This window comes from Condylostylus longicornis, unplaced genomic scaffold (genome assembly GCF_029603195.1).
Source record: "Condylostylus longicornis isolate FDR11 unplaced genomic scaffold, ASM2960319v2 ptg000038l, whole genome shotgun sequence".
Lineage (NCBI taxonomy): Eukaryota > Metazoa > Arthropoda > Insecta > Diptera > Dolichopodidae > Condylostylus > Condylostylus longicornis.
The window spans coordinates 13,255,484-13,399,662 of NW_026578007.1; the positions used below are offsets into that span (position 1 = coordinate 13,255,484).

Genomic DNA, 144,179 nt, shown 5'->3' on the forward strand with positions numbered 1-144,179 from the left:
AAACAATAATTTATTTTTAAATTTATTTTAAGGAAAATAATTTTCAATAACTGGAACGATTCCATTATAAAAAATACAAAGAGATTACAAATTAAATTTTGGATAAAACATTACATCAGGCCATACTTCACCTGCTATTCACTAGCCCGAATTATATTTTGAATTAAATATTCACTGCTCTCCATAATAATCCTCTCCATTAAAAAAATTTTCCTATATAATCAAGAAAAGCAAAAAATATTTAAAATATTTAAGACTTTATTTTATTTATACAATAAAAAGAAATTAATTTTAAAAATATTTTATTGATGATAGAAGGGATAAAATCCAACTATAAAACACTTGCTATAGAAAAGGATAAAAGCGGGCTATAGGAAATTTCTGTGCAAATATGAATTTTATGTATAATTGTAATGTACATACAATCTTAGTATAAAATATTAAATTGGTTTTCATTATAAAAAAAAAATTCTTTCAAAATATTATTAAACTACGAGTATAAAAATTTTTTAATAAAAAAAATCCCGAAAGATTTCTCCTCTATCTATATGTGCTTGATAATTGGTCCTGTTTCTGTATACATTTATTTATGGGCGTATTTGAAATCGGAATGTGTTATATAATAAAAATTTTATATACTTGGGTTTAATATTTTTGTTATACAAAAAAAAAAAAAAACAGAAAAAAAAATTCAGACTTGTTATGAACTACACTTTTTAATGTCAGCATATGGTAGGATTAAAATAAACGGAAGTATTATAATTTTTTTTTTTCCAAATTTTCAATTTTTTATTTTTTAATTTTTTGTTTGCGCTTCTTATAAATAAAATAGCATTTGAACATATTTTATATGTGTACGAACACGCATTATTAACGGCAGATTTAAAATTTTCTTAAATACTTACAGCTATATTTTTATGTACAGAGTGTGCGAGATTCGATGGTATTTGGGAAGAAGAATGATAGAATGGATTTAGGCTAACAAAAAATATATTACATGGGATCTTGAGTTTTCAAGCCACAAAATTGGTTTTTCTGAAAAATTAAAATTTTGATTTTTATCTTTAAAAATTTACAATTGAAAATGTGATGAGCACCAAGCTTGGTGAGAAAATGGGATATCTCATTAAATTTCTTACGAAGTACTTAAAGCATTTACTCACAGTTATACACGTTACTGAACAATTTATATTTACGGGATGTGAATTCTGATATTTTAAGCTTCATTTTGGTACCAAATTTGGTATTTCGTGTTAACCTGTGTAATTAGAGGTTTCGGACACCTTATATATACAAATATACATTGTATGTACAAATGTAGATATTCATTTATTTTTAAATTATTATTTGCTTTTTATTTAAAAAATTAGGAAAGAAAATATAAATGAATCAAAGGAAGAAAAGAAGAAAAGAAAATAAAGTAAAAATAAAAATGGTGGAAAAAACAATGAAAATTACAAGTAATATCCTAGAATTCTGTAATATTTACACATCATTAAACAATATACATATATATATACGTATATATATAGAGAGAATAGGGCGAACATCTCTCTTCGACTGTAAATTTTTATATATTTTATTTTTTGTTTTTTTTTTTTTTTTTTGTAATTTTTCTCACAAAAATAATTTTGTTTTATTTTTGTTTTTTTTTGAACATGCATGAGTGTTATAAAATTTTATTTGATTTTTTTTTTTAATTTTCAATTATCAGATGATTTCAATTACAATATACGAGTAAATGATTTGAACAAGCAAGCTATTGTGAATCTCAAATTATTTATGTCCATCATTCACTTTAATTTAGAAAAAAATTCAATCTTTCCTTATCAGAATATGAGTATGAAATTCAAAATTTAAGAGGCTTATTTAATTTGAATGTCTTGAGTTCAATTTTGGTTAAAAGTTGATTTGGTGGGACAAGGAAATGGAATAAATTTGGAAAAGATATGAGATTTTTTGCTAAAATTTTATAGCTATATGTAGTTCTTGACTTACAAGTGATTTCGAAATCAAAAGGCTCTTAAATTTTAAAAGAAAAAATTAATGTAAGAAATTTATTATTAATTAGCATAAAGTACATTAATTTCGAAAGGACCTTAAATTACATTTATTTTTTCCTTAAATTTGAGGACACGAAGGAATGTGAGTGAAGTAGGGACAAACAAATTTTTTAATATGTTGCACCAGTAAAGTGTCATTTTTGACTCATAAAATTAAAGAAATAGCATGATTGTGGACCTTGTAAATTAAAAATTTATTAAAATTTTGGAGAAATTTTGAAAATATTGAATAACCAGTAACATAGTACTGAACCATGAGTTTAAGCTTTTAATTATCTTGAAAAGAATTTTAATAACAACAAGAAAATTCTAATAATTGCTATTAAAATTTTTAAAATAAATGCTAAGAGTTGACGTTCGGAACCTTAACATTAAAATAAAACCAAAATTACTGCATTATCGATTTGAATACAGAAAATTCGAATCTTATAAGACCTAGCGCCTTTAAATCGTCCGAAATTTTGCTATAAAATTATTTGTAATTTAAAAAAATCTTAAATATATTTTAAATCTTGTTAATTTTTTTTTATTAAAATTCATCAAATATTATTCATCCATATATGGCATTATGAATATTTATATGTATAGAAAATGAGATGAAATTAAGTGTTAGCAACTATTAGGAAATTGTTTTCCTAAAATTCAGTACTCAGCCTATTTATACCAAAATCTAATTTAAATGAAAAATTCTTTCTTAGCATAAATTTTCTTAAAAAAAAATCAACAAAATAAAAGCAAGAAATTAATAAATAAATAAGGTAGTAATAAAATTAGTGATTTCGAAAAAGCACATCTTCTTAATGTAATTTAAAATGCATAAATTTTTAATTATAGAAAATTGCTTTTCGAATTTTAAAATTATATATTCGAAATTTATAATAAATTTAAAATAATTTCTAGAATTATTAATAATGAATTTCGAATTTAGTGATTGAATTTAATTTAAATTTATAATTTTCATTCTAACAAGCTATCAAATAATAATCAAACTGTCTTTCGTACTACCAATCAATTAAAAATCTCACAAATGAGGTTATTTAGCTGTGATTTTAGGTGAATCTTTTCATATTTGACTTTAAATGCTTTTTCTTAATTAAAATCTTTAAAAATTAAGCCTATTATTTGGAATCTCATTCATTTGTAGATTTAATTACAATATCCACCGCTAAATATAAAAATTTTGTTTTAGTGTTTCGTTTTAAATTTTATTTATACTCAATTTATTGACTAAAATCAATTATGGTAGTCTGATTTTTTCTATTTAATCCAATTTTCGAATTTTCGATAACATTGTCAAATTATGTAACTTATAACTCTAAATGATCTCTTTAACCAAATAATGAATAAAATGTTTTAAAGAATTGATAAAATTAATTTTCGTAATTATATTTGAATCCTATTCTCTTTTTAAAACCTTCCAAATCTGGAATTCCTACAGTTCGTATGTGTTTATGCATACTCCATACTTATGTACATATATATATATATATACATATATACGTTTTATATCTTGAAAATAGATTCGGATCAAGTTTAGTAATTCTCATGCAATCATTTAGAATTCCTTTATATTTTGTTTTCTCTTCTTTATTTTCTTATGATTCGAAAATATGCTTAAAATCGAAAATCAATTTTTTTTTCTTGTTTTTTTTTATCCCTTTTTATATTTTGTTTATTTTTTGTTTTTTTTCTTTTTCTTACCATGTTTTATATTTAATGATTTCTCTTCCCTTTTTGAATTGAAATTTCCTTTTGATATTCTCTATGGGGGTTATAAAATGGTTTGCTCTTTTCGTCGGAACTAAATCAAATCTTGCAATAACATAAAAAATAAGTGGAAAAATAAGAAAATAAAAAAAAAAAAAGAGAAAAAAACAGAAAATGTTGAATAAATTGAACGTTAACAGAGAAACATTTGGCTTCATTTATACATACATACAAACATACTTATTTGAACATTTAGTCCTTTTGTATTTTTATGTACATACATATACTCGTATATAAATACTCTATGTATTTATAAATATTTAAATATATTAAAGTATTTGGAAAATGTATACTTATTTTTTCCTTGTTTTTCTTGTTTTTTTTTTATTCATGTAAATTATTCTAGAATTATTTGAAATTTATTTATTTTATATTTTTCAATACACACACCCCCATTGGGCTTTCAAGTTGTTCTCTTATAATGCCTTAATGTAACCATTTATGTTGTTTAATGTTATTTTTCGCCATGTTACTTTTATATGTATACATATATATGTATGTATGTGTATATATGCTTCTATAATTTGTTTGCATATTGCCATACAATTCAAAAGTTTGTATTTATTATATGTATAACACTTGTGTCGTTTAACAGCAAATAAAGGGGAATAAATTTTTCAAAGTAACAAAATTATTTTTATTGTATTTTTTTTTTATTTTTCTGTTTTTTTTTTTGTTTTGTTAAATATAAAATGTCAATGATGTTGCCTTTGTTTCCTATACCTTGTAAAATTCTCAGAAATAGAAATTCTCCTTCATACCTACACTCTCTTAATTATTTCATACATACAATAGATTCTCTCTCTCATTCTACAGTAATTTTCATTTTTGTTTCTCTTAAATTTTCAATTAATTTTTGGTATATGGTTTGGTAGATTGTTTTTTTAAGAGAAAGAGTTTTTTTTTCACACTCTATTATTTTGTAAAATATATTTTATAATAAAAAAAAGAATTGGATTTCATTTGGATAAAAAATTTTTTATTTTTTTTTTTACAAAAAATCCTTTTATATTTTGATTCTTGAATAAAATTGTAAAGGACTATTTATATCAAGGTTTGTTATATTGTAACGCTGATGAAAATTAAAAATAGAAAAAAATTGTTTAAGTGAAAAATATCAGTTTTTTATGAAAATGTTGTGAAAAGAAAGAAATTTACTTTCATTCGAACTAATTGTATGCCGAACTTTCTTTTGGTCGAACTTGAATGTTTAAAGAACCAAAACAAACGAACAAATTCGATTTTATGCTTATGATTTGCAAGCGTAATTACATTGGGCAATGAAATGCTCTAAATTAACAAAATTATTATTAAAAAGATAGACTGTCCATTATTCTGATTTATTCTAAAGGCAGGATTCAAAAATATTATAAATATATTGCAAATGTGTCAAACAAATGTCATTGAATGCAAAAATATTTATTAAAAAATTTTGATTTTAAATCAATTCAAATCATAATCTATTTTACTATAGTAACTATGAGAAGAGAAAATGTTCATTTAATTGAGAAGAAGAGAGAGAGAGAGAGAGAAACCAAATTGTTTCAACATTACATTCTAGAACAAAAATTAATTTCGTCTTGTTAAGTAATATTTTGTATGATTACATTATTGTATGAGTTTGTTTGAACATACTTGTATAATAGTATATTGTATGATTGTGTATGAGTGCTTTTCTGTACGTACACACATGTATACTTTAATTTTTCTCTTCTTGTTTTTTTTTTTTGGGTACAGATTTTCACAAAATTCATATTGTATTGGAAACAATTCTATTGTAAACTGTTAGTATATTAAAAAAACAAAAAAGAAATAAAAAAAAATTATTATAAAAATATAGGGAAAAAAATTACAGAAGGTCGTACAATAAAAGATAGAGAATTAAGGAGGTGGAGAAGGAGGAAAAAGAGGGTTGGAAGAAGAAGCTGCGGGAGATAAAATGGGTGGATAATAAGAAAAATATAAAATAAAATGTGATGCTAAAAAAGAGATACAAAAATGAGAGGAAGATTAAAAATAAAAAAAAACAAAAAGAAGAAGGAAAAGAAAAAAAAAAGTTTAACGAACTTTTGAAGGATGACAAAAAATAAAAGAAATAAGAAATCTTTTATTTTTCTCCCTGTTACTTTCAATTTTTTTTTTTGTTGTTTTTTGTTTTTTAGGTACACATCACATAGTGCTTTTTTCTCAGTGCGCTTTCCTCCATTCTTTTCAATGTAATTTTTTTTTTTTTTGTGTTTTTTCTTTTTTGTTAAGGGTTTAAAATAGAATCCTATTTCATTTTAATTTTTTTTTTTTCGGTTTGACAATTTTCTCTATGTAATTTTTTTTTTTTTTTCTTCTTTTAAACAGAATTGTCTACTTTGATTTCTATTTTATTTCGATTTCAGAGAACTTGTTAATATAAATTTGTACACGTATTTTTTAAACACAATTTTATAAATTATATATATACAAATATATATACAAATATACACGTAAAGGTATACCATTTAGGTAGTTGTATTTTGCAAATGGAAAGACAGTAAATACGAATTATTTGGAACTCTTGTAATATTTTAATTTAAAATTAAAATGGAGGTGAGTTTTGGACACCATCTCAAGTTCTAATGTTGCTCATTAATTATCTAAGACATGAATTCTATGGTGTTCTATTGTATCGCACTATTTCACTTTTAATTTAGGAAGTTAATTTAGAATGGTTGTTGCTGTTCCCCGAAGGTTACATATAGGCTACTTATAGGCCCGTTGAGTTAATTGAATAATTAATGTTGTTTGAAATTTTTCAGTAAATATTTTATTAAACTTACTGTGACAAAAATTTTTTTTCAAAATACTTCTTGATTGTTTTAAAGCTATTTCTGAATTTCTGAGTATTAAGTTAAAATTTACTTTGGATTCTGTAATTTGCTCCGATTCTATTGAAATTCAATTCGGTTTACATATAAATTTTTGAATTCAACATAATGAATAAATTTCTTTATCAAATTTTAAATATTGCCTCTATTATCTGACATTCATATTGCCGCAATTTTGTACAGTGCATTAATTTCTTCATAATTCTGAGAGTAATCAGCATTTGCAAATTTATACAAACAAAAATTTTTAAATATGCCACAATATTATAAATAATTTAAATCATTTTTATTAAGCAACATTTATTTTAGGTCTACATACATAATATACAATAAGAAGTTTATTAACTTTTAACATAGTAACCAACATAATAACCAACATACATATTTTCATTTTTTGTATAAAAACATAAAATATTCATAATAATAATTTTTTAGTAGAGCAATTTCAGATTAAATTTTCTCACAATATCATTTAATTTTTATTGAAATTTGCATCCTATAAAATATGTGTATGTATATGTATAGACTGGGAATTTATTTAATGATTAAGTATATATGCATACATATATAAATTTTAAATATATATTATAAAAAATTTTTAATATTTCATTTAGATTCAAATATTGTTTTTAATTTAAAATCTCTTCACATAGCTATTTATGATTTAAAATTCAAAAACAAAAAATTCTATACATGATCTGAAGATGAAGATTTTTTTTTTTAGTGAAAAAAAACCCATAATTTTTTCTTTCTTGTGATTTTTATATCGTAAAAAAAAAATTGTACGCTTGATATCATAAAATTTCTTTGGAATATGAAAGTACAATGCTTATAATTTCCATAATATTTTGACATTGAATTTATTTTTATTATAGTTATACTTGGTTATATACTTAGACATACATATATTAGCTACTTATCATATAACTATAAAAAATCAATTTAATTTTTTGGTTCTTGTTGTGGTTTGAGGGTTATTAAAGCCTTTTTATACTGATATTACTGATTTAGATTTTTTATTTAAGTAAAGTTGTCGAATATATAAAAATTTTTTATAGTGTAATTTTTTCACCAATTAAATTTTATACATACATTTTATGTAATTTTAATATTTTTATTGTGATCATTTTAAAAAATTTTTTATTGATTGGGATTTTAGTGCGGTGTATGTATAAACATATATGTGAATGAAATGCGTATTACGAGCACTAAGAAAAAAAATATTACAGTTTTTACGAACAAATTGAACTCAAATTGAGCACATTCAAATTGAACAATTTACGTGAAATACTCATAAGTTATTCACAGAAAATCACTTACTCACAAGTTAAATCAATGAAAATCATATATATGTATAACATTTTCTAACAATTATTTTATTTTGTTCGAAACATAATAAATTTTCAATTACTGAAAAAAAATTCTCCAAATTTTTTAAAACTTTTGTATGAACGCTGGACCGAACGTTGTGGACCGAAGCAAAATTCAAGTGTTATCACTTACGTTATAATTAATGAAAAAATTCATAATTTAGAGAATTAAATTGGGACATTTATTTTTAAATCATTTCTCTCCAAAAACACGTTATTGTAGAATTTTAAAATTTTTTTTCGATTTTCGATTATTTACATTGCATTTTATTCATAATTTATTAAATTTTCTTAAATTTCCTCATTATCGCCGAACATTTATTAATATCAGGTTACGAGTAAATTAGCATTATATTAAATACGAAACAAATTACCTCATATAATTACGGTAACATTGATTCTCTAATGAAAACGTTATACTCACGGCTCTTGAAATTACATGTTTCTAAAATAATATTGTTTATTAAAAATATTTTGATTTTACCGTATAAAAAAAATTTACTATTATATAATATACATAGTATATAAGTGTTATACAAAATATAGTTAATAAAAAAAAATATTTTTTTTTTTTTGTTCTTGTTTCTTTATGATTTTTCAATTATCACACTATACAAAATGTTATTATATTCCACCTTACTACAATATACATAAATGGTATATACAATATAATATATTGTGTATATAAATATAATTACATGTTATAAGAAAATATAATATCAAAAAGTATAATAATAATGTGAAAATATAAATGAAAAGTTTTCCAAATAGGATTTGAAATCATATAAAAGTTCATTGCTCTTGTAACGTACATATACAATAACTAAATACAAAAAAAGAAAACAGAAATTACAATTTAATATACCCTACATATATATATACAAACTTATAAAATCTATATGCATACATTTATACTTAAATATATCCTTGAATATTGAAAAATATCCTTCTGAAAATGAAAAATTCTTTTATAAGTAAATTTTCATTTATTTTTTTTTCTCTTAATATTTCTCGGTTCCCCCTGAATTTTATTTTATTTTATTTCTGTTTGGGAACTAAGAAATCAAACAAATATGGAGATAAAAACTAAATGAGGGAGAGAAAAGTTGAAGGATGAAGGGAGCGGGGTTAAAAATAATAATATTATTATTTTGTAATTAAAGATTTTCTCTTCTTTTTTCTTATTGTTATTATCATTTTATTTTTGCTGTAGAGAGGTCCTTTTTCTTTTTATTTCAATTTAAATTTTCAAGGCGATAGCAAGGCATATAAGAAAATTTTATATTTTCTCTCTTATTCTTTTGCTCCCTCTTTTGATTTATAATAATTAATTATTTAAGGAATAGAAATGAGTTACTATGCCTACAATATTATTATGTTAGAAAAAAATTAAAAAAGAAAGATATTTGGCTATATTAATAAATTAAAAAAAAAAATCTACGTTCCTCTTATAAAAATTTTAATATGCTTATGCTTGCATAATGACAGTGATTTTTACAATTAATTGAATTGAAATATTTAAGAAACAAGGACATAAAATGCGTGAATTAAAATATTTTTCAAAAATTTTTACTAATTAATAAAAATTTGAAATATTCTGGCAGTGTAGCAAGTTATAGGTTTCAACCGGTATTTTACGCTTTTAGTCACTTTTCAAATTAAAATTCTCATTTGCCAAATAAAATTTTAATATTTTTTTTTTTGACTCAATTTTGTCTTCAGAAGAAGTATTCACTTATATTATTGAAAAAAAAAAGAGATAAAAATGCACAAAATATATTTATCGCTTGCAAATTACGTTATAATTAGAATGTCACCAGCTCAATTTTCACTCTCTTATGTTGAATTACCAGATGTTCCGATTTCCTATATAGTTTCTTTATTTTTTGTATTATATTATGTTTCGAATTTCGAGAAATTGTAGTTCATTTTATGCGAATACAATAAATACATTACTTAAAGAACATAAGAATAAAGAACCGTTTAGGTCTCAGAGAGAAATAGGGAGAGAGAGAGAGAGAGAGAGGAATATAATAAATTGATAGTTAATAATAATGAAGTGTCATCAGAACAGCACGGAAAATTCTTCTTGCACGGAAAATTTGAATTAGAAATATTTTATTCCCAAAATTTTTGTGTTCAATTAATTTTTTCGTATACTGTTTATAATTTTAATAACTTATTATGTTATACACTTATACATTATTAACAGTAAATTGGGTATACAAAAATTTAGTAATTTTAAAAACGGTTAAGAAAAAAAATTTTTTTTTATTTTCGAAAATGAAATAAAAATGGTGAATTATTTTTTTTTCCTCTATTTTTTTTTGCAATATTTTCAAAAGTAAATTGATATTTCTTATAATTTTTCATTAGGCTTAATTAAACCTTACAAAAGTTTTTTTTTTTTTTTTATAAAGTAATAAAGAAGGTAATAAAAGTATAGAAATGAAAAATTCCAAAATGTTTTTCTAAAATTTTTCTAAAATTTTTGACATTTTTTATCGTTTTTTCAATTTAATTAAAAAAATAATTTTTTTTTATAGGAATTTTAGTTATAAAAGTTAATTTCGGAGAATATTTTGATTCCATATTTGAAATAATAGTTTAGAGAGTGCGCAAAAATATTCGAAGCCAATATGTGTCGTTAAAGTAAAGCACTGTTTGGGCAAATTATCAGATGGCAATATTCATTTTCAAATTAAAGAACATGTAATAATCTACTTTAATGTGATAGTTGTCAAGTATAATGCAATGTGTTACGATATGAATAAATTACGGGCAATATAGAAATTATTAAGAAAATATTTATGCTCTTGCTCAATTAAACTTGTGAAGAATTGCAAAATATCAAACTGAATTTGAATATTATGACGTTTATATATGACAATTAACAATATTGCGTAAGTGTAATTTACGATATTGCATTTCTTATTAAAATTATAAAATATAACTGTACAGTAATCAATTATTTTAGTAGAAATATTAATTTCCAAAATGATTTCAGTTACAAGGAAAATATTTTTTTTTCCAATTTTATCTAAAAAAAAAAAAAAATATGATTAAAAATCCGTTCTGAAATTGGAAATTTTCAAAAAACATTTTCAATAAATTTCCGGTATTCCTTAATATTGAATCTGAAGGTTTGTGTTCCGTCTATAAAACTTAAGTGTTCACATAATTGGGTTTTTATATGGGAATTGAATTTTTTTCTTTTTCTTTTATTTTCGAAATCTTTAAAATTCTTAATGTTTTCTCATTTATTGTTTATCATATTAAAATCGTCACAATTTCCAATATGTCTCATTGCACTGACTGTTAATGAAAATTTTTGAAAAATGAAAAAATCAAAATAACAAATAAAAAGTAAAACGAAAAGCCTCATAATTTTTCATCGCTTTTCATTAATTTTTTTCATTAAATTTTTCCCGTTATATTTGCTTATGTGCTGTTGTTTTTCTTTTTTTAATTCTTTTTGACACGCATTTCAATATCAGTCCATTTTTATCCAATTCGTTGATAAAAATCAATCATCAATCTCAATGAATAAATTAACAATCCTCTAAGTGGATTTGATTTTTGAAATCATTCATAAGTGAAAAACGCGAAGGAAAAACACAAAAAAAAAAAAATAAAAAGCAGAGGAGCTATCTCTTTTTTGTTTTGATTGACATACTCGTGTCATTTAAAGAATGTGTACATTCAATACACACACACACATATCCACATATCACATATATCATATGAGTATAATAACCAGGTGAATGCACATATGTACAGACTTACACACATATGTTGTAACGTATTTGATTGAGACATGCCGTACAGTTGCATGCAATGAATTAATAATAAAATAACAATAAAACATACATATATACAAATATATAAAAACTATAAGGAATTAAAAAATAATAGAAACAGAAAAAAAAATGGCAAACATTTAATTAAAACGTTTAAAAAATCATAGACGTTTGAACGTTACATTTTCATTAAAAAATTAAAATCAATTTTAATTTTTTCTCTCTTTTATTGACTTAATTGGAAAATGTAATAGCCATGAGTTAACAATTCTATTTGTAAGTGTAACTAAGCGACGTCAAAAGACACGAAAGCGAAATTAAAAGAATATTGGAAAAGAAAAAAAAAAAATAAAAATTGTAAAATGGAAAAAAGCGGCTGACTCGATTTTGTTTTTTCATAGTTTTACAATTATTAAAAAAAATTTATGCATGCATTGCACATGCATATTTTCCTAGTTTTAGTATTTTTAGTTTCCATAGAAACGAGTTTTCTTTTCAGTACATTTTGCATTTAGAATTTTATTAAATTCTTCAAAAAAAGTTCTCATATTTGTTTTGTTATGGAGAATTTTTTATATTTACAATAAGTGTTATAAACATACCAGAATATTCATTTAAAATTTAATTTTAGTTGAAATAAATAAATTATCATTCATAAAAAAATCGTGGCTTAGTATCACATATCAAATATATGTAATAAAATAATTTATAAAAAATTGCATACTTTACGGGGAATATTTAGAAGTTCATTATCGTTGCGGCATTATCACATAAATGGATTTTTATTAATTAAAAACCTCAAGTATTTCTATGTGTTGCATAGCGAAAAATAGATATTTTAGGTTTGCTGCAACTTTACGATGTTAGGTATAAAAAATGAAATTGCATACCATAAGGAGTCTAACTTATTACAGTTATTATTTGTAACTTATCTTTATCTTTATATAAAATTTTTGATTGGAATTGAAATTAAATTTAATAATTAAAAAATTGGGTGTCTCTCATAATATACAGGGTGTCTCTCAAAATATACAGGATGTCTCTTATAACGTGACAAATAATTTCAGAGAGGATTCTTCGACCAATTTTGAACAATGCGGCAAACAGTAACTATCTAGAACTTATTTTACAGACAATTGATTGTTCTTTATTTTCAGTCTTCCAATCAATTTGATTTGAGCCATAGTTTTCGAAATAAAGCTCATCAAATGCCGAATATTTGTTTTTTAAAAGCGCGAAATTTCTCGAAAATTTGTGTTATAATTTTTTTTTTTTGGTTTTTTTTTTTCGCTGCGCTGCAATGAGAGCTAAAAGTTAACCCATCGACTATTTTCCTGTATCACTCATTGTTTTGCTATTAGTTTCACATTTACTATTAGTTAAATTTTCCAAAAAAAAGATTTGCTCATTACAAACCGTTGTTTCAGTAATAACTCATTCTATTTGCTTTTTGTTTATTAGATTTTCCGTATATGTATATACATAGTTATATAACGATTTATAAATATTTATATTTACATGAGAGGTGCTTCGATATAATTTGGCTAATAATTTTAAATGAATATCCGTTGTAATTGTGTAATTATACTGAGCTATCAGCATCATAATCAGTACCAAAAACCTCACTTATATTACAATTTTTACTATCATAATCATCATCACCATCATCATTATTATTGTCGTGAATAATAAAATGTTTTTGTTTGATATGAAATCTTCTATACATACTATTTTTGATTTTTTCGAGTGCACTTCAATAGACATTTGATCATTGAATCACAATATTAAATTCTTCTTCATACTCTCAATATTCTACTTCCTATACACTATACACTTATATTGCATCAAAAATCTATCTTTTATTTTGTATAATTTAGTTTATTCTATCTATTTTTCAATATTGTCATTTTCGATTTTTTGTAGTTTTTAGTAATTTATGTGTATACAATAAAAATGATGTCAAATTTTACAATCCGGCAACAATACTAGAACAAGAGAACTATGAAAGCATCAAAATTAACGTGTATACGATTTTATAAATATAAGTACGTCATATTGTATGTATATGCATATGTATGATAAATACATACATATATATGCAATATTATTATAGAACTGTAAAATGACCTATCCAATCAACCTATCCAATTAACTAAAACAGAAAAGAAAACAAAGTGAAAAATAACAAACAAACAAAATTACAAAAAAAATTTTTTAAATTTTTTGTTTTGTTAGGTTTATTATTTCGAGTACGTACTCCGTGCATATATATATATATGGAATGGTATAATAATACTGACAAGATGGTCACTCAGATCAACTATACCAACTTTATTCTATCTATTATGTATAACACAATCAATGTAGTAAAATCTTGTGTATACAGAACCAAATATTCTTGTACATATATTTTTCATATAACCGTAACAATCAAATGACATGACTGACTTCTTGAAAGCATTTTTTTAATAACATGAATTTTTTTTTGTGTTCGTGATTTTATTATTTGATTTTCTTCTTATTTGCTTTGATAAGGTCAAAAAATTACTTTACGCATTCACTAAATTTTTAACGATAGCATTGACAATAATAATGTAAGTATCGTAATCGGATCAAAATTTTACGTGCCTATTTTTTAATGTTAGTGAAATTTTTTATGTTAAGAGGAAATCTAATTGATTACAGTCAGATGTTGTGGGTCTCTTAGTCTGCAGTCGCATATTTGTACACTCACTGAAAATTTATATTGGAGTTTACTTTTATTTGAGGGGTATAAACTGTGTTAAGTCCCAGAATTTGGTCATTTGAGATATTTAATAACTTAAATATTCCCTTGAAATGTTGGGTATACAATTTTGAACGTTACTACAAGGAATCAATCAAATATTTCGGGAATATCAAATTAAAAATTTATAAATCGCCGATTTTTCATATTTGACTACTTAGCGAAATTTATCGAAATTTAGCGAAATTTTAATTAACGTACGATGTTTCTTATTTTTTTCTAAATTTGAAATTGATTTTTTAAAAAATCTTGTTCAATTCTGACTCTAAAATTAATTAAAAAAATAAATTAATTCGAATTTTTTAATTTGCCAGCTGATTATGAGTTGACCACATCAAATTTTTCTCTTTTTTCATAGATTTCCTGGTATTGTTGCCTGTATTATGCAGTAGTTTTACTATATATACTTATAAAAGAAATGTAACTATATAAAATATTGTATATGTATAAAATTTATAAAGTCACGTATGTATATGTATAAGTATAAATCAATTTAATTGACATGTGAGTATTGAAAAGCATTTTCATATAATAATATTAATGAAAAGGTTATATGGAAAATATTGAAAATAATTTTATGCAGAGTAGAATTTTGGATGGTAAAACAAGTACATTCTATATATTATACAGTATATCTACTACATATAATTATGTACCTGTATAATATTTGCATATAATGAACTTTTTTAATTTCCATGAGGTATTCGTGCACATACACACACCCGCAACATCCATACATAAACATTATAAATAATTAAGTACATACTAAAAATGTACGTCAAAAAGTTTTTAAATTAACAGAAAAGAAAAAAAACGAAAAACTCACTAAGGGGTTAAAAGTTATGTCAGATTGAACATTTTGTTTAATGATTTTTTAATAACTATATGAAAATATGTAAGTGAAATCATTAAATACATACATACATATTTATAATTTTTTAAAAGGATGACATAAAACTACATACGTAGGAGCACAAACAAAACAATTTTTATCATTATAAAAATTTTTTTTACCTTTTATATTTTTTAATTTAATTAAATTTTAAATATCAACTGGGTTGTATTATGAGAAAATGCATTTTTTGAATAAAAATTATTTTTTTTTTTAATTATTAATGAAAGTAGATATGAAATTGATTTAAAACAGACAGCGCGAGAGAGAATAATTTTTTGTTTCAAAAAAAAAGAAAGAAATATGCGTATGGAGTTTTTGTATTAAACTGTTATACAGAAACTGCATGACATTTAATAATGAATGCGAGTTAAAAAATTAATTAATAAATAATTTTTTGTAATAGAGAATTTTTTTTAAAATAAGAACACAATTAATTCATGATGAAAGAGGCTTATAATTGTATGAATTTTTCATAATATAAAGAGTTCATAGAAGATTGTGTTTTTTAAAAAATCGTGCAGTAAAAATACGTGGATAGATGGAAAATCTGAATTAGTTAATAGACTTGACTGGTTCCTTAAATTTCTTAACAATTCTAATTTGAATAAATCGAATTTATTAGTATATTTAACTCTAAATTGAGAGGCAAATGTTTCAATATAACCGATTCGTTTCACATTACTAATTTTGTCTTTTGAAGAGAAGAAAAAGAAAGGAAGTTTTTCATATGACTGCAAAATTGGTATAGATATATATATATATATGTGGTAAAAAAAACGAACCAAAGCAGAAAAATTAAATTTTTTTTTTCCTAAATTGCATTTTTGTCAACAAATCCAACTGGTTTATAAGTGGATGCTTTATTAAAAGAACTGGGTATACGGAGGTATAAGGAAATTATTAATTAGAGTTGAAGGAGGCGTGACATACATCCAAAGATCTTTTCCTCTGTAATTAATATTACATGCATTATTTCCATACGTTATAATTTGTATAACAATATTTGAGTACCTATTACTGAATAAACTACTGAATAAACCAGTCAGATTTTAATATTATTATTTAATCTTTAATAAACTGCAGTCTACAATTATTGTACCAAAATTCCCTTAAGAGCTGTGATTTTTGATTAAAAATATTCCAAATTTCAACTACAAATCGGTTTTTATTATTAATAATTACATTTTTGGATGTTATCATAAATAATTATTCCTTCATATAGTATATGGTGTAATAGTTCCGTAAAATTTAAGTTACTATTGCAAAATATCCAACATAAAGCCTCTGTTATTGAGTAATCAACATTATTTTAAGAAACAAATGCATTGCAGTTTTTTGCCTTGTTAAAGAATTAAGAAAGCCTATCGACCCTTCAAATACACCTTTCTTAAGAGTCGTGGAACTCTTCTGTCAATTAAAATGTAACATTCCCAAAAATGTTTTCTTTGAGTTTACTTTCAATATTAATATACATAATATTAAAATACTTGGATTCTCTTCATTCTAATTTGAATTCTAGACTAATAAAATGTGATATAAGCCCTTTATTAAATAAAAAATGGGATCTCCATAATTTTTCAATGGTTTCTCAAAGTGTATTTGATTATTTATGAGTATAAAAGCATATATACATTTATACAAACTGTTATATTAACATTTAATAAATTATTTACAGAAAAAAAAGCAACAATAAAATATTCTTATTAAAATTTATACTGAAAGGATAATTCATTTCGAGTCCTTAATTTTTTTATTTTTACTGTTTATTCTTTTAAGAGGTATAGGATGTATTTAAGTCTAAATCACCCTTTGCATACGTTACATACATTATAATAAACGACATGCACACTCATATTAAATGAAAGTCCAATTTTTCTCTTGATTTTAAAAACAAAAAAAAGGTGAAATTTTGCTCATATTATTTTTTTTTTCTCTAAAGGTATTTATTTTTCTCCTCATATTTTTTTTTTGTTTAATTTTTATATTATCGTATATGGCACATATTATTTTAACAAATTTATATTGATATTTACAGAAACTCTGTAAAAGGGAAAAATATTAAATAAACAAAAATTGCATTTTAACTGCATTAAATTTATTATGTAAACAAAAACAACCTCATTTTTAAGGGTTTTATAGCGGGCTTGCGAATATATTCTTGTGTTTACATAATAATTTTATAATTTTGTTTAGATAACAAGGATTTAATGTGTGAATAATCATAAGGAGTATAAGGATATATACGGAAAAAGAGACAAAAATTATTATACACGTATATATGAAGAGTATATAAGGAAGCGTAAATATCTTATATCAAATGTTGTATCAATATATGTTGAGTATCGGAAAATGGGCAATTAAGATTTTGAAATAGCAATTTTAGAATTTTTTGTTTATTAGAAATGCTTTACATAATTGTCCTATTTATTTGGAATTCTTTTATTACGGACTCATTCAATAATTTTATATTTCTCTGAATTTAATAAAAATTGTGCATTCCTTAGTTTGTGATTAACTTTCAAATTAATATTATTAAATATTTTTCTCAGAAAATATTATTTAGATTCCATTCCATATCAAATATAAACGGTTCTATTATGAAGCTTATATAATCAAATACTGGCATAAGTATCGGAAAATACGAATTGTAATTGAATGACTTACCAATTGAGAAAATTAAGTTTTCTTTCTAAAATCGGATTTGTCAAGCTTTGGCCACATTAAAATATTGAATATCTTTCATAAAACTCCTTTATTCGATAATAGCTTTTGCTTTTCCGGACTAAATCTTGAATATGTAAAGGGTTCTCTCTTAAAACAAAAGTACCTCATGCTAAACTATTTTTCGTTCCTGCACTTTTATTCTTAAAATTTTTAAAAATAAAGTAATTTTTGTTAAATTTATTTACGCAGTTATTAATATAGACTCCTAAAAGTATGCAATTTTTACGAAAATTTCGTGTAGTAAAATTTGGTATAGAATTTTTACCGACCGTATTGTGTAAACAATAGGTAGGTTATGTGATGGCAACAAATTTTGCATATCGAGTTTTCGGTGGGAATGCACTTCTCCATAGTACGGAAGTGTAAATAAACTATTTTTGGCAACCTGTCGGTCTGTCGGTCTGTTGGTCTGTCGGTCTGTCGGTCTGTCGGTCTGTGTGTGCACGCGTGTATCTCAAGTTCGGCTGAACCGATTTTAATGAAATTTTATATGTAAGTTTATTTCCACCATGGCACGGATTGATCAACTTTTGGTATACATCAGGCCTCGGGAACTGCACTTTTTAGGGGGCCTGTTTTACATTTTTGAACATTTTGAAGAAAGTATTCAACCGATTTTCTTGAAATTTCGTATATAAGCTTTGCTCGACCGTCCGCGTAAATTTCTATATTTTGGAAGAAATCAGGCATCGGCAACTAGACGTTTACTAAGGGCCAAAAATACACTTTTGCGCATATAAAGAGAAATAATCAACCGATTTCATTGAAATTTAATATATAAATTCCTCGTATTAAAGCAATGAACATATAAATTTTTTTGGAAAGATCAGGGCTCGAAAACTGATTTGCGGGCCGATTTTACATTTTTCACCATATCTACGGAACGAATTGATGGAATTCCTTGAATTTTGATGTTTGAGTTCTGGTTGTTACCGAAACTAACTGGCGAGCATTTCAGGAAATTTTGGTAGCACAAAGCGAAATTTTACTAAGTTAACTATAAGCTTTCTAATGTCCTAAAAATTGGAAAGAAGTATTTAACAGACATTTTTATAATATTCTGTAACACTTTCATTTAATTAGGCAATACACAATGCGGTCGGTTATGTGCTGACCACATCAGATTTTTTTTTTGAAATAGTATTTACAGCTAAAATGTAATTATACACAAATCTAGATACACTTTTAAGACGTATTCATTTAATTCATTGATTTCGAATTATGACAAAGGATTTTCTAAAATTTACTAAAATCTACTAAAATTAATACGTTGGATAGATTACATTTGTATTCAAATTTTTGGTAGGTGGATCAACTAAAATTTGAGAGAATTTAAAATTGACTATAAACAACCTAAACAATTTTTATAGTCAGTTTTGGCTGATATACCTACAAAATTATAATTAAAAGAAAGCTTAATATTATAAGATTAACACTAGTTATAGAAATAGTTTATCTAATTTTAACATCTATTTATCAGTACTTTATTCTTATAAAAAATTAAAACTTAAGTGTATTGCATTTCATTGCATTTTTTGTAATACAAAGTGAAATTATTTCACCCAATATCTATAACAAAGTTTTTGTTACAAAGTCAAATGTACCATAAAAAATTTCAATGTATTCAACACTAAAAGATAATAAAAAAAATTCTATAATTACAATAATAGCTTTACCCATTTAAAGAAATAATTTTATAGTCATTATGTCTTCTTAATGCCGCGAAAACTTTTTTTTTCAATTCCCATAGCACAAAAGAAAACGTAAATTACAATTTAACTACTATAGCTGATAAATTTTTTTTTTTTTAAATTTGTCATGTACTCGTCATTTTTGTTTTCATCACACTTACATTTTAAGGTTCTTAAATTGCCTCATCTACAAAGCAAGTAAAAAATGAAGTTTTATTTTAAAATGTAAAAGGATTTTATTGCTACAGTCATTTTTTTAGTTACATTGTTTTTACAGAAACCAATTAATTTATATTTCACAATTTCATAAAATATTTTTATTTTTATACTATAAATTAACTACTTTATGTAATCAATTTGAGTGAAATTAAAAATAATGCAAGTAAGTGCAAATTATATTAGGTTTTAAAAATTGTAAGCAACTAAATTAAATGAAAAATAGATTTTGTAGTTTGAGTATAAATTCAAAATAGGATGAAAGGATAATATTAGAAATAAAAATGAGGTTTAAGTTGGGAAACATTTTAATTAAGTTCACTTGAATATTATTAATAGCAATATTCAGGAATCATTTAAAATAGGCACTAAACTTATTTAATATTCATATAATTCACTTTGCTAATGTGTCATCGATAAGATGGTACAACTATATAACAAGTACTTGTTTACTGATTTTATAATCAAGTTCGCAATTTTATATTAATGAGGGTTTTATACTTATCTTGTCTTATACAATAAAATTGTTCTAGAACAAGATTTACGGAATAATTTAAAATCTCAATTAGTCCAACATCAATAAAAATACTTGCTAATGGTATGCTCATCAAAATGACAATTTAATTGTAAATTTTAAAGTAAAAAAATTTTTTTAGACTTTAAAGCCCCCAGTGGTATGCAATTTTCTTAAAATTTTCATTATTTTCAAATACCATACAAAATAAATTTATGAAAAATAACAAGAACCAAAACTAATGGAAATCAATTTTGGAAAAGGAAATTTTAAATGAATGGACAATGTAATACATTTTAGCCATTTTCAACGAAAAACTACAATGAAAAATTGTAAAAATTGGATGAAAATAAAAAATATTTTGTTGTGAAAATTTTTTTTACGTTATTCAAAATACAAAGTTTTAATATCAATGTAGTTCTTACTTTGTATACAATGAAATATAATAAAAATTTCCAAAGAATTAAAACAGAAAATCAAAAAAAAAAGCTGAAATTTATTAAAGAAAAGGGTGATTTGACTGGGTGAAAAATGGAGGCATCATTTTTATTACGAAATTTTTCTGTTGAATATTTTGTATTTTTATTTAATTTTATTTATTAAATATTTTTTCTCTTATTCGCATTTTTAACTATCCAATTTAATTATATATACATATATATATATATATATATATATATATAAATATTGTGTATTTATGTATATATTATAGCGGTGTCAGTATATAAAATGTCGATTTCGTATTTTATTTCATAATATTAATTTTTATATTTCTTTCCTTATTATGAGAAAATAAAGGGTAATATAAGGCCTCCAACCCTATTCAATTATTCTATAAAAACTTCCGTAATATTAAATTTTATTATTGATTATTTTTTTCATTTCACAAATTTTTTTTTTCAAATCATTAATTTTTAAAAGTTCGATGATTCGTAATGATGAAATTTATTACAATTGGGAACTATTAAATTTTTTTTGTAAATTTATTCTTGAAAAAAATATTGAATTTTTTCTTATTTTCAAACAATAATTACAATTCAAAATTTTTTATTTTAATTATTTAGGTTTTTTCTAATATTATTGATTTGAGTGAGTTCCAGATATAATTACCATACTACTCTTAAGATTGTTGTGACAAACACATTTTCCTAATTTTTGGCAATTACCAAATACTTTTTTGTAGTTCCAATATGCAAAATTATTTTATAGAGATGCTAAAATAATGAATTTTTACACTGTCAGGTCAGTCCTGATACATGACTGTAAACAACGACCACAAATAAAATTATTAAAAGTGTCTAACCACTACCTTGACGATTTTTTGTATTTTGCCGACATCGTACCAAATACCATTTTAACAGATATCTAAAAATCAGAAAAGTCTCAATCCAGTGTCATATTTGACTGACAAAAATTTATTCAAAAAAAGTCTTGCAAATTTGTGGTAGTGAGAGTGTTAATGTGCTTCTTAGGATTTAAATTCACTAAATGTTTAGCCATCTGTATAATATTAGTTTTTCACAATTCAGTAAGTGCTATTACATACGAACAGAAATCATCGATTTCTAATAATGCCGCCTAAGACTTCCAAAGACTGCAAAACTTCCGAAATTCTCGAAAATCATTACGATTTTCATCGTGAATTAAAATTTTATTTTAAACTCAATTATGAGCTTAAATTTCAATATCTACTTAAAATTGTTGATTAAAAATTTTTATACAATTTCTGTTAATTCAATAAGGACACGTCAGGATAAGACAAAAAAATTTAAAATAAAAGAGTGATATAAGAAAAATTTCAATATAAAAATTTATATAGACAGCATTTGAAAAAATTAATAAACAAAATAATATTATATTTTTCTCTATTTTAGTATTTAGTATACATAAAAAATAAGTAATTATATAGAATATACTAAAGGGCATATAACAGTTCGATAACATACGCATTTGATAACAAAATTTAATGAAAAATGGGAAAGAAAACAAGTTAAGAAATTAATTCCTTTTTCGAATTAAACCACCCTCTATAGACCTCATGTATATAAACGGTATTTTGCATAGAATGAGTGTTAATGATACGATGCGTGTTATATGGTCTTATATTAGATAAAAAAACATTTAACTGTCAGTCAATCAATGCTTTTTAGTGATTAATAAAATGAAATAAAAAAAAAAATCTGTTTTTTTATTTTATTTTTCTTTATTATCCTTTTGATTCTCATTCTTGATACCCCATCATTATAATATTCTCGTAAGAATTTTATATATGAATGAAAATTATTGAGTGTATGCGTATGTTTTAGTATATTTTAGTTATTATATGCCGAATAAAATTTGTATATTCAAGTTTTGTGTGTATAATACATACATATGTATATATATATATTATTATTATTTTATTTTTATTTATTTGTCATTATGATTTTATTTTATTTCTTTTGAATTTAAGAAGAAAAACTGATTTATTTTTGTGATATACGTATGTGATCTTGTATTTGAAAAATTATTTTAAGATTTATGATGTCAACACTGTAGTCATGTTGACAGCTATTCAATTTTTATGAAAAGTTTAAAAGTTTAACAAAAAAAAAACAAAAAACAAAAAAGAGAGGAAATTATTTTTCTTGTTATTTTTGTCTCCACCTCTCTGTTTAACTCTTTTCTTCATAAAATCTTTTTATATAACATGGTGTGCATAGACATATCGCATAGGTATAAGTGTTCATAGGCTACCGGATTTAATTAAAACCGAATATATTCTCTATAATTTTCATACTATTTGAAATGTAGTCCTCTATGTATAGGTGAGCATGTATTTTGAGAAAATACCGAATTTTTTTTATACTGAATTTTTAATGATTTTAAATACTATTATAATCTATTCAGAATAGACAAATTTTTATGAAAGAAAGTCATTCTAAATCAATTTCAACCTATAAATAAAAATTACCGCCTCTACTCTTTCAAAATCTTTTAATATAGTTTTAGTTTTCAAAATGGGAAGGTAATGTAATGGGATTTTACAATACTCTTGGAAATACTCTTAGAAAGGTTAAAAAATATTTTATAAAGACCTTCCAAATTATATGTAAAATGGTCTTAAATTTTCTATTTCTTTTAAATCTTTTCAATTGAAATGAAATACGGAACACGATGTGAGAAACAATAATGTAAATTATATCTTAGTATGAGGACAATTTTGAGCCTTTAGGTCACGAAAAGCAGACATAATTTTTGCGTTAAATTATGCAAAATATTACACTTTTGTAATAAATAAAGAATATTTTTTTTATATAACTGCAGTACAGATGAATAATACGAAAGAAATGAGTTAAGTCAGAAAAATTTGTGGAAACTCTATTAACTGAGCTACGAAAATCTGAAGAAATTCGCAGCAATTTGTTTTCCACATTGTTTTGTAGAGTAATTCATTTTTGAGTTGAAATTTCTTTTCATTAGTTTTGATCTATAATAAATTAACACTATTCTACAATATTTACAAAATTTTGGAATTTAAAAAATTCAGTTGTTACAGCTTTCAAGCATTTTTAGAAATTCCAACAATAAAAAATTTTAATTTTGTAGCTTTTTAAATATTAATTTCTTTATTTATTTCGTATATCAAATTCAATTTAATATTTTCAATGTTAATCTTAACATCCGAAAGGATCAAAAAGGATTTACTGCATATCCGATTTCTTATTAATATCATTTTGAATTATTTATGCAATAAATAATATGATAAAAATCGAATGGTTCTCGTGTTATACAAGAAAATTTTTTATTTCGAAAAAGATTTTATTTTGTTAAATTTTACAAATCCTTTATTTTTCAACTGAAAACATCTGGTTAGCTTCCTTATAATAATAATATTATTTTATTATCAATATATTTTATAATTTATATTTTATAATACTATAAGAAATATAACCATGTTAGTATATTTGTGCACAAAATAATAAAAAATAAAATTTCCATTTTTTTTTTTTACGAAAAAAAAAAATTGAAAGAGTTTATTTTTGCCTTTTAAAAGATTTTAAAATGGAAATCCCCTCAATTTCTGTATATTTTCTAAACTTGTTTTAGAATATTATCATATAGCACAATAAAGAATTTTTATATTATATTTATACGTATGTATGTATGTATCATATTATATAAGTATGATAAACTGATGTTTATATGTGCTATAAGATGACATTTTGAACAATTGGTTTTATTTTGTTGTTTTTTCCCCTTTCTAATGTCTTATACATACATTTACATATAAACTAATATAATATGTCTATATATATATGAATATGTGATTTGTATATCATTATTTTTAATAATGGTGGAATTAATAGGATTTGTTCTTTTCGACTTATCAGGCTTATCGCTTTCATTACATTTCACATCATTCAAAATTATAACAAATTTTTAATGTAAAATCTTTTTATTTTCTTTAATATTATTTACTTATGTATATAACATATATGTTATATATACATATATATATATGTGATATATATATTGAATATTTTAATAAAATTTTTATTTCTTATTTAAGATTTAATTTTTGAGGAGCAAAAAAATAATTTTTTTTATATTTTATTTTATTTTATTATCGTATATAACAGAATTTATATGGGAATTATTGTAGTATGAGAACATAAGTGTGTTTGTGTATATGATTATGTCTTTTCAAAAAAATATAAGTATGTATAGAAATATTCGTTGTTCAGAAATTAACTAAATTACTTCTCGACAATAGTGTACACACCATTGTGCAGTTATAATACTTTTAAAAATATTTGAGGAAAATTTACAGATTCTGGTTACAGACCGCGGTAGGAGAAATCCCGGTCTTTAAGTTCAATTTAAGTTTTTGTTATACATAATTATTTTTGTTCTCAATTTAGAAAAATTAGGTAATTTGAAAGTATTTGCAGTTTTAGAAAGCAGCGCCATACATAGAAATTTTTTCCCCATATCATATAAATACAATGTACAAGTAATATTCTTCAAATTCATTGCTAAAATATAAGATATAGTACTACAAAACATATCTGTTATAAGCATATCTGTTATAATATTTTATGAATAGTTACGAATGATATTCATAATCTCAGCCCCCACTCCTATATACCTACACGTATGCTATTTGTAATAATATAATTTACATTACTACAGAATAAAATATTGTGACAATATTTGTTTTACTTTTTAATTTCAAATACTTAAAAGTATTTAAAACTTTAATAGTTATAATACCTTTAATAGTTTATTCAATTTAAAAATAGGATTACTTTTTGATCTTGTCTCTTTTTCCCTTTTTTTATTTTTAAAAGAAAAAGATGTGAAAATAGGGGCTTTAAAATTGTTATCAACTTATAACATAAGTGGTATTTTCTAAAGTGTTATACACTTATATTTAATATTAAATAATTATTGTGGTGTTTAATATGAAATAGGAATAACTGGTTTTAGGTTAATCATTTAAGATTTAATAAAAATTTTTATGTAAAATTAAAAATTAAACTATTTTAAAAAAAAAGTAAAAGGCATTGAACGATTTAATTTTTTATTAATTTTCCTTTTCAATATTGTAAACTCTTTCTTTGTGCATTGTGCCTTTGTAAAATTATAAAATTTTTCACAATATAAACGGAAAATTAAAATATTAAATTAAAATTATTTTTATTGTACAGAACTTTATCGGAAATTATTAAAACTTTGAAATTGAATCTTTATAATTTTTAATTGTGTGTTCATTTCTTATAACTTAAGTTGTTGTCCTTGTTAATTAAGATTTTAATGATTTCTGATGAATTACCAACTATCTGACATTGTAATTTATTTATGAAGATAATTTTTAAAAAAAATCTTAAATTAATTTTTATATCAAATAATCAGGTTTACTTGACAACACTCTATTAAATAACTTTTGTTTATAAGTACAAAATAAATTAATTTATTGGGGATATTTTGTTCCAATAATGCAGCAATACCTTCTTTAACTAACTAATTATATTCTGTTAATATTTGAGCCTGACCATTGGTGCAGTTGTTATGGCACCGGCCCTTTAATCGAAGGGTCTCGGGTTAAAACCCTGGTCAGGTCACTATAAAAAATATATTCAATATTATATAATAAAATATATTCAATATTATATAATTGAAATATGCATTTCAATAAATATATTATACAAGTAATTTTCAAATATTCATAATATTCGATACTAAAGACTAAGAAAAATAAACAGTAAACATTAATAAAACCTGAAATATTTAATATAAATAAAAAGTACGGCAGGCTAGTCACCTACCTAGCTAACTCTCTATGATTATAGAAACTAGGGCATGATAGATATCATGCATTAGCCCTATGCTCCTCCTAGGAGTGAAGAAGGAAAAAAAAATATTTGAGCCTGAACTATAAATTTTTTTTTAGAGCGTATAATATCATATATATTTGTATTGGAGTTATTTGTAAGAAAATTAATTACGTTATGGCAAAATCTACTTATTGTTAACTCTTGCGTGAGCTAAGCTCTAACATTTTTGATAGCTGTTAAAATTTAATATTTAATATACGTCATATAAGTTTAACAACATTTTGAAAAAGTTTTATTTACGGCAGAACTGTCATATTTCTTTTCATTAAGAATGTTATCTTTGAATATCAACAATATTATTGTTAATATAATAGTTTGATTGTTAATATAACAACTTTATTGTTAATATAACAGTTTTATTTGTTAATATAACAATTTTTGTAATATAACAGTTTTATTGTTAATATAACAGTTTTGTTATCAATATAACAGTTTTATTATTAATATAACAATTTTATTGTTGATCTTAAAAAAGGAACAGAAAGTAAAATTTTTTGCAATTTTTTTTTTTAGAGTTTTAAAAAATTATAACAAAGAGTGAAATAAAATATTGCACACTAAAAATATTTTTTCTAAAATACAATATGAATTTTGTATAAAAAATTACCAAACTCTATATATTAAGAGTGACTGATACAGTGACACTCAAAAATCTTAAAACAATATTCTGTTTTTTTTTTCTAAATAAAAGTTTTCAAATTATTAAAAGCCGAACCAAAAGCGGAAAAATAAACAAATAATCAAAGAAAAATCAAATCACAAACTTAATTATGAATAAAAATTATGAAAAATTTCAAACCTCAATTATTAAATTAAATGTAAATCAAAATTAGCTACTGTGATTAATTTGCAGTTGCTGCTGGTGCCAAAAAGAAAAAAAAAAACAAAAATTAATTTAAATTGTATATGGATTTGATTCATCGTTTTTATAATCACAAAAATTATTATAATCGACAAAACAATCAATATCAATATAACAATATTGTCGTCATTATTAATGAAATTTTAACAATAATCAAATGTTATTGTAATAATTATTATGGCAGCATATTTATGAAAGAGCAACGGTAGCAACTGCAAATAAAAAAAACTAAACATTTAATATAAAAGAGAAAATATTTAAAATTTAATTAAAATACAAAAAATTAAGTATCAATGATAAGCTACACAAGTAATTTAATTAATACAAAATAATTATTCAACTTAATGACAATTTATTTTAAAAAATAAGAATTAAATAAAAATTTACTCTTATTCACCACAAAAAAAAGGTGGATTCTGATTCACCACAAAATGTATTGCACAAAAACTGATTTAATACATAATTAAGAACATGAACAAAAAAAAAAATGGAAAACAAAAAAATTGAATAATTAATTGTTATATTGCAAAAAATATATCAAATTTTAAAGAAAAAAATTATTGAAATAAAAACACATAAAATCATTATTCAGTAACATCAAAATAATTAAAATAATAAGAAAGGGTGCTTAAATATTCATGAACGGCAGTGATAATAGTAGCACTTTTAATAAAACTGGTACAAATAATCAACCGCCCACATTAATCGATGATACCAATGATAATTCTAATATTATAACTGAATACTATGATAGTAATGTACAATTAGTAACAACAACAGCAATAAATACAATATCTACATCATCAATTGCAATTCCTGATCCAACAACAACAACAACAACAGTAAAAAATAATAGTGAAAATATAATATATACAAGTTGTATAACAACAGCTACTGCCACCGGTAGTTATAGTTATATTTCTACAATAACTGGTTGTGGTAATTTTAATATTGATAATAATAAAATAAAAAATAATAATTCTGATATTATTTCAATTAATATTGTTGATAATAATAATAGTAGTAGTAATTTTGGTGGCGGTAATAGTGACGTTGTTGTTGTTAATACAAGCAGTAGTAGTAGTAGTAGTAGTAATAAAATAAAAGAAAATCTTATTAATATTAATGTAACAGAAGGTGCTTCTACTATAATATCTGGTACTACTGCTGCTACTATTACAGGTGGTACTATAACTTTATGTCATCGTTTTCAAACACAATCAAGTACGACGAGTGATTTACAGCAATCGACTAGCGCCACTGTTGATACAGTGGCGACTAGTTCTGGTGGTTTAATTTTAAATTCACGTCAAGGTTCAGTTGATGGTGCAATGCAAAGATGCGGTCTATGCTCAATATTATCAAGATTACTTAGACGTGCAATGTGTGTTGGTTCAAGACGTGGTAGCGGTGAATCATATTATCAGGAATTACCTGAAACAGTTGTAAGTAATTTTCTGAAATTTTTAAAAATAATTAATCGTAATAATAATAATTTTGAAAATAATAAAATAAATAATTTTCAAAATGTCTGATTGAAGTCATTTAAATTTTTTAAATAAATGAACTTTAATTTTAATTTAATTGAAGTGGTTAGAATGAAAAAATTTTTTTTGAAGAGTTTTCATAATATTTAATATTTATTTATTTTAAAATAAATTCTACATTCTACCAGACTGAAGTGCTCTTTAAATTTTTTTTTCAAATATAATTTAATTCTATTTTTATAATTTGTTTATTATTTATATTTACTATTATAATAAACAGATTTATTATTTTGCACTTACATTTTATAATTATTGTTAAGTGGTGTTGATTAGATATTAAAAATGTGGAGCACATGTGTTCTACACTATAAATGACTGATAATAAAAGTTTTTAAGTTTCAATTTTTTTTTTCTTTGATTTTATATTTAAAGCTTATTCTTATTACTTATTATTAAGGGTAATATGTGGTGTATATACAGTGGTGAATATTAATTAAAGGTCAGATGAAATTTTACAATTTTGAATTCAAACCTCTTTTATAATAATTTTTGTTGAAAAACAAGATAATTAAATAATTTAAGACAATTACCTTTGAGCATTTTTAAAGAGATTTCAATAATAAATTGGTAGAGCTTTTAAATTTTCGAGAAATATGCATAAAATTCTAATCACTAATATAAGAATTTAAATAATATCCCTTTCTACTTTTAAAGCTAGAGAAACATCAACAAATTAGACATAGTTTCAAGAGAGAACACGGGTAAGAATAAAATATGAGTACAAAACGGGAAAAAAAAGTAAGATTAACCCTGTTATTCCTGCGATATTATTTCCAGTAAGAGCTACATAATGACGCGTAATGAAAGCTTTATATATGTATTAAAATACAATGCCTCACACGCCCCACTGTTCTACCTGTTTGTGTTAAATTTGAAGTCTAAATAGACTCTGATTGTAATTTAATTAGTTTTGAAGGAAATTGTGACCTAACACAGCTCACTAGTAATGGGATTTTATAATGGAGTTTTATTCGGTCAGTTTTATAATTCCCGATCTATAATCGCTAAGAAGCTCTAATATTTAACGTTTGGGAATATAAAATTCAATTACGTTTTAAGTTTTAACATATCCTGGGGTATGTTTAAATTATCAATTGTTATTATAACTTAAATAATCAATAAATCAGTTCCATGTGGCTCGGCTCTTTATGACCAAATGCATTCACATTTATAAAATTTGAATATTGTATAACCTATACTGCTCCCGAAATATTATTAACTTTAACGATTTCTTCCAAAATTCTTATTGTAAAATTAAAATATTTTTTGAGATTTCAAAAATAATTTCATATTCACTTGAAATTTCAATATTATATACTTTAAATTTAATTAACATTTTTCATTAATTCTTGCGTACTTATAGTGTGCTTAACCTTTTTTTATAATAAGATTTAATAATTAGGTTATATTTAAATTGGAATTTAATTTTATCTATTGCTCATGATTAAAATAATTCTAGTATTCCTTTTTACCTATTGTTCTTAATTAATTATACAGATTGCGTGTTAAGTACAATAAGTATAAAATTCTTTAAATATAAAAATTAAATTAAATGTTAAGGGTAAAAATACTTAAACAATTAAAATAGCTATTTTTAATTAATAAAATAAAATATTTTATTCGAGATTTCAATAAATTAATTATTAAAAAATATTCTTGTGTTAAGTAAGGCCTATTTTTAATTTATATCCAGACAATTGAGCAAAAATTCATTGGCATATTATTGTCATGGTCTATTAATAATATTAATGGTAATACACTGATTAGGTCCACTATCATTGCAAATATGTCCAAGCAAATGTGATGTTTCGTTGATTCATTATTCAGAATAGCGCAGAATTCCGGATAATAAAATGAAATTTACGAAATAATCATGGTTTTCGTTTTATACATTCGAAAATGTTTAAAATTCTTGTATCTACATTCATGAAGGTACTTAAAAATAATTTAAAAATTCCAAGTATTTTAAAAAATTTGGGCGAATAAATGCCGCTACATCAATCCTATTATCATGGTTCTGATATTTTTTTGAATTTAAAATTTTGTCCCCTGTTTTGTAAGGACAATAACATAGGAAATCGAAAATGAGTACCTATGAAATATTTTATGCAGTCATTTTTAAAAAATTTCAAATATAGAAAATCTAAACCTTTAAATTTTTTATAATTTATTTATTATGTTGTGTCATTTTTAGCACTTTTCCAAAAAATTTTTTGAAAAAAGTGCTTATTAGTTTCACTCTGTCCGTCCGTCCGTCCGTCCGTCCGTCCGTCCGTCCGTCCGTCCGTGGACACTTTTTTTGTTTACAAAACTTCTACACCCTTGAAGATAGAAAGCTGAAGTTTTATATGTACATAGATCTTTACTAGAAACTTACTTCCGTAGAACAAAATTTTTACCTATCTCCCCCCCTCTAGAAGTTATACCCCCCCAAAACCTTAAAAATGGCCTTTTTTAACTATTTGTTGCAATGAAACCATAAGCATTTTTGAAATTTTGCAAACGCAGAAAGGCAGCGGCTTGCTTTCCCTAGCGCGGTATACTACAGTTAAACTTTAGAAAAACAAAATGGCCGCTCAAATTTACCGTTATCTAAAGTCCTTTTTTTCCAAATTTTTGATGTCGTTTTTCTTCTAGATCCCAGCTTGTAGAAGCTTGAAATTTTAGAGACTTTTAGACATTAACAAATAGTTCATTTCGTTAGAAGAAAATTTTTTTCCATCTCCACCCCCTCTCAAGTTATCGCCCCTTGAAATTTGTAAAATTTGAATTTTTGACACCTTATATTTCCGAAATCGCACGTTTTTTCAAATTTCTATAAACGCAAAAAGCTAACGGTAAATTCCATGATATTAAAAAATATAATTATTTTCCTTAACTCACACAATTAACCCTTAAAATCGAGCATTATGTTAAGCCCTTTTTATATTAATTTTTGCTTTATTTCAAAGACTGCATAAATCGTTCATCCTAAAAATATGCAATCCCAGAAAGAGTTTTGTATATGAATGAAAATAATTTTAATAGTGTGATAGGTTTACATAGACTGTATTTAAAAGCAGAATTTTCACTTGTTGAAGGGAAAAGTGCTACAATACAAACCATTGGTTTGACCCAACTTTATTGATTTTAATCTCAAAATAAATACCAGAAATTAATGAATTCTATTAGAATTTTTGGTCTATGTTCTAAATTTTCTTAGTTCGTTCTAGTTTTTAGTTTTTATTTTAATTTCTTTAAAGAAAAAATATCATTGTTTGTTCCAAAACTCACAAAAATTTTGTAAAATAAAATAAAATTTGTTAAATCATTGTACTTTTATTAATAATATTCCCTACTTTCCTAAACAATGAGTTCTTGGTACTATGTGAATATAAATTGTAGATGAGGTAATCTTCTTATGGAGTCAGCGAATATAGAGTTTTTTTTTCCTAATCTCGGATAAATTCTCGGATACATTTAAAATAATAATATTAAATCACAAAATTGATTTAAAATTATTATTTTAAATGAAGATTAAATTTTTAGTCAACTTTACAATATTAAATAACAAATTATAAATTTTCAAAATTATGAATTAATTCAAATAAAATTATGACAGGTCTAAATTTAAACAAGATATGGTTTTGATTAGACTAACATGGTTATTGTAAGATACCCTTAAGCCAAAAAGACACGTTGTTACGCTACTGGATACTTATTTTCCCACAGATAAACACTAGCTCCAGCTTTTAAAAAATTTTACTTTTTCTAACATTTCTGCTCACAACACCAACAATTCGCAAATATAAATTTACAATAGAATTTACTGTAAAAGATGATTGCTTAGGATTCGTCAACTTTTTTATGCAGATTAAGAAAATTGCATTTCACGAATTCATTTATATCTTAAAAATTATTTACTGAAATATACAAAAATAATTAAAATTTTAAGAAAAAAATTTTTAGTTAAATAATAACTTTGCAATTAAAAACTATGCACTACTCAATTTCTAACTTCAATTTTACCAAAAATAAACAATTTTTTTTTTTTAATTTGATTGACTAGGACTCATTGTTGGTAATTTTGAAATTTGAGAAATAAATATTATCTAGACATCCTAATTTCTAAGAATATTTTTGACATTGAGTGTGTTCCGATTCTGTCTTACAAATTTTTTTAATATTTTTGTTTGTCATTTTCATTTTGGATATTTTGATATCATTTTCGTTCCCATATCCTGTAAACACATTGTATTATACTCTGTATACAAACATGTGTTCACATATAAATTTTAATTTCTAAAAAGAAAATATCATCAGGAATTTTTTCATAAATAAGGACCAGAAAAAAGCAATCTTAAAATTCCTTACAGAAACTCTCCCATATATATTTTTGTACACAATATGAGTTGCTATCATTCATCTTTTGATTAAAAAAATAAAAAAAAAACATTTTCAAGTCAATGCACATCGGATCCATTTCATGTTTCTAGTTCCTATTTTCGTTTTGTCTTCTCTTTCTTCTATATTTCGTCTTGCTACTTCTTTTTTTTTTCTTATTTAGTGTAAAAATTTATGCGTATGTATAAGTGACTTCGATAATTTTCATTTTTTATTTTATCTGGACTTTTAGAATCAATCACTCTATATATGTTTGTATGTACATAAACACAATTTGTTGTTAATGGTAAAAAATGAAAATGATTGTTAGGCCTACAGGACTTATTTGAATTTACAAATAATTTGTTTATGTTTTTATGGTACTTTTTTGTTTTGTATATATATGTGTATGTTAACATACAATAAATTGTGTATAGAATAAAATACAATGTTTAGTATGAAAAATGTTTTTGATGGTATCCCTGGGATATTAATTGAAAATATTAAAGAAATAAATGTAAAAATATAATGGAAGAAAAGAGAAAAAATCTGATGTGGTCAGCACATAACCGACCGCATTGTGTATTGTCTAGTTAAATGAAAGTGTTACAGAATATTATAAAAATTTCTGTTAAATACTTCTTTCCAATTTTTAGGACATTAATAAGCTTATAGTTAACATACTTAGAAAAATGTAAATTTGGCTCTTAGTAGAGTTTCGCTTTGTGCTACCCGAATTCCCTGAAATACTCGCCAGTTAGTTTCGGTAACAACCAGAACTCAAATATCAAATTTCAAGAAATTCCATCAATTTGTTCTGTGGATATGGTGAAAAATGTAAAATCGGCCCGCAAATCAGTTCTCGAGCCCTGATCTTTCCAAGAAAGTTATATGTTCATTGCTTTAATATGAGGAATTCATATATTAAATTTCAATGAAATCGGGTGATTATTTCTCTTTATATACACAAAAGTGTATGTTTGGCCCGTAGTAAACGTCTAGTTGCCGATGCCTGATCTTTCCAAAAAATTTACATGTTCATTGTTTTAATACGGGGAATTCATATATTAAATTTCAATGAAATCGGTTGATTATTTCTCTTTATATACACAAAAATGTATATTTGGCCCGTAGTAAACGCCCAGTTGCTGATGCCTGATTTCTTCCAAAAGTTAGGAATTTCTGCGTATGATCGAGCAAAGCTCATATATGAAATTTCAAGTAATTCGGTTGAATACTTTCTTCAAAATGGTGAAAAATGTAAAATCGGCCCGCGAATCCGTTTTCGAGCCCTGATCATTCCAAAAAATTTATATGTTCATGGTTTTAATACGAGGAGTTCATATATTAAATTTCAATGAAGTCGGTTGATTATTTCTCTTTATATACACAAAAATGTATATTTGGCCCGTAGTAAACGTCTAGTTGCCGATGCCTGATTTCTTCCAAAATATACTAATTTTTGCGGACGATCGAGCAGAGCTTATGTATAAAATTTCAAGTAAATCGGTTGAATATTTTCTTCAAAATGTTCAAAAATGTAAAACAGGCCCGCTAAAAAGTGCAGTTTCCGAGGCCTGATATATACCAAAAGTTGATCGATCCGTGCCATGGTGGAAACAAACTTACATGTAAAATTTCATCAAAATCGGTTCAGCCGAACTTGAGATACACGCGTGCACACACAGACCGACAGACGGACAGACCGACAGACCGACAGACCGACAGACCGACAGACCGACAGACCGACAGGTTGCTAAAAATAGTTTATTTACACTTCCCTACTATGGAGAAGTACGTTCCCACCGAAAACTCGATATGCAAAATTTGTTGCCATCACATAACCTACCTATTGTTTACACAATACGGTCGGTAAAAATATTAAGGTGTTTAATTTTTTTTTTTGTTTTAAAGAAAAAAAACAGCATTATCAAAGTTTCAGAATATATTTAATATTGTTTCTAGTATTAAATTTTATTTAATTTTATTTAAATTAATTATTTTAATTATATTAAATGATGTAGAACAATTATTATTACTGAAGTAAGGCCATAACTATAAAATTGGATTTTAGAAATTATCAAATTTTCGGACAACATTTAAAATATTACAATTAAAATATTAAATTAAAAATCAAAATGGTGTTTATTGTTAAAATCTAGTGGAGTTTATTATTAAAATCTATTATTTAATTAAAATTTTTAATCATTACAATAATTTTGGGTTGAAATTTTAAAAATATTTATTAAACAAATTTTAAACCAAACCCCGTGTGGTATGCAATTTTTTTGATTTCTTTAATATTACTAAATTAATGAAACTTTGACCTCATTTTATTCTATAATAGCTTCAAATACCTTAAAAATCACTTTATCTCTTAATCCTCTTAAGAATTCTTTTAGATTTTATTTATTAAAATATTTTGTAATTTAAAAAAAAATTTTGTAAGATGAAAATATTATTGTAGAATTTATTCTAAATTTTCAACTTTATAAATAATAAAATAATAAATTTTACTGGAATTTTTATTAACGCAGAAAACAAAAGAAAAAACTTTATTTAAATTAATTATTTTCATAATGGTTTTTTAATGTAAAATTCAGTTCGAAATATTTTATCAGAGTGGAAATTTTTTATATTTTTCATCTTTTTGTTCATCTTTTACTCATCAGAATTAATTCAAGCTAAAATAACCATGAAAATGACAGTTTTGCCCATAAGCTTTTCGAAAATGTTACTAAATATAAATTTTAAAAAAAAATTTTTTTCTTGTTTTCATAATTTTTTTTTTTTTTTGGTAGATTTGGAAGTATTAAAATTTCTAAAAATAAATATTTTTTTTTTTAAATAATAATGGTTTAAATAAATTTTTTTTTAAAAATTTAATTATCGTCGTCGTCCTGTAATTTAAAAGACTTGTTATCAAAAATTATATTATGCAAAAGTTATGAATTAATTTTGAAATGAAGAATTTATAAAAAAAAAGTTTTAAGAATATTAAGGACTAGGATTGTTATAAGGACATTATAACAAATAACAAAATTAATAATAATTAAATGTGGCAGAATGAAATTTTTTTTTTTAATATTGTTAATAAATTTATTTGAGCACCTTAATTGCTAATATAAAATTTTTATATTGGTGACTTAATCCTGTAATTTCATTTTTAATTTTCTTTAGTTTTATTTCGTTTTTATCTTCCCATTTGAGTTCCTTTTCAAATGGCACTTTATTCACTTAATGTTTTAGCTGCACTGTGATCTCACTGCTATTTCCGAACTTTTTTTACTTATATTTTACAAAATAGGGGAATTTAAGTTAAATAAACTCCACTATTTTTGTACGTTGACCCCTAACATCTTTTGTGTTTGTTATTAGCACTATACCTAGGCACCTGAAAAAATGCAGTATGGCTGCCATCACAAGCCGCGATTTTTCCATCGAGCTTCTAAAAGCCACTTCCAAATCATCTCAGTTGCAGGCGAGCCATTGCCTCACAATTACACAATAAGTGTTCCACCGTATCTTCCTCCTCCGAGCAGAACTTATTCCCTAACCTGACCATTCTTTTCTCTTGGACCATCGAGAGATAATGTTCAGTGAGTACACCCATCAATAGCCTTAAATTTGGATGACCAAGTGTTGCCAGTTTCCGTCCCCCAACATCAAGAAAACTCCAATATAGCACAATCATAGTGCGATAATAGTTTGTGTAATTAAAAAAATATTAGAGTTTTTATCAAGATAAAAATTTGTGTAGCTTAAATAAATATTTGTGTAAATAGAATGCAAATCTCAAAATATCAATAAAATTTGGTCTATCAATCGTCTTTCAACCGGAAAATTTTTGTATTTTATGTAAAATGTGCAAAAAAAATTTTTTCTCAATTTTCACAACTAATTGTAATTTAATTAAAAAAAATAATTATTGTTCTACTTTTTGAAAATTATGAAATTCAAAACCATTAAGAATCTAATCACTTATATATTTCTGCATCGAAACAGATTTCAGCTAAAATATGCTCTTTATTCTATATTTGTAATTTGAATAAATTTTGTACAGAGAGTAAAAAATGTACAATTTCTCGCGACTAACTTACTATACACCAAATTTTACAGAAATAATGCCAAACTGCTAAAAATAAATCAGAAAAATTTCTAATGAACTAATTACAATAATTTAAAATGATTTTTCAGAAAAATTAATAATTGAAATCTGTAATTTAAACTCCTCAAAACACACTTAATCAAATAAAATCTATGCTGAGTTACCATTGAGTTGATTCTGAGTATTGATTTCATACCCAATCGGCTTAAGAACAATTTTGCTTTGTGGCAACAATAAAAATTACTTATTTTGAAAATAAATCTTTCAAATTAAATATTTTAATTATTCATAATTCAAATTTCTATTGAAATGAAAAATATCTTATATTAAAATAGATCTACTTTATATAGAATAAATCAAAAATTAAAAACTATATTTACAAAAAAAAAAAAAATATGGAAAATTTAAAAAAAGGATGAGTGGTTATTCAATAATATTTTTATATTTGGAATTCTAGAAAATATGAAATTCAATTTTTGATCTTCACAGTTTATTTCCCTTTTATACAAACATATATATATATATATACTAAATATATTTTTTAAAATGAAAATTATATATGTATATACGAGGCCTTTTAATAAATACCTTAAAAAAAATATGAAAATTTTTTGGAAAATTTTTTTGCGTTGGCGTTATTATATTGGGTATTTTAAACATTATACTACACACATGTATATTATTTATATGTGTATAAGAGCATTATAATCTACATTCTGTATAGAGAGTCATAAATATGATATGCATCAATTGGAACAGAGAATTTTGATTGATATTAATAAGACGGTATACAATAAATGATATTGATTGAAATTATTTTAACATGTTATAAATAAAATGATTTTCTTTTTTGTTTTTTTTTTACGTTTAATTTTTTTTTATGTACAATTATTTACTTATACATAAAAAGAATCTATAAATTTTATTCATTTTATTAAAATATTTTATTTATATGTCCCTTGAGTAAAATTACAGTAGAATCAGAAAATTTTTTCAAAAATTATTATAAGTTTGATTGGTGTTAGTAATTATGGCAAACCAAGTTATAAGTTAAAAAATTAGTTCATCTAATCTTAAAATATTTTACAAGATTAATTGGTGAAAATTCTGGTAAATATACAATTAAACATATTATTGAAAATAATCTTAAATTATAAGCTCTTCAGAATTTTAGTTGATTCGATGCAAAGACAGAACTTTTAGGTTATTCATATGTGGCATTAAATCAATTGTGTATTCTTCGAATTTGAAAATATATGCAATATTTTAATCCTGTCATGAATTATTTATATATAATATATTTCCAGGATCATTTTATATATCATGGAAAAATATCGATTGAACTATAGGAATAGTGCCGTTATATGGTAAACTTTCCACTATAACTAAGTTATACTAATGAAGTATATTTGAAATTTAATTTTGATTTCAAGTGTAGCCCCATTTACTTAACATTACATGTTGCTACAAGCGAAAACTGCCTAAGTCAGATTTAATAATTATTAGTTTTTTTGCTGCACATTTAATTTTGTGTATTTTTTAAAGAATTTACAACAGATTAGACGAAAATATTTGAAATGTTACCAAAATTTTTGTAGAAAAGACGTAATGTTACAAATCTTGGAGATAAACGCTTAAGTCAAATTTCCAAAAAACCAATTTTTTTAAATTATTAAAGGTTATCTTATGCAAATCAACAGCGAAGTAAAATTTAATCTGATATCGAAAATTCTAAAATCGTAAAATTAAAGCGTATGGAAATGGCTTTCAAAAGTAATTTGAGTAAGTAATTTTTTTTCTTTGAAATTCTTGAATTTTTTGAATAAAATTCATATCAATGTAAATCCTACCAACTTGATTTTGTTTAGCGGCTTTCAAATTAATCCCATTATCCATTATAGATCTTGAAACTTATTTTGCTAAAAGCTACAAAAAATTACTGAATTAGACAGCCAGAATTTGCCTAATTACTACAGAAATATGAAAGTAAAATAAAATTTTTTGAGAGTTTATTGTAAAATATATAAAACATGAGTACATAAGTATAAATAATAATAATCATATACATACAAATAATCTACTTGACATAATATTTATTTACTCCTTAAGTATATTAAAATTAAAATATCAAAAAAATTATAATGTACGCTTATATTCGTATGTATAGATGTTAAGTTCATTTTTTGTTTTTAAATTTTTTAAAAAAATATTAAATAAGAAAAATTTTTGAAATTTTTTTTTTTTCTTAATTTTTACACGCGTTCAATTTTTTTACACAATTAAAATTTATTCGCTTTCATACAGTTTAATATATCCATTCGTGTGTATACTAGAAATACCAGAGGTGGCCATAATCCTTGTTAGTTCAAGCAATATTTGAAAATTTGAAAATTTTCTTGAGAATTTAAAATAAAAATTTTTCGAATATAAAGTATATTTGTACAGGAAGAGCGATACAAATTGTTTCCTCCAGAGTAAAATGTTGCCTGTTGCAATATGGAAAAAATTCTTCTGCCTACTACAATATGAAAATTTACGGGCTCGAAATCGGTTAGAAGACGATTGATTAAAAACGATTTCCGCCACAGTTTTTCTGAATTCGCGAAGTTGTCGATGCGCTCTAATATTATTATAATTTTTTTAAGTAATTTTATCAAGAGTAACTATAAATATTGGCCACCTTAGAAAAATCAAAAAGATTTTCCCACCCCTGACAAATATATATACTATGTTTTTTAACTAAATATATTACCAATATTTTGTATATGTATTGTAAAAGATGTACATATACACATTCTACATCATTTCATCCCTTATTATTATTTGAAATATTTAACAAAATTAAGTTCGTGACGTTCATGCTAATGAACTTTATTTTAACAACAAGTATATTTTAAGTGTATTGTGTGTATATACATATATATATATATACTATATTTTTTATAATAGTCTTATTTGTAATACAAAAGATACATAAAATGACATATACAAGTAAATATATAAGCCTACAGATGGCTTTGCTGGTATGAACCTAGATGTCATGTAAAAAAGAATTCAATTTTAAAGGCTGTTAGTTACCTTTATTCAAAAAACAAAAACAAAATTAGTTATTGGTAAGGTAAAACAAAAAAAAATAACACAATTTTTGTTTGTAGTATTTATGTATGTATGTATGTATGTACACGAGATTTTGTATTTATCTTTAATAAGTTTTTTGGACATTTAATTTATGTCTTTTTATTAAATATCTATTTTTTTTTTTTTGCTCTCTCTCTTTGATTATTGTTTTATTTTTTATATTATTTTTTATACTCTCTTGGAGATCTGTCTATAGATATTTACGTAGATAATTCACAGGAGCTAAAATAAGTTATAGGAAAAGGAAAGAGAGGGAAGAGGGAAAGAAAGAGACGAGAAGAGAAAAAAATATTTGTCAACAAATTTTTCTTATATTTGTTTTATTTCTTATTTTGCTACAAGTTTATATACTTTCATACACATTATGCATAATGTATACATATATAAATTTTCAGAATTGTAGAAGAATCTAGATAAATGGTTTATAAGAGCAGCGAAGACAACACCAACAACATTAAAATAACCGTTTATACCGTTATTATTATTTATTATTGTCTTTATTTATTTTCTTCTTTTCTCCTACAATTTCATTATCGTTTTTAATATTTATAGGTAATTGTTAAGTATGTAGATACATAATTTGTAGTGTGTATATATAATGGCACTTAATAATGTTATAACAATTTTAGATAGATATAATAAGTACAGGGTCAGTTTAAGGGGGATTTGACAATATATTAAAGTTGAGATTTGAAAAATTCTTCCACATACGAATCATATGTCGAAAATTATATTTTACAACAAGTGAGCTCTCTGTTATGAGAGAAGTATGGTAAATTCATTAGATTTTGTTTAGGGATACTTTTCGTTATTAGTTTTTCAAATCTATTGCAAATTCATTAGTTACAACATGGAAATAATAAGTGTTTTAAGAAATAGATTGGAAAATTTTGGACATCTTTCAATATCACACTAAGAGTATTAACGTAAGTCAAATTCAGACTGATTCGAAATTATTATTTCAAAATAAGAAATCATGTATAGAATTTCTGATACGGTTCTGATATTTGAATGGACTCAACAATATTAAATTTCAAAATTTCGATTTTCAATTAGAGAAAACAAATTTTCAATTAGAATTTCGAAGAAATAATACTGTTTTGTGCAATATATTTTATAATTCAGGTTACGCTCAGAAATCCTTACATACTTTTCGTTATATACACCGTTATATGTTTGAACTCAAATATAATGTGTCGAAATTGATAATTTATCGGAAGAAAGCCCTCTCTTGTGAGAGAAGTATTCTAGATTCATTAGATTTTGTTTAGGGATGGTTTTCAATTTAGCTTAGATTATTTTTAAATTTATGCAATAATCAATGAGTAGAAATTTAAAATTACAAAATGGCGATCATAGTATTGAAAAATCAACTGGTACGTATTTTACGTGTAGGCCTACTCTGGCTGCCATAAAACGTGTATTTTATTAGAATAAAAACCTTGTAACAGGAAAAGAAATGAAAAGAAAAAAAGAAACTAAAAATTTTTTTTTTTTTGGTTGAAATTATCTTTGAAAGGTCGTTTTTATTATTTGTTTATAGATGGCATTGCCATCTATAGATGAGATGTTCATGCTGTGTTTTCAATGATTGTTTTCCTCACAACAATTTTTCTATTTCTTTCCTTATTTTTTTTTTTTTATATAAATTTTGTATGTTTATCTTCCTATGTACATAAATTCTAATAGGAGTGTATTTATAATACTGTGATTATAGAACCAAACTCAATAGTATATACACATGTATACGTACATAAAAGAAAAAACTGTAGTAAACAAAACAAAAATAACTAAGTATGAAGAAATTTCATTATGATTATTGTTATATATAAGGTGTTTCATTTAAAATATTGTTAAAAAAATGTTGATGACCAGAAAACATGTAATAACTAAAAATTACTGCCAAATTTAACGTATAAGTTTTAATCTGTAAATTGTGTATAATAACAGCATTGCATCAGAATTTGCATGTTAGAGATGAGTCTTAACAAAATTCTGTATAGATCAGAATTTGGTGATTGATAACAGATTATATACAACATAAAAATACTCAGTAATGTAAACTCACTACTCGATATTTAGCTACTGTAGAAATTTAAAAATGGGATACTACTTTAAGCAAGAGCACAAAGAGTGGCTAGTGAAGCGTTAGAACTGTTGTTCTGCTTGTTCACCTACGTTAAGCTCTTATAAAATCTTCATAATTTTAAATCACAAACTACACTGCAATTATTTTATATAGTATTTGCACATTAAACATTCTTGAAATTTTGCCATGACACACCCTATAATATAATTTTAATAAAAATTCCAAATATTTTTTTTTTCGCAGTGGTTATTTTCATTACGTATGTTAATTAAATTTTGAAATTTTCCTTTTCTTATATTATTCTTTTATCTAATTCGTTTAATTTAACTTTGAAGTTGAATAATCGGAACTGCTTAATGAATTACGGTACCGATAACATTAGGTCGAATTCTAACATTTACATAAAATAATTTAAGGACAATTTGATCACCTTAACTGAATTACTTTTGTAAGTTATTTGCTAAAAAATATGCACAGAATCTCCATTTAATATGACTTAATTGACTAGCATAGAACAGAACCTTATGTAAGGATATTATTTCCAAAAGAGGTTTTGTTTCGGACAATAAGATTATTGACCATAAACGGAAACGAAAATTTATAATATTTTACTGCCGTATTTCGTACTGATAAAAATAAATAAGAAAATACACAGTACATTAATTATGTATAGTAGTTTTGTCAGGTTACAGATGAGCTCTTAACACGAAAATTTAATAAGTACACATACATATTACATGTATTTTTATGTATATACCAGAATAGAAAGAGAACGATGTAAATGAGTATAAATACACGAGGAAGTTTTGATTGAGGTAAAAACGATTTTAATAGAGTATAAAGTATGAGAAAATAAAAAAAAAAAAACAAAATAACATGAAAATTAAAGCTGAAGGAAAAATAAAAAGCAGAGCAATAATTTGAAAATTTTGAGGCAGTATAATGAAGATGAAAGAGAGCGAGTGGAATATGAGTGAGAGGCAAGAGAAAAAAAAATAATAAAATAAGAATTTATTGATTTTTTATTAGGAAGATTTTTTAGATGAATTTTTTTCTTTTTTGCTGTTTTTCTATTTTACTTAATTTCTTTCACTTTTTTTTCTCTTCTCTCCTGTCATTATTTTTCTTTTTTTTTTATTGTTATTATTGCGGATATTCCCCTTCAAATGTGGTAACATGAAATATTACCTTTTTCGTTTGCGTAAGCAATTAATATTATAAAGCAGGTCGATAATTCATAATATAGCAAAAGCATCCTTATCCTATATGTAGATACCTAAAATTAATAAATCCTATACGCATATATACGTGTGTGAATGTAATATGTAAAATATAAATTGTATACATAAAATGCATACCATTAAAAATTATATTTTATTTTTTATTTTAATAACATTTTATTGATGGGCCATTGAAAAATTGATTGTATGTCATGTGGTGTAAGCAAGTGGCATGGTAAAGTGGATTAACTTTTTTTTTTGATAAAAATTCAATAATTCAATTAAAAAACGAAATTTAGACAGCTAGTTACATACAGTAAATTCATTTTTATTTGATTAATTTCATATTTTGTTTTGCATATTTTTAGGGGATTTAGGGGATTTTATTGTGTTTGAAAATGTCTTTTAGATTTTAAGTTAAAAAAAAATTCTACTTCTACTGGAATAAATAATTACTATCAGGCAAGAGAGGAAGGCAGGATGAAAATTAAATTTTAATTCAAGTAATTAAGTAATCCGGCAAATGAAATATTGTTAATTCATATTTTGTTTTGCATATTTTTAGGGGATTTAGGGGATTTTATTGTGTTTGAAAATGTCTTTTAGATTTTAAGTTAAAAAAAATTTCTACTTCTACTAGAATAAATAATTACTATCAGGCAAGAGAGGAAGGCAGGATGAAGATTAAATTTTAATTCAAGTAATTAAGTAAACCAGTAAATGAAATATTGTTAATTCTATAAAATAAATGCAGAAATGTCATCGATTTCCCTTTGGTCAATATTTGTCTGGAAAATTCTGAAATCATGGATATTGCAATTACATTCACAAAAAAGTATAAATTTCACATAAATTAATAATAAGATGATTAGGACACCGCTTTGGAAAATAAATATAATTTTCTAATTACAACAATGTACTTGGTTAAGTACAAGAATTCGTAAGAACCATTAAAGTTCTTAAGGAAATTTATGAGAATTTCGAAATACGGCCCCAATTAATGCCAATTTCTACCTAAAAATGCTTCTCGTCCCAATATATCCGAAATAATTTTAATTTTTTATATACACTCATATATTTTTCGATATGTTTACATAATAATCATGCAATTATTTAATATTATATTCAAAATGTTTTATCCTTCCTATACTTTAAAAGAAACCAACGATTCCAATTTAAGAATGTAATAAATTGTTTTGAATGGGGTATGGCATTTATTAAAATATTCAACCTAAATTAAAATGTCTATTTAAATATTAAATTGTTTCGTTATATAAAAAAAAGTAAAATTCACAATAAAATATTTCGATTTATCGAAGACCCATTGTTGGGTCTCTACACAATTTTATGTGCACAATTTTACTTACCTATACATTTTAAGCTTGTTACAGCCATTTGTATATAAAAACATTTAAATATGTATATCCTTTTTCGTTTTTAATTTTTTTTTATTTTTACAAGAGTTATTGGAAAAGTTCATTGTGCGGTTAGGCAGCGCAAAATAACAAAATTTAATTTTTTATTCTTTATTCTTGTGCGTTTCTTGTTATTGTTTTTTTTCTTTCAAAAGAGTGAAAAAAGGTTTGTTTTTAATTTTTTTAAGGATTCCGAAAAGAAAAAAAAAAAAAAGAAAATTAATAAAAAATTTTGCAAGAGGTTAAAAACAAATTATGCAATAAATAAAACAAGATAAAGATAAAATAATCTAGGTTAACTATAAGATATCGAATCGAAAGGAATTTTTGCGTTATAAACGTTTTAAAACTGAAAACGTTAAAGGATTTAGATGCCTGGTTTCCAAGAAAATCGTTATATGCCTTTTGTGGTTTAATTGATCGTAATCCAATCTAGTTTTCAATAAATTGCAAAATTGAGCTTGGAATTAATTGTGATTAAAGTGAATTGCAAGTTATGAGCAAAAAAGCTTAAGCAAGTAGAAATCTCGTGAAAATTTGTTAAAGTTCCTGTATTTCGGAAAAACTTGAAATTTAGCACCTAGTTCGGAGCAAAAGTTTTACACGTTTGTGATCCTCTAACCAATGGTATATTATGTTGTTATATAACTTTCTGAATCACTCTGTATGTAAGTTATCAACAGAAAAGGAGTTCCTTAATAAATTTTTTATAAAAGTTCAACAATTTCTAAAGAGAAAAGGAGGAAGAAGTGGGCCTATTTTCAAAATTTCTTAGTTTAAATTATATTAAAAAATTTTCCTTTTAATTTTTGTTCTTGCAAAAAAAAAAGAAAAACAAAATATCTGACACTTAATATTTTCGGTTTTTAAGGATGAAAGCGCTTATTATTAATGTTAGATAAAAAAAAAAATAATAAAAATAAATGTTGAGGTCAAAGTAATTTAAATTTTTTTTTTCCTTGTTTATTTTTTTTTTTGTGTTTGAACAGAATTTATTTTTTTTTTTATAAAAATTTTGATAAAATTTCAAGTAATTGTCAATCAAAATGTCTTACTCATTTTAAAATATTTGTATTTTTATATAAAATTCTATTGGTTAGTATTGGTTTCGAATAAAATAAATGAATTTTCTGAAGGCGTAAAATTATTCAACAATGAAAATAAATTAAATTTTGGGGCTTCAATTAGATCCTTGAATTCATATGAATGTTGAAACTAATTTAATAGCATAGAAAGGATAGATTTATGTTTTAGAAGAGCCTATAGAATTTTTCCCTCCAAATACCCTCTAAACGTCTTAAAATATCATTGTGTTAATAAAACAGTTTTCAAGTTCTAAAAATTAAAATATAAGAATTAATTAGGTGTAAAACTAACCGCAAATTTGCTGTTTATTTTTCCAAATTTTTTTAGTAAAAGTAGTGATAATGCGAAATTTCAACAGTTCTAGTAAATTAACAAAAAACTGCTTTTATTACAACAAAGCTTCATTCTGCTTCCTTTCACTTATAAATTATTGTCTCTAAAATTTTAAAAAGTTTCAATTTTTGGCATTTAATAATGCTTTAAAAATGTCTGTTAAATCAGAAAAGTAGAACTGGAATGTCTTCCTATCAAAAAGTAGAGTTATTTGCATCTCATCCTAAAAGTATGCAACACCCTAAAATTTTACAATATTAAAATAGCAATAAACGTTATTTACTATTTAAGATAAACAGATAAGAGAAAACCAGCTGGATATTGTTGCATTAATTAATACAATAGAATATCTACTTCCGGTATCTTGTTCTTTGGCAGCCATTTAATTCAGTATTAGATATTCATATGCATTATGCATTATGTACCATCACCATTTACCATATTTTGTTATTATAGCAGCATAATCTTGAGTTATAGCAATTATTACCTCCTATATTCAAATGCTTTTAAACAACTGGTGTATTTTTGCTAACCGCCAACCTCCAAACTTTATATATAGTGAAAATTCTTAACAATTCTTTAAGATTTTTATCTAAATTTGAACTGAAATCAAATCCGAATTCCACTGCAAAGCTTCCCTTAATTTTAATTCTAATTTATTATTATTTTTTTATTATATAAATATTTTAATTTTTAAAATCCTTTTATGTAAAAGATTTTCTTTAAAAAAAAAAAACGAAACAGATTTACTATTGATTTTTTCTTTGTAACTTTTTATAAACACAATAAAAGCAAAAAAAAAAAAACACATATTTTTTTGCGATTTATATACGAAACGATAAGATTATAACATTTTTGCAAACGCATCGGTTATAGTCCTTGATATTTTGATTGAAAATTCATGTCAAGGATATTATATATGTGTATGTATATGTATTAATATGCCTAAATAATACATGAAGTAAATATAAATGGACATGAGATAGTCTATTTAATATAAATTGATTAAAAACAGCAGTCAATTTATTCTTCATGAATACGCACAATATTTTATACACATCGTATGTATATTTGTTTACATGCATTTGAAAGTGATATACTTTGTATAAATATATGCATGATTATACATACAAGTTAATATATAGAATATGCATACATAAATACCTGCACCATATGGTAGGTAATATTAATGCGTAATCATTTATGTATGAAAATTGTAAATTTTCATGGAAAATTTATTTTTAAGTATACAAGAATATAATAATGTATATGTATGTATTTCTTTGTACATCTGCAGTTTTCACATAATTAGATGTATAATATAATTATGAACTCCTATAAGTATGCTATTTAATTTATTTTATATAGAAGAATTTATTTTAAAATTTTTATAAATTTATTTAAATATATTTTGATTATTAATTTAATAAATATTATTGAATTTATTATATTTATTGTATTTTATATAAAATTTTAATTAGATAATTTTATAAGGTGGTCTTAATATAAAGTTCTTGGTTGGTTCTGATTGGTTCGGCGCTCCACGAGTTTTACTCCTCGCTTTCAGAACAATGATGAAAAGAAAAAAAATTTTTGGAAAGCATATAATAGAAAAAAATTTTTCAATCGCGCCCTTGTTTTCCGGCGCCCATTGCAAATTATTACTTTACATACATTGTAGATCCGGTCCTGAGTACAACACAATATAATCCAACAAAATTAGAAATTTTGTAAAATCTCTAGAGCATTTAAGTGCACATTTGATTGTACAGTTATGTTTTTATTCTATTCAGGCCATTCTGGCCTATGTTGTTTGATCAAATACATTTGTTTGATAGAATATTTTTAAGGTGTTTGAAAACTGAAATAATATTTTTATTTGATACTTTCAATGCGAAGAAGCCCAAGTTATTGATTTCTCCCCATTTAATTAACTTAAACTCCGAGATAATCAAGACCATAAGATTGCCGATCGGTCTTCCATTGCTCAAGTGCTCAAGATTCCGGGGTCATTATTACACGAAGCTTCATTGCCTGCCTGACTAGAACTAAAATCGACAATATTTTGATAATTATTGTTCTCAATATCTTCAATATTGTAAAAATTATTTTTTAATTCTTTAGAGAATTCAATTCGCAAATATTCTTTAGTAACTAAATACTATAATGCTCTATTCTCTATGGTTTACAATAATATATTGCCGTAATAATTATTCTACATAGTCTATGTCATATAGTCTACATAAACTGATATTGATTATAAGTAATTATGTCTCAAATAATTTTTATTAAATTAATATTTTAATTCAAATACATAAAGCTTCCTACAAAATTATTGTAAATCAACGATAACATTTCTAATTAGTCTTAAAATATTATAAATTATATTAAAACTCCCGAATTAATAAAAGTAAGATAAAAGACAATTAAATTGGTATTTTCAGATTGTTTGGGCGTTACGATAGGCAATTACATATATAATTTATTTAAGGAAGTCCTTACAATCTTATAGTACAATCGATATATGAATGTTAATATCTACATGTTTTATAGTGAAAAATAATCAATTACAAAAGCAAAAATTTGAGATCCAAGCCAATGTTTTTCCGAATAGAGAATTTTTTTTTCGAAAAATCTCAAATATAATAAATTTTTATAATTTTCTTAATAGCAAACAATAGAAAATTGGAATGCATTGTTACATTTGCATCTATTGGCAACAAACGCATATTATACAATTAGTGTAATACATATGAAAATATATACACATACAGGATGCTCCAGTAATCGGTGTTTTAATATGTAGCATCATTGAAGGTATCAAAAACTTGTAAAATAGGTATCAAATCTCAACTGTTTCCTCGATATACGAATTATAACGAATTTTGACGAAAATTAAAATTACACAAGTTATTTTGGTTATAGCCTCTGTTTCGAAAAAGATAGAAACTTCAAACAAATATTTTCCAATAAAGTTTGTAAAGAAATTGAAATCAACATAACTTTTTTATTTTGTAATTTATGTACTTTCGGAAATATGAGCATTCGAACTTTTTTCTGTATTTTTCGTATTTTTAAGTTTTCTTGATCCAGACAGTAACCTATGATATTTTTTGAAACTTCAAAAAAATTTTACATGCAATTTTTTACTGGGTTTTTTAGTTTTAATTTTATCAGATTTTAAAGGCTTTAACAAAGAATTTAAATTCACACAATTTTTATCTTTAATTAATTATTTTAAGCGCTATAATTGCCTGATATCATTAATTTTTGATAAAAATCGTTATTCTAAATGCTTTACATTCTTTAGAACCATTAGCCATCTTGATTATGACATTGAATTTTAAGATTTTTATTGAAATAAAAATTAAATCACTGATTACTGAGTCACCGTGTGTATATACATATGAATGAATATTACACTCTCTGTAATATTTATACTGTTATACTGAGTATTATTAGATAATCCTATTAGAGCATAATTTGTATATGATCATATTTAATTTAGATTAAAAGAAATATAATATATTTAAAGGACACCATATAGTTTATGAAATTTTCCAAATATATATGTATGTATGTTACAGTATAAGTGTGTGTATATTTAGTTGATTATTATATTTTTATTATATTTGTCATATTATTTTTAATTTATATATCCACGCGCATTTATTTTCACTTAATTTTTTATATAATAAAAAAAAAGGGGTCTTAAAACTTATCGTTATTCCTTGTAACTTTAAGATACAATTGAAAAATTTATTTTATACAAAATACTAAGAATATACAATGAACTTATTAGTTATCTTACGTACTTGAGTTCCTGACTGCTCAAATAAGTAGTAATAGATAATTGTACTGGGAAAAGCACAGAAAACCTGTATCGTAAATAGAATACTATGGCTACGCTTATTTTCTCTAAAACTACCTTAATTCTGATTGATATTTCTACGAAATTTTATATTATGCTTGATAATTAAAATGCAAATTGCAAAATAAACACCAGGTGGAACTGAGCTAATGCATAATTATTATTAACGCTTAAGCTAATTTTCAAAATTCATACGAGAATTTTTAATCCTTTGTGGGCAATTAATAATTTTATATACTATCCCCATTTGGTATATTAAAACTTTAATTTAAATTATTTTTGATTTAATTCAATTTACATACATATTTACTTTTCTGTGGTTATATTATAAACGATATCATTCAAATATAACAATATCTCTCAAATGAAATTTAATATAAATGTACCCTAAATATACAAGTTCAAAAAAAAAATAATATATAAAGTACTTTTATACTTAATGTTTCTTTTAAATATACAGGAGAATATAAATTGATATTGATATTATACGTGCTCATATTCATGTATGTGGTAATGTACATGCATATACACATATTGTTATACGTATAAATATTGAAACTTATATATGAAAACTTACGCCATAAATTGGGGTTTCTTTGATTTAATAAAGTACACACCATATTATTTGTATATTCTATACTTATATCTGACAACATAATATCATTGTATATGTACATACTCGCATATATACTTACATGTTATACATGTATACTTATTATACTTATATTATATAAATGAAAATTTATTTATAACTTTAAGGGGTTGCGGTAAATATATGTCAGTTGAAATTTTAACCATTTTAAAAGCTTATTTAAGTGAATCAGAAAATCATAATACTGATATATATATATATTATGTATAGGCAAACATGCGAGTATGTACATTTGATTTATATAATATTATTATTGTTATAAGAAAATGTAATCCTTTTACGAATTAAAGCATTTATTATAAGGTACGAGTATAAAAGAGAAAAAAATTGTTACTTGTTTTAGGTGTAGACTAATTTTAACTAATGCAAGATTTTTGTGCATTGGTATAACAAAATTGACATTAAAATTTCAGAAGTGTTAAATTCATTTATTTAAAAATATGCTAATGGAAGAGCCTTAATTATGTTAAGGGTTGATTAATTTCATATTGCAATTAGTTTTAAATTCTAAACTTTTTCAAGTTAATTAAATAAAACTTTTCTTTCATAATTAACTTAAGAAATGACTGATTGGAGAAAAAGAATGAATAATTGAGTGACTTAAGAAATGAATAACATTTTTACTGTACGTCCTTCTTTAAATTAAATTTTATCTATGAAAACGATTAAAGTAATGTATTAAATATTTTTACTTAATGCAGTGAATTTTCTGAATTTTTAATAATTTTTAAAATATTTCAATAGTGCTGTTGTTGTTTTAAGAATATACGGCCTTTTATTCGCATGCCCAACAGGAACGGTACGAGCGTGTAACATATATTAAAAAATGCAATGAAATGTTTTGTCTGTCTGTGGAATGCTGGAAGATGATAGTAAAAATTAATGTCTTTTTCGAACATTATTATGAATAATTAAATTTTATCGGTTTACTAACAGTTGCTAAATGACTTTATATTGCTATTTAGTGTGAATTCTCATATTAATAGTAAAAAAATGGTAGGGTGTTTGTATAAAGTCTTAATTCATTCTTTAGCATTGACGATAATAAAGAATTTTAATTAGTTCGAATTGATGAAGAATCTTAATTATCTTAATTTTTTTCAGTTTATTAAAAAAATCGGTGTGAAAGATTTTATTTAAATTTTATTATTATATAAGAAATTTTATGCTAAAATCATTTTTTATAAACTAAATTTTCTTTTTTCTTCTATTGCAGGTAAGTGCCACATTGTATTTATGAAAATATGTGATTTTAATTATGGCTAATAAATTGTGAGTACAATATTATAAAATTGATTAAAAAATTATTTTTTGTTTTTTTTTTTTGATTAAAATTGTATGAGTTGTTTTTGAAGAGGATTTCCAAGGCGGCACGCCACGAGCGACATGAGGTGGGGGGAGAAGAGTTTATTCACTTTTTGGATGTTGTATTTCGAAATTCACATTCTAAATTTTTACCTTGCATACTTTTAAAATTTTCAAGTTTTTGTCTCTTACTCGTATTACTAAATAATAAAAATAAAGTTTGGTCGAAATTCTAAGAAATGATTTACATTTTTAACAGTTAATGATCTTCAGATCCTGAAATAACATTGCCTTATGTTATTTGCCTCCATCAAATTATATTAATTAATTTTTAATACAATTTTTATAGCCTCCTTAAAAATTCCATTTTTGACTATCGCAACTATACGGTATATACTGTTGAAATAACAAAATGGGAGCTGAAATTAATTTGCTATTTAAAACCCATTTTTATTTTTCAAATATTTTAGAATCTAGATTATAGATTATAAAAATCTAAAAGTACTTGTTATTATAGACACTTATAAGTGATTTATTTCCTAAGAAGATTTTTTTTTTTTCATTTTTCTCACCTCTCAAATTATCGTCTTCTGAAATTTTTGTAATATTTGAATTTCTGGCTCCTTATATTTCCGAAACTGTAAGCTTTTTGAAATTTCTATAAAATTAAAACTCTATCGGTAAATGCCATTCCAATTATTTTTCTTAGTTTAAATATTAGCCCTTGAATACGAGAACAACCATTATGTTAATCCTAAAAAAATTAAATTGTTTTTTTTCATCCTTAAAGTATGCAATAATTTAAACTATTTTGGTATTTTAATGAAAATAATATAAAGAGTTAGTAAATTGGTTTCTAGGTATAGCATTCTAGGTATAGGTATAGGTGCCACTTTACAAACCATACTGACTTGATCCAAATACATTTTTTAATTACAAAATTATTTCTTAATTAAAAATTGGATTTTGAACAAAATTGGTTAAAGGAAAAGGAAATCTTTAATGAAAGCAATACCCAACTATCCTTCTATTGTATAAAATCATAAAATTCTCTAGTATCTTTGTGTTCTATTTGAATTTTGTTAAAAAATTTTCTATGTTTTAGTGAAAATGAAATGTAAAATTTCCACAATTTCAAATTTTTTACATAAAATTTAACTAAAAAGAAAATGTGAGAAAAAATTTATTTTACTTATTTTTTACATTTTTAAAAAAAAAACTCTATTAGTTTTCTTCTTTTTTTTTGTTTTTCTCTTTCTATACTGTTCTGGAATAAACTTTTTAATATAAACATACAAAAATAATGTAAAAAACAGGATTTTATTCTATATAAGGAAAATATCCTGGATATTAAATTTTAAGATTTTTCATATTATTTTTTTCCGTTTCGTTTTTCTTCTGTTTTACATTTATTACACTTTTTTTTTTTTGAAGGTAATTTTTATTATAAAGGTATGAAAGTAAATATGTTAAATGTTATTAGTTTTACATGTTAATTGAAAAAGTTTTTCATTTTTTAACATTATTGTTTTTTTATTTTCATATTTTTCCATATTTTTTATAAGTATAACACTGGTATATGAAACTAAAAATAAATTATTTAAAATAATAATCCTGTACTTGTTATATACAAACATTTCATATACAACTTGAATAAAATTCATAGACTTTACGTACTTTTACATTTTATGTTGACTAGTGTGTGTGGATGTATGTGCATATTAAGTTATATACGAAATGTTTATTTGTTTGTTCATGCTTGTATATATACACACAAAATAAAGGTGTGTATTGTTTACACAGAATTTAAAGTGCATATAATATAAAAATGTTAAAACAGAAAGAAAGGAAAAAAAAACGCATATATCCTAGGGAATTGCATTAATATGAAAGAGATAGAGAGAGAGATAGAGAGAGAGACAGGAAGCTTGAGTAGTTATCCTTGATGCATGAAATGTTAAAAAATAGAAATGAAAGAAAAACAAAAAAGAAATATTATGAAAAGTTTACTTTATTCTTTTCTTTAACTTTTGTGTATTTTTCAACACATTTACTGTTTGTTGACGTACTTTTGGTACTTACATATTACCTAGTACATATATACATACTAAATTAAAATTTAAGGACTTTTTAAAATCTTGTTACGGAAGTTAAAACATTTTTTTGTTGTTCTGTTATTTCTTGATTTTCTGTTTTTTTTTTCTACTTAACAAAGCCGCTGCCACCCTTTTCTCCATTCTCTTTTAAATTAAAATTCATTTACTTTGGTTTCTAAAAATTTTTCATATTATGCTCTTTAAATATAATTCGAAAGAGTATTTTAAATAGAATTCTGTGATATTATCAAAGTTTTCATTTAAAAAAAAATAGAAATTAGAAAGAGATGAATAGATTGATAGGTTTATAATACGATTAAAATATCGAAGTTGTGCTCTCAATTTGAGTAAATTGAAATCGGTATTAGAAATGTTCTTATTCGAAAATTAAACTAATCCTCTCCTTTAAACATTTATTTAGTTGCAAATGAAAATTTTGACTTGAGTTCCAATATTTTGAGAAAAAATTTAATAGAAGTCTCACTTTTTTTTATACGAGTATCAATGGAAGTTATGTAATACATAGTTTAAAAATTTCGGTATTCCGCAAAACAAAATATTTCAATTCTTCTCTTATCATATTAAAATTATTCCAAAATAATTTTATTCCGTCAACTTTTGCTTCCTACAAAATTATTGACACCACTCTGTTCCACATATCATTAGGTTTCATATTTATTCTCTCTGTTATTCGTTCCTCTTTCATGTATTTCAAGCTTTTCGGTATCTAACTCTGTTTTCCATCAAAAATTCATTTCCAGAAAAAAGCATTACAATTTTAAATTTAGAAAGAAACAAGAATTTCGAAGCCAAATCAAATTTGAAATTCAAATTTGTTTCTTAATTAATGAGGTTTTTGATAATTTTGACTCATACAGGAATTCAGTTTAGTCTAAATTTTATGTCAAAATCATAAGTGCGACAGCTAGAAATTCAAATTTCCTTTTTTAATGTAATTCATGAGAATCCGAAGCTGAACTCAGACTCTTTAAAAATTCAATTTAAAGGTGTCAATTTTTAAAAATTCAAATTTCATTCTTGAAAATTTTTTTTTATAAGCATGACGTGTTAAGAATTTGTTATACTCTCTAAAATTAATTTAAGTTGCTACATTTGTTTTATGGATTTTACTGAATTTTACTGAATTTAATTCGAACTCAACTAAGAACTCATGCACCTGTATACAACCTATATTTCGATTTATGTAAACTATATTTTTACAAGCTAAACCTGTTTAACAACAATCTTAGTTTCCTCTTCTCAAAACCATATTATAAAAAAAGTATTATACAAATTATAACAATGGCATTATAAAGTAAACTTACATAAATTTCGAAAAAGAAAACAGAAAATTCTTATTCCCTCTAAAGTTTTATTTTTCTTTTCGTTTTTTTTTTTTTTTGTTTTTATAATGGATTAACTAAAAAAAATAATATTTTCTTAACGGTAATAATAATATATGGGAACTGAATAATATGGTACAGTAATAACTGAATATTTATAAGGTTCCTCATTTCATTTTTTTCCTCAGTTTATTGCTGCGGAAATTATTAACTGAGAGAGATGGAAAGAGAGACAGAAAAAGAGTAAAAGAAACAAAATAACATATGAAAAACTTTTTTCTCTTTCTTTTTTGTTTATCTTGTATTGTGTTTTTTTTTTTTTTGTAAAACTCTTTGTAAAAGTTTCACATTCTTAAATAATATTTTTCTTATATTCATATAGGATACGTGTAAAAATATAAATAGAGAGTAAAAAGAAAACAAAAAACAACAAAAATAAAAAGAGTTAGTAATAGAACTTGGAAGTAAATAAATACCATGGGTAAATTGTTAAAGAATTAAGTGTATCTTTAATATTCTGGCTTTTACCCTACAAATAAGTCAATTTTGTATATCCTCTTCCAACGTCTTTCATAGAATTTTTCCCTCTATAAAATTAAAGCATCTGATTACTTTGTTGGATATTGGATATTGGATTATTTGTATATAATAATATTATATTCCAGGAAAATACATATATACAAATATAATTATGTATACAAGATATACAAGACGTATGGTGTATTAATTCAGGTATCTTTGGAAAATTTTCTTTAAAATTACAACATAATATTATTTTTCATTGTTGTATTGAAGAAAAAAATTGTTAAAAAAATTGTAATTTTTTTCATAAATATTAAATATTTTGCTTTAAACATGAAATAGAATAAAACTTATTACAGCTATACAATTTTAATAGCACAAAACTAAAATTTGGTTAATAAAAATCATAAAAATTCGGCTCTTTTTTTCTCGGCTCGTAATTGTTAGAGCCGTTTTATTTAAGAGGCATATTGCCAAAATACATTACATTACGTTTACAAAGAATACAAATTTTGCCACGGATAATTACTTTCCTAATTGACCATAATGTTTTCTTTTAAGAACCCATGAATTAATTCCGGAGACTAATTTCATTTTATATGAAAATTACAACTAATTTTTATTATTCTCTGTTTTCTCGAACTGTAGATTTTGGAACATTTTCGGAGCTAAATTCGATATTTATTCGTTGTTATTATTATTTTTTTTTTTTGATTACTATTGTCATTTACTAACTGGTTTGTAATAAGTGATCATGTTATTTTCCCTCATAGCACTGTACTAAATGCGATTAGCAAGAAATGTTTTACTACTACTATTTTCTACTAAGCGAGATAGGTACTAACCAAAGAAAATTATTATAACAAAATAGGCAATGATAACGAATTTTTTATGTAGGTATTCGGCGTTCAAACTAATATTGCATATATGGTTCTATATGTTCGCTTATCATGTATATAATGTCACATTGATTTTCTCTAGATATTTCAGATATTTATAATACGTGCATTTATGTTTATACTTCAGCTGTATGGAATATCAAAAACCTAGAGAAAGCAAAACAATAAGGAAAGTAATAGGAACTACATATTATCAAAAACAAAAACAAATCAACATACAATAGGGCAATATAGAGAGGCAAACGAACATAAAAAATACACACACATATATGAAAACCAAAAAAAAAATCCATGTGACATGCGTTCAATTTTCAGTTCCTTGGAGTCAAATTTTTAAGGATGAATAAATTATGCAAAAAAAAAAATAAAATAAATAAAATAATTCACACACATTCAATTAAAGATTTTTCTACTTTCTACCTGACTTTTCTACTTTTTTCTCATATTTCCTCTCAATTTTTTTCTCAAAATTTTCTCTCGTTCTTTTTACTCTTTTTACCGTATTGTGTATACAATAGGTAGGTTATGTGATGGTAACAAATTTTGCATATCGAGTTTTCGATGGGAATGCACTTCTCCATAGTAGGGAAGTGTAAATAAACTATTTTTAGCAACCTGTCAGTCTGTCGGTCAGTGTGTACACGTGTGTATCTCAAGTTCGGCTGAATCGATTTTGATGAAATTTTATATGTAAGATTTTTCGACCATGGCACAGATTGATCAACTTTTCGTATATATCAGGTCTCGGAAACTGCATTTTTGACCATTTTGAAGAAAATATTTAACCGATTTATTTGAAATTTCATATATAAGCTCCATACGAAACCTCCAAACAAAAACATACTTTTTTGCGTATATAAAGTGAAATAAACAACCGATCTCATTGAAATTTAATATTTAAATTCTTCGTACTAAAACAATGAACATATAAAGATCAGGCCTCGAAAACTGATCCGGGGGCCGATTTTACATTTTTTAACATATCTACGGAACAAATTGATGGAATTTCTTCAAACTTGACATTTGACTTCTGGTTGTTGCCGAAACTAAGTGGCGAGCATTTCAGGGAATTCGGGTAGCACAAAGCGAAACTCTACTAAGAGCCAAATTTACATTTTTCTAAGTATGTTAACTATAAGCTTACTAATGTCCTAAAAATTGGAAAAAAGTATTTAACAGACATTTTTATAATATTCTGTAACACTTTCATTTAACTAGACAATACACAATGCGGTCGGTTATGTGCTGACCACACCAGATTTTTTTTTTTTGTAACACTATACTGGCATTGATGTGTTTATGTGTGTAATATTCATAAAAAAAGGGATGTTATGCTGTAATATACACAATATTAACTATCCTTGTAAAAATAATAATAGGGATATTATTGGTGCGTATTTTTATGAAAGTGTGTATATGTACGAGTATATAATAATTTTTTTGGAACCTATATAATAAGGTTGTCTATATTATATTTCATAAAATGTAGGTATATAAAATCTAAAATGATAAGACAGGTTGTTACACCATTAATTTTTATTTTATTTTTTTTTCGTTGTGTATATTGAGAGGAAAATTATAAAAATGTACATAAGGTTAGTTAACTGTGTTTAATAAACATTTATAGAAATTACTTTTGCTTATATAAAAAAATGAGACTAGAATAATAGCTTAATACAAAATAAATTAATTAAATTATTTTTCATATTTTGTTATTATCTATGGCTTTAAAGTTATTATAAAAAATCTTAGAGGATGCAAGTATCTCTTCCAGGCTCGCTCAAGATAGAAAAACAGAAGAGAATAACACGTTAAACTACAGTAAGTGTCACAGAGCAAACCTATATATCTCTTCACAATATCTGACTAGTAACGTCGTATTCTCCTTTTCCAATTAGTTATCGATAAATTTATAAAATCAAATAACGATTTAAAATTTAAATAGAATTTTTAGTCCGTGTCTATGAATTTAAAGCTAAAATTTATGCAGAAATTGTATTTCATTTACATAGATAATAAGTAGCACACTTACAAAATATTATGGGCATTTAAGAGATGCATTTATTATACAGAATTTCTATACTATTGAAAACAGAAAACTGCAATTTCCTAAACAATTTTCGTAAAAAAAAAATTTTTACTTCTCTCCGCCATTCAAAAAACTATAACACCTGCAATATCTCTCAAGCTCGGGAAATTTCGTAAATATGGCATACTTTGTCTGTTCAGCACAATTGAGTTCACCCAGCTGTTACAGTACGAATTAATCATTGGAATTAACCATTAACTTTAATTAATTTTTACAAACTTATTTTTGTTTCATTTTCCTCTCATACTGCAAGTCGCAAAACTTTAAAATCATAATTGGTCATCTTATTATCGCCATCGTATAGTGAGTTACTAACCACCGTAAAAAGAGAGCGTCATAATAAAGAGCCACTGAAATTAAAAATTTTAAATATTTCAAACTTGAACTTATAAGTAGTTCATCTTATCTCTCAACATATTTTTGTTAAAATTATTATATTAAAGCCACCTTGTTAATATTTTTGACAAAAAAAAAAAGAAAAATTCTGTAAAATTTTTTTATTCTTTACCCCAAAAAAAATTTCGTTATAATATTTTAACACCATCCGGGTTATATGTAATGCCTGTTAACAACTGAATAAATGAAGAAGAAAAATTAAATTTTAATAAGACTACAGAAAAATAAACCTTCTCCCTCCCCTGTTCGTTCCCTGCCCATTTTACTAACAAAACAGAAGAAGTAAACGTACACCAAAAAAAAAAAAAGGAAATATTATGAAAATGTTACATTTAATTTTAAAGCCGCCGGAAAAAATATTGTCTCGACTATTTTGTCCCGAGGGTTATAAATAAAACCATATTACACGTGCATACATAATTCACATTTTCATTTCTACTTAAAAATTTTCCTTTTTTCTTCTTTTTTTTTTTGTGTTTTTTTCAACACCTCCTTTTATTACATATACATACAAATATAATATTGTACAATTTTTATAATATGTGCATATTTATTATTATGATAATCCTGTTTAAGAAGCTCTATAAAATTCAATGGTATATAGTTGCATAAAACGTGCCGCATATATAACAGAAGGTACACACTATTATATTATTAAAAAATAAAGAAAATGAACAGAAAATAAAAATTTTCACAGCATAATTTTACAACTTCTTGTTGTGTTTACTTAAATAATATTCACATAGTTATAAGTAAGTAAGAGTGTATGTCGTATGTTGTATATTGTTAGTGAAATGTGAATGTTAAAAGTGGAACTTAAATCGCTTTTAAGTTCTTCTATATTTTTAAAGTTAACAATATCCTTTTAAATATTTGTATGGTTTTTTTTTGTTTGTGTGTGTTTATTTGAAAGACTTTTAATATACTAGAATAATTTTCAAAAAGTTTTGTCATTCTTTCGTTTTTTCCTTCTTCACATACAAACAAATTTCACATACAAATAAATGTCATATGATATTTTAATGTAGGCATGGCATGTGTATAATATTTTTATGAGAAATAATATTATGAATTTATAATATTAAAATATATGTAAGTCGGAATCTTAATACGTACATAGTCTGCTAATATTAAATTTACATAATATATTATAAAATAGAAAATTATAGTTGAAAGTTTTCCTGTAATGGACAATATCGTTGAAACCATAATTCATAAGAAATTGCAATATTAAATAAGGTTTCAAACATGCGTTTTAAGTATTTTTTTTTTCTGTTACACTATGTATATGCAGTTCCAGGAATATATGGATGTTCATTTTTCTCCTGGTTCTAAATTAACTGCAAATTATTTCATGAAATTACTAATAAATGGAGGTGGTTACATTATTGTGCTTTTAAATCCAGTTAATAACATATTTTTAGGGGGCAGTGAAAAAAAATTCTGTCTATTTGACACTGTACGGAATTTTATTTCTTTAATTTTATTCATAAACTTTGGATTAATTTTGATAACGCATGGCATATCGGTGAGAATTTAGAAGAAAATAAACATTTTTTATGGTAAATTAAAAAATTGCATAAAATTAGGGGCAATAAATGAATAAAAGCTAATTGTATTAGAATTAAATTTAGAAATTAGAGAACAAGGAGCAGTCTGGTTTAAAGAACAAGGAGCAGTCAAAAGCCTTTGTCAATAAAAGATTTGCTTCAGAGAACAAGGAACAATCAAAAACCCTTTGTCAATAAAAGGTTTGCAAAATTGGAACAAAAATTCCTTTAATTCTCAAATTTTGAATTGAATTCATTTAATTTTCAAATTTTAGACAGCATTATTTCTGTTAATCAGCAAAAGGTTAAAGTCTGAAATTTTCGCGGTTACATACCATTTTTACAAATATTGTCGCTTCAATTTTTATTCGAAACCGAAAAGTATGCAATAAAAGTTGCGTTAAAATTACATAAACAAAAACAATGCTTTTCATTTTGTTTAAGGGAAGTATTTGTCGCCTTTCTTTAAACTGCTGGTTTAATCCAAATATATTCCACAATTATTATTACATAGAGCAACAATGTCATATATATATATGTAAGTCCATTGTTTTCAGTTCAAAATGTTCATCACATCTCCATTATTATTCACATTTCATATATTCTTTATAAATATTGTTTATAATAGTCTACAGCATATATAGAATAATATCATTTGTGTGAACAATATACATAATAATTATATGTATGTACGAGTATATGTACATACACTGACTATAAATAAATGAAGATTATGAAATTTTGTGTGATCTTCTACTTAATAACAATCACAATAACTTTTAAATTTAACAAAACAATAAGTACTTGTATAGGTATACGAAAGACCATAACAAACACTCCCACAACTTTGAAAATACTATAATTTTACCAGCAAGACACCATGTATATATATAGCATATTTGTTAAGCTATTGAAAATATTTGCAAAAGATTCCTGACCGTTTTAGAATTTTAATTAAAATTTGAAGTTCTTCATAAATTGAGTGAATAAATAATAATACTGTTGATTATATTGTATGCAACGAGGTAACATGTTGAGCTCTAAATGGAAATTCACTTCCTCAAATTAGAGTTGTGTAAATAGAAACTATTTTTAACAAGATGCCGGTGTATCTTGTATTCTTTTATCTCGGTTTCGATGGAATCATTACAAAATCAATAAATGAAATGAAAAATTATGGCTGAATTTAATTAAGAAATATGATGAATTTGTTAAATTTTATGCTAAATCAGAAACCGGAAACTACTAATACGTTTCAATTTTTGAACTTTTCGGATTTCGTAAGAAAAAAATCAATAGGCTTCTTTACAATTTAATCAGTCAATTTTGGTTAAAATCAGGCATCACGAGTACGAATCAAATTTTCCATGGCTTTATAATTGTCATCACATTTAGGCAATTAATTTAAAGAGATTTCTTCCTTTAACCAATAAGATTTTTTCTGGAAAATCTGAATATTATTCGTATAAAATACAAAATGTGATTTGATATTATGCTGGCCGCATCAAATTAATTTATATGGCTTCACAGTGTACTAGAACATTTTGTACTAACACCCCTTTAAAAATTCATAATTCCAATAATGGGTTAATATAGAAATTTTTTCGAATATCTCAGATTGACTTCATAGTTAATTTTTTTTTTAAAGGCAGGTTATTTATTGTTTTCTTCTTTTGTTTTTCATTTCATCTACTGCCACAACACAATTTTTTACAAGAAAATAAGAGAAAACTTTTCTATAAAAATATTTTCAATATATGAAACCAAAAAATAAATAAAGTTGGGTCAAACCAATGGTTTGTATTGTAGCACTTTTCCCTTCAACAAGTGAAAATTCTGCTTTTAAATACAGTCTACGAGTATGTATACCTATCACACTATTAAAATTATTTTCATTCATATACAAAACTATTTCTAGGATTGCATATGTTTAGGATGAACGATTTATGCAGTCTTTGAAATAAAGCAAAAATTAATATAAGCAGGGGTTAACGTAATGCTCGATTTTAAGGTTTAATTGTATGAGTTAAGAAAAATAATTATATTTTTTAATATCATGGAATTTACCGTTAACTTTTTGCGTTTATAGAAATTTGAAAAAGCTTGCGGTTTCAGAAATATAAGGCGGCGAAAATGCAAATTTTACAAATTTCAAGAGGCCATAACTTGAGAGGGGGTGGAGATGGAAAAAAATTTTCTTCTAACGAAATGAATTATTTATTAATGTCTAAAAGCTGCTAAAATTTCAAAGTTCTACATTATGGGGTTTAGAAGAAAAACGAGATCAAAAATTTGGAAAAAAAGGACTTTAGATAACGGTAAATTTGAACGGCCATTTTGTTTTTCTAAAGTTTAGCTATAGTATACTGCGCTAGGGGAAGGAAGCTACTGCCTTTCTGCGTTTGCAAAATTTCAAAAATGCTTATGGTTTCATTGCAACAAATAGTTAAAATAGGCTATTTTTAGTGCTTTGGGGTGGTATAACTTCTAGAGGGGGGGAGATAGGTAAAAATTTTGTTCTACGAAAATAAGTTTCTAGTAAAGAACTATGTACGTATTAAATTTCAGCTTTCTATCTTTAAGAATGTAGAAGTTTTGTAAACAGACACACGGACGGACGGACGGACGGACGGACGGACGGACGGACGGACGGACGGACGGACGGACGGACGGACGGACGGACGGACGGACGGTCGGACGGACGGACGGACGGACGGACGGACGGACAGAGTGAAACTAATAAGCACTTTTTTCAAAAAATTTTTGGAAAAGTGCTAAAAAAAAAAAATTAAAAAATGACGAATAAAAAACTTTTTTAAAATATGTGTGAAATTTTTCGAGACAAAAATATTTTACAATAGAAATGAAGAAATAAAAAAAAAAGAAAATAATAACAGAAAAAATTCAAGGACATTATTATATATGAATAAGAAAAAGGGACATTTAAAAGCTATTCTAAAGCAGTTCACAATATATTTGAAGAGTTGATGATAAAATATTCAAAAAAACAATGAAATAAGAAAAAAAAAAAATTAAAACAAAGCCAACATTCCAGTCGTTTCTATCTGCTTTTTAGCTAACTCGCTCTATATACAAACACATTTGTACATACACAAAAAAATAATTTAGTAAATCTCAACCTTAAGGGAAATTAATCAATTTTTCTTTGACTTAGAAAAACTAATAGCTTCCTGAAGCATGTATAAATTTGCATAAAAATTTATTCAAAAAAACAAAAAGGAACGTTTTTTCTTTCAGATTTTTCTTCTTATTTTCATAATAACTAGTCGTGTGGGCTTGCATTGCAAGCCTTGCAAGTATGATGCCTGTAGTTTTGAAATTGTGTTCCATTTTGTGGCTGAGATATTTTAAGTTTACTTTATTTCTTCAAAAACACACCCATAATATACATATAGATATGTTTTTTCCTGATAAATAATAAGATAAACTTAAAACTTAAAATAAAAAAGTTCTGAGAAATAATTACCCAAAAATAGATAATTAAACAAATAATTAGTTCCTTTGAAATCTAACGCCTTTTGAGTAATTTATTTTAAAACTTCACTTTGAGTTATGTCGCATAAAATCGTAAAATGCCTTTCACAATAAACACTTTAAGCCATAAATTATTGTTAATTATAAACTACAATTCATGCACGTATGTATTTGAAGTTTATAAAACATGCGAATAAAACGCGTGACTGTAGAATGAGTTAACACCAATTCTAACGTATATAGGGTAATACGTATTGCATACGATTTCTATGCGTATTTTTGACATTTTTGGGCACCAAACTTTGTTAAAACATTTTCATACAGGTCTTTTACATGATTGCATATCAATGCTGTATCGATTACTTTCCGATTGTTCCTTAGTATAATTGATTATACCTTTGTAGCAAATCGCAAAAAGAATACATATGTATATAAGTAAATGTGTATGTAATCGTACATGCTATAAAACTATATGTAGATATTATTAATTTTTTGTTTTCTTGTTATAACTCACACTTATAGAATTTAACTTATTACGAATATATATGCCATCAAAATTATACAAACATTACCTCCATGTAGTACCATTTTGTAAAAAAATGGACCAAAGTATCTTTGGAGGGGGTGAAGGGAAGGGCGGGTGGAATTCTTGCTTTTTCTGGGACCCTGGAGGCAAAACTCTATCTAATGCTTTTTGTCCCATGTCTCTAGCCCTTCTAGAAGTACCCGTACTTTTTACCACCTGAGAAGTAGCTATATATATATAATGTAAAATAGGATGGTTTTTGAAGAGTTATACGAAATATGAATAAAATATAGAATTAATAAGAGAAATTCAATGTACTGCGTAGCCTAGTGGTTAGCGTGGTGGTCTCATAGCCAGAAGGTTATTGGATCAATGCTTGCCTGGATGTTGTATTTTTCTTTTTTTGGATTATTTTAAAAATTTTTTTTTTATTTTGTTTAAATTTTGTATTTTATTTTTTTTTAATATATAACAGATAAATGTTATATAAAAGTTTAAAGAAAATTTCCAAAAAAATATTCTTATAATAGTTTGGAAAAATTCGCAAAAATTTTAAGTACATAAATATGTATGTATGTATATTTTTTTTAAAGCTTCCTGAGTAATTTTTTTTAAGCTTTCTATATGAATTTAATAATATTCAAAACTGTAGAATATATAGAAATAAATTTTAAACGCATAATTATTAAATCATGGGAGTAAACATACAAAAATTAATTTTTCAAATAAAGAAAAGGTTTAGTCAAAAACAAAATAATAATTTTATTCATATATATGTATGCATGTATGTATGTATGTATGAATATATGTGTGTATGTATATATGAATGGATTAGAATTGAAGATTTTGAAATTTTTCGTTCCAACATATGAACGTATGTACATATGAATCTATTAGAATCGAAAATTAAAAAAGAAACAAAAACAAAATAATAATTTATGTATGTAAAAATATATGTATGTTTGTATATATGAATACATGTGTGTATGTATATATGAATGGATTAGAATTGAAGATTTTAAAATTTTTCGTTCCAACATATGAACGTATGTACATATGAATGTATTAGAATCGAAAATTTTGAAATTTTGCTGTTGGAAAAATTAGAAATAAAATTATTAACACAAACACACGTTATTATGAATGTATACCTAGTTTTTTTAAAACTGCGGGTGAACATATAGAAATAAATTTCTCAAATAAAGAAAAGGTTTAGGTTAAAATAAAATAATAATTGTATTCAAATATATAAATGTACATATGAATGTAATTTTTTTAAATAAAGAAAAGGTTTAGGCAAAAACAAAATAATAATTTTATTCAAATATATGTATGTATATATAAATGTATTAAATTTAGCATTTTACAGTTTTCCGTTTGGAACAATAAAAATAAAATTCTAACTACATACGTACATACATATATTCTGTATGTACATATATTTTTTTAAAGCTTGCTGACGAAACGTAATGTTCAAAACAATAACAAATGAAATATTAATATTCAGATGTCACAAAACATCTGATGTCTGATAAAAGCTGACATTTATTTACGTTAAAATTAATTCGTTTATCCGCAACAAAAATATGTGAGATCATTATATTTTCAAATATTATTTATTTCTCGGTTTGTGTTTCTAATAATAAAAATAACGTAAAACGTATCATTTATTTCGTGGTTTGTGTTTCTAATTATAAAAAGTATAAAAGAAAAACGTGCTTTTGTTATACAAAAATTTTTTCAGAAAATCTTAAAATAGAGCTATTTCGGGGCTAAAAAGTTCCAATGTCAGATTTTTCTGGGACCCTAGAGGCAAAACTCTACCTAATGCCTTTTGTCCCATGTCTCTAGCCCTTCTAGAAGTACCCGTACTTTTTACCACCTGAGAAGTAGCTATATATATATAATGTAAAATAGGATGGTTTTTGAAGAGTTATACGAAATATGAATAAAATATAGAATTAATAAGAGAAATTCAATGTACTGCGTAGCCTAGTGGTTAGCGTGGTGGTCTCATAGCCAGAAGGTTATTGGATCAATGCTTGCCTGGATGTTGTATTTTTCTTTTTTTGGATTATTTTAAAAATTTTTTTTTTTATTTTGTTTAAATTTTGTATTTTATTTTTTTTTAATATATAACAGATAAATGTTATATAAAAGTTTAAAGAAAATTTCCAAAAAAATATTCTTATAATAGTTTGGAAAAATTCGCAAAAATTTTAAGTACATAAATATGTATGTATGTATATTTTTTTTAAAGCTTCCTGAGTAATTTTTTTTAAGCTTTCTATATGAATTTAATAATATTCAAAACTGTAGAATATATAGAAATAAATTTTAAACGCATAATTATTAAATCATGGGAGTAAACATACAAAAATTAATTTTTCAAATAAAGAAAAGGTTTAGTCAAAAACAAAATAATAATTTTATTCATATATATGTATGTATGTATGTATGAATATATGTGTGTATGTATATATGAATGGATTAGAATTGAAGATTTTGAAATTTTTCGTTCCAACTTATGAACGTATGTACATATGAATCTATTAGAATCGAAAATTAAAAAAGAAACAAAAACAAAATAATAATTTATGTATGTAAAAATATATGTATGTTTGTATATATGAATACATGTGTGTATGTATATATGAATGGATTAGAATTGAAGATTTTAAAATTTTTCGTTCCAACATATGAACGTATGTACATATGAATGTATTAGAATCGAAAATTTTGAAATTTTGCTGTTGGAAAAATTAGAAATAAAATTATTAACACAAACACACGTTATTTTGAATGTATACCTAGTTCTTCTAAAACTGCGGGTGAACATATAGAAATAAATTTCTCAAATAAAGAAAAGGTTTAGGTTAAAATAAAATAATAATTGTATTCAAATATATAAATGTACATATGAATGTAATTTTTTTAAATAAAAAAAAGGTTTAGGCAAAAACAAAATAATAATTTTATTCAAATATATGTATGTATATATAAATGTATTAAATTTAGCATTTTACAGTTTTCCGTTTGGAACAATAAAAATAAAATTCTAACTACATACGTACATACATATATTCTGTAGTACATATATTTTTTTAAAGCTTGCTGACGAAACGTAATGTTCAAAACAATAACAAATGAAATATTAATATTCAGATGTCACAAAACATCTGATCTCTGATAAAAGCTGACATTTATTTACGTTAAAATTAATTCGTTTATCCGCAACAAAAATATGTGAGATCATTATATTTTCAAATATTATTTATTTCTCGGTTTGTGTTTCTAATAATAAAAATAACGTAAAACGTATCATTTATTTCGTGGTTTGTGTTTCTAATTATAAAAAGTATAAAAGAAAAACGTGCTTTTGTTATACAAAAATTTTTTCAGAAAATCTTAAAATAGAGCTATTTCGGGGCTAAAAAGTTCCAATGTCAGATTTTTCTGGGACCCTAGAGGCAAAACTCTACCTAATGCCTTTTGTCCCATGTCTCTAGCCCTTCTAGAAGTACCCGTACTTTTTACCACCTGAGAAGTAGCTATATATATATAATGTAAAATAGGATGGTTTTTGAAGAGTTATACGAAATATGAGTAAAATATAAGATTATTAAGAGAAATTCAAGGTACTGCGTAGCCTAGTGGTTAGCGTGGTAGTCTCATAGCCAGAAGGTTATTGGATCAATGCTTGCCTGGATGTTGTATTTTTCTTTTTTTGGATTATTTTAAAAATCTTCTTTTTTTATTTTGTTTAAATTTTGTATTTTATTTTTTTTTTAATATATAACAGAAAAATGTTATACAAAAGTTTAAAGAAAATTTCCAAAAAAATATTCTTATAATAGTTTGGAAAAATTCGCAAAAATTTTAAGTACATAAATATGTATGTATGTATATTTTTTTTAAAGCTTCCTGAGTAATTTTTTTTAAGCTTTCTATATGAATTTAATAATATTCAAAACTGTAGAATATATAGAAATAAATTTTAAACGCATAATTATTAAATCATGGGAGTAAACATACAAAAATTAATTTTTCAAATAAAGAAAAGGTTTAGTCAAAAACAAAATAATAATTTTATTCATATATATGTATGTATGTATGTATGTATGAATATATGTGTGTATGTATATATGAATGGATTAGAATTGAAGATTTTGAAATTTTTCGTTCCAACATATGAACGTATGTACATATGAATGTATTAGAATCGAAAATTTTGAAATTTTGCTGTTGGAAAAATTAGAAATAAAATTATTAACACAAACACACGTTATTATGAATGTATACCTAGTTTTTTTAAAACTGCGGGTGAACATATAGAAATAAATTTCTCAAATAAAGAAAAGGTTTAGGTTAAAATAAAATAATAATTGTATTCAAATATATATATGTACATATGAATGTAATTTTTTTAAATAAAGAAAAGGTTTAGGCAAAAACAAAATAATAATTTTATTCAAATATATGTATGTATATATAAATGTATTAAAATTTAGCATTTTACAGTTTTCCGTTTGGAACAATAAAAATAAAATTCTAACTACATACGTACATACATATATTTTGTATGTACATATATTTTTTAAAAGCTTGCTGACGAAACGTAATGTTCAAAACAATAACAAATGAAATATTAATATTCAGATGTCACAAAACATCTGATGTCTGATAAAAGCTGACATTTATTTACGTTAAGATTAATTCGTTTATCCGCAACAAAAATATGTGAGATCATTATATTTTCAAATATTATTTATTTCTCGGTTTGTGTTTCTAATAATAAAAATAACGTAAAACGTATCATTTATTTCTTGGTTTGTGTTTCTAATTATAAAAAGTATAAAAGAAAAACGTGCTTTTGTTATACAAAAAATTTTTCAGAAAATCTTAAAATAGAGCTATTTCGGGGCTAAAAAGTTCCAATGTCAGATTTTTCTGGTACCCTAGAGGCAAAACTCTACCTAATGCCTTTTGTCCCATGTCTCTAGCCCTTCTAGAAGTACCCATACTTTTTACCACCTGAGAAGTAGCTATATATATATAATATGCTTTGAATCTGGATGTATTATGTGTATATATATATTAGATTATATGCAAGCATATTATTATGTAAAAATCTGTAATGTCCAAGGGCTTTCAAACTTTTATAATATTTTTTTTAAGAATGAATTCGATTTTATGCGGGTTTTTTAATAAAGAACATCAAGGAAAACACGAAATATTTTCCCAAAGCGTTCTCTTGCATGAATTCACAAAACTATTCAAAAATGCAAATTATTAAATATCTAGAAATAAGGCAATAATTACTGGGATTATGAATCAAATTTTTTTTTATTTATTTTTTAAAATTCTAAGCATAATGACTATAGATTTTAATAACTTTATATGCTAGAATAACACCTTAAACTGTGATAATAAATTTAAATATCATAATTATTAAAAAAACTCTGTGATTTTCATGAAAAACTGCCTTCAAATTTAAAAACGTTCGTGCTTAGGATGAATTGAAGTCAAATTAACTTTAAAAATTATAGATTTTTCTATGTTATTTCTCAGCTTATTTAGAAGTTCATTAAGTAAATAATTAGGCTAATAATAATTAATAGGCTATCAATATCGGAAATATTAATTTACAATGCTAATTTTACTTGAGTATTATTACTTGAGTATGAGAAATTTCGTAGCGAGAAAATGTGACCATTGTGAATTAATAAAAATAACCCATTTAAAATAATCGTTGTTGAGAGGGTAAAATGTTGTAGAATACTTTTATTCCAATATTTAAAAAGACTAAATAAATTGGAATCACCTAAAAATTTACATATTTTTTAAAAAATTGTACAAGAACCTCTTATATCGTAAGAGTTATGCAAAATTTTTAAGATTAATATTGTTAAATTATTGCACTACACATTATTTACAATATTAAGGATTTTCGAAAATTTAATTCAACATTTTTCATGAAAATTTTAATATTTATTTTATAGAATGACAAAATTTTCTTGAATATTTTATTAAACTGATTCTTAATTTAAATCTGGTATAACAAATTCAGCACTTCTAGCTTGTCTATGACTTAAGAAATAAAAACTTTTAAATAATCCTGAACTCAATTTTTAATATTTTTAATATTGAGGATATTGAGGATAATAATTGACAATTTGAGGATCACTGCTCTAATCTACATATGTGAAAAATCATAATGTATACATATAAATTTATTTATATATATATATACATATAGATACGTGCTAATAACGTTTATTTTGAATTCAAAATGGTTGAATATTCTAGAATATATTTTTATTTACATTTTTTTTTTCTCCAATCTTCTTTTCATGGTGATCACAATATTATATTAGATAGAATTTTAAGTACATAGATACAACACATATTATGTATATTTCAATATTATTGCTTTAAGAAATTTTCCATAATAATATATTGTATAAAAAAAAATAAAGAGTAAAAAAATTTTAGTAATGTTAAATGTAAAATAATAAAAAAAAAAAGAACAAAAAATTATATGAAAAATTTAAAGTTTAAGAAAGCCCTTCAGTAAAATTCAAAAATTACTTAACATATTTTTTAAAAAGTACAACCCAATATTGTAAGAGTTAGAAACGTGTAAAGGATTTAGGCAAAATAATTTTAAAATACATACAATATTTATGCGTATTATCCTTTTTTTTTTTCTGTTTTGATCTTGACATTATTATTGTTATTTTTATTGAAAAATAATAAAAATTTTTAAATTATTAATAATATACAATAATATTTACAAACCCATAGGTACGATATAATTTAATATGACTACAATTTTCCGACTTTGGCTTAATGTTTTTCAAGTTTAAATTTAGAGGAAAGCTGTAGTAACACTTGAACATGGTTATATAATGATGTGAATTTGATGCTGTACGTTAAATGTCAAATCAAAATATTTCTATAGGAAAGGGAGCACTCAGTCTCTAATTTCAGGACGAATTTTCAGAGAATAATAATTAACAATATTTCTTCTGATTTTTCTCAGTTAATTTGCAATTTCTTTAATTTTAATTCTATTAAATTGAGTTTTAATAAATTAGTTAAACCAAAAATGTGATTAGGAAATTATTTATAAGAAAATGGTCAAAGAATTGGTTTGGTTCGCTGACATCGTTCTTAAACACTTGTTTTCCAAGAGTAGAACAGTTTATTTCTTAATTATTTCCAAATAGAACACAAAAATCAAGAGTTTTTTGAAAATTCCATAGATAATCCAAATTGTGTTTATCCTAACAATTTAAAATTTTTTCTGGAATATGCGTCCTTTAAAATAAACCTGATCAAAAAATAACCTTATAACACCAATTTTAAGAAGAGAGAATTGAAACAATACCATTGTTTCATTTTATTTGCCGACAATAATTGCTAAATTTAATAAAAACACCATAATTTAATTAAATTACAACACACGTTCATATTTTCATCTATATAAATACTTCTTACTTATTTGTGCCTCGTGCAAGCAATCGAAAATTTATTTTTGAATATTTTTAATTAATTTCTGGTTTTTCTTTCTTTTTTTTTTTAACACAAATTTATTATACTTTAATTCCAAAATTTATTTCTCTCATTTACAATGTACGTATGCATTGGCTAGTCTTTTACCATATGTAAGGAATTAATAAACACATACGTAACGTACATAATGTGTAGTGCAATAATTTAACAATATTAATCTTAAAAATTAATTTTCGAAATAAAAATGAAAATAGACTTAATTTTGTTTTCGAACAAAATTTCAAAATAATCGGAAATAATATTATTTTTGATGCTGCAGCATTTATTCATGTACAAATGTTATGTATATGATTATGCTACACAGACTTGACTCAACCAGTGTTGATAATTATAAGAAAATTTTTTGAGGATTTCGTGATGTAAAAGAAAATTGAGGTAAAAGATCACTACTAGCCATTTTATTAAGTTACTTCTGAAATTCATTTTATTTTAATGAGTTTTTTGAAAAGTAAAAGAAATTTGCAAAGTAGTAGAAAAATATAGGAGAGAAATATTAGAGTTGGATCAAAATATTAAAGTAAAGTTGCAGAATTTGAAGAAACTAGCACAATAATTGTTAAAATATGGTCCGAAACAAATGGTTATAAAAGAAATTAAGCATATATTCTTTTGCACATCTGAAAATTAAGAATAGAGAACACTGCCGATTGGAGATTTTATGAGTCAGTAGAGGAAATCACAGTACAGTTTCTGTGATGAATGCTGAAGTTTCAATAACCCAGGAATTACATCCTGACTGGATGAATATACGATGATACAATCAACTGAGCCCTACAAATTATTTAAATTCATGAATATGGTGGATTTTAAACAAGGGTCACAGAGCATGCATTTGCGCTACCCCCTGTTATTCTTAGAGGGGCAGTACAATGGATATTGTACATTGTATTTTTACCGTCAATTTACAAATTTACAAATCTATAATTTTGTTAAAAAGAAAAGACAAAATTCATTTTATTTTGTTTATAGAGTAAAGAAAATTTTTTAAATTTTCGTAATTACCTTAATTTTTAAGAATTTCCAAGAAACGAAATCTGGCAGCACTATCTGCTACCACATTTACATAAATTTGAATTATATGTGTAAACTTTTTTATTAACATACGAGATAGGAAACAAATGATATTGTACCCATCAAAAATATGCTTAGAATATAATTTACTTACAGTTTTATTTATATTGGTAAATGAATGCGACATACATAATCATAATATGGATTTAAATATTTCCATATAATATACATACACATAAAAATATGTTATAGCAAAATGTGTGTGTATATTTCATTTTATAATATTATGGAGATGTTATTGGAGCGAAAGAGAATAATAATAAATTATTTACAGATGAAACATGGTTCGAGATCATCCGTATTTTTTCGTTATTCTTTATACCAAACATAATTTATACAATAAGAGAGATTATGTGATGGCACAAAATTTTGCATTTTAAGTTTTCTATAAAACGCGCTTCACCATATTAGGGAGGCGTAAATAAAATACTTACTCAGCGAGATGGCGGTCTGTGTCGGCTTCTTCATTAGTTCTGAGAAATATCTCGGGAATTAATAGACGGGATCTCTTGTTGAAATTTCATATTTGAGTTCGGTTTGCTACAGGAAATATCTGGCTATGTTGTGAGGGAATAGGAATATCATTAAATAAATCTCTACTAAGAGTTATATAAAATTTTTTCTTACCATATGTGTACTTAAACCTTGTTAGCGTCTTTAAAATATGAATTTAAATATTATGCCCTTTATATTTAATTTTTAAAGGGCATAATTTTTATAATTTTTTACAACATTTTCGCTAATCTAGACAATCCCTCTTGTTCTCGGTTTTATACTGACCACATCAGATTTTTTTTTTGCTTATAAAATTTTTATTTTTCCTTTGCGTTCCTTTAAGGGTTTTCCTTTAAAAAAGAAAATGAAAATCAATCCTGGATAATCTTTGTATGTATTTTTTGTTCTTATTTTCATTTTTCCTTTTCTTTCTTTCGTCCTTTCTGTTTTCTTGGAATTCTTTAATATTATTGGTATACTCGAATTTTATATTTTTGTTTTAATGCTTTCATTTTGTCTTTTGTTTTTCAAATGAATATTTTCAAGGTATCCTTAAATGAATTATTGATAACGGAAAATCTATTGTCTCAAAATAAAATATTATTAATTAATTCACATTTCCTGTATATAATTCACATTATTCATGAAAACTTTTGTTTCTGCTTGATTGTGTTGAAGTTATTATTTTATTTTGAAAATTATTTTTGTTTTTTTTTTTTAACAAAATAGAAACGGAACGTTCACGGGATATACGAAATTTGTAATATTACTATAGGGTGAATCACAAAGTCAAATAAAGAATATTTGGTAGTCAATAAACATAACGTGAGCAGATTATAAAAAGCTCCAGTTCCAAGCTTTAATTATTATATTTCAATTTGAATTCTTGATGATTTCTGTCTAAGAAGTGCATTGTGTCCGTTTACGACCTAAATTCGTGTTTTTACAGAAATAATTAACTCCCAACTTTTATATTGACAATTCTGTTAATAAAGAGAATTAATCTTAAGATACCTTTAGTGAATTTAGTGTAGTTAATGCCTTCAATGTTTCTAGAAGGGCCAGGTTAATATCGATGATTTTAATTTGGCCTTGTATATGCTACTCAAACTGCTTAAAATTAATATTGGCTATAAGTAATGCAAAAATCTATTGTATCTACACTTAAAATACAAAATTAGTAGGACGCAATTTAAGGGAAAATTTTATGAAACAACAACAGTAGTATAGTAATGCTATAGATTTCATGTCACAAAATCAATCCAAATGTATACCACTAACATATGCGCACAATATTTCAACCTCTATCAAGCTGCAATTGTATTTCACATACTGATGATTATTTTCAATTTAATCTTTTTTAATATCACTGAAATTAATTCGAAGAACCCTATCCTAAATATTTACAATTCTAAAAATTCTATTCAATTTAAATTTCATAGAAGTTTTTCCAAAAAATTTTTAATAAGAAAACATTATATTTTTTTAAATGAATATTTTAAATAAATTGCTATGACTAATACCTATTAGAAATTTTATAAGTTTCTCTAAATGTTGTTCATGGCAACATTTAAAAAATCTTTTATTGAAAATTAATCCTTTTCCTTTATATTTTAAGTGTGTTATAGAAAGACAATATTATAATTGAAAATTTTCTCTGTTCAAACAGCAAGTTTTTCAATTAAAACTAATGATTTCTAGAATTTTAATCTTTGGAACATTAGTTAAAATATATGAGAAATTGTTCCGAAATATTTTAAAGAAAATTAAAAACAAAAATCAACATGGTTTTTGGAATATAAAATAAAGTCCTCTTGGTTGAGAGAAGTTGAATACAAACTTTTTAATTACGATAATTATTACGATATTCAAATAATATAAAAGGAAAAATCCTTTTGGAAAATCCCTTTGTAAAGTTAAGACCACTGATTTAGCTCTACTATTGTGGTACAATTACAAATTCTAATCTATATCTTCAAAATGCAGTCGATAAGGAAAATATGAGGGGCTACACAATTTATCGATTTCAAAATCAATTTCGGTAAATTTTTAATCACAAATTAATTTTGTTTTTGCGAATGAAACAGAATTTAAGTAGAATTGATTTTTTCTATACGATTTGTTGAAATTTTTAATAATATTTTTATCCAAAGAATGTTTTCGTGCCATAAGTTCTTAGTTTTCCATATTCATAGTTTATGCTATTTATGTGTCGAATTATCACATTCGCTTTGAATCAATATTGATTGGCTCTACCTCATTCAAACAACAATAGGGATTTCTTGGTTTATATTTCTAAACTAAAGGCTCAATAACTCATATATTTTGCGGTAATGTTGAAATTTTTCTCGCAACACCACAAATGATTTTGATTTTTAAAAGAAATTTAGCTCTGAAATTAATTAAAGACATCAGTTGCTATTTTAACTAAAAAATTAACTTACTTGCACATGAAAAGATCCGGAGAGATTTGAATTAAGAACAGTTGATTTTTATTATAAAATGATTGAGCTGCCTTGATTTAAAATTTTGTATTTTTTTACTTCCTGATTTTAAATTTTTAACTCTATTTATTTTATGCGAAAATTACAATACCTTGTAAAATTCTTTAGTTTATTTTGGTAATTTTGTATATCGAATTCAATATGCATATCTCCGAAACTACACCCACCATCTAAAATCACCTACAAGTCATATTTTTAAAAAAAATTATTGCATTAAAATTTCATCAAAAATTCTGATTTAATTCTTAAATTTAAAAGCAAATCATAGAATTTAAGGATATTTCTGGAATAATATTCGAAAAATTGGAAATTTTGCGAACAGATCATAGGATTAAAGCAAAACTATTCATTTTTTTTACTTTTAAGAATACACGATATATGAAAAATAAATGCTGTACACATGCTATACAATGCAGCCTACATTAATATTAAAAAATGTTTTTTATTTTTGTTTTTTTGTTCGAATACGAACATAAATTTTAATATTATTACTACGCTGATAATTAAGGATCATTATATTATTATACGTGTTTCCTTTATTGTTTTCATTTTGAATTTGTTTAACATATGTGCGAGTCATGAGTGTGTGTAATAAAAAAATATTGTAGGCGTTTATGTTATGGATTATAAATATTTTGCTTAAAATATTACACATAAAAATTCGAAACACCATTATGGTTATGAATGAATTTGGAAGAAAGGAAATATAATTATGTATAAATGTATAAGACGAGATGAATCTTAGATAATATTACGTAAACATAAGCTGGTTAAATAACATAAAAAATTTAAAGAGTTTAGCATTTGTGTCTTGACTTTTTATGCAGGGAATATTTCTATGAGAAGTATAATGGGTCAATATACATACATATAGGCCCATTAGGCATAAAAAATCAATATCAGTATGATTACTGTTAAAAACCATCACATTACTAGACTGTGTTCTACAGTATAAATTTGTGTGGTTTTGCTTGGTATCTTACAACTGGCTTATGTTATAGTTTATTTTTTTGTAATTATTGCAAATTCATCTATGATCTTTAAAGAGAATCGATTAATTTTAGTAGACATACTACTGACGGTAAAATGAGAATCAAAAATTTAATTTCTGCCAACTAAATGTACTTATTATTAAGCGACACACACAGCTTAAACTCTCTTGTGTGTGTCGCTTTATGTGATGTTATAAAATTTTGTATTCAAATCCTTTTATACTTATAAATAAAATACAAACATATTTTGTATTATTAACATGTATGAAACTTAAACAATACACAATATTATATCTGATATACGTACATGTGTGTATAACTTACTTTAGGAAGCTTTTTCGTGTTAAAGCAACAGATTGAGTACAAAGATATATACATAATATGTAATTATATTTGAAAATATAGCTGAGTGCTGAGAATATTGTGTGCACGTAATGTGTATACAATTATACATATATTTACTTACTTGTTTCTTTGTTTTTAAATTTATGATTTCGAGTTAAAAAATATTTGAATAACTTTACTAGAAGACAAGGAAATTTGTACAAAAGTAACCATTGTTCTTTAAAGAATTTTAGATTCTAATGCAAAAATTAAATATTTTCTTTCTGTTTTTGGTTTAAAATTAATTGTGATTCCGAAAATTTCCAAAATTATAGCTAACATGTTTATTTACTCGAAATGCCATTTGCAATTCGAGTTGCAAATGACATTTCGAGTAAATTGCGACTGAAATATTTAAATATTTAATTTTTAAGGAAATTGTAAAGGACAAACATGAACTTATGTCAAAATAGAGTGAAAAGAGGAGTAAACTATAAGTATTTTAAAAATATAGAACAATTCTTTCGGCCATTACAGCTCTATTGAATATAATAACTGATTTTTGCATAAATGTTTGATATGTCATTCATGTGCTGAGCGCCCCATATATAATAATGAGAAAGCCTTTACTTTTATATTCTGAAGTCATACGCAATATTAATTGTTAAAAGCCTCAACTACCTGTAAAAATATTTAGAACGTAAAAAGCAGAAACTTTGCTAAACGCGAGATCTGTAAAAGTTTTATAAAAAACTTTGGTGTAATCTAAACATTTCTTAATATTTTTTAACCTGTAACGTAATATTTTTATATTGTCATTATTCCTATGATTAATTAACCCACCTAGAAGAGTATGAATATTACAAAAGTCGAAAAATTTCGAAAATTTCCGGTTTAAGTTTAACAACTTCTGTGCATCCTGTAAAACTTATCTAAACCAAAAAAGAACTTCTGTCTCTTGCAATTCTCCTCTAATATATTTTACCGTATTTATTTGCATATTATATGAATATCTATATATGTATGTATTGAAAACTATTCCATAATTATGTACATTTGTTTATTGCCACACATGTTATATTTATTTTAACGCTGGACCTCAACAAAAATAAAATCTCAATAAATGTTTACATTTTATTTATGTATGTATCTTATGTCAAATATAATTAATTTCATTCATCTAAAATAAGAAAATATTTACTAAGGAAATTTCTATTCGAATGCTCTTATACGTCACATAATAAAATTCGGGATATTAAAAATCAATGTGACGTCATTCACGAATAAATTCTTCACTATAAAAATACTTCAAATATTTAGTCTAATAATGTTGATAGTAAACAGTAAAACAAATCATTCATTTATAAGTTCTTGTAGTCTAATTTATTGCCATAACATTTATTAGCATGAGGGTAAAAACAATAAAAAAAAATTTTTTTTTTTTGAAAATTTTCATGCTATTTTTTTTTTTGAATAATTTTACTTTTAGGTATAGAGTTGTTATAACTTATGAGAGAAAAAAATATAATATTAAGTTGTCAATGACGTCAACATATTCTGACGTGCGCATTTTTTTTAAATAAAAAACTTAATGCGAAAAAATTTATACACAATTATGTATACATATATGTATGTACAATAATTTTTTGACAACAGTTCAAATATTTTTTACTGCTTTGTAATCATTGTATTGACATACAAAATTTTTTTAATTTGAAGACCACAGCAAATTGTTTATTTCTTTTCTTTTATGCAATACAGAGAATTTAAACAGAAAAAAAATTTGTTCACCCATCGAAATTTCTTTCTTAACATAAACACAAGTGTGTGTGTTTGCGTTGTTATACAAGTGAAAAACTGAAATTGGAAACTACAATAAAAATAAAATAATAATAAAAAGTAAAATGGTAATAGTTTTAGTCTGATTTTGACATTTATAGGACCACTTGTATAAGATTTTCATATCATTGTCACATTGTTAAGATTTTTGTTACTAAATATTAATGGTAAATTTTAAGTTTTTTGCTAAAAAGTGGCGCTTTGTGCAAAAGTGTTTAATAAATTATAAGCAAATTTTTTCAAGTTTCGGATAGAATCTTAAACCATTAGTACTTCTACATATTTCAATTTGCACATTTTTCAGAAAATTTTATTAAAAATTAAAAATTTGGTGTTTTAAAAAATTTAGAGCTCTTCAGTTGGTACAATTGGATGTCAAAGATTCAAAGGTTCTACATTATTTTAATTCGTACATTTTTTGCGAAAGTTCAGTTTCAGTTGCTTTACACTTTCTCAAGTAAAACACTTTAAAACTCAAATTTCATTGCTTTATACTTTCGTTATGTTCTCATAGTTTCTGAATTCTATTCTTTTGTATTCAAAAACGAGAAGTGTTGACTTGAAATTCCATAATTATTAAATTAAATTGCTAAACTACATATTGTATAAACTTTAATAGCTTACTGATTTTTTATTATAATCAGATTTCAAAAATTATTAGATATGACAGATATTTATTAGAAACGTAAAATTTATTCTTATTCACATTAAATTTAATGTGTTATATACATAATTAAAATGTTTTAACAAAAATAGAATAATGCCACCCAGAAAAGTAATAAAATGTTTAGTGTTATAGCAAGTTGATAAAATACGAGTATATTTTATAATATTAATAATTTTAAAAGGCAAAAGTAATTATCTATTTTTGACATTTTACAACAGCTTGTGGCTATATTATAATTTTTTTTTTAAATATGGAATATTTAATTGTAGTCAGTTATATTGTTAATTCTATAAGAATAACAGGAAGTAAACAAGTTTTAAAACGAAAGAAATTTATATCTACACTACTATCAGAAATTTTCTTGGTTATATATTGTTTGTAAAACATAAAACAGAAATGTCACTTACCTTGAAGAGGTTTTACAAAATTTAAGAAACAAATTTCAGAATATCAAAAAAGTATCAGAAAACATTTTATAACTCCTTTTTCAATTCTACAAATCCTTTTTCACAGGTTTTTCGGTAATTAGGTTTTAAATATCTTGGCACCGCAATAAGTTATACATTGAAAAATCAATATTTCATCATATTGATTTTTATATTTTTGTTGTTAAGTTTATACTGATGAAAATTAAAAACTTCAGCACGGTGGTAACATTACATTGCCAATACTGAAATGAAATGTCAATTTAGTTTATTTAATTAAAAAGAATCATTGCAGGAGTGCTACTGTTATACGAGTATTATGTACGAAATGTCAGACTATTATTTATTTTTATTTTGTTTCCCTCGTTATATTAATTGTTTGAGAACAGATTTTTTAAAAATAGCTTGTTGGCAGTTTTTACATAAAACTTTCGCGCTGTAATCCAACTCCATTTCTAATAAAGCGGCAATACCTAATGTGACATTCAAAAAACAAATAAATACATAAAACAAAGTAACCAGAGAAAAGTGTTTGAATATTAAATTGCCAAAAAAAGTAGGTTTTGGTTAGATTATATAAAACAGTCTAAATTTTTCAAGTTAAAGAAAATTAAATTTAAATGTAATATTGGAACTCTCACATTTCTTATACTCTTTTAATAACAGTAACTTTTTACAACAATCTTATAATACCACACAATTTTTTGTATAAAACTAATAAGGTTAATGTTATATTTTTTAGTTTAAATTCTAAATACCTTAAATTTTTGTTATACCGGCATTATTATCACATAGTTAAGTTTAATAAATATTTTAATATTTGTTGAGAATTAACAATAATCAATAAGAATCTGATAATAATAATTATTAGTAATAATAATAATAATGAACGAATTAACACACTCATTACAATTTTTGAGAATTACAAAACTCATTCTATAGAAAAGAAAAAAAACAACAATGAAAATTACAGTTAAAGCAAGCAAAAACTAAATAACTGTAGCACAGCATAAAATGATAAGGAAATCGAAATGTCATACAATATGTTTTACTGTTCTTGTATTTTTGGCTTTCTCTCTCTCTATTTTTCTACAAATGTTCTTTTTTTTTATGTTTCACAGGTGTCAGTTGTTAGTTTACGTTCAACATTGATTTCATTACCACTACCATTAATATTTATTATACTTTTACTCAATTTTATGTTTTTATATGTGCATATGTGACGCGTAATGGCGATAGATCTAAAAATTTTATAATTTTAAAGAAAAATTATAGCGCTAAATAAAAATTATTATCGCTAATTATAAAATTTTCTAATTAACTTAAAATTTTAATAATTAATTAATAAATTGTGAATTTCAACACTTGAATTGTGGCATAAATTTAGTTTTTTTTTAATAATTTTCAATTTTATTTACGAGTACCTATGGTGAAAAATTTATTTTTTGTGCTTGTTGTTTTAAGTGCATTTTAAAGAGCGCTAAACAGTTATATTATTGATATTACGTAGAATATTTTAAAGTGTTGTTGTTATTGTCATTTTAAATTATAAATTATAGCCTTGCATGATGGTAATAACACCAATGAACGTGAGTATTTTAAAATATAAAATTAAAAAAAAAATTTTTTTTTAGATTATTTTTTATTATTTAGTAAATTTAAATTTATGAATATATAGTAAAGTTAAAGTAAATTATTAGTTGTAATAAAAAATTATAATAAATTTTATAATATTTCTTGTCAAAAATAAATTACACTTAAGGTATAAATTATAATTTGATATTATATGATTTTCTGTTCTTACTTGTTTTCTGAGGTTACGTGCTATTAAAGTTGTTTACTTAAATGTTACTTATTTTAGAATTTCAGATATAAGTAATAGTTTTAACATGAAGCAAAAGTATTATTGAAAAAATAAACTTTGTGCTGATAAACTTTGTATTGTAATGGTGTCGAACCGGTGCACCTAAAAAGGTTTTTAAAAACAACGAATTAAAATTTTAACTCATTCAATTTAGAATTTTTATAATACATACGGCAAAATAATATATATTATAATGTATGAGATATAAATTTACTTAAAATATTAAATTTTATATGACTATTCAAATTTTTATAACAGATATTAAAAAATTTATTAAAATGTATATTATATACACATCTACTTGTTATAAACTTACCTGTTTAAAGTTAAAAACTCAACGAAAATTAAATGTCAAAATGTCATAACAATATAGTGTCAAAGTTTAACATAATATAATTTTGCATTGAAAATAGTTAAATATTTCTTAAATAAATTTTCTTAAAGCAAAATATATTTTATTTTTTGTAGAACTATTCATGTTATTATCCTCTAAACCAAACAGCAACTTGTATAAAATTATTTTAATATTATATATCATATTATACCGATTTCTATCAATATTGATTTTTGTATTTGATAATGTGCTATATATCACGCGTTGCTTAATGATATGCTCCTTTAAAAAAAACTTGTATATTTCATGAAATATTGCTCAAATTCTAGCTGAAACCATAACAATATTATTATTCTTATTAGAAATATAATATAAATTTTCAAATTGATACAATGCATCTGAAATACATGAAATTTCTCAAAATTAAATTTTCAATTAAAAATATAATTAAATACTATTTAAGTATTTCACAAAATATCGTTGAAATTTATTTACAAAGTATAATATATTTAAGTCAAAAATTATCTACTCGAACATAATTTTAAAATGAAGTAGCTATACATAACCTAATTATTTTAAATCAAAACAATCGGTTTTTTAAAAAAATTTATTAAAAAGAAAAATTTAAAAGAGTTTTGGTAACAGAGTGTCTCGCATAAGGTGTTAAATAATTTCAGGGATGATTCTTTGATTAATTTCTAGCAAAAAATTGTATGGGTAGTGAGGTTCAGATGTACTCGTTTTCGAGCTTATACTAAACACCCTGCATAGGGGAATTAGTTCTATGATTGTTTTAATTTTTTGTTAAATTTTTTTCTTTTCCAAAACTGTAATCGATTCTAGATTCAATTAACAAAATATATTACATTCTATTCTGATCGACATAAACAAAAAAATATTTTATTGAGCTCCAAGAAAAATTCCTCTATATATAGAGAACATATCAATTGATCCCATGATCTCGATAAGGCAACTATATTTGCTTTGTGTCAAATTTCCAATGCATTTCTTATTATTATTTTCTTGCATGTGAAACTTGTTGCAATTCGAGGTCTAAACAGAGATTTTTTTATTATTTTTTATAATTTATTGTGTTATTATTTTTTGAAATTTCAAATGTAATCGCTGAATGAATTTACCAATGTCGGCTCAGTTCGGTTTACCTTTTTATCATAGAGATTTAGAATTCCAAACAAACATTAAAATTTTTAGACACGAAAATACAACTACTTTCCCTATTCAATAAAATTTATTTTAATTCCATTATAATGAAATTCAAACCAAAATAAGAATTATTTTTGCAACTATATAAAAAGTACAATAATAACAATTGATTACCGAATTTTCAATGTTAAATTTAAAATTAAAAATGTTCATATAACCTGAAAGTCTACTAGTATCAAAAGTACGATATAATTAGTTGGTTTAATTAAAATTTAAATCAATTTTTTTTTTAAGTAGCTTATCTAATGAAATATGTACTTATTTTAGGTTCCATACATTATATAAACCTACTAGGAATACTCGAATTAAAATGTTTCTAATTTTAACATTTGTATTTCATTATACACGCATTATAGCTATAACCTTCAATTGTGTACAATACATACACTTGTACAATGTATAATTTATAAACATATTTTAATTCATATGATTAATTACATACGTTTAAAATAAAAATGTAAAAAAAAAAAATTTAAATTAGGAAAAATAATCATATAAAATAGGCGTACATTCAAAATTTTATCCTTCAGAAAAATGAAAATAAAATAACCAATTTATTTATTACCTATACATAACATAGAATGAATATTATAGAGATTTGTTATAGAATTTTTTTAATAGAAAAATTATACTAATTAGAAAATATTTAATTCTATTTTTATTATTCGTTTTTTAAAGAAAATGTAATTATAAAATTTTTAATGACTTATTTTCACATTTCATTTAAAATTTTATTTAATATTAATGATAATTTAATTATTTAATTACCACAAAAACAATTAAATTTGATATATTTTTTTTTGGTTTTGAATTTATTTTTCGAAATTGGGCATCTTATTTATTGTTAAAATAAATTGTAAAATTATTGTAAATGAAAAAAAATTTTATTAAGTATAATTAAATAATAAAATAATTTTTTATATATAAGATCATATTTTAAAATGAAAAAAAAAAAAAAAAGAAATAGAAAAGGCCGTACATCCAAAAAAAATTTTTTTTATTGCGGTCAGCACAATTAAATCGTCTAATGAATATTTATGAATTTTTCTATACTGAAGTGAGAAGATTATAAACTAAAATGGAAGAAATATTTTTGAATTAATTTAATTCTTAAGAGAATAAATCAATTTTCAAATTTGAAATTTCTTTTTAGTTGCCTTTTTTTGTAGGTTTTTAATTTAAGTAATACTCGTAAGTACTCTTAGTTTCCTACCGTTTTCAATTACAAATTACAAAATATAATGTGCGTATTTAATTATTGTAATCAAAACCGAGTAGCATAAAATGTGAACTTGTTTAGTAGTATTTATTTATAAAAATAACTATCTAAGGAAGTAGAACTACTCCTCCTAATATAGAGGAATCTTTGGAAATTTTATGTTTCAGATTTAATATACTATTGTGAAAATATACTATATATAAAATTAATGTACGATATTCGAACTACGATTGGTCCAAGTACACAAATATTTTCTTTAATGAATTCTTATTACATAATTTAATATTTTAATTAATATCGCCTGTTCGTATTGCATTAAAAGCAATTAAAATAATTTCAATTTGAATTTACTATGAAATGCATTCATTGAGTGAAATTTTAATATTATATTAGGAATACAAAATATATTTAATAAGAATCCTAAATTCGTGTAATAAATAAATTAATATAATTAAATAAAATAATAAAAAAAAAAATCCTTGTTCTTTAAATAAAATAATAAGGATTTCAATATAAATTCTCTTAAAATTTCTCTTATCTATCACCATTAAAAATTCTCTGACGTCATTACTCATTGTACGTTACGTAGAAATTTTATTTTATGTGTTTTATAAACTCTTCAAATCCTCGAAATTTTTCGATTTAATATTGCTTTCTTTTCCTCTCAACATAAGTCCATTACTCCTGCTTCATATTTTTAATGTTTGGAATTGTATACCAAAAAAATCTTTCTAAAAACATGGTCTCATACAAAAATATTTTAGAAAAAAATAGGTAATTGTCGAAATCTATTCGAAAACCTCAGTTTTGTATACTAAACCAACCGCATATTTTTCATTTTAAAATGAAAGCATAGAGGAAAACATAGAAGAAAAATAAGAAAATTTAAATGTGAATTGAAATGAAAAAGAATAGAAAAACAAACAAACTTTTATCCTATTAAATTATTTAATGACGCAAAATAAAGTTAAATTAATTAATTTTTTAATTCTTAAATAAAATTTAATTACAAATATTATGAAAAAAAAAAATTTCCGAAAAATTAAAAGAAATAAAAATAAATTATAGGAACTCTCTCTTTAAAAATTTAACCGTACTCGTATATAGGATATTTAATAAAGATTAATTGAAAGTTAAGAATTTATTAAGATTAAGAATGTTTTCTAGTAAATTAAAAATTAAGAAACGTATGTAATACGTCCAATAACAATAATAATTATAAGATAACAATTTAAAATGAAACAAAAAACAAGAGTCAATTAGGGGTAGCACGATCGTATAGTAGCACGTATAAATGTCGCCAGAAACAAGATGAATTATATGGCAACACGAAATGCGCATTTACAATTACTTTAATTTAAAGAAATTCAGATAATCCTGCGATAATATTTTGTGTATATTTGATTAAATAGCTATGGCTTCTTTCCATATGGATTTCAAAAAAGATTAACACTGCTACATGTATTTTAAAGGAATATTGCGTCAATTTTAGAATTATGAATTAGTTTAAGTAAAGGGTTTTTAATTAATATATTTGCAGTGCCAAATCGATAACGAAAAAGTCCTATCAAACACTCCTATCAAAATTATTAAACTAATTTCAAAATAAAGTAAATTATTTTATAATTTATTATGTGAAGGCTGTTGGGCGCGAAACTATTAAGTTGAATTCTATAAGAAATTTATTTTTCAATTCTTATTTACATTAAAGATTTTTTGTAGCATTTTTCAGAATCGTTTCCTGATTTAATAATTTTCACAAAATAACTTTAAACTTTTATAGTCTACATTATATTTTCTATAAAACAAACTTAAAATTTCAATAATTTCCAAATCTATTTACGTACATAAAATTTAAAAAATTTGGAAACTCTGAAAATTATGAATTTAAGCGCGATTAAGTCAACACATATAAAAGTATATTGCTGTAATTTAAAGTCAACCCCTGCCACTCCAAAAAAAAATCTAATCTATATTAGAACATCACTTCATTTCACATTTACATATTACAGAGAATTAAGGATTACATTTAATTTAAGAAATTCGAATTATATTTTATATTTAATATTACAAAAAATTCTTACCATAAAAGTTAGTTGTTAAAAATGAAGCCTAAATACATACATACAAGATTACTAAACGGATTGTATATTATGATGTACAAAAGAAGATTAGTAAATTTCAAACACGAAAAGGAATTTTTCATTTACAAATTTACATACGTACAAACAAACATTCATACATGTTATTTTATGTATACATTATAAAAATAAAATTCTATTGTTAAAGCAGAAAACAAGAATGAAAAATATCCTTCTTCCGTATATCATACAATATAATGTATATATTTGTATAAATGTGTATGTTATTGGGTGGGTGACTATGATTAATATGACCAGATTTAAATTAAGTACAATGAACCATATAGCTACATATTACATATTGTATGAAAATAATAAAAAAGATTTTGATACGGTCAACGTCATGCTATCAAAATAATATTAATGAAATAGAAGAGGATAGAAATATAATTTTGAATAAATAATAAACAAATATAAGAATATATGTATGTACATAAATGTACGTAAAGTATATTTACAATCATTACCGATTACAATCTACCATACACATACACACACACATCTATACATACACATGTAATAAATTCATTCAATCCGTATAAATAATATTATTGTATGGAAAAAACAAACCAATATATATATACATACATATAAATATTTACATAAACATAATAAATATGTTTGTAAATTATATTTGTATAATACACACAATTTCAGTAAATAACAATAAAATTTTATTTTGAATATCCACTAGAGCACGATACATACCTATACTTATACGAGTATATACAAATGATTATAACAATGAAAAATATACATAAACATACTTGTATTACATATAAGAATAACTTCCTATATAGCTATAGGGCAAAAAAAAAAAAAAACATGGAATAGGCCGCTTGCTTACTAGATTCTATATAATGAATTAGTAAAAGTAGGTCATCCATCATTTACTTTTTTGACTTAACGTATAGCGTTATACTCATACACATACTTATAAGTATAGTAAGTAATTATATGGACATAATATGTATGTATGTCTATAGAGCTATTACGAGCGAGAAAAAAATAATATGCGAATTAAATCAACAACATTTGTGACCAAATAGCATTTTATACAAAATGACAAAAAAAAAAAATTTTGTGTAATTTAGAATCCAAACACGGTTATAATTTAAAAGAATAACACTGTTCTAATTATAATAGAATATTGCAGAAAGCATATTTTATTTCATATAGTTTCGTAATTCGAAAAGTAAGCAAAATGTATACACAACACTATAATTAAGAAGGGGAATTTTTAATATAAAATGGCAAAAAATAGAATTACAATTTTTTTTTTTAGTTCATACAATTTGATTAGCAAAATGTCATTTAAAAACTAAAAGCAGTCTTTTATCCTAATTAAACTAGTGGTGCCCCATTACGTATAGTGTAAATTTCTTTCGTTCATTCCGACAATGTCTACCACGTTTAGAATTTCGTTCATTATATCCGAAATAGTTGTTATATTGAAAAAGTTGACTAATCTAATGAACTTTAAATGCATATTTTGCGTGGATACGAAAATTGGATGTTATTCAATTCATATCAACTTTCAATTCAATTTTAATTCTATTTGTATACGTACATCAATTAAAAAATAAACTAAGTCCATAATAATTTAGTAAGTGCATAATAATTACTTATACATTTGACATATTTCCAAGAAATTTCCGTAAAATGTGCCTTTTAGAATTATGGTATTTAGCCGTTTGCTTAAAAAATTCGTAAAAGCAGAAGTTTTCGACAAATAAAAAACTCTGTTTAAACCAGAGGCAATTCTCGAATTCTGGAAATGCAATAGAGTCCAGTATTCACAGGTTTCTTTTATCGTAAAAAAATTATAAATAAATGTCAGATTGTTGGATTGACATCGTGTTTAATTAATGATTTTTTTAAACCGTTTATGTTCTTATTTTCCGAATAATATTTTACTACTCGACAACACCTGTTCAACACTATTTTATAGTATTGGATTTTAAACTAATAAACTAGTATAATATTCTTGTAATGACTTATAGGGAGAGTTTAAACTCCATCTCCACCTGCTCAAGGATAGATTGCACAACCACTGCAGCATTTGCCAAGAGAATCCTTATCTGTTATATTTTTAAAAGTGTATTCTTAGGGCAATGCAATCATCTTGCTTAATATAACCTTTTTTTTCAATTATCACTATAAATTTTCACCTAAATTTATGTGAAATTGTATTGCAATTGCTTGTATAAATAATTTTCACTACAAATTTTCTTGAACTATGCATCACATTCGAAATGTTTACTGTATTTGTTATATTTGCATGTAACAATAATATAACAATCTCAAAGCTTCTTAAACAAAAATAATATGGCACATTACAGTTTTCAGGATTAACGACAAAATATTATTATTCTGCATGTATTTTAGAAAATCTAAATGAAATTTTGTATAAATAAATTATTTTTGTTTAATTTTAATTATAAATGATTTTGTTGATTTTGTTTTACAATATTGCGGTGTAATTTGAATCCATAAATACCATCGAATTATGTCACATTTAATATAGAAATATAGAAAATTAATTTGTTTCAAGTATATACATATATAAAATAATACAAACTAATTACTTAATTAGTTCAATATTATTTTAATGAAAATATTTTCTCTATAACCTACTTACTTTTAGTATACGCGCCATAGTACACGTCATAATTAGAGAAAAAATTGAAATTGAATGCAAATTAGAAAAATTTTTATATTTAAAGAGTATAAGTCTATATAATAATTAACTTATTCGGCAAATTTTAATTAAAATTTTCAAATATTTCAAATTAAATTTGATTAATTAATTAAATAAGCTACTCGTATAAAAAGATTTAAGTCAAAAATCATTATTGTCAAAACTTAACTGATAATTCTGAATTTTGATTTTACAGTTAGGATGTAAGATATTCTTTCATGAAATGCCTTTACTCTGTTGTAATAGAGAAATATGATTAAAAATGCAAATTGAATACATTTTTTTATAAAAATTTTTTACATCAGACATTTATTATGGTAGTTATTGGGGATCATAGCTTTGTAATCAAATTTTTCGTATAATCTTGTTATTTTTATAAAAATTTTTTATTTCACTACAATAATTTCGGCGATGATATTGCTAAAATTTAAAATTTTTTATCGGAAAAATAGGCACTATTTAAGGGCTTCGTTATTTTATTTTTAGAGTTCTTATAAATACCAAAACTTATTAGAATACTCATGACTCATTCTAGAGAAAATAATCCCGTATGATTCATTGAAATTAATAAAGAAAAACTAAACCATTATTTAGAGTAATAATTTCTCTAAAATTTTCTTTTAAATAAATAATATGAGAGTTAATCTGTAGCTATACAAATTAACCGCAATTTTCCAGATTTCATTAATAACAGTATGTCCGATTGCATTACAAGCACTTGCAAACACAATATTTTAATTGTAGAAAGTACAAAACCTACAAAATTAAATATAAATAAAATAAAAATTTATTTATTTTATCTTCAAATTCAATAATAATCCTACAAAATTCTTCATAAAATCCTACCATGACATTTAAATAAAATTCTTAGAAATTTGTCTAGAAATTCGAGTATATATATATTGTAAATATTATATAGTGTATCCAACAATACCATATTAAATGCCGGCAAAAAAAAAATTTGTCCTTAAATTTATTATATTCCAAAAATAAAAAACAAAAAGCACGCAGATAATTTTTTTTTCATTTATTCTATTATCAGCTTGAATTTCATTTTATTATGAGCATTATGAGCTATACTTATATACTTACTCTCAGAATTTTATGTAATCTTCAACAATTTGAATATAATCGAAATATAAAAAAGAAAAATACTATTTACAGTTATGGCAGTTACTGTTTATGTTTCCCCGCTTTACAATTATTATCCGGTTTTTTTTTTGTTTATTATTTTTTTCTTCATTTTTCTAATTATGTAATGGCATGGGCCTGTCTGTAAACTAATAATTTAAGTATCTACTACTTTTATATACTTATGTACATATATAAATTGTAGTTTATTACTGTAGCCCCCATAATTTTGGGCTTTATTTTCTGTTTTTTTTTTTTGCATTATAACGCGATATCTAAAATCAATAATTAAATTTTTTCTTTTTCATATTATTTTTTTGCTTACTCGCATTTCATGTGGTGTAAGTATAACAGTATAATTCATACAGTATATTTGTGGCTTAGATACACGTTCATATTTTGAATTTTCATTTTTCTTCTTAATTTGCTTATTACCATTATAATAATTTTTAAAAATTAGGGAAATTAATGGAAAATATCAAAAATTTATATAGGTGACTAAAAATTACAACTAATTGCATAGAAGTGGAATAGAAATGATTCAAAAAATTGTTAGTTTAGTATTTTGTAGGACAGTAATTTTTGCGGTAAAGCAAATAATAAAATTAATTAGACATCCATTCTGATTGCCTGATTTTTGGGGATTTGAATGAAATGAGAATCAGGTTTTCGATAAAATTTACAATTTTGCTTGAACATGAATGAAAATTTAATATAAATGAAGAATTTGTCAAAAATATTAATAAAGGAGAAAAACTTACTTAAGCCAATTGAAATTACGCGGCGAATTAAACTGAAGATTTTACGATTTTGAACTATATAAAAGGTCGCTTTAATGTAAGACTGTTTCTTGTCATTTAAATTTTCTCCATTACTGTTATTATTTACTGTTACCCGCAACACAATCATAAATTTTTTTGTTTTTCGATTTTTTGTGCATTTTTGTGGGAAAATTATGCAATATAAACATGCAAGCATAAAATAAAATTTTTCTTTCCCCACTAGCTTTGTTTTCTGGTTTCTCTTCACAACATTACAACACCATTATATTCAGCATACCACTATTACAATCATCACCTGCCATTAATAGCAAAACCATTCTTTTAAATTTTGGAAAATTTTTTTTTCTAACCTTTTTGTGTAGGTATGTTTTAATTTAATACTCGTACCTTTAATTTTTGTTTTTCATATTCATCACTGTCAACTAAAATTTTAGGAATTTCAATTCAATTTTTTTTTTGATATTTTTGGTGACTTTCAATAAAATAAGGCAAAAAACTTTTAAAAAACCAAAAGCAAAATTTTTTTTTTTCAAAATTTTCAATTTTTTTTTAGTCCTTTTTTTTCCATATCCGTTTTTATTTTTTTTTGTCTTTTGTTTTACATGAAAATTTGAAGCTTTTTTTGTTCAAATTATTCGCTTTCTTTTTTTTTGCTTTTTTTTGACATATCACGCTATTCAATATTAAATATGAAAAAAAGAAGGAAATTTAACAAAAAAAAAAAGAAAAATTTAAAAAAAGAATTTCCTCTTCTGTAAATAAAATCGTATTTTCTTTTCGAAAATAAAATTTATTTAAATTATTTCCTCATAAGTATAAGGTGTTCAGGTTAATTTAAAATCGAGTTGAGTTGACAAATCTCTCGTTTAGGATTCTGTCTTCCTTTATTCTGCCACTGTTTTTATTCAATTGAGTTAAAAAAATATTCAAGGTATATTGTCTAGGTAACAAAAAAATCCTTATCTTCCTTGCTAGAATTTACTACCTTGAAATTGTCCCCACATTGCCTAAAAAAATATTTGTATCTTCTCAATTCTACCATACCCTAAAAATTTTTTGTTTGAACACAATACTTTTTTTCAATTTCGAATGCTCTCATAATAAATGCTCTTTGAGCGCAGAAAACAGCTTAAACTACTCCCACCTCTTAGTGTATTACATAATAGCAAGTAAAGGAAACGAATTCTATATTGACAAGAATGTCATATAATTTCAAACTTTTCAAAAAAAAATTCAAATTTTCTTCCTCAATATTAAGAAAATATGGCAAAGTTAAATAAATTCTTTTGTATTTTCTTACTATACCGTAAAATTGGACACTCTGAACATTATTTTTTTTTCTTTATTTTCGTTTTTTGGCATTGTGTATAAATTTCGTGATCTAAATTAGGTTACAAAAGGGTTAACCAAAAATGCCGATGAGAAAAAAACACAAAAAAAAAAAAAAACAAACACATAAGAGCAACTAAACAGAAAAATTTTTTTTTTTATGAAAATGGCTAAAGATTGTGACGCGGAAATAATTTGAACCTAAGGTAGATGACGCTTATAAGCCGCACACATACTTATAAAATATAAAATGATTGTTTACTATGCGATGAAAGTTTTGTTTTGGCAACAAAAAAGAAATAAAACAACAAAAAAAAATCAAAAGAAAAGAAAAAATTTTTTTTTTTATTCTTCTCTCTTTTTCCAATGGAAATATACGTAAAAGAAAAACTGAAAAAGGAAAAGGAGGACATTAAAAACAAAACAGAAAAAACAAAATTGCAAAATAATAAACCAATATGAATAACGGCTAACTTTACTTCTATACTTACTTAAACTATAATAAATTTAAGTACATATGTACCTATATTATAGTGGTGTGTGTGTATGTGTTTATTCAAACATTATATAACAGTAAATATGAAGTGATGAAATGTCATGTTTGAATTATTGTTTTAGGTACAAAAATAAAAAAACTCTTTTTTCTTAATATATTAATAATAATAATGGAAAATAATTCTCATATTTTTAGACTGATGTTGGTTTAAAAAAAAGATATAAGAGTAAATGAGAGTCAAAAACAGAAAAAAAGAAAGGTTTTTAAGTAATGCTTTTATACCAAACCAAATAAGTAAATTATAATGTTGTAAAAGGATTCTTTAATATTAAAAGGACTTTATAGATTGTTAAAGGATTACAGAGCATATCAAAATATTGAACAGGAAAGAGAAATGTATGAGGCCCATTTGAGGTATTTTAACTGTTGTTTTAAACCTAAATATGGTCGTCAATTACAAAATTGTTTGAATATGTTTGACTTCAATTTTGCGTTAATAATTATAATTGTTTACTCCATTTAGTTTATGCGTAAACAGTTAAAAATATTCAGAACAATAAATTTCTGAATATAGTACACAAAAATCGAATACTATGCATTATAGAACTCATGATTATTATTTAACGAACGAACCTATTTACTGGCATAAAAATTATTTTGTATTCACAATTCGTCTTAGATTGGCTATTAAAATTTAAGATTAAAAATTAATATTTTTAAATATAAATTAGGAATTTTATACATATTAAAAATGTGAGAAACGACATTGACATATTGAATTGCATAATTAGTTGGCAGTCTTCTAGCAAATTACGCAAATCAATGCACTATTGATACGAATAGCATTTTTTGTCCCAAAAATTTAATTACATAAGCTCATGGGCAGTTTACTAAATAGTGGTAATTTTAGAATTATGCAAAATATTACGTAATTTGTGAGATTACAAAAAAAAATATTCGTTCAGTTATAATAATTGTACTTGTAAACAAAAATAAAACCAAATCACGTAAAATAGATAAAACAAAAAAAAAAATTGTTCACGGTTTTCTTTTTAAGCGGTTTAGTACGCAGATAGTAAGTTTTATTTCAAAATTCCTATTGTTATATTATGAAAATTTTAACAGAATTTTATTGAAAAACTCAAAAATGAATAAAATTATTTTGAAAATTATTTTTTTTTTTTTATTAAATTTAAATTGCATTTCAATAGTTCAATGAAATTTAGAATTTACAGTGAATGTAAAATACAAGCTATCTGTTATATAACTATTAAGAAATTAATAATACTTAAGAATAGTAGGTGTTAGATGAAACCACAAAACAGCTTGAAAAATATTAAATTTATTTTATCACCAATATAATTTAACAATAAAATTTAAAATATTCGTAAAAAATGAAATTTATAGAAGAAAATAAGTAATAAAAGTTATTTGATTTTGGCTTTGTTCTATCAATAAATTTTTTATTACAAAAATATTTTAAGTATAACAAAATATAATTAACTATTGATGATTTCTAAAGCTACGTTATGTAACATAAGTAATAAAATAAAAAACATTTTAGGTTCAACTAAGTTTCATAAGTAATAAATTTGTTTAGTCAGGAGAATTTTAGTAAATTAAGATGTTCTCATATTAAAAGTAAGAAAAAGAGAAGCTTCTAGGTACACTTATATATATTAGGTGAACTACCGCAGTAATAGGGTATATTGCGGAAGGTTTTCATATATTTTATTGTTTTTTAGTAAAAATTAATAACAGGTTGCTTATTAATATTTATTCAAACACGAAATTTTTTAATGTAAATTAGAATTCACTTAATGCAATCTACTTAAAATTATTTATAAAAAAAAATAATTTTAAGTAGATTGACAGCTTTTAAATTAAATTTAAACTACAAACAAACTATGTAAGAAACTATTAAATAAATTAATGTTACAATTTCACATTCTGTTAAAATTTGCTCAATACTTTTATTCACTCAGACAAAATTTGATTAATATCAAATTGATCAATCATTTTTTGATCGTTTAGAAACTCTCTTAGATAATAACTGATGGCAACTACCATTTTTAATGAATCTGACGTCATCGGGTAGATGTGAAATATGAAATGAAATAAACAAATTCTTTTTCCTCTCTAAATAGATTTGGAGCCGAAGACGTCATATTTTCAAATATCAAAACTATGAAGTAGACCTTGTTAGTTATTACAGATCATATGTGACTCAATTAATTCGAAAACTATGCATAATAATTTTATTGATATTATTTCTTAAATATCAATGGAAATTGATTAATAAAATAATTTAAATATTTTAAAGTATATAGTTATTAACAATTTGTTATTTAAATATTTCGATTAATTACATCAGATCTAATTAGATAACCAACAATGATATAAAAATTTGAAATATTAGATTATAAATCATTTATTTAATTGATATTAAAGTTTAATGTTAAAAATAATTAATTTATAATTATTATGCAAATTTTTGAATAAAGAAATTAAGCAAACTACTGCAACAATGCAAAATATGAATTTGTTAACTATATTGAAGAGTATGATTTCTTATATATATCAATATTAATTAATTATAATATTAAAAATTGCATTTTAATTACATTTTCATCTCACTTATAATCTAATTTAGTGACATCAATTATTATTTGCCATTTATAATCACTTTATTATTTTATTTTGTGAACTTTCCGAGCAATAGAAATTAATCTAAAAGAATCTGTTCTTAATGTTCTGATCTCAATCTAATTACTTTTGTATATATATTTTAATTCAGTGTTCTTAATTGAAAATTATAAAATTTAATAATCGAAATTTTAGTTTATGAATTGTTCTTTCTAAATTGAATTTCTTGTAAGAAATCTTGGTATCGCTTCAATTTTATTGAATTATTTTTAGGTAATTTTTATTTATATTTATTGGAAACGCGAACAATTAGGCAATCGACAGACCGATTATAATAATATGCCATTAAAAATATTTTAATATCAAAAATATAGTTTTACTGGAAATTTGAAATTCCAGAAATATTTACTGCTTAAACATACGGAAGTGTCCCTAGTATTCTTAAGTTACCTACAATGTTAAAATTTTAAAATATGGAAAACATATATGTAAAACATATATGTGAATCTTATAAAAACTGCAAATCAACTTTTCATATTCTTAAGTCTATAAAGCTTTCAAATCTTGATGGGCTACAATAATAAAAAATTTAATTTTGTGATTTATTAAGTTTTCATTTTAATTAACAAAATAAACTTGTAACAAATTAAATTAATTTTTTCTTTCTTTTCTATTTTCAGGTAAGTCTTAAGTTTATAATTACATACATTTGAATTCTGTGTATTACAATGATTATTACTGACAATAGCATAGTAAGTGTATATTTCATATTTATATATATAAATTATAATAGATAATTTTATAGAATTTTTAATTTACAAAAGTACTGCACGATTTTAAAAGATTTTAATAACGTTTGATTGTTAAATTTGTCATATTATAATTTTCATTATTAATCAAAAATTACAATAAGAATTGCATATTTACCGGCGTTTGATACAGGAAATGCAATTGTTACTGGAAGAGATATTTAATGAAATATTTGTTATAAATGGAATAATATTGAATTACATTCGAGATTTTTGTTTTTAAGACTTATATAAAATAGGAAGAGAGAACCCAAAAATCATAGTAATTCTTCAAAAACCATTATAAATTATTTTTCCTAGGAGGGATATACTATGTCCACAGGGCTGTTGCATGATATCATAGAGGGCAATGTCTCAGTTTTCTAAGTTTAAGCAGGGTTTTAACAAGGTAATTATTAAAAATGCCGTATAATTTAAAGACTAATATTATAGTTCTATTTTATAAACTAAAATTTTGTTGCCTAATATTTTCTTAATATAATTTTATTGGAATTTCTCACAAGTGCATCAAAATTTCATTTCTCCAACACTTTTTTTTTCTCAAAACAAGTTTTTTCTTACAAAAAAACATTCTCGTATGGGAAAAATTTGAATAAACTCATTCACGGTTTACAAACTTAAAATCAATTTTCTCTTATTATGTAAAAATTTTTATAGAGCACAAAACTATTATGCCAGTAATTTATTATTGTGTCTCATTAATTTAATCATGTTGTCGTTTAAAATAGATTTTAATACCTTTAAAAAAACAACTTTCTTATATAATGATTAAAATTAATAAATTTATTAGTAAAAATTTAATAAAATTTATCTATAGCACGTTTGTACCTTTATACAGGTGTAAATGTGAATTTTCAATGACTGTATAGGTAATATTTTTAACAGAACAATAAGACTTTTAATTAATTTTTATTTTTATTTATACTTAATTAATTTATAACAATAATTTTAATCTGAGATGAATCGGAAGATGCTGCTTTAAAAAAAAAAAAAAAAACAAATATATTAAAAAAAGCTTCATTTTAATACTTTTCATATGACAAATAGCTAATTATTTTGTGATTAACTTCGTAATATTTAACAGGTCGAGGTAAAATATAATAATATAAAAAACAAAAACAGAAAAATGTCAAAAAAATGTTGTTTTCTATATTTGTACACTTTTAATTTTCATTTCAAAGATCAAACAAATTAAGTAATTTATTGTGTGTGAAAAGATATTATGGTTTTTATGCTTATTATTTCAAATCTCAACATAAAATATGTAGGGATGTGCAATCCAGTTGCTTTATGGTATTCACGAGTACTCGTTACTTTTTACACATTACTAGGTAATTCTGAAATATGTTCCTTTTTGACGTAATTCAGATTATTCTTAGTATTTTGAGTATTTTAAGTATATTAATGAATAAAACGAAAATATCCCCAATTTTTTCATGCCAAATTAATTAATTAAAATTTTTGTATAGATATTAGCTTTATTTTTATATAATATTTACATAATGCCAACAGATAATGTTAATATAAACGTTACGTAACGTAAATTCTAGATCGGTTAAAAATTATTTCAATTCAATTTTAAATTTTATACATTATATACACCCATAATTGACAGTATTTAAATTTAAACAAAAAACAATTCATAAATTCTCTTCACCTTACACAAATGAGTAACAATATTTCAATATAATCAATATCGCACTTAATATCTACAATTATACAAGAAGAATAAACGAAAAAATTTTAATGTAGTATATGCAAATCTTTTACATTCTTGTAACTCCATTAACCTATGTAACAAAAATAATGTTATACGAATATAATATACGAATTTTTAAAATAAATAATGCTAACAATATAAAGTGGCAATATGACAGATTCTGTATGAGTATTGAGTAACGAGTGCTCTTACCCTGCGAGTAATCAGTTACTTCGAATTCTTGAACCATAGTTAGTATTCGCATACATCTTCAAAAATTTGTCAACAAAAATTAATGTCATTGGAATGGTGAACAAGTCATTTGAAATTTTTTTCGTCCAATAAGGGACAATAATTGTTCTTTAATTATTACTATTATTGTTAATTGTGATATCATAAATTTTATGTTAATGCGCAGTAAGTTGTACATTATAATGGCATGGAAATTACCTGAAGTCTCCTAAACTTTATTTTATATTTAGAGTAAATAAATTTAAAATAACTGTGTACTTATTATAATATGTAGCCATTTTGTATCATTAAAATAGAAGGCCATTATATTACGACTTTACTGTATTATTAAAAATACACGTGCCTTGTTAGAAAAAAAAAATTCGTCTATACAATTTTGTCACACGCTGACCTCAATTTATTTCTTTCAACTACGTACTTATACTTAAATTATTTTAAAACAATACTTAATTTAAATAGGTCCACATTTTACTAGACTATATACCACTTAAGAATTAAGAAATGGTAATAATTTTCTAGACATATCTGAATTGCAATTTTGTTTAATAAAAGTAAACAAGTTGAATTTTAAGATTTTTTTTTTTTTGTTTCTATTTAAATTCTCTAATAAACTTATTTATTTAAATATGTAGAAATTTTCAGACCATTAAAATAATTTTAAGTTCATTCATGATTTGCAAGATCTATATAGAAAAATTTAGAAAATACAAGAAAAAAATTAGAATAAATTTCATTGAGAAATATGAAAATAGAAAATAACAGAATTAAATTATACATACGTGCAAGTATAACAGACATAATAATGTATACAAGCGTGTACACTTTCATTTATAAAGAATATTTTTGTATTCAATATTTTTCTTTAGAGGAAGTACATAGTAATATTTTTGTTTATATATGAAAGAAGACAATAACATAATTAAGTAACAATTCATTCATAATTTTCTTGAATAACGAAATAAATTTACGCGGTTCCGCAAAAGAATATTATTCCAAAAGACAAAGCAAAAAAACTTTCATTCTATTTCTAAAATAAAAAACAAAAACTATATTCAGAACCCAAAACTAAAAATATTGTATTCGAAACTAAATTTATTCAAAAAAACAAAATTATTTTTTACGATTTTCTTATTTTTTTCTACATGTTTCTCGTATTTTCTTATTTAAGAAACAAAAAAAGAACTTCGTATAACATTATAGTATGTTGTAGATCTTTCATATTATTATTATAAAACTTACTATTATAATCGATGAACTTTTCAGGCACCCTTTAAGTATTGTTCACATTTATATCAAAAGAATGAGAAAAAGTAGAAAGAAGAAGTAGATATATGTATATGGAAAAATATTTTAAGTGAAATTTTAATTAATCTGAATTATTTGACTCAATGAGCCCAATTTCAATCATATGAAATAATATCAATTTATTACAAAGTGTTACAACTCCTTCATAATAATATTTGTAATGATATAGCAGAAAATCATATGTGAGGAACACACAATTAATTGTATTAGTTGTGAAATTTATGTTTTTCTTAGAATTTAAAAAAAAAAAATTTAATAAAATTAGAGAATTCGGTATCCACAAGGCAAAACATCTTAAGTCGGCTATTGCGCTTTACTTACTTAAGCAAAATTAAAATTAAAAATTGTCCTCTTTGAAATGGGACAGTAATAATTATCTAACCCGATTCTCTAAAAAAACATGGTAATTATCCCAATGTTAATCTAAGTCGAGATGTAAATAATATTGAGAATTATGTTTTTTAAATATTGTCTCAGAAATTAGAGCCAAAATTTGAAATTGATATGATCCAGAACAAATATCAAGTAGCCAGGATTCTATATAAAATCGCCAGTGAAGTAGACTGTGGCTGTTATATACGTGACAATAGCTCTACTTCTTTTTCCTTCAAAGCCTTATTCTTACAAAATTCCTTTTAGTCTGCCGTATTTAAAATTTATAATATAGATTCACATATGCGTACATGTATATATATATATATATATATATATATATATATATATATATATATATATTGAATTATATAAGATGTGTATAATTTTCTATAAATAGCTATAAGTTATGATTAAAGTATTTGTTAATATAAAAATGTTAATTTTTAGGACCGATTTATTTAACAAAGCCTTAGAATACTTTTAAGTTACGTAAAAACAAGCAGACCAAAATATTAAAGAAAAACAAATCAAATATACGTAAATTTTTGGTCAATTTTACATAATCGTATTTAATTTAAATTTATTTACTTTATAACATTGACCGCATTTATTTGACCCATTTTTATATTACACATGCCATACAAAATTATAAAGGAAAAATAAAAAACAATTTTTATTATTTAAAATTACAAATGGAGAATAAATGATAAATAATAAATGAGCATGAATTTTTTAAATATAAATTAATTTATTTTAGATACGATAAACTTTTCATATTTAACATAATTAGATACACGCATAAAATATAATGTAGCAATTAAATTTTTGTTCAATTATTTTATTCTAAGTTGTGTACATAAGAAGCAAAATTTTTAATATACTAGGCTGCAATATACGTATAGGATATTACGTATAAAACATTTTATAATATATATAAGCGAGAAACTAAATGTAAATGCTTATCTTACTTTCGTTCCAACTCCACGTTCTTCTCATCAAGATTTTAATCAAATAAATTCTCTATTCAATATTTTTGATATTTTAAGATTTATTACAAAAAAAAAAATTAGAAATATTAGGGTAACTCACTACATACATTACTTAGTGTAGCTCATGAACTGAATCGAAGTTTTTATTCATTATATCCTCGATGTTGAGGCTAATTCTAACTATCGAATCACTAAGTGATTCCGATATTTTATCGTAAAAATTTCAAAAATTTTATTATAGACACAAATCATCTGTATGAATTGGTTTGTGTTTACAATAATAATACCGAACTATTTACGATAATTAAAGCCTTATCATTCTATATTGCAATAATTTTTGAAGAGAACACAAAATTGAGTTTTTCTTTTAAATTTCAAAATTTAAATTTTAAATGGCTGGAGGAAAATTTTTATATTTCAAAATAGATTTGATAAACATTAAACGGATTCGGGGATACCATTTTGCAGGCTATTTCATATAGAACGCTTCATTTAATCCTTCAATATCGTAAATACAATTTTATCATCCTCTTTACTACGTCACAATATTATAAAACCATACCACTGTTTTTATATTTCACAAAATTTCCCCATTCACAGTCATACACGACAATTTGGTTGGCATATTTTAAAAAATATTAAGTATATGCATCCAGTGTAGATTGAATAAATATTGAAGCACCCAGCGTGTACATAAATCGGTAAATAACATAAATATTTACTGTTATATTGTGTATAACAGAGATATTGGATTTTACAATTAGATCAAATATCTGATATACGAGTACAACTTTTCATTTATTAAAATCTTAAATTTTTCCATACTTCTCTTATGGCTAGAGGAACACGCTTATATACCTTTTTACACTTGAATTTTAGACTTTTAAATTAAGTTGTTCTTTTTTGTTTGATATCGTAATCCATTTATATATAAAAGTAGGTACACAAGTTAAAGTTGATCTTAAAAAAATTTTTTTTTGTATTATAAAAAATAAAAATTAATGAATTCTTCTAAATTAAACTAGGTCACAATTTGAAGGAGACGAAAAAAAAAAAATAAAAGAGCAAAAAAAAAAATTTAATTTATTTTTCTCACAAAAAAAAAAATGTTTTTTTCTCTTTATTTTAATTTTTATGTACACACATTATACTCGTACATAATTTTTATATACTTACTGTATGTGTGTACGTACCTAAATGTAGAAGCATGTTTAATTTTATTTTTTTGTTTTGTTTTTTTATTTTTTAAATTACCTAGTTTTCTTATTTAACAATTTTATAAGCTTTCTGACAAATAAACTGCTGTAACTGTCATCATAGTACGTGAACGAATTTTGTTTTTGCTGTTTTTTTTATATTTTTAATGTTCTAAAACGCGTATAACAATGCGAGTCGAGTATAAATCACATGCTGTCGTCGACATCGTTTCGTTGTTCACCAGTTTATTATTTGCCTTTCTGTTGTTTTATGAATTTTTTTTTTCTGTTTTTGTTGTTCATTTTCTTATTTTTTTTTCTTTTTTTTACATTTTTATTTTTTTGCCTTGAAAATTATAAAACAAAAAGTGAATTCGAATTTGAATATATGAAAAACAAAAAAAAAAAACAAATCGAAAACAAAAACCAAATTTGCAAAGTTAGAAAATTACAATGTAGAAAATTTGTAATTGTATGTAGCAGTAATAGTGTTATACTACTAGTGCATAATAACACTAATGACAGCAACAGCAACAAATGTTTGGAACATTTTAGAAAATCGCGTTTATGATCTTTTTATTTTGTAAGTAAATTTTATATAAAATTAAAAAAAAATTTGCTTATTAGTTGTATTCTGTCTGTCCGTGCGACTATTTACAAAATTCTATTACAAGTGTACAATTGAAATTTTAAAAACAAACTTATCTTATAAAATCTCAAAGATTATAAAAATTAAATTTTTGGCAATTTATTGTCTGGAAACCACAAATCATTTCTTAAACTTCTCAAATACAAAAAAAATCGAGACTGGCTTTTCTTACAAGAAAAAAATATATAGGCAAATAGAATACTGGCTCGTGTTTGAATAATAGCTCTTATTTCCTTATTATAAAAGCAATTAAGTAATGGTAAACATGTTGCAAGAAAATACAATTAAATATTTTAAATGACTCAACATAATGTATGTGTATATAAGCTTCTATTATATAAAATATTTCACATGACTCATGAAAAATGTAATTTTCATTTGGAAATGTGCTATTTTACAAGCCATTAATTTAATCCGCATATTTATTTTGTATATTTAATTTACTCAAAATAAACAAATATTTTTGTACACATAGAACAATTTACAAGTAAACATACATATAGTAAGTTCAAAATTCTATTTTTGATTATCATTGAGCTATTTGAGTTAATAAGCTGTTATTATATTTTATATGCACATTTACATGCACGCTTATAATAATTGCTATACACGTACATTATATACATAAGATCAAAAATGTAATTATTCACACATATATTTAAATACAAGTATATATGTACAATATATTTACATATAAATATTTTCTGTTAAAAGGTCATCAAGCTTCCATATTCACAAAATAAGTTATTCAAATTATATAGTAAGCAATTAGAAAGAAAATGATTGGAATTAAAATTGTTTTTTTTTTTTCGAAATAGATATATAGACTAGAATGTTATAGCATATACTAAATAGGAATCATAAAGATTTTAATTGTTTAAACATATTTTAATATTATGTAAATGGTATATAAAATAATTTGTTTGCCATATACGAGTATTTTGAACTTGTCTAAAAATTCAAACTATAATTATTATGTAGAACATTAAGAAGTACATATATACATATATACACTGTTCATTTAATAAATTAAATGTGCGAAGTAGAACATGATCAGTTAAAATATGTGTAAGAGTTATAGAAATTTTCAATTCAATTCCGCTAAAACACAAAAAGTTCTCAGAATCAGAGTCATGGATTCATGTCAATGCAAGATGCCATTAGATACATTCTGGAAATTCTCAAAAATGTTTAAGAAATTCATTTGATAGATAGAAACTTTTAATGCAAACTTATGTCAGATAATTTTGATCATTAGATTAGGGTACAATTTAAAAAGATTCAAAATAAGCTCAAATTGAAGAAATCTGTAATTTTGTGTCATTTAGAAAGTCATAGAGTTTTTAAAATATTGAAATTAAAATAAAATGATTTCGTAAATCAAAAATACTATAGAAAGTTTATAAATATGAGAAAACCTTTTCTTTGAAACCTTAAAGTCATATTTATTAACTTAAGTAATTAAAAAATTTTACACTATGCAACAGAAAATAACATTGAACAGCCCATATATTTCATACTTTAGGACGAGGAAATTTTAATAAGTTAGATTTGAGAAATCATGTAGATCTCTTTCGTGATACAAGATAAATACAATAGGTTTTACATACCTATAGGACGAGAAAATTGTAAGCCAATAAGTTACTCGATTTCATCAGCATTAAAAGTTACTCAAATTCTTATGCTAACTGCTTATTACTCAACATAATCTGTGTAAGAGGGTTTTTTTTTATAAATGAACATACCAAAGCTAATACAAATTTAAAATAATTTGCATAATATTACTCCGAACCTCATTCTTCAAATTATCTAAAATTCTCTTAACACTACAGATTTATTCGCAACTCTTTGAATTCTTCATTTAATATTTCATTCACGAACCAAAATTAATTTGCAATTCTCATTCACTATTGATCGCAACATTCACAATTGAGCTTAACTACTTAATTTTTACGATAAATATTTTAAATAACAATTTGTCTAATTAAGTTTTCAAGTATATAAATTTATTTGCGAAACAAATTAAGACAACATTATTTTTTATAAATTGCAAAACAAAAGTTTATTTCTAAAAGATCAGCAAAAAATTAATAAAGAAAATAAATTTTGAAAAACTAAAAAATATTTTGTAAATTTTTAAATTATAGTTAAAACTTTATGCTAATTTCTTAATTTATTTTAAAAAAGAAAACTAAAATATTAAATTGATGATCAGACAACTTTAAAAACATGAAAATTTATATGATCAATTAATTTTAATAAAAGAATGCAAATTGTAAAATTAATTAAAGTTCTATTTACAAAACAATATATGAATTTGATTATTTCTTATAACACACACACACACAACATCATTCATTAAAAAGAAAAATAGAGAATATTATATAAAATGTGGTAAAAAAAGCGGTTCTATAAATTTCAATCAGTTTGACATAAAATTTATTTTCTAAAAATATTTCTAGTCATAGAATTTAGAAAATTCTTAATATAGATACTAATTGTGTACACTGAGAGAAAAAAATGATTGAATTTAAGAAGACTAAATTGTAAAATTTTAATTCTTGACTTAATTTTTTTCTCAATATCCTGATTAACAAGTCAGAATTCATATTACTAATCTTGTTCCTCAGTTATAATTGATTAAATCAAACAATTAATCAAAATTTGTTGAAGTGTACGTTTATGTTTCATGCAAAAAATAGAATTGCATCAATTCATATCGTAAAAATCCACAAAGAATATATGATATGCCTGGATCTAAGACCTTATTATTAAGACTAATTAAGTCTAAAACCTTATTATTACATAATTTATTTAGTATACTTATACAAGAGGAATTTAGGTAAAAAAAGAGAATCGATTGAAATCGAACACAGGCATATTTAAAATTTTAATTGCAATTAAGCAATATTTTTAATGAATTTTTAAAGAAAATTTTAAACTAAATTCATTATCGTATTCTAAACTTTTATTAATTTTTAGGTAATTTGATTCTTAAGCTATCAAAATTAGAAAAGTTTTGATAGTGTTATTATACCTTCTCGACGTAACGCTTAAACCCTCTCTTACTTAATTTAAAACCTAAGTTATGATTTATTTAGCAATCCATTTTTATTGTCTGAATAAATAAAGATTGCAGAAACACTGAGAAATTAATTTTTAGGCTACTATGAAAATTTTTTCATTCACTTTATTTCATATGACCTAATTTTGCAAATATTTTATTAAAATTTTAAAACAAGGCTCATAGTAGAATAATTTCTCATAAATTAATTATTTTTTTTTTTTTCAAAAAATAATTACATAAACATAGCTATTTTCCTTGTCATTAATAAACTCATATGAATATAAAATTTTAAACTAAACAATTTCTAAAGGTCTAAAATTAAAATAATAACAGAAATAACAGCAGCAACAGTAAACATTTATTTCAATTAATTTAAATATAATTTAAATATACGAGTGTACATTAAATAATTAATCATAATAAAGATGTGTATATAAAGTCATATATCGTAACCATTTTTGATGTGATTTAAGTAAAATTTAATGTATATACATTTACATAATGTACATACATACAAACACATGAAAAAATATAAATTTATATTAGATTAGAATACAAATATGAAATGAACAAATTTTTGAATTTTATATAGGCTATATGATTTTTATTATACATGATTCTAAATTGTAATCTTAATGTTCCAATTGGTTTGATTTAGTCAAAAAATGAAGTAAAATAGTAAATAACTGGAATGGATTTAATTAAGAACAATGCAAAATTTTGATTACTTTTGTATTAACAGGAAAATTATATTTTCTATTAGTGTTCTTAACAAATCTGAGATGAATATTTACCTTGGAATCACATTTTCTTATAAACTAAAATTTAATTCAAACAAATACAATTAATACGTTGAATAATAACTTAAGGGTGAATATAAGTATAACACTAATTTGCTAATGACATTCTAGATTCATATTTAAATTTTTTTTACATGTAGGTCAAACAAAAACGAAAACAAACAAATCGTGAGTCGAAAACAAACAAATTAATTTTTTATGAAAATATGTGATAATGCAGTTTCAGTATATTTTTGTAATAAACTTGAGAGTTTTGAAATTTATCCTTTCCATTCTCAATTGATTTTATTGAAAAAAATTATTATTTTTCATTTCGTAACCAAACTATTTTCCAAACTTATTTACAGGGCGACAAAACATTGTTCCTTATAAAATATACTTTCAAAATACGGGAACATATTCCAAAATATCGAAATCAACAATTAAGCCAATAATTAAACCACATCTTGGATATTTTTTTTATAAATCTGAAATCTTAAATTTCTACTTCAATATAATGAATTTCCCAGTATTGGAAATATTTGAACAAATTTTAATACTTTTCCTCATTTCATCAAAAATTTTGCAAAATTCTCTAAAATGAAATAGTTTGATTTTGATTTTCAATCTCATTTTAATTGATTATGTATTTAAAAATTAAAATTTTTGACCTGAATACTAATTAATTTTTTGGATAATGCATTCATTCATTTGAAAAATCAAAGAATGTAAATTAATCAATTAATTTTCAATCCAATAATCAAACATATGTTATTTGATTTAATTTAGAAGTGCCATAAACAATAACTTTTATTTTGTAAAAGAAAATTTGAAAATATTTACTTAGAAATCTTAAGATTTAATAGCTGTCACAATAATATTTTCTCAATATAAATGTAATTGTTTCTTTTATGATTTCCAATAAATATTTTAATTATGTAAAAAAATCAAAAATTAATTTGCATCGAAATCTAAAAATATATACAAATTCGCCATAATATTGCATACTTTTAGGTGCAATTTAATTAAAATGCTGTTAATTTAAAAAATTATACTATTAAAAAATAATCTCATAGTATGTTGTAAATTTAATAATCTGGCCATATTTTCATAGAATTTTTCAATATAAATATTTTTATATAGTTAATTAATTTTAACTAAGAATTTTGAATATATTCATTCGGCAATAATAAATTATATTTAATTTCAAAATATGGATTATTGTATTGATATTTTTAAAAATATCATAATTTCTCATAAAAACCAAAGATTCTGAATGATTTTATGAAAAATAAATAAATTTCAATTACATAAAGAAAAAAATAATGATAGCTTTATTATGTAAAGAACCCCTACTTTTCTTTTATTCAAATATAATATTTAATATTCTCTTAATTTTCAATAATCCTCTTAAATCGAAATGGGAATAAAAAAAAAATTTCAATTTTTGTAAAAAATCAAAGAAAAATGCGATTTAATATTTCGGAAAAATTCTTTCATCCTTTTTAATTTTTGGTTATTTAATAATTTTTTTTAGGAAATTTTTTTTATTCAAATATTTTTACATATGTCTGTAAAAATATTTGCTGAAGGATATAGAATATTCGCATATCGTAGCTCTGCGAAAACCAAATAAAAATCTTTTTCGAGAAAATTACGAAAGACTGTTATTAATTGTAATGACAAAATGGGTGAAGTCTTAGAGCTAATCAATCGCAAAATCCAAGCTTTTAAGAAGTGTTGAATACAGCTGAAATATTAGAATTTTCGAATTAATAAATTTTCATTGCAGAAATACAAGAAAATAAATATTTTGCACAGATAGTCTTAATTTATTCAATATTAATATTAATTCCGTATTGCACATAAAATGTTTTATGAAATTCGTGCACCATATCTTATAAACATGCAGAAATAAGAAATTTCTGAATTATTTTATTCATTAGTTATACTCGTAGATAATAATTTCATGGTAAAACTGTTAACAGTTAATTTAACTGTAAACAGGTAATTAATTTCATGTAAAACTTTCAAAACTCTTTCTTGAAAAGTATAGGTTTTGAAAAAATTTCGGACTTCAAGAAATCCAGCAAATCCTAAATGGCAGTTCCAAATTCTTTCAAAAAAAAATCCATAAGTTTAAAATAAAAAACAAAATCTAGAATATTGTTTCAACTAAAGTCAGCAAATTATTAATATAGTAGTAATTGAGATCTCTAAGAGGAGGAGGTTACTCGTAATATAAAGAAAAAAAATTTCTGAAATATTCATTGCTCATATTTCATTAAATAACGCCATAATATAAAACATTATAATTCGCGTTTAAGTCCACATAAATCGAAGCTTTTCCCATTTAAGTCCACTTAAATCAAGCAGGAAAGCAAAAAGCCAATTCTTTGTTTTTCAATATTATCTTCTGTAATCATTTTAAATTTGTATTAGCCAAAATTAACGTACATAAAGAGCATAATCACGAACAATTACCACCAAATACAATTTACTTTTTTAAAATTTAGAAAAAAAAAATCAAATTTTATTAAATGAAAACCACGCATAAAACCAGTTATTACCATTAGCTGTTAATATGAAGAAAAGAAACCTTATATTCCTATTACTTTTTGGTGGTCTTTTAAAGAAAATGGTGCGTAATGCGTAAATGGTGATTGTTAACTAAAATATCCAAATGTAAAGGAACAAAAAGTATTCAATTATTTAAAAACATTTTAATTTTTTTTTTCTTTTTGTTAATTTCTGCCTTAGATGGTTACTTTTTCTTGCCTTTTTCACCATTTTACCATCTTCATCAAGTATTTGATTTTCCTTTACGTTTTTAGTTCTAAAATACCAAAGAAACCAAAAACCAAGTATAGAAAGAAACTGTAAAATAATTTTATGTAATACAGAAAAAAAAAACAATTTGCAAAACAAAAAATTTAAAGATCAAAATGAAATTGAAATTTGTTTTTTTTTTTTTTATCAAAATGGAAAGGAGTAAATTATTTTGACGTCAAGAACAGAATAGTATGCAAAATACAGACGTGTTTATGTTATAAATATCCGTACATTTATGTCAATCAAAATGAATGAGTGAAAAATCAAAAACGAAAAAAAAAAAACCAAAAACTCAAACATAATATTCTTTTGAAATTCATAATCCATTATAGTGTACACATATGTATGTATGTGCGTGTTAAAAATGAGCAGTGAAACATAATTTTCTCTATAATATTAAAGGATAAAAAATATTAGTGAAATTTTAAAATAAAACACCATTATGAATTCAAACCAAATATCAGAAACATCAACTCTGTGGTACGAACATACGCACATTCATATACATATAACATAATAACGCATAATATGGAACTGTATAACATTATAACATTAAATGATATTATGTACATTCACGCATAAATATACTTATAATATGAGAAACTCATATACATGTACTTATATATATATGTGCATTACTTACATTATATTTATTATTATTAATAAACCATAAGCATTTTAATTGAATTAAGAATGATAGGTGTCAAAAAATTTAAATTTCAAAAAGAAATTAATAAAAATTCATATAATTTTATTGTAGATATTGATAAAATTTATAAAATTTCTCTTTCAATTACAATATGGGTATAATATTTACTTAAATTTATTATACATATAAATTTTAATTGTACATATTAAAATTCATTTAATTTAAAATATATACAAAAATAATCAGAAATTCGAACAAAATTATTAGAACATAAACTTAATAATTGATATGTTCCATGTAAAAAAAATATCTTTCTCCGAAAATATTTCGGGCGCAGTAAATAAATGGACTGCTGTTTTGTGAAATTTATACGTTTTTAAAATATGAATACCTCCTAATTAAATTTCAATGCTTGTTCCGAGAGTGCAAACAGTACGAAGTTGGATTTCTATCTTAAAGTTGTCAAGAAGCTCTTTCAAGAAAAACATTTTATTCTAAGCTCATATCTCTCTCAGATCGGTTGATGCCAAGTTAAAACATTTTTCATCGAATTTTTTATAAATCTCACGAATCACTAAGATTTGCCACCCTATTTGAAAAAAATGTTTTACGAATTTCCGATTCTGTGATATTTATCATTGCATACCTTTCTGAGTCACCTAATTTAACAATTCTAATACGATTCAAATACGACAAATATACAATTTCAATTATCTACCATATTATAATTTCATTTCATACAAAAATTATTTTCATTCATTCAATTTTAATCAAACAAACATGTATGATAGACATTTTATTCCTATAATGAATAAATTATTTTCATAAAATTGGCATTAACAAAATGTAACATTTTCAATATTCAAATAACTCACTGAAATCAAAGTAAATAATTTCAATAAATTCTATTTTGTCAATAATATTCAAAAAACAAAGTACATATGCACTTACAATCATATACAATCAACACATTTTATACATATAGACTTCGAAATTTCAAAGTTCTTAATTTGCATATGCATAGTATTTTACGTATATCTGTACGTATTCATAATACTCACAGTCATTAAAATATTCAAATATATAAAATCAAATAGAGCCATACAAAATAGACTTATAAAGTATAACACAGTAATTAAGATGCAAGGAAAAGCTCGTTTACAACATAATATTAATTCATTAATTTTTATTCAAAACAAAAACAAGAAAAAAATAAATTAGAAACAAAAAAAAAACGACGATTCTCTAATAGCATGATATTTGAAATATGAAACAGTAAAACAACTTCATAAACCATACTAAACTCAATTGACACTCAATTTCTATGATTTCATATGCCACAATTCCTATAAAATAATCGAGTGTGTTTATAACAACATTATAAGAGCGAGTATGAGTGAAATAATAATATACAGCATTTAATGTTCGTTTAACTGCAGTAATCATACCATTTATCGTATACAACAATTATATACTCAAAATATAGGACCTCAAAAAAACTAAACAAAAATGAAAAACAAAAAAAAACAATTAATTTTGTTATTGTTTTTTTTTCTTCATATTTTCATTTCTCTCCCTCATTCTATTAACTACATTTTATAATAAATTGAGTGTATAGCAAGAGCAGTAAAAATATTAACAATTACATACTATATTGTTATGAATGTATATAACATTTATATAGACATTAGGCTACTATCATACCATTTACCATTGCGCCTAATATATGTATTATTTTCTCTGTAATAAAAATTCTATTATTTTTTCTCTCACTCTCCAATATCCCTTTATTTTTGTTGTTTTTCTGTTTTTTCAAATATAATTAAATTATTGTTGTATTCTTTCCGATGAGAAACGTAAACGATATAAAATGAAAAAAAAAAAACCAAAACAAAAACAGAACCGAAAGCATAGATCTAATTTTGGAATTTTTATTACTGTTATGACGATAACTGACGATAATTTTTTTTATTTTTATTTTTGTGTTATGTTTGTTACTTGCAAGTTTTTTCACCTCAATATTTCGGTATCATAAAGTAAATAAACACAAATTCGGTTTCATGAACTTTTCTTTTTGTGGTTTGAATAATTTTTTTTCTTTTTTATTTATTGTCATTTTAGTTGTTTTCTTTTTTTAATTTTTGTAGTTTTGTTGTATAAGTGAAAATTATTTTTACATAATATAAATATTTTGGAATTAGAAAGGAAGGAAATGGAAAATACAATAGAATGAAGAGAATAATTTTTACTTTTTCAATTTAAATTTTTAGAATAAATTTTTTTCTTTTTGCTGAGTATAACATTTAAGGAAGTGTAAGTTTTTGGAAACTCAGTGTTTAATTAAAACGAGAATTAATTTGGTTGACCTTGTCAACTCTGTGATAAATGTACGAATAAATTTTTTTATTACGAACATTTTAAATGTCGAATCGACATCCAGTTTCATACAACCTTTTATATGTCTAAGTGCTATTTTATACACATATGATAGTTACCATATAGATCCTTACAATATTTTTACTGAAAATGTTAGCCATGTTACAAAATTCGTTTGTTCAAAATTTCAGCTTTATATTTAAGTAATTCCAATGGATTTTGTGAAACATAGCAGACCTAATTATATATTTGCTTGTACGAACATACATTCGTACATGAATATAGAAATGTTACAATTACATTGGTAGAATTGACACTAACTTTAATTTATTATGTTCTTCTTGTTATTATGCAATATTGTTATACAATATTAGATGACGAAAATTTCACTCTTCGATATTGATAATATCACTTTTTTTTGCTTGGTATTAAAAGGTCATAATTTTAAAAAGTTCAAATATTTCGAAAATTTGTTATTGCTTAAATTGAATGACAAATCAATATTACTTGCATGAGAAAGCTTTAAAATTTACGGGATTGCCGTATACATTCTATAATCAATAGATTCTGATTATTATTGTTAAAGAATATATTCAAGCTCCAATTTTGTAAGGTAATATATGTAAACTGATATTTATAGAATTCTTAGAACGTAAAATTTTTCGCATTCAGTTTGTCATACTGATTAATGTATAAGAACGGTATTAGCAAATTTACATAGCGATGTGCTATAATATAAATTCGAAGAATATTCCACTACTATTTTTATATAAATTATATTAATTATATATAGCTATTTAAATCTCGGAAATATTGTAAATTTAATTAATAATTAATAATTACTTGTTTAAAATGAATTGTCCTGTGCCTTGCCTTAGCAATTATAAAAGTTAAAACTTTTTAATTTCTTAATTTTCTATTTAATTTTTTTCTCTTTCTAAATACATATTATTGTTTACGTCAGAGTCCTGGGAAATTATAACAATTATGTAAAAACAATTTAACTTTCCTACAATCTAAAAATGTACTTGTGATTTACTTAAACCATTTGCATGTGTATAAAAAATTAAATCCATTCTTTTTATTATTTTTTTGTTTTTCCTAATTTTCAATCAAAAATACCAAAAATAAAATTTATTAAAATTATAGGTTTGAGGTTAAACGTCCACTTTATTATATTGTTATACAAAACTATTAATAAAAATTTATGTATGTCTCTCTCGTGACCAATTACATTTTAATTTGTTTATTTTTTTTTCCCTCCTCTTCTATATTAACTTGTATAACACACTAAAACTATTATTATTAGATTTGGAAAAAACGAAACTATAAAAAAACAAGAAAAACAGAGAAAAAAAAAATTGTTGAATTTTGTATAGGAACTAACAGGTGTTCAATAATAATAACAAAAAGAAAAAAAAAACAAGAAAAAATTAAAAGAAAACAAAAAATGCCTTGCATTTTTTTCAGTTTTTATTGTTGTTGTCGTCATCGTTGCCGTTGCCGTTGCCGTTGTCGTCGTCGTCGTCCTTTTATCGATCAAACTATGTAAAGTTCTTATTGTTTTGTTTTCTTTTTTAATTTTTCGAGTTATTTTTAGAAAATTTTGTATATTATTGTACTTTTTTTAGTTAAAGTATTTTTGTATATGAATAATTTTTTTTGTTGTTGTTGTTATTATTTTTGTGTTGCGGTTTATGAATTAAATTGTTTTAGGAACACTGTACTGGCATTTTTATTGCAAAACTTTTAATTTTTTACAATTTTTTTTTTTTGTTGTTTGTTGTTATACTTAATTTGTTTTTGTTATTTTGCAAAAGAATTAAAATCGATAATAAAAATAAAATAATTGTGGTTTTTTTTACAACTTTAGGAATATTTTCTTCCTTTTTAATTAAATATGAACTATGTACTTGTATAGAAAACTAGATAGATCTATATAAATAATAGAATGAATAATTTGTTTTGCTTTGTTATTTTCGATATAATAATTATGCAGAGATTAATTACATAGTCATTGTTTAAGAATTTTTCTCTCATTGTTGATATTTGAAATTTAATTAAATTTATTCTTCTATAATAGTATGTAAATTCGAAAATTTAATGAGTATATTTGAGTACTTGTATATATATGATTTAAATAATTTAAGAATATTTCTACTAAATATGGCCGCCTTATTATTTATTTATTTATTTTTCTGAAGAGCAAAGGCCTGCTCGTATAGAGTTTTCAATGTTGATTACATATACGGAACCCATTAAACTCTATAATAATTTTCATTTGAATTTTTTCTTACATAATAATTGTGATTTTAAATTCATTCTAGTTCTGAATTTTTTAAACGAAATTGAAGCTCAACAAATAAAATTTTGTTGTTTTTGTAAATAAAATTTGTAAAACCATGTGAAATTATTTTTTTTTTTAAATATAGAATGGTATCTTATTTAAAATATTCTCGCGTTATTGAAAAATTTCGTCTTATTGCATATGTATAGGAGGAAACAACTAAGACTTTTAACCAAGAATACGAGTAAATTATGCTTTTAAATGTAAATGCATTTACGATTGCTTGTTTGCTCGTATAGGACATAGACAAAGATTTTTTAGTTTGAGTTGAATCGATTATAATATTTCAACCGGTTTCCTTCTTACAGACATGTTATATTAAAATTTTCCTGCATAAATTAAACAAAATTTTATGTATGATTAATTTTCAATTTATATAATTTGCCGATTCATACATAAAAAAAAGTAAGCTTAAGTGTTTCCCAACTAAAATATACTTAAAAATTAAATTCTATTATTAAAGGCAAATCATCACCAATAATTTTAAATAAAATTCATAGTCAATTCGAAAATTATTCATTCTAAATTTACATAAAAATTAAATTTAATTTGAAAATTAAATGATTACCTATGCGGATCTCATGAAACTCTATAATAATTTTCTTTTGAACAGCTACTAGTCATACTATAATTATATCATTAAAATTCTTAAAATTTTTATTTTTCTCCTTAAGGTATGCAATAAAATGAATTTTTTTCTCATTAAAATTTTTAAAAAATTTCAGATTTCAAGAATTTTAAAATTATTAGATTTTCATAATATATAAAAATATTGAAAAATAGACGTCTATGACTGCCTATAGTTTAAGCAGCAGTATCCTAATATTTAAAATTTGAATTTCCTCATTGTTTTATTTAAAATATACTCACAATTTCTACTCTTTTATATTGAAGATTTCAAACAACTAAATATTTTTTTAAATTTTTATTTTTGCAATAACTTTCAATTTATTATTTTTAACAATTTGCATACGCATACATTAAGACTTAAATACCAATATAACAATAATAACAATAAATGAATAACATAAAAATATCGCAAGTACATAACATCAATTTTCATACAAAACTATGTATTATATGTATATTGTTATGAAAAGATCTCTTGTAGACACAATAATATAATAAAATGACATTATCCCCATAAGGACATAATTTGAATGCATGCATATGTATATATATTATGTGTGTATACGTGTATATGTATTGCAATATTTTTTCATGATAATATCAAAATAATCACTGAAAAGGGAATTATAATATTGTATATAAAAATATTATTATATTATCAACACATTTTGGAAAATAAGAATATAATATTATTATGTAAACGATAAATTATACGTAAGAGCCGAACATTATACACATTGGCATTTTATATTATATAAAAATTTGAACTTAGAATAGAATATGATATTTTGAAAATGGGACTTAAGAGACAAGAAATCTTAACCAGGAATAATATTAAATAAAATGTTAAAGAATTCTTTTTAAAAGTGAATTTAAGAGGAGAAGTAATTGTAAAGAAATTTTGTGTCTGCTCTGAACTTTAAGACTCGCACCTAGTCAGTCCTCTGTTATATAATATACATTAAAATATAAAAATTTCTAACATTTTGCTTTTACAAGAAATTTAAAGAATTTTTCTTCTCTAAAAAATTAATGATAGAAAATTTTTTAATGATAACAAAAAAAACAAAACTGATAAATGATTTTTATCTTTTTCTTATAAATCACTTTTACTGTAGGCGTAAATTGAGAATTTTTTTTTGTTCTTGCTTTTCTTAAAGAGGCGTAAAAAATTATTCATTCATTAATAATAAATTTTACCTTGAACATAATATGAAAAGGGAAGAAAAACAAGAAAACAAAAAATAAAATGATAATTTGTAATTAATTTCAATTTAAAAAAAAAAAAAACAGAAAAACAACAAACAGAGAAATTAACCATATTACGTAATTGTTTCAAGTGGTTTTTTAAGGTTAATCCGAAGGAAAATGCCAAAAAGGAAAAAAAAAATTTCCCAAAATTCTTCAATTAATTTTGAAGAAATTCATCTTATCTTTTAAATAATAATCATTTATAATTTCAAATTTTCAATATTTTCAAATCTAGTATAAATGTGTCGGATAACTACAGAGAATGACAGTAATTTTATTAAGAATTTGATTGTAATTCGATAGTAAAATTCAGAATGCAATTATAATACTTTATTTACCGTCATTTACAATTGTATAGTTGTAAAAGAGAAAATTCAGCTTAACAACTGTGAACCATATGTGTCTGAATAATTAAAAAAAATTAAATTAGCCTTGGCAACAATCGAATTTAAACCATATATTTTAATTGTGGCATACAATTAATTAAAAATTTGTTTGATAATGCGCGTCTTCTTCATAAATGCCTCGATATTCTCTCAATATGCTGCTGCTTTACGAAGTTTAAGAGAGCGTTAGCATATACCTCCCCCCCCCCCCCTTGGTGCATAAATCTTCTTGCGTATCAAATTAATTAAGAATGTTGTACAAACTATTTTATATTTTCGCTAGAGGAGGCTGAAGAACAACAGAGAAGTATACTTCAAAAGCATATTTCTACCGCGTAGATAGAATACCTTAGATCACAATAAATTATTGAAAATAATTCTAGTAAGCGATAACTAAAAATTTTTAATTAATATTTTAAAACCTTTTTTAGTTTTCATTCAAAAAAGAAGCACCAAAAAAAAATTATAATCAAAATAAGTGGACAAGGTACATAAATTTTATTTTTAATACTGAAAAATTTGTAAAAAAATTATTATTAGTGAAAATTACCAATTTATATAACGACACCTTTTATAAACTTTCTATATAAATTTTTAAACCCATCTGCTAAAATCAATATTGAAATTTAGGAATTTAGTAATAAATATAAAAAATATATCGTAAAAACCACTTATTATGTCATGACCAAATAATATCAAAAATGAAAATATTATTTAAAATAATTTTTCATTTTGGTTCTTTATTTTTTGTTTTTAGCACATTCCTGGTAAAATTTAAAAAAAACTATTATTTATTAACTTTGTTTTGTCCTGACGGACAGTTGTTCATTTTTCTATCTATACTTACAAAACTTCTACTTCAAAAATTCTTGTATTAAAAACGGTAACATTTTAAAGAAATTGATTTTTCATCGGATCTCTACAACCTCCTTCTCCTCCTTCCATCTTCCAAATCTTATCATCGTCTTAGTTCTAGTAGTTCTAGGGCAGCAAAAGAAATTGTTCAAATTATCTGTACAAATTACTCAAATAATTTTTTTTAGACGATCAATGGCAGAAATAGGAGATATTCTAAAAATTTGTAGACAAATATTTTCTCCTCATAAGGAAAGAAATTAGTCTTTACCCTTTTTCGCCTCTAATGCCCTTAATACTTGATATTTTCTGCTATTTTTCTCTTGAAAGCTTTTAACTTTATTAAATTATTATAAAAGTAAAAATATAATGGTTAAAATGTCTTCCTATACCATGAAATGTGCTTGTAATGGCAAATTTTAACTAGAATAAATAGCCGATTAATTCAACTATTCTGTTCGACTTCTTTTAATAAATATTGTTGTTCCCTTGGCGTTATGCAATAAAAGAATGAACGTGAATTATTTCAACAAGAATTTTTAATTTTTTTCAGAAAAACTTTAATTCTTGAAATTGAAAATATTTAAGAAAAACGTGCTAATACACAAACCTTCAATTTAAATTCGAGCTAATTCCATACTTACATCTTATTCAACAATTTCGCATACAATATTCCACGGACCATCATAAACTTATCTTTGTACATTTATTTTTTTTGTTCTTATTATTTTTAAGAATTATATTATACAAAAAGTAACATTTGTAATGTCTTAAATTTTATCTTTCGAAATTCAACTTACAATATACAAAATATACTCCAAAGGCAAACAGTGAAAGAATTAAAAAACAAAAACACAAAAAATTCCTTTTATACTGATTACATATTAATTTCCTGATGGGCACATAAATTATTAAGGATGTAATGATACACAAACAAAAAAAAATCAAATAAAAAGAACAAGAAAACCAAAAAAAAAAAAAAATTATTTCTCACTAAATGTTTATATTAAAAAATACTACCCACACATATTCGCGTTCACATACAAATATACAGGAACACGTTTAAACATGCGATATAACATGATATTTGATAATATTAAAAATTATTTAGTATATGATTGGTGTGATATAGTTATGGTTTAGTGTTTTATAGGTACCTACATATACAATATAAAAATCATTATGATAAAATGTGGCGATAGAAATTATATTCAATAATATAAGAAGTAAAAGAAACCCATATTATCAGTTCCACCTGCATTCTCATTATATAAATATTCAATACAACATTAAAATATAAATACAAAATATTGAATTGTATACACATACATACGGATACATCACATGAATTTACAGAATAATATCGAAATCAAATGAACCAAAAATCGACATTAATAATAATACATTCAAAATTCCAAATACCTATAATACGAAGAGAAATAAAGTTGGGTCAAATCAATGGTTTGTAATGTAGCACTTTTTCCTTCAATAAGTAAAAATAATCTACGTATACCTACCATACTATTAAAATTAATTTCAATCATATCCGAAACTATTTTAAGGATTGCATATATTTAGGATGAGGGATTTATGCTGTTTCTGGGACAAAGCAAAAATAAATTTAAAGAAGGGTTAACATAATGCTCGATTTTAAACAGATAAGAGTAAAGTAATAAGAGTAAAAAAATTTCTTTTAACGGAAATAAGTTTCTAGTAAAGATCTATCTACGTATAAAATTTCAGAGTTTTATCCTCAAGGGTGTAGAAGTTTTATAAACAGACAAACGGACGGACGGACAGACGGTGGACGGACAGAGTGAAACTTATAAGCACTTTTTTTCAAAAAATTTTTTTGAAAAGTTCTTAAAAAGTAAGGTATTTGGTATGGGAGAGGAAAAGAGAAAAACCGACAATTTAAATGAGTACCGATTTGGTTGGTTGGTGGTATAATAAAAATCAGAAATGTAAAAAGAAAAATAAACACAAGTAAAAAGAGTGAAGAATATTTTCGCATCATTATGACAGGCAAACAGATGACTAGTAGTGAGAGACGAAAGAGAAATGAAATTTTGTACGTAAAAAAAAATAAAAATGAAAAAAAAAGAACAAAATTACAGAATGAAGTGCAAAAAAATCAGAAAACATAAAAATAAAAAATAAGATTAACTATAACAACAAAAACTATATACACAATTTATTAAAGAGAAAAAGGGAAAAAAGTAAAAAAATAATTTATAAAAAAAAAAGAGAGAAAAAAAAGAGAAATTTCAATCCAATGATAAAATTATCATCAAAAGTACTTTTAAGCCTAAGCGTTTTTCACATTAAACCAAAAAGCTTTGCGCCTTCAAATTTTCCAACCATTTTTTTTTTCTTTTTTTAATTTTTCCTTCCTGTTTTTGTTTCCTTTTACATTTTTATTTTATTCTTATTATTTTTTTTTCACAGGGTTTCCGTAATCTTTTTACTTTATTTCTTTTATTTTTTTTTAAGGTCCTTTTTTCATTTATTTATTTCTCTTTCTTTTTTATTTTGTTTTATTCTATTCCCTTCCGATTTCTCTTTTTTTTTTCTCGCTCCTTCAATGTTTATACGAAATACATAATAATAAAAATGAAACGTCCTGCTTCAGAAGCCATCATAATAATGAAAAAATTTTTTGTTATAAAATTTCTGTTAAAATTTTCTTCTCATCATAATTTATCCTTTTTTCCTCCTTTTTTTGTTTTTTTTTTTGGTTTTTCTTTTATACTCAGAGTTTTCTTATGAGCATTTTTGCTGTTATATTAAAACTATGATATGTGTTAGTGTGTGTGTTTTAAGATTTATTTATTTTAACATAACAAGAAAACTTTCAACTATATAGTCCTTGTATTATGCTTTTTGAAAATATTGGTTGTTATAATAAATTTGATGAAAAACGTATAAAATGTTTAAGGCATAAACATAAGAAAACAAGTGAATTTTTGTAAATTTCTCAGGTTATGTTTCAGTTTTAGACAATTACAAATAGTTTATTGTTTATATAATATGTATATCTGTATTATAAGGGTTTTGATTTTGATATGAGCTTTATTTTCAGAATTCTGTAGCTCTAAATTCTATTGTTGATTCAGTAACTTTTAGTTTTATAATAAATTTTAAAATTTATTTTATAATCTAGGTTCAAAGAATTCCTACAAGTATTGTTATAAATTTTTAATGCTCATGAGATTTCATTGTAAATTATATTTTCATAATACTTAAAATATTCTCAACAGTTTATCATTAACTTACTCATATACTTACTTTTACTATATTTTTTCGTCTTCCCTCGTACTGCATATTAATAGAATTGTATATTGATAAATACTATGGTCGCATTTCATATTCATGCTTTTTAAAAGCCATCATTGAACTGCTTATAATTGATAGATTAATTTTAATTGGGAATACCATATAAGAAAATTGCTACAAATGCATCAAACTACCTAATTCTCGCAGTACACTAATTCTCGCAGTATTTCGATACAATATTTCGATGCAGTAGTGCAGTCTGGGACAATTAAACTGTTTCAGGACCAAAAATATTTTGGAATTGGTGTGATAGCTACCGATTAATACAATTTAAATAAAATTTATTGAAAGTGGTTCCCTCCATACTGTAATAAATACAATATTTTGCCAATGACCAAATAACTTTTGAAGTTGTATGGCTACCATAATAATAAATCTATTCTCAACTATATATATTTATAGAAAAAAATTGTCATTTCATCATATTTATCTATTTAGAAAATTTTGATACTGTATAGCATCAATACTTTTTAATCTATAGCCATATAATTTTCAAAATTGCTATCCGAACCACTGTTGTTCCTGAACCTCAATTACATTCAATAATAATGTTCTTGCATTTATTATCGTAAACCACCTGCAAAAAATTTTTTTAAATTTAACTCAATTACTTACTCAGCTACCATTTATATCCGGACTCACGGACGGAAGGATAGAAGAGCAGAGATGTGATCAAATAAAAATTCGATGCTGATCAAACCCTTATTTCATATGTTTATTTCTCACAGTTACATTTGGAATGGAAAATTTATAATATACCCTTCGAATGTTCGTACTGGTTTAAAAATGGTTGTTTAGTCAGTAAGACTGTTGATAAAATTAAAAATTTTTAAAAAATTTTCTTTATTTTCCTTAACTTTTCATTTAAGAAAGTAAGAAAAAAATAATAAAGAACGGAAAATTGTAACTTTTCATTTTCTCTCTTTAATTTTTCATTTTTTTTTTTCGTTTTTGTTTTCCTTGGTTTTAAAACAAAATGAGTAAAAATCGTGATGGTTTATTATTATATAATGGGTAATTTTGGGTTAGTTTTTAAAGTGTTTGTTGCTCTTCTGCATATTTAAATATTTAATAACACTATGGTGATGGTGTTTTAGATATAAAAATTTTAGTTATACAAGTACTTAAACTTTATCATTATGAAAGTTTTTCCATTTTATACTTTTGTGTTTTGAAAATTAAGAAAAGAACACAAGAAAAGAAAAAAATAAGAAATGGAAACTTATAAGAATAATGAAGAAAATATAATGGATTAAGTCAATTAAAATATCAATAACAGAAGGGGTCCTTCTACATATATACTGTTGGTATCTATATAATAAATTTTCAAAATGTACGAGTATATGGGCAAAAATATGTACACATGCTCATGCTCTATACACATTTTTTTTTTAAATTTTGTTTTTTTTTAATTTTTTTTTTTTGAAAATTTTCCATTTTCTTTATTTCTTTCTTTTTCGTTTCTGTTATGATACTCAAGGAAAAATGTTATGTTTTAGCTTGAGGTTAATGCTCCATTTTTTTAATGTTCTTTGTTTTTTTTTTTATAACTGTATCTTAATATTATTTACTTTAGATTTTATAAGGTTTATTTATTTTATAACTTAAGGATTAGGTAATTACAAAAATTTTTGTTAAAGATTTTAAGGATCTTCAATATATTATTATTATTATTTTGTATAAATATTAAAATTGAAAGAAATGCGTACATAATACATAAGATACATAATATTTACTCATGCTCATACATATGGAAAAATTTATATGTTTTAAGGGAGAAAGAAAAGCAACATATAAATTATTTTCAAAAACAAAATGGAAAAGAAATATTTTAAAAGTTTTGTTTATTTTTTTTTGAATTTTTCATTTTCTTGATTTTAAAAATTAAAATATTAAAATTTTTGGTATAAAAATGTAGGGAAAATTACATTATTATTATTAATTATATAATTACATTTTATGAGGGGGGATGGGGGATGAAAATATGTTATTAATTTTTTTCCTCCTGTCGAAGCCTCCTGTCTAATTCGTCAATATACGCATATTTGTTTGCCAATTATTTAATGAAATAAAAACCTGTATGAAGTTATAAATTTTATAATAATTCCTTCAATTAATGGAATTAATTTGTTTAAATTAGATGCAAATAAACACTCATTTTTAAATCATAATTAAATCTTGTATATCTATTCCATTATTTGGTTTTGTAGTATTGTGATTTACAAATTAAAATTTAGAATTTTAAAGTGTAAAAAATAAATTTCAATGCATATTACGGGCTACTTGATTGAATTTTATAACATCCATCAATAATTTTTCTTATATGTATAAAAAAAGTATAAGATTCTATTTTTCAATACTATTTCCCAGATTGTCTGTGTTTGAGATCAGAAAAATTTTTTAAATTATTTAATTAAAATTACACGAATTATTCAATTTTTTTTAGTAAAAAATGCTAAATTAGTCAAAAATTATATATAAAATTAAACAAGATTATTGAGGATTTAGAGAAATCTATAATATGTGACTTAAATAAAATAAATTAAAATTAAATATAGACAAAACAAAGGCTATGATAATGAACGGAGTATTAAATAATGACATAAAAATTGGTAATTGTAAAAATTTGCAGTCTAATCGTGTATATCGTCTTTTTTACTTATTTTTTATTAATTTTCAAATCATTTGACTTCTAATTTTAAGAAATGTAATTTAAGAATAAGATTACTAATTTTTTTTTAATTGGATTTTTGTATTTTTCTCAAATTATCGACTGAACATTCCAGTTTCAAAAGCAAAGTAAACAAATTTTGATTATATTTTAGAGAAAAACGAGATACGCAATACGGAATAATTCTGCTAACTCGACAAAATTAACATTTTTATAATATATTGTAAAAATATATAGTAGTTGTTCATTTTCTTCTCATTTGGCGAGTAAAATAGCGAGAAAGAAGGTCAGGCTCTTTTTTAGTATAATAATTTTAAATTGTTAGCCAGCTTGAAAACGAATCTTATTATAAATGCATACAAAATAAATTTTTTTTTTCACAAAATTTATTTATTTTTAATTGAAATATTTTATTTGAATTTGCTTTTTATGAATTTTATTTGAATTTGAATTGCTTTTTTCAAAAATCCAATTTTAAAATTACTGATTAACTTTATTACTTAATTGCGAAAGTAATTACAAAGTTTAAAGATAGTAGATAATTAAGTTCAATTAAAATTAAAAATTTATAATATATTAATAATTTATTAATTAAAATTAATATAATTTTAATATAATTATTAAAACATATAAAAATTCAAAAATTTAATTCAAAATTTTCTACATTTATTTTTAATAATTTATTCAATTAAAGAATGTTTTCCATATATACACTCTATATATTAGATTTAATAAATACACATTTAAATGTTAAATTATTAAATTAAATACCATAGTACGTACTATTTAATAATAATTATATATCTTTATATCATTGTATATTATTTATTTAATATTCAAAATGAATATTTAAATGTATGTACGTGATGCAACACATAATAATATTTTTTTGTTATACTCTAAACAATTCAATATAATTATATTGAATTTTTTTTTTTGGTTTTTTCTTAATATTTGATATGCATAGAAGCATGTTCATTATATAAAATATATATACTATACAATATATACATATATACATATACACATAAATTAATACAAAATATTTTAACCATGTAATAAAGGTTAAAATATAATAATGGTTACGATATTAAAGCTCTCTCGTTATGCTCGTATAATTTAATATTAAAGTATCGCCTGAAAATATGCAATATTATTGTGAATATTTAATTTGAATAATGAATGTATAGCTTTATGGATTAAGAAATTATGTTATAATTACATGTTATATGCTTAAAGGTTATTTAGAAATATAATTGACCATTTAATAAGTATATATATAGGTATTAGAATTAAAGTGCCTATTATATTATTATATCTATTAATATACATATAAAATAATGTAATTATATACTTAAAAATTTTTGTATATATGCCCATTGAATGTATGATTAATAAGTGTTAATTATTAAGAGAATAATATGGTAAGGTGTGATGTATTTAAATATAAAATTAAATTTTCTAACTTATTATGTAGTTAGAATTTATTTAATAGGCTTTTGAGAGAGTATACCCTTTGAACATATAAATACAATATTAAGGTATAGTCTTTCTTAAATAATTAAAATTAGTTGTAAAGTTTTCACAAGTATATTCTATTTTTCGTCTAATTTATTTATTTTTTAAGTATTTTTTATAATTATAAACGATTTTCTAATAATTTACTTTTAAAATTTGTTTAAAATTGGAATTATAAATTAAGAAATTAATTATTTCAATTCAATACTTTTGGTATCGCATATCAAATGCAAATAAAGTAAAAATTGAAATTGTAAAATTATATACTTTATAAGTAAGAGATTATCCAAAAACTGTGCAAATACGTACCGTAAGAAAAACCTGGATAAAAACATCAACTAATTGTCATATTCAACAATTTCCATTCCATGATAAAATCCAACCTTTACATCAATTTTATTGAATTATCAATTTATATTGTATAGGTTTAATGAAACTCAATATACATGAAATGTAAGAGCATACAAATTAAATTATTTACTCTTAAATTTCATATTAATAAGACTCTTACATTTCATATATTACTTATATATATGGTGATTCAGAAAGGTGTGTAATAACATATACCATTGAATAGGTAAAACTTTTGTTCTGGATTCGGTGCTAAATTTCAAGAATTTCCGAGTTACACGAATTTCAATGAATTTTCACGAAATATCTGCTTGTTCAAATTTTTTTTCTTATAACTTTCACTTCGAAACTCCCTAACCAGTCTTATAGTATACTCTTAAATTTTATATTTAAGAAAACTTATTTAACCAAATTTCGCAAATAATTGAAAATATTATTAAAAATATTATTCAATTGATACTTGACTCTATATTCTCTGTTGCAATTTTCCATCTTAAATTTTCAGATTTTAATAAAATAATATAAAATTCAAATTTAATATTAAATATTTGAAAACAATACAATTCATAAATTTCTTTGTTGTATTATTTTATATAAAATAATCCCAATGCAGTCATTTTACATTTGTGTACCGAGTAATACAAGTTAAAACGCAAGTCTTATTAAAATTTCTTTTGTTATATCGGTAACAATGAATCTAGCTTACTGTTGTTATAATATGTTTACAATACTTTTGTAATATTTGTACATACATAAGTATTGTAATTCCTAAGACTATGGTTTTCTTTTCCTTATTATACAAAAACAAATTTACTTTTATTACTTGTATAAGTATATAAATCCAAATATTATGTATAGTTAATTGTAAATAATTCACAGGAAAACAGGAAATTTTCACTTTATTCTTTTTTTTTTCCATAATTTTATTTTTTATTATTTACTGTACTGTTTTTCTTTTTAAATTATCCAAAAGTTTTTATGTAATAAAAGATCAACAAAAATTTTTGAAGAATTATTGTATTTTAAAATTTTTGAAATTTCTTTAGCACTTCTTCTCAGTTTAACACCTACGCAATATCTACGCAATAAAAAATAAAAATGCCCCTGTTTAAAATTTAAAAAAAATCAAGTTAACAAACTAGGCAAATCGGAATCTCTTTTTCGTAAATTCTGCCAGGATGACGATAAAACGGCCTTACATATTCTAGGTTAGTGTCTTGCTCTGAATGTTAAGAGATGAGGATGGTTTGGGCGGGGCTTTTTCAGTGTTAGGGAGCTCACATCTAACTCTGAGGGTTATCTCGGAGAATTTACTTGGAACGAGATAGTTTAAATAGGACATGGCTGCAATAAGTCATGGTTGACCGCGGTAGTCGAACGAGAAGAATTTCTTTTCCTATATTTCGTTTCAATAATCTAGAGTCGAAATTCAATATAATCGAATTAAAATTTCGTTTTAAAAATTTTTAAATTGTTAATATCATTTCATCTATATTATAACTACTTGATTCTATTTCTTTAACTCACTAGGTTTTAGTCCAATTTAACCCAATATTACCAAAAATTAAAATTAAAAATTTTATATCAAACAACATTCCCTAAAAAAATCCATTCCAAAGTAAAATGTTCGCAAGAAACTTTAAAATCCGCCGCCAATTTTTAGTAAATTGGGTAAAAATGGGTTAATTTTTGATTTTATCATCACCTGTACTCAAAAATTCAATCAAAATATTAAATAGATTATTAAATTACAATTACTTAAAATATTTGTAAAAAAATATTGTTCAAATCTCAATTCAAATTGAATTTATGAGATTTTCCTTTTAAATTTTGACATAATACAAAAGTGTACTATATAAGTGTTCTATTACTCACATATTATGTATATACACACAAACATGAATTAAATCATGTGTAATTTACAATGTTATAATGTCCTATACCTAATTTTGTATTTTGCGTACGTTGCCTCTGTCGTATATTTTAGTTAAATCCAAATATCTTTTATAAATATTAAATATTAAAATATATGTACATCTAAAATATATGTACATAACTTTGATTATAATATTATTTTGTATAAAATGGACTTGATTTTGTATATTATAATATAATTATTTAATATACATAGTATACAATTTTATATTTAAATATTACATATAATATAATAATAATAAAATAAGAAAATCCATAAACATTATAATCTATATACAATATAATGTATATAAGTAAAATATTTTATATATATATATATATATATTTAATGGTATACATATAGAAGAAACATAAGATCTGATGAAGTAAATTGTTCAAAATTGCTTATTCCTCTGTGGGATATCTCATCATGTATTTTATGACGGAAAGTCATTTTATACTTAAAGAATAACATAACATAACAGAATAAAAATAATAAAAAAAAACAAAATAACAAACAAAATAAATAGAATGAATGAATAAATGAGGGATAGAGAGAGAGAGTGATATTATACTTAATGTATTTGTAATATACGGGTATATGTGTGTAATGTCTTATAAAATAAATGAGATGGTAATAAATACAAGGTGTTACAAAATTTAATTTCTTATTCAAAATAATATAGAAAAAAATAGAAATACTTTCTTATATTTCATCTGAATAAACATAAAAAAAAAGAAAGTTTTTAGATAATAAAAAAATTATTTTCTGCTCTTTTTGTTCTCAAAAAGAATTTGTATATTGAAATATAAAATTTTAAATTCAATATTTTGAATAAGATTTCTTGTAAGAAAATAAAATGATGGCAAATTTTAAAGAAGATGGCATAAATATTATTAAATTTAATTAGGGATTTAATTTAATATTTTTTTTGCTTAATAACCACAAAACAAGAACAGTTTATTCTTGTTGAAATTCTTTAAAAATTATCGTAAGAAATATTCTTATAACACCATCTGTTATTCCAATTTAAAATTATCAGCAAATAAAACGGAAAATATTATATTATGTAAAATGTGTTTTTGTCATAACTTTATAATAAGAATTTTATATTTTGGAAAAACATTTTGATAATCTTAAATTTTAAATTTTCTGTAAAAATTTCAGTCGGTGTTGAATTTTTTTAAAAGGTTTTTTAATTTAAATTGTTAATTTTTCAATTATGTTGATAATTTTTCTAAATTCGGGTTCCAATTTTTGAATTTTCCAAAACAAAGTGATTTGATGTATACTCAATCATATCTTTTAAAAAATTAATGTACTTAATAAAAAAAATATTCTCCTAACTTGAAAAATAAGTTCCTTATAATTTAAAAATAATATATTGGAGACTTAATTATTAATTAAATAAAAATATATGGGGTACTCCTAATAAATATTTTTTTCAGTCAGTGATTAAAACTATGAAATACAGAATAAAAATCTAAAATGTCCAATATCTATTTGATAAATTTTTTTAATTTTTAGTAATATTTTGTAAGAAATTTTTCATATTTTTCAATAATTTGCGTCTTATAAACATTATTTTATGTAATAAATTTATATTAGAAAAGAGTTACCTGGATATTGTATTATGAAAGCCTATTAGGCTGATCTAATTTCAAAATCTATTCAATAGTCTAAGATCTAAAATGTAGCAAAATTTAGTAAAAGAAAGCAAATTTGTAAAAAGAATAACTGCGAAATTCTCATATCGAAAATATTTTGAATAATTTCAAAATTTTTTATATATGCAAATTTTTGGACAAAATTATTAGAATAGAAACCAAACAATTAGTATTTATGTAAATTTTTCAAAACTCAATAACTCCAATTTTAAAATATTCATCTGGTGATCTCAAAATCTCAATGAAATGTGCTTAAAAACTTCCTATTGAAAATGCAGAAATAAAAAATGGTATTACAAATAATTGTAGATTGTAGATGAAAAAAAAAATTGCAATTTTAAATAAACCATGATTTTGAATACAATTTCCAGAAAAGAACTCACATCTAACATAATTTCTGGGAAATTTTTATATTTTTGCATCAATATTTTTCATACAATGGCAATATTTAGTCCTGTTTTTTTATGCTATTAATATGGGAAATATGATAATATGACAGTATTAATTTATATTAATGCCATTAATACAGCAGATCTCATAAATAATTTTTGACCTCACACTGAAAAATTTCATTAATCCTTTATATAATATCGAAAATTTTCTAAAATTTCACCTAACTTTCAATTATTAGGTACTAGAACAAAATAAGCAAAACAAATAGTTTTTTTTCAAACCACCTTTCTTACTTTAAGTATAGTTTATATATTTCGAATAATTTTTCTATATAATAAATAACAATATTCATGTTTTCATTTTTACTGTCATTATTTTTGTCAGAAACAAAAAATTTCATTTGTTGTCTTATGTGTAAATATTTTTTTGTTTTTCTTGTTTTATTTTTATATTTTCTTTTGTTATAATATTATTGATATTTTACAACTCCCAATAGAGTACAATGTGAAACACATAGCACATAATGTAAGATATAAACAAATAAATGTGTATATAATAAATAAAATATACGTGGAATTTATCTTATAAGACATATGTACCTTAAAACATTACATATATACAATTAGATTAGACACGAATATACGGAAATCTAAATAAGATCCTGGAATTATTATAGAAAATATTATTGTGTATGAATTTTGAAAACAAAATACAAAAGAAAAATATAAAATTTCCATTTCTTAATTTTGCATTGCACCTTCACATTACCACATACACGTTATATACATGGCTTAAATAATATATTACAAAATATTAATGCGTGTATATGTATATGCGTATAACAAGTACATGTGAACAGAAACATAATAGCATTTACCACCTGCTCGTACAATATACTTTATAGATTTTTAATAGGTATTTAATTTTTTTGATTTTTTTTTTCTTTTTTCATTGTAATACTCTGTTTGTGTGTATGTACATATTAAAAAATAAAATCAGATAACAAAAAGATTTGGTTTTTTTGATATTTTCTTATTTGTGAATTATAAATGAATAAAAAAAATTCTTAAACATCAGGGGCATATTATATATAGGAATTGTAAGAGAAAAATTAAGTAAATTGTTATTTTACTGAAATTCTCTTTAAATTTTGATTAAAGTATGCAAAAACAACATTTAGTTAAATTTTTTGTAATACTAAAGAAAAAATTTATATTAAAATAAGTTCTTACACGGTCCGAATTGGTGCCACAGAAAACAATTGTTCACAGAAACACACAAACTATTTTTGTTCTAAATAGTCTATTTTTGTTCTAAATAGTTTTTTCTTGTCGAAATTACCATTTTAAGAAATTGAAAAAATTCGATTTTCCGAAATAAAATTATGGGCCCATTTAATTAATTTTTCAATACATGTTGCAATAAATAATGAACAAATAGAATCAAAATTAAATTTTGAATTTAAAATTCATTAAATTAAAAAAATATTGATATTAGCATAAAGATCAAGTCTTATTGAAATTAACAACAGTGTTCTATTATGTTAGAAATTGTAGATTTGTAAGAAAACCGAGTGGGACAAGAGTATCTCTCCCGTGCCACCCCAGCCATTCGCTTCTTTTTGTAGCCTTCCGACACCCCGGCCTATAACACTCCCGCTCATAGTATAGAGTTGAAGATATCCTCGAAAGCGTTGCACAGCAGTTCCCCAGCGCCTGCCGAAAACAATTACAATACCGGAGTGCCAGTAGGAAGTAGTCGCAAAAGATTGACTCAGTAAAGAACCAATAGCAATAACACAAATAGCACAAAGCCCTGTTTCAGTTTATCACATAATTATGTAATATAAACTATAAACTAATTAAAATCCTTTAAATTTTTTTAGTTACTTTTCCGTCATTTTTATATTTAATTTTGTTTTTCTTTTATACGTAAATATTTAACGTAATATTAATAATAAAGTGTTATAAAACTAATTGAATGTCTTAACTAGTGTTATGACACTAGTTGACTAAAATGTAAACAATTATAATATCAGAAAAATTACGTCATAATCCAGGTTGAAAACACAAAAAAAAATCGTTTAACATATTTAACAATGCCATAACAACAGTCTTGTATGTCAATAGTTGTATGTAACATTAAAAAAAACCGCATAGAATTTTTGTTTAAACATTACATATTTTGTATACGTTTACATTTACTCATATTTATAGGTATTGAATATAAAATTAAAAAAAAAAGTTAGTATATTAAAGAGTGGCTAAAAAAAAAGCATTTTTTTAGCAATAAGAAGTAAGAGGGCAAAAATTTAATTAAGTACCTTCAGACATGAAAAAATGCAATTAAACACACGCAACACTTGCTATAAAATTTTGAAAATTAAGATTACTTTGAAAATAATTAGAATAAATCAAGAACAAGGGATAGCCTTAAGAATGGTAAATTATTAAGTGTATAAGAGGCAGCTTAAAAAATAAGATTATAAGTTCATATGCCCGATACATTGTTATTAATATAAAATATTTAACGTTACTTACAAATTGTTGCCTCCATATTTTTTTTAAATTTTCTTTAATTAGCAATTGAATTTCAATTTAATCATAATTAAAATTCATTGTAACTTTGGAACACTTCAATTCTATATGCAAATTATCCAAATTTTATCAAATTTAAAGCTCCTCAAAAAATTTTAATTAAATCTCTTATAAAAATCCTAAAAATTTTTTTTTCTTAAATATTTTATTCAAGGATTTTTTTTAATTTACATTTTAACTCTAAGTTAAAAGAATATAGTTTAATAATACTTTCTAACATAAGTCATAACCTTTCAACTTTCTTAATGGTTTTTCCTATTAATTATGTTTTTCTTTTAATCTTGATGTACTCAATTAAAATAAATTTCTACTTTTATTTAAATAAAAAATTTTTATCTTAAAAATGAACCGAAATTAGAAGAAGAAAATTCACCCAACCATGAAAAGTATATAGTGAAAATGTTACTTTTTTTTTAATAAAATTTAAATATTGTGCGAATTTGTATACGTGGATGTGTGTATATTACATACCGAAAACATCCTTAGAAAACCATGTATAGATATGTATGTACGAGTATATACATTAATAGAGGAATACTCGTACATAGATAAGTACCTATATACTCGTATTTCGTTTCATAACTTTCTTAATGAATATTTCAGTTTGTAATAACACAAAAAATATATATACTCGTATTTATATATATAAATATATTTTATAAAAAGTTAAACAAAATATTAAAATGTAGTTTTAAAATTTTATTTCTACACTGTAAAAAAATATTATTACAATATTAATGTTGGAAAAGTGTTGCCAATTATTTTAAATTTAGTTAATTACCTTTCGTATAGTTGCTACTACTTAGTACCAATTATATTAAGATTTGTTAGGAATCCAATTGTAACATAATTTTTGTTAGAATTAAATTCCTAAACTGTCAGTGGCAATATTGAATCCGAAAGCGTTTTACTGAATTGCCTCAATTTGGCAGACCGCATAAATACTTGGACTCAATATATAATTTGAATTTTAAATTTTTTATGAAAAATATTAAAACCCAATAGTAAAAGTAGATAAATGATAAATGTAAATGTAATAATTACTTTTTTTTGTGAAGTTGCATTTCTTTGCATTTCAATGCATTTCTTCATGCTAGGAAAGCTGAAATAAACAATAGATAAATGTGATAATGAAATATTTTTAGATAAATGTCTGTCGGTCTATCTGTCTGTGTGTCCGTCTACCTGTCTATCAATCTGTGCGAAGTAGTATTTCAAGTTCGACTAAACAGATTTTGTTGAAAATTTATATATGAGCTTACTTTGATGTGGCCAAACGCTTTAATCAAATTCTTGAATATGTCAGGGTCAGGGAACTGAACAGTCAAGGGGACTGGAACTTGGAATTTCATATATAAACTTCGTTTGACAGTACAAGAAATCCACTAAATTTACGATTTGCGCATAGGGTGCCAGGACAAATTTACGATTTGCGCATATAAAGAGAAGTAATCAATCAATTCTTTGAAATTAGACAATAAAACTAGACTAATAAATCTTACAGTTATGTGGTGCTCATATTAGATTTTTTTATATTAGTATGTCACACGAAAATTACAAAAATTGTTTGACATCTCTAAATTTTTTTTTTTTAGTGTATACTTATACACTTTCTGTATGTACATAAATATATTTATACATATGTACGGGTATACACTTAAAAATTTTTTTTTTATGTAATACAAAATAATATTCTAAAAATTTTTTATTCATTACATTATGACACTTCTATAATGCTTACATAATGGACGATAGGGAGTAAATAAGAGGATATAAGAGAGGAAGGACATACAATGAACATAGAGAACAATATGATACAAAATAGCTAAAAGATTCATATCATTTATTTATGCAAATTATACAACAGTAAAAAACAGAAAAAAGTAATTTTGTCCTCAATTTTTTGTTTTTTCCTCCATTCAATCTCTTAAAAGCTTTATTATTAACCTGTAGTTTTTATCCTATATACCCGCTAAATAGTTATGAAACGATTTTTTGTTTCTATTTTTTTTAATATTAGAGCAAGGATATTTTCGGACAAGCTCGTTAAAAATTTGAATATTTTTTTGTTTTGTGTTGTTTTACGCGATCCTTCTTACTTCCTTTTACTCTTTCTAAAACTATTTTGGGTGAAATTAACAAATTGGGTTTTGTAAATAATAATTAGAAGGTAATAATGATTTAATTAAATGAAATTGATTTTTAACATTTAACGGTCATTAACATTATTATTTGTAAGTTTATCTCATATTGTGAAAAAATTAGGAAAAAATAGTAGAGAAAATTGCTTAAAAATCGAAAATAAACTAAACTCAATTTTGTAGTTTTTAATAAAATTTTTATCTGTGTAAGGAAATTTCCTCAAAGTTTAATGAACGCCCTGAAATAAAATTGGATAATGGCCGTCTAAAAAACAATTTTTCATATCGGGTCTTAAAATTCATAGTATTAAACATATAACAGATACTGTGGCAATTGTAACTTCAATATATAGGAATATAAAAAAAAATAGGCCAACAATATTGCTTTAATGTGTATTTTATGTTTTGCAGTATTTTGCGCTCTAAACTCTAACAATATGATAATCTGTGGTTTCGGAAGCACAAACTATCACCAGCCGCAAATGTAAACCTATAAGTTAATGGCATTCAATATTGTACTGATAATTTCTCTTCGAACCGAACTATGAATAGAGCTAATTCTTCTTCTTATTACAGTTGCAGTAAAAATTATTTGTGCCAAAGCTAAAAGTTCATAAAATAATGTAAACAGTTTCACATAGAATACAGTATTCTCCCACAAAATTTACTCTATATTAAACCTTCTTTAAATTTTTATTTATTATACAAAAATTTATTGTAGAAAATCCTATTCCCTAGAAAGAAAAAGAGAAATTCAGCATATCATAAAACAGGATTTAGTTCAATACATACAACATCGTGTAAATAGGAAAAACATCATGCTTAATCATAATTAATTCTCAAACCCTGTAATTTTCCCACTGAACAGTATTATTGATGGTTTCCTATATTAAGGATTTAAATTTGAAATTCACAGTTGGTAGATAATTAAAATTGGTCTATTTACCAAAAACACAGATTGTAAGTATTTCTTTAGAATTATTTTTAATTACACTTCAATACAGAAATTTTTGAAAATTTCAAAAATTCAAATTTTTCACAAGCTTTATACAATTATACTTCTATATTGACCAAAATTCAATAATATTTTAGTAAAATTTCAAAAGAAATTTATGGATTTTGAGCACATTTTAAGGAAAAGAAAATATTTTTCAATCAAAAAATTATTTGTAATTTTTATTTACTCGGAAAATTTCAATTAAAACATAATTAATAACATTCAACAATATTTTCTTTCCTGCAAATGACAATTTATTAGAAAATCTTTCAACATTATTTCAATGGAATTGAATTTTTCTTTATGAAAAAGTACATTGTATATTGTTTATGAAAAATTCTTATGAAAATTTTAAAAATTTTTCCAAATAATTCTTAATAACTCCATAATATATTTTCCAGAACACCAGTAATTTTTGTTTTTCAAAAACAACAAAATTGACTTCATAAATTGTTTTCAATTGTTCATGAAATTCATTTTATTTACTACCAAAATTCAATTTTTCCCTTTCAGTTTTAATCAACTATTGAATCCAAATTTGAATTCTATTCATCTTGTCTACACTTTCACATTAAAAAAATTATTATGAAAACAATTTTATTCATTCATTTTTAAAACATCTTGTACATACACAAAATTTATCGCATAAATACATAGTTGTTTTCATTTTTAATTGAAATCCCGAAAGTCCAATGAATTCATTCATCCAAATCGTGTATAACATTATTAAACAACTGCTACATCAGTTATTATTTTCTATTAACCGTTATTTTTGCAAATAACAAGAACAACAAAATAAAACCGATAAAAATTTTTTTTTTTGCAATGGGTTCTCCTGAAACATAATGAATACTAGTAGAATAATGACAATGAAAAAAATGTTAACGTGTTTTGAAATTTTTTCAAAATTTAATTTTGTTCTTGAAAGGACCAACAAAAATAATAGAGCAGGAATACAAGTTAAATGTTGAAAACAACAAAAATGAAAATAAATTTTAACAGAATTTAGTAATAGAAATTAACAAAACGTAAGGGTAATCTCAATTTTGTTATTCAAAGTCTCATATTTCAAAATTCTAGATTTGGTTTTTGTATTCTATTCTGTTTTTTGTCGATTTTCTATTTTCTATGACTATAAATTTAGTAAATGAACTACAATCAATAGCGAAAAATTGTCCACTTTTACCAAAATATGCTACAGTGACCAAAGCTTTTTGAAATTAATATTGTTGGTACATTAATATATTCTTGAAGTAGAATATAATTTGAAAATAACATGCTACTTGAATCAATTCTAAAATTAGACTCCAAATAGATTTAATTTCTAGAACAAAAAGGTTTCTCAATAAAGCTGATTAAACTTTTATTGTTCTGGATAATAATTCTAGTCTTATAGGTTTAATTTTGCTATAGCCTTATGTGCCTCAATTTTTATTATTTATACACTATAATCCTCTCAAATAAATAGAAATTGGGTATAACTCGCAAAACAACTGAAATTTTGCATGAAATTTTCATTAAACACTATAATATTTTAAAATTTTATTCAATATTAAAATTTGTCAAAATTGCCTACGTCTAGGCGAATCATATTGGTGCAAGTAATAATTTCATTAATATTTAAAGGATATTATATAAAATAATTTTTTTGGTTTATTTTTAATTTTTAATTAAATATTTAGTAATCTGAAGAAAATCATTCTAGAGGCAAATTAGCTACATTTTGCTACATTCATGTGAATGTATAAGGTAAAAAATTTTAATTCATTGTTCGCATAAATTTTCTTTCAAATATTTACAATAGTTCTTGTAGTAATTAATTGGCGAACTCTTATATTTTAGGTGATATATAGAGGTCGTAATGTTCAGAAGGTTAGGAAACGGCAGGTTCAATTTATATTTATTTGTAATTTTCATAATTTTTATTGTCCTAGCTTAAAATTAAAATTAAATACATTGTATTTTAAATGAATATTAATTAATTTCATCAAAGTAAATTAAAACATGACAGCTTTTAACACTATATACATATACATTTAAAATTATAATTTAAATTTCTTAATTGATTTCAAGAATTTTTTAACTACATTGTATATTTTATATTGTTATTTAAATAAGGCAAATAATTTTTAAATATAGAAAAAAATTTATGTAGATAATTTTTGTATACATCGCTATAATTTACTTTCCTAACAGGTTACCAAAAAAATTTTTTAAACAAAATAATAATAATAACAATATACATTTTTGTTTTTAATATTCTTACTGAATAACATCACGTTTCATGTACAAATTCGCCTTGTATTCTCATCATCATTTCATTCAGCAGTAGTACCATAATTTTAAATTCTATTCAAGTAAAACTACTTAATTACGTAATATTACTAAATAATAACGACCAACTCAAGAAAAAATAAAAAAATAAAAGAAGAAAATAAAAAAACAAAAATTAGCTTTCATGATAAATTTTATAATTATCTAGAAAACAAAACAATAAAAAGAAAATAATAAGAAAATTATTTAAAATTAAGGAAAAGAAAACAGGATGCCTTAAAGCCTAACATGATGAAGACATAAAATTAAAGAAAAATGAAAAGAAAAACAAAAGAAAACAGAAAAAAAATCTATAACAAAAGAAAGGTTTCTATTTATTTTTTTTTATTTTTGCTTTTTTTAAGGGTTGAATAGGATGAGTGTACTTATAAGCAATATATAAACATAACATCACTTTCTTGAAATATCAGAATCCTTAAAAATGTTTTTATTTTTTTTTATCTAAATCATCTTTTCTTATATAAATATAAATTAAATATGTAAGAGCCTATACACTAAGGTGCTCAAAACAAAATTGGTCTAACGCAAATAATTAGATTTTAAGATAAATACATTTTGAATTCTGACCATAAATTAATTTTTACCGACCGAATTGCATACAATAAGAGAATACTCTACCAAAAGCCAAATAGAATAAGAGAATACTCTACTAAAAGCCAAATTTACATTTTTCTAGGTATGTTAACTAAAAACTTACAAACACCCTAAAAATTGGAAAGAAATTAAGGAATTTTAAAAGGCATTTTTATTATCTTCTGTAACACTTTCAATTAACTAGACCCTACGCGTTCCGGCCGGTAATGTTCTGACCACATAAGATTTTTTTAAATTATGAGCGCAATTTTATATGCAAAGCACACTCTTATTTGGCAAGCAATACGCATTTGTATAAGTCTTTTATCGGAGCCCTATTAAACTAGCCACTTTTACTTTTGTTTTTACTTTTTAATTTTTAAAAAATGTTTGTTTATTAGTATATACTGCAGTTTCGACTATAGTTGCAACAGAAATTTTTGCCATTTATTTTTTAGAAAGAAAGTAAAAAGTTATTGTTGCAATTTGGTCCTGCATGTATACTTAAGTAATTAAGATTTTTAAAAAATTATAATAAAAGAATTTAGGCCAGTTTTAGTCGGCTCACGAATTGAATTCATTTAAATAAATTTTCAACTAAAATTTTTGAATAAACTTGTTATTCTTTTCGAAATATTCTATATTTCTGCATCTTTTAAGAAAAATATAACTATATTGTTTGTTAGACCATTTCTCTCATGCGTTTTCCATTTTAGAAGCAAAACAAATTATAACATTGTTCTTTTATCAATAGATATGCCCAGAATAAGGTCGTCTTATCATTATAATTATTTTCTCCCAATAATTTTATGCAAATATTTCGAAATTGAGGATTTATGACTAAGAGCATTTTGTTTTTGTACTCCTCTACATAACATAAAAATATTACATTTAAATATACTAATATACACATACACAGGCGCGGTTCTGATGTATTCGTCGCCCTAAGCGGTTCCTAAAAAGTGCGCCCCCCCCCCCCCTTCAACCTTTTCACCTATTTTATTACTGTGAACAAAATTTAATAGGCATTGCACATTGTGCATCATAAAGCACTTTCTTGTAACCTTATTATGCTGAATTATAGAATTAAAGTCTGGAACTAAACTTTCAATTTTTTGTTTTATAAATTCAAAAACAATGTAATTTATTTAACTGTACGTTTTTTTATGAAGTTATGATCAGATTTATATCAATCATTTAACCTTGATTTTTTGATTTTAACAACCAAAAAATTTACTTTTTGACGTACAAGTGAAACTTATTGTAAAAGGTTCTATGAAAATTATATCAAATGAACTTTTTCACAGCTTATTTGAATATGAAAAAAAGTAAAAAATTATTTTTATTTTTATTCGTAATTTTATTTTTATTTTTATAATTATTTTTATTTTTATTCGTAAAATTTGGCTTTTTATTTCACAAATCGCCTGAGAAATGAAGCAGCGTATAAAAAAAGTTTTGACTTGCATTCAAAAATTTAAGGAAAATCAAAGTTTCGTTCTAAAATTTGTGACTTAAAAACTAAGCTTTTCATGTACATAGCTATAAGCTTTTATACTGTTCATTATATTTTTTAGATTTTATTAAAATAAATGCATTTACTGGTATTTATAGGCTCGTGGTTTTGAAATTTCAGAATGTCGTTTTGCTTAACTGTTTTAATTTTGGAGATAAATGTGTGAAGCAAATTATGCGCCATTTCATTTTACTCTTATTTTTTGGATGACTTACACTACATCAATTCAGCATAAAAATTCTTAACATTCACTTGATTATTCAACAACATTTTTTCAATTCAATATAAGTAGTAGATTTTATCAATTAAAATTTAATTCTGTGATTGATAACAGTTTTTTCAAAAACGAAAGCAGAACATAGTAGTAGAAATTCATAACGATCATGTAATTTTAAAATTCATTCAAAATTTTTTGTTGTTAAACAAAAACAAAATATTGGTATACACAATCTCAATATCAAGCTATGCTTTCCATCATTTAAGAATATTGCTCTCATTCTCTTTTTCTAATTTCTTTCTATTCTCATTCTTAATTTGTGTTTTTTTTTGTTTTGTTCTTGTTGTTTACTAATGCAATAGTATACAGAAAAGTAATACATTATAATAATGTGTTTGTTTGTTTGGTGAGTGGGCGCCAACTAAGCAAAAATAAAATTTTGCATGTATGAAACAATTTAAATATAATGTGTACGAACGAGTGTAGCCACTAAGCATAATAAAAACATTGCTTTGTGATATAATTATATGTGTACGAGCGAGTGTTGATAGGGAGCAATCTCAGCAAAATAAAAATTTTGCTTTATGAGATAATTATATGTGTACGCATGAGTGTTGATCTTATTCATATTAGACAATATAAATTATGTGTACATGTGTATTTTTGAATATTTTTATTTGTTGCGTACATTGCTTCTATATATGTATGTATGTATATTATATGAGACGATTTCACTTATATATATGAACGTTTGAATGTATACAGCTGTGTGAAATAATATTCTGTGTTTATAGGCATATACAGTACATAAAAATAAGAATGAAAGAGTAGTGTAGAGTAAAGAAATGTATGAGTAATTTTAATTCTATGAACATTTTTTGTTATATGGTGCAAATAGAAAATATGTGTAGAAACAAAATATTATGTTTGCATGTAGGTAGATTTTATTAAGTTAATTTCGCTATAAATTGATGTATAAAAAAAAACTTGGAATCCTTTTTTTTGGGTGAAAATTTTTTTTTTTTAAATTTAGGGGTTTTTTAAGTTTTCAATGGCGCCCCTATTTTTTATCGCCCATTGCAAATGCATACTTTGCATGTATGATAAATCCGGGGCTGCACATACATACATACAAACACATTTATTTTCTTCATTTAAGTGTACATGTACACTTAATTGCTAATATTTAATAGGTGTATATCCTTGTATAACTTTTTGAATTATATTAAACCTTTTATTCTTTTTATTTCCTTGTATTTTTGATTTTCTTGTTTTTTTTTCTCTTCATTCGTTGTCCTATTTAAGTGAAGTATGTATTTTAAATTTTTTTGTTTTTAAGTAAGTTTTTTTTGTGTTTTTCATTTTTTTTTTTTGTAATTTATTTTATAACTAGCTATAGTCTGAATAGGTAAATAAAGTAGGTAAACAGGTATATAAGTAGGCTGCAAAAATATTATAATATCTAATTTTTCCTTATAGATTTTATTAAGATAAAACAAAAAAACAGGAAATTATAAAACAAAAATGTTATACAAGTATAAAAGTATAACAGTTTATATGTCAGATACAAAGTGTGTAGCAGTATTGTCTATTATGCAAGTATAAGTTTATAACAGTTTATACGTCAGAAACAGAGTGCGAAGCAGTTTTATTTATTCAGAATCAAGAAGTCGGAATAGAAGGATTGGAAGCACAAAAACTGATTTCGAATAATCAGAATGTAGTGGTCTAATTTAAAAATTTAAAATAAAGGAGTTTGGAGTCAAAAATCCCAAAGT

At 23.6% G+C, this 144,179-nt stretch overlaps 1 protein-coding gene across 2 annotated transcripts; it reads left to right on the plus strand.

The window, feature by feature from the left end:
• The first annotated feature begins 28,201 nt into the window (after positions 1-28,201).
• Positions 28,202-99,117, plus strand: LOC129609033 (probable serine/threonine-protein kinase DDB_G0272254). 2 transcript variants are annotated; one of them, XM_055520870.1, is made up of 2 exons: positions 28,202-29,370; positions 98,410-99,117. In XM_055520870.1, the coding sequence occupies exons 1-2, from the start codon at positions 28,564-28,566 to the stop codon at positions 98,440-98,442; spliced, it is 840 nt and encodes a 279-aa protein (XP_055376845.1). In that variant the 5' UTR covers positions 28,202-28,563; the 3' UTR covers positions 98,443-99,117. The 2 variants fall into 2 exon arrangements, with proteins under 2 accessions (XP_055376845.1, XP_055376846.1); XM_055520871.1 differs by lacking the exon at positions 98,410-99,117 and adding an exon at positions 52,963-53,114.
• Positions 99,118-144,179: the final 45,062 nt, after the last annotated feature.

What these genes read in the sequence shown, in the direction of transcription:
- LOC129609033 (XM_055520870.1), top strand. Translation starts at nt 28,564, where the DNA reads ATGAACGGCAGTGATAATAGTAGCACTTTTAATAAAACTGGTACAAAT. An exon ending in AGGAATTACCTGAAACAGTT is followed by an intron (nt 29,371 to 98,409) that starts GTAAGTAATTTT and finishes TTCTATTTTCAG; the next exon opens with GTAAGTCTTAAGTTTATAAT.